At 40.1% G+C, this 143367-nt stretch overlaps 9 protein-coding genes across 13 annotated transcripts; 5 read left to right on the forward strand and 4 right to left on the reverse strand.

The window, feature by feature from the left end:
* Nucleotides 1-4279: 4279 nt before the first annotated feature.
* serpina10b (serpin peptidase inhibitor, clade A (alpha-1 antiproteinase, antitrypsin), member 10b) lies at nt 4280-6261 on the forward strand. Of its 3 annotated transcripts, XM_055173188.2 has the most exons (6): nt 4280-4344; nt 4460-4485; nt 4560-5159; nt 5300-5573; nt 5670-5817; nt 5896-6261. In XM_055173188.2, exons 3-6 carry the CDS (start codon nt 4589-4591, stop codon nt 6085-6087), a joined length of 1185 nt encoding a protein of 394 aa, XP_055029163.2. In that variant the 5' UTR covers nt 4280-4344; nt 4460-4485; nt 4560-4588; the 3' UTR covers nt 6088-6261. The 3 variants fall into 3 exon arrangements, with proteins under 3 accessions (XP_055029163.2, XP_055029164.2, XP_055029165.2); XM_055173189.2 differs by lacking the exon at nt 4460-4485; XM_055173190.2 differs by lacking the exon at nt 4280-4344 and having other exon boundaries at nt 4444-4485.
* Nucleotides 6262-6405: 144 nt separating this feature from the next.
* On the forward strand, nt 6406-13909 carry ddx24 (DEAD (Asp-Glu-Ala-Asp) box helicase 24). 2 transcript variants are annotated; one of them, XM_055173186.2, is made up of 9 exons: nt 6406-8329; nt 8769-9513; nt 9660-10034; nt 11148-11301; nt 11381-11893; nt 11984-12059; nt 12134-12322; nt 12536-12665; nt 12848-13909. In XM_055173186.2, exons 1-9 carry the CDS (start codon nt 8303-8305, stop codon nt 13084-13086), a joined length of 2448 nt encoding a protein of 815 aa, XP_055029161.1. In that variant the 5' UTR covers nt 6406-8302; the 3' UTR covers nt 13087-13909. The 2 variants fall into 2 exon arrangements, with proteins under 2 accessions (XP_055029161.1, XP_073725916.1); XM_073869815.1 differs by lacking the exon at nt 6406-8329.
* A 267-nt stretch (nt 13910-14176) lies between these two features.
* ccdc197 (coiled-coil domain containing 197) lies at nt 14177-17348 on the reverse strand. Its single transcript, XM_055173191.2, has 9 exons — nt 16957-17348; nt 16814-16859; nt 16535-16711; nt 16082-16239; nt 15681-15763; nt 15400-15569; nt 14816-14926; nt 14524-14640; nt 14177-14414 (listed from the first exon to the last, which is right to left on the reverse strand). The coding sequence occupies exons 1-9, from the start codon at nt 17061-17063 to the stop codon at nt 14322-14324; spliced, it is 1062 nt and encodes a 353-aa protein (XP_055029166.2). The 5' UTR covers nt 17064-17348; the 3' UTR covers nt 14177-14321.
* A 180-nt stretch (nt 17349-17528) lies between these two features.
* asb2b (ankyrin repeat and SOCS box containing 2b) lies at nt 17529-23636 on the forward strand. Its single transcript, XM_055173187.2, has 8 exons — nt 17529-18156; nt 18615-18730; nt 18914-19069; nt 19188-19433; nt 19980-20151; nt 20989-21538; nt 21702-21858; nt 23241-23636. Exons 1-8 carry the CDS (start codon nt 18029-18031, stop codon nt 23417-23419), a joined length of 1704 nt encoding a protein of 567 aa, XP_055029162.2. The 5' UTR covers nt 17529-18028; the 3' UTR covers nt 23420-23636.
* LOC129418242 (protein FAM181A-like) lies at nt 23620-29952 on the reverse strand. Its single transcript, XM_055173192.2, has one exon. The coding sequence runs from the start codon at nt 25278-25280 to the stop codon at nt 24468-24470; it is 813 nt and encodes a 270-aa protein (XP_055029167.1). The 5' UTR covers nt 25281-29952; the 3' UTR covers nt 23620-24467.
* A 152-nt stretch (nt 29953-30104) lies between these two features.
* unc79 (unc-79 homolog, NALCN channel complex subunit) lies at nt 30105-70624 on the reverse strand. 2 transcript variants are annotated; one of them, XM_055173185.2, is made up of 51 exons: nt 70315-70624; nt 68348-68468; nt 65117-65430; nt 64668-64838; nt 64374-64469; nt 63455-63510; nt 63246-63375; nt 62966-63030; nt 56889-56977; nt 56507-56547; nt 54433-54461; nt 53242-53471; nt 52649-52820; nt 52035-52265; nt 51765-51955; nt 51291-51414; nt 49870-50010; nt 48304-48507; nt 47793-48020; nt 47522-47651; nt 47157-47236; nt 46931-47079; nt 46565-46722; nt 45932-46113; nt 45652-45853; nt 42575-42754; nt 42311-42379; nt 41805-42094; nt 41541-41723; nt 40008-40173; nt 39761-39910; nt 38445-39671; nt 36975-37076; nt 36761-36877; nt 36568-36670; nt 36350-36490; nt 36235-36273; nt 36047-36159; nt 35876-35961; nt 34389-34562; nt 34230-34298; nt 34011-34121; nt 33372-33476; nt 33210-33287; nt 32979-33068; nt 32566-32741; nt 32286-32469; nt 32013-32210; nt 31711-31788; nt 31574-31615; nt 30105-31443 (listed from the first exon to the last, which is right to left on the reverse strand). In XM_055173185.2, exons 1-51 carry the CDS (start codon nt 70334-70336, stop codon nt 31255-31257), a joined length of 8016 nt encoding a protein of 2671 aa, XP_055029160.2. In that variant the 5' UTR covers nt 70337-70624; the 3' UTR covers nt 30105-31254. The 2 variants fall into 2 exon arrangements, with proteins under 2 accessions (XP_055029160.2, XP_055029159.2); XM_055173184.2 differs by having other exon boundaries at nt 36568-36673.
* Nucleotides 70625-71692: 1068 nt separating this feature from the next.
* Nucleotides 71693-78219, reverse strand: LOC129417737 (putative E3 ubiquitin-protein ligase UBR7). Its single transcript, XM_055172568.2, has 11 exons — nt 77981-78219; nt 76228-76361; nt 75986-76046; nt 75806-75901; nt 75654-75707; nt 75458-75563; nt 74448-74560; nt 72803-72955; nt 72156-72315; nt 71997-72058; nt 71693-71909 (listed from the first exon to the last, which is right to left on the reverse strand). Exons 1-11 carry the CDS (start codon nt 78062-78064, stop codon nt 71817-71819), a joined length of 1116 nt encoding a protein of 371 aa, XP_055028543.2. The 5' UTR covers nt 78065-78219; the 3' UTR covers nt 71693-71816.
* A 242-nt stretch (nt 78220-78461) lies between these two features.
* ttc8 (tetratricopeptide repeat domain 8) lies at nt 78462-101174 on the forward strand. Its single transcript, XM_055172567.2, has 14 exons — nt 78462-78730; nt 79198-79318; nt 80233-80296; nt 82474-82633; nt 82832-82921; nt 83125-83169; nt 83426-83511; nt 83603-83690; nt 83768-83878; nt 84522-84661; nt 84771-84945; nt 99754-99876; nt 100662-100745; nt 100839-101174. The coding sequence occupies exons 1-14, from the start codon at nt 78611-78613 to the stop codon at nt 100953-100955; spliced, it is 1524 nt and encodes a 507-aa protein (XP_055028542.1). The 5' UTR covers nt 78462-78610; the 3' UTR covers nt 100956-101174.
* Nucleotides 101175-130247: 29073 nt separating this feature from the next.
* On the forward strand, nt 130248-133203 carry LOC141365213 (endonuclease domain-containing 1 protein-like). Its single transcript, XM_073869176.1, has 4 exons — nt 130248-130563; nt 130844-131143; nt 131565-131607; nt 132548-133203. Exons 2-4 carry the CDS (start codon nt 130859-130861, stop codon nt 133090-133092), a joined length of 873 nt encoding a protein of 290 aa, XP_073725277.1. The 5' UTR covers nt 130248-130563; nt 130844-130858; the 3' UTR covers nt 133093-133203.
* Nucleotides 133204-143367: the final 10164 nt, after the last annotated feature.

Genomic DNA, 143367 nt, shown 5'->3' on the forward strand with positions numbered 1-143367 from the left:
GACGACCCGGCGATTCTTTCTTCAGTTGCATATCCCGATATAGTAAACTACCTGGTTTCCATGCCGAGCCCATATGTCAATGTCAGCTTTATTTATATAGCAAATTTTAAATAGCCAGTGTCTTACCAAAGTGCTTTACAGTAAAATAAGCACACAGTAAAACAATAAAAGCAATAATTGTTTTTACCATTTACTATTAAAAATATTATTATCATTACAATAGAAAATTTGTTATGAGCAATTAAGCACACTGACATTAAGGCATCGCAGCGCAAATTTTAGTTGTGTTTATTTTGAGCATACACTAAAAATATACTTTAAAAAAGTACATATTAAATACTCTTTAAATAAAGCACAACAAGTAGAAGCATACTTGTTTTATACTTTATGTACTTCAATCATATTTCTAATACAATACTACTCTTTTCTTGAGCTTTGCCAACCACAAGCGCCTCCTCTGATAATTTCTCGCATTCCTTTCCCTGGTTTTTAATAACTTTTGGAAGTCGATAATATTCCAAATGTTTTTCTCAAACTGTACCTCAAACACGGCAATAGTTTACCATTTTCCCTTACGACGTTCGGGATATACTTCAGTTCAGTGCCTGTGCTCTTTAAAGTGTCTTTAATTGCCCCTCAGTGGCCACATTCTTTTCATCTGTTTAATATGCACAATATTATCAATTCTGTACTGCATCCTTGTAACTTTTCAGAAATGTTCGCCGCTTTGATCACGTGCTATTTTATTCTGGCGCTGCAGACGCAACTGCGCAGTCGCAGACGTCATCAGCATTTGAGCGCGGGCTCGGGCTCCTTGCTGCTGTATTTTGCTACCTGAAGAATAAAACTTTGTCAGAAACGCTCGCAACATTTCCTAACCCCGGTGTACGGTAATGTACAGTTAACTTACACTGCGTATAAAATGTGTGGGTTAAAATGTTTATATTAGTAGATTTCTAGATTAATCTTGGAACAACGCCAGAGTTCACGGTGCCGCGGAATCACAAGCTCACATATGAGGTAAAATTTAGTGCAAAAATGCGTTCCTCTAAGTTTATATAAATATATTTTTAAAGTTTGTAAAATATGCAATTAAAATAAAAAGTTACACATAGTGTTTAACAGCATATTGCTTTTGCGCCATTGAACATTAAAATCAATCATGTGACTGACTGGTGCTTATGTCATTTTCAGTTGTGAAAATTCACAAGACATTGTCAAGCATTTATTTGGCTTATTTTTAATATATTTAAGATATTCCTAATGTAATATACTATTTTATATTGCCAACTGTGAAATAATGAAAACCAATTGAAGTACTTCATTTAAGTACTATATTTTATAGTATTTTTTATTATTAATTTATATTATTACTAATAATATTACTAATTAATTTCCCACAAAAATGTTTTACACCTATAACAGATACATACCTGTAAAAGGTCCTGTGAAGATCTTTATTCTTTAACCATACTGCAAGTGCTCCTATTCAAGCAACTATTCAGTTCATGACTATAATCACAATAGACATAAGGGGGACAAATTGTCACCCACCCCAATATTTTATGTTGTTAATGTTGAATGCTTTGGCCCCTCAATGTTTGATACAATTTCAATTCTTTATGTCTTGTTTAGAAATGATGTGGCAGACTGAACCATTCCTATATTTTAAAACATTTAATTATTGTTTTGTTTCTATTTTGCACATTGATACCTCCTTGTCTGCCTTAATTGCCCATCAGGCTAATCTTGTCAAGAAAGACATACATTTTTTTCTTGAAAATAAACGTTTTTCTGCTAAATACACAATTTTATTCAGTAAAGGTTTATTTTAGAATATCCAGCCATTATATGAAGCCGTTACAGGCACGCAATGAATCTTGGGATAGCCACGGCTTTGAAGGATTCAAAATCCTTAACAGCGCAGAGAAATAAGGATGCATTTTGAGGCTTCATTTTAAGCATCCTTCGAATTGGGACAGCCTTACGCTGCTGTGACGCAATCTGTTTTAGAATACCTCCTTAGAATACGACAGCAAAGTCCTTCATCATTACGCCAGAATGAAAGTATATTTCCTAGCCATATCTGCCTAGAAAATTGCAACTTTTAATTTTCCGTCTGTCTTAGTACACGATGCAGAAGAGTCAAGTTTTAAATAGGAAAAATATCAAAACTCTTTGATTATTTTTAAGCGCAATGCTAATGGTCTAATCAGATTCAGTGAATTATGCTAAGCTATGCTAAAAGTGCTAGTGCCAGACCCGGAAATCAGCTGAATGGTTTCCAAAACTCTAAAAATTAAATGTTTAACTCTAGGGAAGCTGGAAAATGAGTATATTTAAAAAAAAGTGGAGTGTCCCTTTAACTGATGCTAAAGTTAGTTTCACAAATCACATATTTTTTCGATATAATCTTAACACTGTAGTAAATTTACTTTAACTGGATGTTTTTCTTGAGTTTATATCATGTTAGGTACAAATATTAAAAGAAATAGTTTATTATAAATTGTGTTATATATCGAGTTGGTCAACACATGTGCTGTCTTTAACTAGACACAAGATGTGATATTTTAACACATTCGTTTTAAGAGTGTATTATAATAGCAAAAGTGCAGCTGATTTAATTTGGTTATCTGTGCCTTAAAGGAATAGTCTACCCTTTTGCCATATTAAACTATGTTATTACCTCAACTTAGACAAATTAATACATATCTATCTTTTTTCAATGCGTGCACTGTCAGCGCGTCGTGTACCAAACAGGGAAGCCACCAAACACTTCCGTGTTTTCCCTATTTAAAGACTGTTACATGAGGAGTTATACTAGTAAGTATGGTGCCACAAAATAAAACTTTTTTTTGGTACCATATAATGAATAGGGCTAGGCTAAATGCTAACACATTCACAACGCGCTGTACAATGCACGCATTGAAAAAAGATAGGTATGTATTAATTTGTCTAGGTTGGGGTAATAACATAGTTTAATATGGCAAAAGGGTAGACTATTCCTTTAAGGCAAGTACAATAAAAATAGCAACTTGTATGTCTTTGATCTGTATATGTGTATGTAGGTAGGAGTTACCATGTAACTCTTACGTTTGCGGGCTGTAAATGATAGGGGTGTTTGTTACCCCCTTCTGTATTTACCAGGTAACTCTTACGTTTGCGGACTGGTTACTTAAAGGTTACTCTGGGAGGAGAAAGTCATTATTTCAAAACCACCATAAAAAAGCCAGACTACGTTAGGTCTGATGAAACAAAAATGGAACTGTTCGGCCATAATAATAAACAATATATTTGTTGGAAAAAGATTGAAGCTTTGAAGCCTCAGAACACCAACCCAACTGTGAAGTATGGGGGTGTTAGTATAATGTTGTTGGGCTGCTTTGCTGCAAAAGGGACTGGTGCACTTCACAAAATAGATGGCATCATGAGAAAAGAAAATTATGTCGACATATTGAAACAACATCTGAAGACATCAGCCAGGAAGTTAAAGCTTGGGTGCAAATGGGTCTTCCAAATGGACAATGACCCCAAGCATACCTCCAAATCAGTTACAAAGTGGCTTAAGCACAACAGAGTGAAGGTATTGAAGTGGCCATCACAAAGCCCTGATCTCAATCCCATTGGAAATTTGTGGGCGGCACTGACAAGGCCAGTGCGAGCAAGAAGGCCTACAAACCTGACCCAGTTACATCAGTTCTGTCAAGAGAAGTGGGCCAAAATTGCTTGTCGAAAGATACCCAAAACCTCTGGCCCAAGTGAAACCAAATACTGAGGAAATGTATGTATACTTCTGACTTTGATGAAAGTGATAAGAAAAATACATTAAAATTCTCCCTCGCTGGATTCTGACATTTTTAACAAATGCAAGAAATATGTTCATATTTATTAACCTAACAGAAAAAGTTTACTCTAATTTAATTTATGACAGTAAATAAATAAAAGTTTTTGTGTGTTTTTTTCTGAAGTGTATGTATATTTGATATGAAAGTTAGTCAGCACATTTATTTGGTGGTTTTCACATGAAGGCAGGGGTCTCAGATTGTTAGAAATGTAAGTGGCAAATGCCAAGGAAAAGAGTGAAAGCTGAGCTCTATAAAATGTCTTTTAATGTCTGTTTATGCACACATTTTGATTTCTGTGAGCTGTGCCCCCTTAAAAAGAATTGGTGCATGACTCCCCTGCTGTCCAGTAATGTCTTTCAGCTGAGATATTTACTCTAGAAATGATTTGATTGTTAATAAATAATCTGTGATGCACATGAACTTTGTTTCTCCAAACACAGACAGAACACAACAACCAGAGAGAGAAGAGAGAGAAAAGTTTCTTCTCTGCGTTAAGTTGGTGAGTAAATAACGTAAACCCTAACTTTTAGTGTGTATACTGTATAGTTAAAGTTTTATCTATTGGTTTTGAGGTACATATATATTCAGATACAGACAGTATTTTCTTTCGGTAGGTCCAGTCAGTGGCAGTGCATATAAGGTACAGTAATAATTATGGCTAAAATGTTTACCAGAGACTGTCTGTATTGTTTTATTTTGTTGTTGTTTTGGCAGGTATTTTTCACACACACAGGGGATCAGTGATGGATCTCCGGGTCCTGTTCGCTCTCATTTGTTTGTCTGGTTTTTTCTGTGGCACAAAAACCGAAGAAACCAGATCTTCTGATGTCACGGACCTGGCCTTCAGAAACACTGACTTCGCCATCAACCTTTATCGCAAGATATCGCGTTATCACGACAATAACATTGTCATCTCACCGCTTAGCATCTCCACGTCTTTCGCAACGCTCTTACTGGCGGCCCGCGACGTGACACGCAGTCAGATCGTGCGTGGGCTGAATCTCGAGCCTCTGGATGAAGATGTTAGAGTTATTCCTGAATTATTCCGGGAGCTCCTGAGGAACATCAGCATCCTGCAACAGAGCACAGCGCTGTTTGTGCACCAGCAGTTTCAGCTCGAGGCGCTCTTCAGCGACCACATGAAGAAATACTTCGGCGGGGACGTCATCACCGTCGATTTCGGCAAGACTGACCGCAGCAGGGACATCATCAATGATTACGTCAGCACAAAAACCGGCAATAAGGTGCGTGAGATGGTGAAGAGTATCGCGCCGCTGACCCAGATGATGCTGATCAACACCATCTATTATAAGGGTAAGAACTTTCACAAATGATTGCTTTAAGATATTTGACATTTTATCTTATGAAATGTATAGAAGTGTAGCCTATACGCCTCATGCCAGAAATGTGCAATTGAAAGCAATAATTTGTAAGTAACACTTTTGTTCCTGAAGGTGACTGGCAGCGTCCTTTCAATCCGAACAGCACTGAAATGGGTCGCTTTTATATCGACAAGTACAATGTCGTCGAAGTTCCGATGATGTTTGCGGAGGATAAATTCTTTACGACCGAAGACGCTGAGGTAGGAGTGCGCGTTCTTCGGCTGCCGTATCGTGGTGATGCGGCGCTACTGATCGTCCTGCCCGACTCGTCTGCAGATTATACCGTAATAGACGATGAAATCAACGCTGAAAGAGTTTTCAGATGGATCAAAAACATGAAGCGAGTGTGAGTGCTAGATACACATTTAGATTTACCTTTGTGTTGGTTTAACTTGTTTTTTACTCTACACTACCTCTCTTTCTCTCTTATACACGTACTCAGAAAGATGGAGGTTCATCTGCCCAAGTTTCAGATGGAGCAAAGGTACGCAATGCATGAACTTCTACCTCATCTGGGCATCAATAGTGTTTTTATGGACTCTGCAAATCTCACAGGCTTGAGTAAAGATGTGGGCGTAAAAGTCTCACAGGTAACTGCAGACACTCAGACACTGTTTGTTAGGGTGTTTGTGCTTCTTACAGTGAGTCTGTATGTCTGATGTGTGCAGGTGATGCATACTGCCGTGATAGCGGTGGATGAAACCGGCACGACTGCAGCTTCTGCAACATCTGTGGGAATCACGGCTTATTCTTTACCAGCCACATTCAGAGTCAACCGACCGTTCTTCTTCTTCCTGTACCATGAATCCACTCGCAGCCTGTTGTTCACGGGAAGAGTGATTGACCCCACAAAAAACTGAGCGTCTCTGTCTCTAACCTATACACTAAACACGCTCAAAATAAACAGTGAGCATCGGCTGGCGTGAGGAGAAATCCCATTAAAAACAGAAATTTGTTCTGATCAGACAATAAAAGTAAAACACACACAATTTACCTTCTAAGAATCAAAGATAAAATAAAGTGAGGTTATTGTCCTTGTGCAGTTTTTTTATTTGACAGAAACTAACCCTAAAACAATCAACTACTGCAGCAAAGACATTGAAAAATGATCATTACAGCAAATGTGCAGCAGATGATCAATCTCTCTAACTTCACAAGAGTCTTGAGACAAATCTGCTCCAGTAAGTAATAATCTCAGAAGAATGATCTTGTATCCGCTCATCTGATTTTTGAATATTTTTTTCTAGAGTACTCTGCTATAGGTCAGGGTCTTTGTCTGAAGAATCATCTTCTTCATCTCAGTTGGTCTAACTAAACGAAACATTACAGACATCAGCTCATAAAGCAAAAAAGTCTCTTACTTGTTAAATACAGAATTATTATGGGGGATGCAGGACATTAATCGAGTAATACATTAATAGTTCATGAATGCATGTGATCATACAGACTGTGTGTGTACCGCTTCAGACTGATTTGTGTACATCTTATGGGGACACTTAAAGCATCTCTTATATTAATTTGGATGAGCTTACGATGAATATCTGCCCAGCTGGATCACAAACTCAAACATTTCTATATCAATTCAACAGAATGTGTGAATGATGAGTGATAAATGCACAACTTTTATTAGCTCCTTTTAAAACTTGATAAAAAAATCTAAAAGTCATTATTTTTATGTGTATTAAGTAGGCAGTCAGTCAACATTAGTCAACTGCTTTACAACTCATGAACCCTAAATCCCAAACCCCACTTATAATAAATGACATTATAAAGACACAAAAAAAAATCTTAAACACGGGAGTGAAACAACAGCTCAAAGTAAACTCGCCATCTGTCTCTAAACCGAGAATACAAATAGGCAGAATACCTGGCAATACGAACAAACCCGGAAAGTCCTAACTTAACCCTGTACAGACTCAGTGATCATAATTTCACTATAGAGATAGACACATTTCTTATGTTCTTATTCTTTTATTTCTATAACTTTTTATTTTACTTTTAATTTTGCACCATATACTTTGTTTTATTTTTACTTTTATTGCACTATTGGACACAACCCAGCTGCTTTGCCAATACAAATCTATAGTTATTGTCATAAAGCAAACTTCAATTGAAATTGACATACAAACAAACAAACCTGCTTACACGACAGATTGTGTTCACACTGCAGCGTAGAAACAGAACTGCACTTTTTAACGTCATGCCCAAATTCGAAAAACATTTTTCACAAAGACTTTAATCAGATTCATTAAAATGACAAACTTAAACCTGGCTGTGATATTAAGTCGTGTCATGAGAAAAGGAACAGAACCCTAAAATAACCAAAACAATGAATAAAATTGCAGAAAAATCACAGGATTTTGTATTTTATTATCTTATTAAAATTGTATACCTTTATGTTTCATGTGTATTTATTTGTAAATGATATTTTTTTTTATTATAGATTAATAATTCTATAGATATAATTATAATTCTATGTTTTTTACCATGCCAAAAAGCTAGTTAAATCGGCATCAGATAGATGAAGAAAGCACCCAGCACCTTTAATTCCACATCAATATTTGTTATTATTGTGTTACTGTATTTATGTATATGCTTTTGCAATCTTGTAAGTACACATAATAATACAAGTACCTGATAATAATGCAAGTACCTGAGAGGAGAGAGAGAGAGAGAGAGAGAGAGATCTCGACACTGTAAGTCTTCGCGCTGACAGTCTTTATAGAGTACTCATATATGTAAAATGTGGTCTCTACATTCTCAAACAATTGATTTTAGAGATATTTTATATAATTTGTGGGCGCTCGGGACCCGCTATCAATATTCTGGAACTTCCGGAAGAGATGGGAATCACATTACATAATAAAGCACCTTTTGGAATGCATTTGCAAAAACAGTTGCGGGTATTTGAATGTGAAGCTTAAATACATTATTTTAAACTTAATGGTGTTTTGAACAATTAAACGTTGTTTAAAAAAAAACATATATTATCGTTGTGCGCCCCCTGCAGGTGTCTGATTGGTGGTCGGCGCTCTATGACGTCACTGACATCATGGCTGCGCCCTTGTGTGTTGCATGTGCGTGAAGAGAAACACAGAGTCGGTAAGATTTATTGTTTACACTATTTTATTTAAAGTAAATAACATGTCATCTGAATTGTGATTATTTTGACGTCTTCGGATAAATCACTAGAATAATGTGTATGTTGTTAATATGATGTTTGACCATCGAGGTGATTATTTATCACTGCGCTGTGATACACGACGAAAACTACTCAAATGTCTTTGTTGGTAATACCGTGATATTATTTAAATATTGTGTACCATAGAGTAAATAATATAATATATAAATATGTTCAACTGTATTGTGTATATAAAAGTAATATGGTATTACCATATTAACGTAGTTATGTTTCTCTCTCTCTCTCTCTCTCTCTCACACACACACACACACACACACACACACACACACACACACACACACACACACACACACACACACACACACACACACACACACACACACACACACACACACACAGATGAAAATGAAGGTGAAAAAGGTGAAGAAGAGGTTTGTCTCATCTAAAAGAGGGATCCTGGTGAAGGGTGAATGGAAAGCGGTGAATGTGGATCCCAGTGTGTTCTCTAATGAGGGTTTGGAGGGTTTGGTGTGTTTTGAGGAACTGACTGATTATTCCCTCGTGGAACCTGAAAAGACGACTAATGCAGAAGAGATTGTCAAGAAAACTAAAAAAGACAGAAAAAGAAAACACAGTGAAAGCGCTGAGGCTGAAGAGCAGCTGGAGTCTGATGCTGAAGACAAACATGAAAGAAAGAAGAAGAAGAAGAGAAATATGAGACTTCACAAAGATGAAGCATCTCAGAATGTGGATGAAGAACATGAAGATGATGAGATCTCGCAGGAGGATTGCCCTAAAGATCAGACTCCAGAAACACCGTCTAAAGTGTCCAAGAAGAAAGATAAAAGAAAGCGCAAGAAGAAAAAGAAGAAACTGGTTTCAGAGGAGATAAAGTCTGAGGTGAAAAGGTCTGAAGAAGTTGTTGCTCAGTCTAAGACAAAGACTAAAAACTGGACTAACGCAGCTCTTGCAGACACCGAGGGGCAGGACGCAGATGTGTCTGCGTGGCAAGACCTGTTTGTACCTGCGCCTGTTTTAAAAGCTCTGAGGAAACTCGGGTTTTCCGCACCGACTCCGATTCAAGCGCTCGCAATTCCGCCGGCCATCCGAGACCGTTTAGATATTTTGGGAGCTGCAGAGACAGGTGAGAAAACCTTATTTGCAAAATGACAAGCGAGGCTTTTGTTGACTGTTGATTTCATCTCGTATGCTGGGAGATGTAATCTGTAAATGCAGACGGTTTACATTTTCTAAATGTAATTCAGTGTTTGTTTGTTTTTTCACCTTCAGGCAGCGGAAAGACTTTGTGTTTCGGGATTCCCATGATTCACACAATTCTAGAACGGAGGAAATTATCAAACCTCGAGCCGTCGGATGAATGTGGCAAAGTGAATGCAGAGACGTGTGAAGATAGCATAGACCTGCAGACAGACTGTGGTGATCAGCAAGGCCCTGATGATGATGATGATGAAGCTGCTGACATCACATCACATAATGCTGATGAAACTCCAGTGAGTGACAGTCGAGCTACAGATGATGAAGCTGTGACAGCAGACGTTACGACAGCACATCGTGAGCGCCCACTGCTCGGCTTGATTCTCACTCCTACCAGAGAGCTGGCGGTTCAGGTCAAACATCATATCGATGCTGTGGCCCAATTCACAGGTCAGTATGAACTCATACAGTATGCTGTTGAGGCTTTCTAGTAAGTGTGCTACTGGTTAATGAAAACACATCATTCATTGTGCTATATTAATACCTAGCTTTTACATTTTATTACTTGTATTCACAGTTTTTGTCCAACAGAATTAGACAAAAATGAAACAAAACTCAATCTTCTTCATTTAGTTATTATGAAACCTAATCAAATGAAACAGTTTTATTAGGGCTGTGCAAAAAAAATCACCTGTGATTCTCATGTGTGTGTTTCATCAGTAAAGCCGCTTCTGTGATTAGAAGTAAATCGTCTTTCAGATTACATGGAGTCGTAGTTCACAGAGAAGTTAGGCAAAATCACATAGATTATTGGAGTCGATTTTCCTCGATTATGAACACCCTTTTGTCTAATTTCTCAGTGAACTACGGCTCTGTATAGTAAATGCCTCTCCACCTGAAAGCAGCTGATGGAAATTTAATACTAATCAACGAACCGGCTTTACTGATGAAACACGCTTCGCAGAATCGCAGGCAATTTTTTTGCACAGCCCTAGTTTTTATTTAAGTAATGTAAAGAAAACTGTAGTATAAAGTAATGCAACACTTCATCATAGGTTACTAGCAGACCCGCCAAACAATTATATCTGATATAGAGCTTGAGCTCAATTAAAAAAATAAATCAGTGTCAACGTTTGCAAAACATTAAAGCAGAATCATGCAGAATTTGTGAGTCATTTTAAGTATTTACAAACTAGATCTTAACACACAAGATGTTCCAAGACACCTGACGGCTCGAATGATCTCAAACAAGAGTTGTGTGACGATATCTTTGCTTTTTTTGTTTCCTAATTTTTGTAAGTGGCTCTGAATAAAAGCGTCTGCTCAATGTTCTCAGAAACACTCTTAATGTTGTGTAATAATGTGTTGGCTGGACACAGTGCCGATGACGTCTCTGCTGCTGAACTTTACTGTTATTGCTAAGATGAACTATAAGACAATTCATTATATATCAGTGGTAATGAACATATATTGTTGTTTTGACTCATCTCTATTGAATGGGTGCAGTGTAGGTTTGATTGTAATTGTAAATGCTTTAGCTTTGATGGCATTTTCTCACAACAGGTATTCAAACGGCGATTGTCGTCGGCGGGATGGCGCCACAGAAACAGCAGCGGATGCTGATGCGCAGGCCAGAGATCGTCATAGCGACTCCGGGACGATTGTGGGAGATGATTAAAGAGAGACACCCCCACCTTCAGAACCTCCGACAGCTACGGTAACGCACAGAACGTCATCTCGGTTACGCTACGCCTCTCGCGTCCGTATGGAGACTGATCTGTTGTCGATGTTTTCAGGTGTCTGGTTATCGATGAAGCCGACCGCATGGTAGAGAAAGGTCACTTTTCTGAGCTTGAAAATCTGCTGGAATTGCTTAACACGGCCCAGTTCAACCCCCAAAGACAGACGTTCGTGTTCTCGGCCACGCTGACCATGGTGCACAGCCTGCCGCTCCGCCTGCAGCAGAAAAAGGGCAAGAAGATGGAGCGCAGCAAACTGCAGCTCCTGATGGAGAAAGTCGGCATCAAAGACAAACCCAAAGTCATCGACCTGACGCGCAAAGAAGCCACCGTAGAGACCCTGACCGAGACCAGAATCAACTGCACGAAGGAAGAGAAAGACTATTACCTTTATTATTTCCTGCTGCAGTACCCCGGACGCACCATGGTGTTTGCCAACAGCATCGACTGCATCAAGAGGCTGAACGCGCTGCTGCTGATTCTGGACTGCGGTCCTATCATGGCTCTGCACGCCAACATGCACCAGAAGCAGCGACTGAAGAATCTCGAGAGGTTTGCGGAGAAGCAGAGGTTAGCATGCGTTTCTTTTCTCTCACGCTCGTGGTGATGACACGTCCGCACGATCTCAAGCGTTGACTAACTTCTGCATTTCTGTTGCAGCTGCGTTCTACTCACCACAGATGTCGCTGCGCGAGGCCTCGATATTCCAAACGTTCAACACGTTATTCACTATCAAGTACGAAACAGAAATCCGTCATATCTGTCGGTTCTGGGTCGGATTCGATTTAACAGGCTCCGTCTCCTCTTTAGGTTCCTCGCACTTCCGAGACGTACGTCCACCGCAGCGGCCGAACCGCCCGCGCCACTAAAGAGGGTCTCAGTTTGCTTCTGATCGGCCCTGACGACATGATGAACTATAAGAAGATCTGCAGAACCCTGGAGAAAGATGAAGACCTCCCTTTGTTTCCTATCCAGACAACATGCATGGCAGCCATTAAAGTACGCTAACTTTCATTTCATTTCATTGCCGGTTAGGGTTTGGCACAGTTAAAAAGTAACACAAAAGTGTTTATTCATTTTATATTTGGCCACTATCTAGTAACTCTACGGTAATGCTAACAGGTTACTTTACAGCGCTGTACTCTCTGTATCTTGGCACACGTTTTGATTTGTACTTGTTTTCTGTGTGTGTCTGTGTGATTGGTTTGAAAGGAGCGAGTGAATTTGGCTTGGAAAATCGAGAAGATGGAATATTTCCACAGTCGGGAGAAGCAGCACAATTCTTGGGTCAGACAAGCAGCTGAAGCGATGGAGATCGACGTGGACGATGACTTGCTGTTGGGTAAGTGTGTCGTTGCTTAGAAAGGGTTAAAAGTAATAACACCTTCGATTATAAAACGGATAGATCCGATTCTTGATGCTGATTTGGTCAGGGACTGTGTTTGATAATCACTTTTTTCAAACAGGCGGGTAAAGCTGCGCTGTATTGTGATTGGACCGGCCTGTCATATGTTTGTGTTTCAGGAGGAAGTAAAGATGAAGATGAGCAGAGAGAGCAGCAGAAGTTAGTGAAGCTAATGAAGAGACAGATGAAGCACTTAGTCTCACAACCCGTGTTTAGAAGCAACATGAAGACAAAGTACCCAACACAGATGGGAAAACTTCAAGTGTCTCATATGCCCATTGCTACAGCGACTACAGCGTTAAACAGCGTCAACAATCACAGACAGAACCTCCAACCAAAGCGCAAACACAAGCGCTGACCAATGAATAAATCTACAATCCTACATTAAAAATTTCAATGTGATGATTTTGGACTGCAGGTAGCAAATGAAACATTTCTCTGGATGTAACACCCTTTAAAACCTTTATTTGAAGTCATGTCTTATGTTGCAGTCTTGACCAAAATATCTGCAATAATTGAGGAGCTCAGATGCAAAAGCCTCTAGATCAGTGGTTCTCAATGTCATTCCTGGAGACCCGCTGCTCTGCACATTTTGTATGTCTCCCTCCCTTATTTAACACACCTGATTTAAATCATCAGCTCATTAGAAGAGATCTCCATGAACTGAACTTAGTCTGTCCGATAAGAGAGACATACAAAATGTGCAGAGCAGAGAACCACTGATCTAGACGCCACCTCCATCAAAAATGAGGCACAGGCCGGGTCACAGGTTTTCTTTATCTCTTTCTAAGGCTATTGAAATATTTTCCAAATTATTCTGTTTTGGTTTTTAAACTCTTGAGTTTTTTTTTTAATCCACTTTTTACACAAATTAGGATTGGATCAGAATTTCTTATGGTCAGTACTGCAACATGTGCCATTGCAACAAGTATTAATGTGAATCTTAACAATTTGTTGTTAATATTAAAATGTATCTTTGCAAAACATTGAATCATTTAATTAAATGTATGCATTTGCCAGATTCAATGCAGCTTACAGTGCATTCAAGCTGTAGATTTTATAAGAATGTGTGTTTGCTGGGAATAAACCCATGACCTTTTCCACTGCTAATGTAATGCTCTACCAGATCAACTACAAGGAAACTTAAAAAAAGGTTTAATAAAATATTTGTTATCTGCAAAGTGCTTCATATTTTCATCTCAAATATAGTTTGTTTGTCTCTATAGACCATACAAAACCCAGATGTGTCTTGGTGTGCAAACGCTGACTCTGTCACAGAAAGGGTTTTCTCTTTGGATATTGGACTTTGAATTAAAAAGTTTTAAATCAACTGCATAATAGATATTCAGGCTATACAAATGTGCAGGGAAACCTCAGCTATGAAACTGTGACTCATTAAAATCTCATAATTTCTTAGAGGTTAAATAGAAATGCATGTACACTGTGGCTTCAACATTTAATCCAGTTGTTTATTAGAAATCTGTGGTTTTCCACTTGAGGCAATGACAGCCTCACTTTCTCTGAAAACATGCAGGTCACTGCTGAAGTCCGGTTCTGCTGCTGCTGGTCTTACTGGAGCTCTTCAGATGGATTTTACTGGAAGTTTTTTTTTTGCGCTGTCACTTGGTTTGTATCTGCGAGTCTCGTGGCTCTTTTCTCCAGGTCTGCTTTCTCCACGATAAATTCCTATTAAAGCGTGTAAAGAAAAACATCTGCTCGATTCTGTTTGTTCCCATGTATTTCATGATGTTTCACACGATAAACTTTACTTGACATCAGCTCTGCTGTACAATACCTTTATCATATCCATCATAGTGAAGATGTCCATGCCTTCTAGAGGTCCATAGTGATTTAGGTAACACTGCTCTCCAAGGTTTCTCACTGCCATTAAAATATTCCCCACCTCCTCCACCTGTTACCCGGCACAACAAGAGCCAGATTACATCCAATGTTTCATAAGAAAGTCGTACAAGTTAAAAACAACATGAAGGTGAGTACATCACGACTTCGACAGAGTTGTTCTGCTCTGACAGAAAGCAGCTGTTGTGAAAAAAGAGTATTCATGTAGTAAGAGATCTAATACAGACCTGATCTCTGGATTCACCCAAACTCATCTGAAGCCTGAACTGTTGCTGTTTCTTCTTCTCTTTTATTTGATCCAACTGTGTCTGCAGTTCTGTTAATTTCTGGTTAGTCATCTACATCAAGAATAAAAAACTATCCAGATTACAGTGTTCATCACAATCTGTAATATTTCTGCAGTAATGTGCATTAACAGCGTTATAGAGCTTACAAAAAGTTTCTGCTTTGAATCTTTCGTGCTGTTTGCAGACTGACAGCTCATTTGCTGCGTAAAAGAGCTGTGACGCAAAGACATCGAAAACTGCATTTGATGTTCACTTTAAGAATCACCAGAAATGACTGAATGTTTTTTTTGAGCTGTTAACAGACTTGATTTAATTGTTGAAATGTTGGAAAGTTAGAGATATAATTGATAAATTACTGCACTAACCACATGCATATGCTCAAGTAATGTTATGTTATGTTATGTGTATGGTTAAGCCAAGAAGAACATGAACCATATAGACCAACCCATATTATTAAATCTAAGGACATTTAATTTGCTGTATGATTTGTTGTGTAAATGTGTTTGTGTATATATTTCACCCACTAGTTTGTATGTGCCGTGATCCTGTTTGAGCGTGTCCAGCTTGTGCTGGCTTGTTTTTAGCTCATCTGTCAGACTGTTTAACTGCTGCAGAAGATCCTGGCGTGAGGTGGACAGCGTCTCGTAGCGCCTGATTATTGGCGTCACCAAATCAGCACCATAGCCGAGATAATCTGCAGGACAAGGATGTGATATATAATCCACCAAACAGAGCAACAACAATGAAAGTATAAAAAATGTTCAGTGTTACAAACAAATTCATATTCTTCTGTAAATAAACTTACTGTCTGGAAGTAACTGAAGAACCTTCAATAGAAACTCTTCAAAAATCTTATATTTTTTCACTCGCTCTTTTAAATAAAGTCGCCTGTTGAATAAATAATCCAGATTTGTATAGTTATCATGAGCAAACGGTTTCTAAGCAGTCATTATTATTCTTATCTTTAATGTTTTGAGCTCCTCACAGAGAGTTTTAAATCATTCAGCCAGAACAAACAAGAAATGTAGTAACACATGACTCTTAAAGTGTTTCACTGGCTTGTAATCATTTTTAGTGCTAAACATCACCTGTGTAGAGATATATTGTGCTGTGTTGATGTTATAGTCTTACTTTAGCAGCTCTCTGTGGCACTAAAAATGCTTCCCCCTATAGATTACCAGCTTTTAGTTGTCTTAATAAAGTTACCTTGCTTGTAATTCTTCGAGCTGTCTAGAAAGCCCAGCTTTCTCCTTTTCTTTAGATTCATTCTGTCGTTTCTCTAGCAGAAATCTTTTCAAGGCACGGCGACGTTTCACCTCATTTTCTTCAACAAATTTCTCAAATTTTGCTGCCCTTTGTTTTGCCTGAGCAAGAAACAACAGTGAATTTTAAATATTTGTTTTTTTTCTAAAGTAACTATCTGTTCAGAAACACAATGTCAAACTAAACTAATTTGAATAGAAACATCAAACAGCTGTTTGCTAATGTGTTAGTTCTTGTTTAGAGACATTTCTGTCTGCTACTTCAAACATAAACCCTATAACTCATAAAGAAGAAGAAGAAAACAAGCATCCATGTAACAGATAGCAAATAGTTCTCTTTTTTTGGTTGATTTTATTCTTCAGATGAACACATGTAATGGTCAGATATGTTTTGTACCTCCAGCTGTTTCTGCTGTAAATCTTCTCTTCTCTGCTGCAGAATCTGCATGCAACCTTTAAACTCCTGACGTTTGTGAAGAAGTTTCCTGTGAACTTCATCCACCTCCACCTGTTTCTTCAGTACAAGTGTTGTCTGGAGTGTGTTGACGCCCGTCTCCAGTATTTCACTAGAACACTTCAGCATTAATATATAATCATTTTTACATTGATTCATATCCACGTAATGTTTTTATTTAAGGTAAGCTCTCTCAACATCAGAGATATATTAACACATTACCTCTGTTATCACGGGGATGTGTTTAATGTGCTCATTCTTTATTTCTCTGTAAAAAAACACACACAGCACAGAAGCGTAATTACTGCCATTACAGTAACTTAGTTTACATTTACATGATACTGTCATTCGCTATGTAACGTTACCTGAGTTCCTCTAACTGCGTTACAAAGATGTTTTTTCTTCGGTTTTCTAAGTTCAGCTTTGGTTGAGGCTCTTCTATTCTCAGCACAGGAAAACTCAAGAGATCCATCTGCGATTTATCGGCTTATAACCGAGAGAAAACACCGAAACAGCCTTGGGGTTTTCCTTCAACTCTTTTATTTGTTGCTAGCTACACACGCGTCGTGACGTTTTGCTGTTGTCATAGCAACGACGCACGTTGGCATCCACAGTGCGGCGCTACAGCAATTACATTGCGTTAAGTCTTAATATTGTTAACTCTTAGGGTTAATTCATTTATTAAACAAACACACTGTGCTTTATCTTTGTGTGTGTGTGTGTGTGTGTTATGAACACATGAATTACGTATCCAAACTTTAATTTGTGTGAAATGTTGTTTATCAAATCTTCATCTTACATTTCCAAAATACTGAAAGCCTTGCGTTGATGTATATGTGATGTGACAGTTTAAACACTGATGAGAATAAACAGTGCAGTCTGCAGGGATCTTTGTGTGTGTGTGTGTGTGTGTGTGTGTGTGTGTGAATGAAGAGCGCTATGTCCATAAAAGGGTTCCGTGCGTTCAGCAGCTCAGCACTCAAGACTCTCAGACTACATTTCAAAAGAGACACTTAAGTTGTTACTGAATTAATCTTTGCATTAATAATGTGGTGTGGTGATGTAACTAATATATAAATGACAAACATGAAGTAGCCTCCAGCCGATGTCTCTCAGTATTTAGAAAAACAAAAAGCACGTGTATTGAGGAATGATCAGCTGTCAATCACACGGATCCGGACAGATCACTTTTTCATCTTTATCAGGAACTTTTGACAAAAGATCGCGGCAGTTTATTTTAGTCCACCATCATATCCGCCCAATGACGAGGGTTTTTCGATATTATCGTTAAAAGGTCCGAGCTGGTTTAGTGGGTTGTCAAATAAGGTAAAGTCCACAGCCCGAAGCTAAAATTAACCCACGGACGGACAGCTGAGCGCTCGTGCCAGTGTTCACTGAGTGTCTTTGTCTCTCCACGCGCTGGGTGACAATAACACAATGACGCGATTCAGTTATGCTCAATATTTCTCTTTATTTCGATCAAGGGACAGCGAACGAAACGCATCGCTGTCGAAAACATCAACAACTGAAGAATCAACAGCAGCAAACCGCGACGACGAAATAAAGTGAGTGAATTTGTCGTTCATTCCCTCTCTTTGTTCATCAGCACGTCGCGTCATCAAATAAAGCGATTCTTCATTCACACGCGCGCGCGTCACATTGATGACATGTATGATTTTAAGGGTCTGTATGAAATTTGTATTCGGCTTTATTTTTAAATAATGAACTCTAAGGGAAGCGAGTGATGATTTGTTGTGTTCAATTTTTTGTTTGTCCGTATGGGAGATGGGCAAGTTGTCACGATTTTAACTACAAAAAAGCAAGACACGACTTAAATATTTGAGTATATTTGAATTTAGAGAATTAAATCTGAAACTTGATTTCTAAATTAAGAAATACAACCAGCATTTTTGTAATTGAACCTTTAAAACCTTACTGAGAGACTTCTCCTAAATCCCAACGTGACCTCTCAGACTTTATGATGTGAAGGATGAGTTTGGGGAGGATTTTCTTTGTTCTTCGGAGTGATTTGTGCAGACAGAAGAGTTGATGTGAATGAATGTGAATCAGAGGACTGGACAGATTTGCATGAAGCGGCTCACCGAGGACAGACGGACTGTGTTCAGTCTCTGCTGAAGGGTAAGACACGATGTCATGTCATTCAGTATCTGTTAGATGATCACCAGCTGGACCTTTGAAGTGCAAATCTTTCTGAGGAATTCAAAGTTGCCAAACAGGTTGATTTACTCCGCTGTTTTAAACCATAAAGCGCATTACTCTGTTAGTCCTGCAACATTGTAAGAGGTTATTATTTATGTACAGCCCGACACACGTGTGTAGATAAGCGCACACTACACGAACAGACGGCTCTCCTGCTGGCCGTTCATGGTGGACACCTGGACTGTGTGAGGTCTCTTCTAGAATCAGGTGCAGATCCTGATATCTGCAATAAATACAAAGAGACACCTCTTTATAAAGGTACTTTCTCCATTTCACATAAACAGCACAAAACGCACCTGTAACAAATGTGTTAGAAACATGCATGTAATGAACATCCGTCGTATTTAAAGGCTTCTCGTGTCATCATGATTTTCAGCTTGTGAACAGGAGCGTGTCAGCGCTGTGAAGCTCCTCCTGGAGTTTGGAGCGGCTGTAAACCAGCGTTGTCATCGAGGCTGGACAGCCCTTCATGTGGCAGCGAGACGAGACAGCACCGAGCTATGTGAGACTCTCCTGAAGGCCGGAGCTTCTGTAGATGCCCGAAACGCTGATGACATTACACCCTTAATAGAGGCGGCCCGACACGGACGGACAGAAACTCTCACCTGTCTGATCAGAAATGGTACAGATCAATCATTGCTATAGTGCTTCTCACAGTGTTGGGTTCATGCAAAGCAACTTCACTGACCGTTATACCCAAACAGTGTTGAGATCATCACTTTACCACGTTAATATCACATTAGGTCTTTGAATATTTAATAAACAATTTGAAAATAATGCATCTGTTAAAATGCTTTAGTTATGTGGTGGTTATCTGGATGAGTAAAGTGTAAGGTTGAATGTAAATTGATATTTGTAAAGACCATAAATCACCACAGCCGTCCTCGCCCATCATTTACGCTCCGTGCCTCCACCCGATCTGTGTAGCAACCCAAAACATTCACCTGACTTAACACCTAACCGTCAGCTTAGTCTGAGAAGAAAGAAAGCCCTCTATCTTCTATGTTGTTCATCTAATTTTTACATCTATTCCCACATTTAAACAAAACCTTGTAGACCGAGCGTATCACTCATTGACAAAATGTTACATTCGCTTTAGATAAAAGCACGGCCTAATCGAATGAATCTAAAGGCAAACCCTAACTGTAGTTGTTTTTGTGTTTCGCAGGGGCTCGTGTGAACCTTCAGTCGTGTGATGGAGACACTGCTTTAAGTGAAGCCTGCAGACACGCTCATAGAGATATAGTGAAGCTTTTACTCAAACATCATGCAGATGCCAACACGACATCTAATGAAGGACTTCTGCCTCTACACGTGGCCGCCCAGCATGGACACAGCGAGTAAGACCATGACACACAAACACACAGTCTTCAGATCATTCAGGAGTCTTGAAATGCCATGTTTTTTAGAAACAGGTTATAATCATTTTTATGATTTTAAGACAATAACAGGATAATGCTAAACTAATGTTAATCTACTTTCTTTAAGAAGAGAGACTAAAGTGCCGAATCCACACAAAAAAGTTCAAAGTAAAACTTAAAAAACAAAATGAACCAAGCAGAATAAAAGAAAATAAATCTGTAGAGCACTTAATTTTTAAAAAACTGCTCAAAACAGCTGTGTACACAGAGAGGTGATGCATAAACAAGAATTGACAAAAGCAAGGGCTGTATATACACAGAAAACACTGACGCTATTGAAGAGTGAACAGGTGTGTGTGTGTGTGTGTTGGGGGGGGGGCATGTTAAAAATGTGGGCAGAATGCGATCGTTCCCTCATTAACCTTTTTTCTCATGTTTGGGATTTACATTTATGTACTAGAGATATTTGTATCTGCTGGAAAAATGTGATATAAAGACGAAAGCGGTTGTTGCTTTCTAACATACATTTTAAAAACAAGTGAGACAAAAGAAGTTTCAAATACAAAGCATGAAGTTAATACAGAATGATTTATTTACACTTGAATCTCTTTTACATCGGTCTCATGTCGTGTGACAGCTGCACCAAAGCATAACATCTGCGTGTGTGCCGCGTCCGACAGCTGGTCCAAAACTATAACTCTAGAAGTGTAAACCGTACAGTTTCTTTACCATTCGCTCAGTTTATTAGTGTGCGCTTGATGTTGAAATCATTCATGAAAACAAACATTCAGAAGGTGGTTATTATTTTCTTTCTAGAATTGTGTCCTTATTGCTGCCCATCACTAGTCGGGCAAAGATACGACAAAGTGGCATCTCACCCCTCCATCTGGCAGCGGAGCACGACCGACAGAACATCATAAGCTTGCTGATCGAGTCCGGTTGTGACGTCAATGCCAAACTCTCGGATGAGCGCTCGGCCACGTTTCCCGATCGACGCGCCACCGCTCTTTACTGCGCCATCGCTGCCAGAAACACGCAGGCCGCTGCCACGCTACTGAATGCCGGGGCCGATCCCGACGCGGACCCTCTCAGGCCGCTGCTGTTGGCGGTACGTCAGGGCTGTTTGAGGACCGTCGCTTCGCTAGTAGAACACGGAGCCGACGTTAACGCTCGGTCACCAGACGTGGACACTGATTTTCCAGGAGTGCTGCTGTATACTCATAACTTAAATGTTCTGCACTATCTGTTGGACAATGGCTGTGATGCTCAGGCCTGTTTTAAATGTGACAAACATCACTTAGAGGAAACACACGCATCACAGAACGTAAGCCAAAGAAATGTGATCTCCTCAAAACCAACTCTAAAGGTATTGCTTTCTTATTCAATATCGCTTATGATTATTATTTAATCTGATTGTAAATGTTGGGCGGCTTGGATGAGTACGGTTAAGTGTTTCAACTAGTTTTTGATTAGCACAGGCCTCACAGATCTTATCTTGACAATTTTAATTCTCCTTTTTTTTATTTCAGTTTTGCGAATGGATCTCTTCCTCATACTGGAGTCATGCAGTCAGTCCTGTCATTCATTTACTTTTGGAATATGTAGGAAATGTTCAGGTCTGTAGCAGAATCACGGACCTTTTGCAGAGGAATCCTGTGGAGTGGATGGCCATTAAAGAGAAAACACGTGAGTGCTCTGTGTATGAAATATTACATTAAGAAAACAGATGTAAAGTGCTTATTTAGGACTATTGATTTAGATTTCACACGATCTATTTGACATTTAAAGGTCACATATTTCAAAGCTTTCTAGAGTTTTATTTTAGGTTATGATGTCCTTAAGAATATATATTTGCAGTTTAAGTACCAAAAACAATCACTATATATTTCTACAGCTCCTCTTTCAGGAGCTCTGTGAAGAACAGTTCATTTTGACTTGTAATAAGTAATATTCATGAGCCTCTTTTCTGATTGGCCTGTTGTTGTATGAGTGAAATAACGTTACTCATGGAAGTACACTAAATGTTAGGTTAGTAAACCGAAACAGAGAGACACAGAGACTATGAGATTTTAACCTTACCATGTTTAACTCAATAAACAAACAGACACCAACGGGACCAGTGTCTGTAACTTAAGAAAACAAACAACGTCTGATTTCCAACAGATATTTTATCAAAACTTGTGGTTACCAAAGACTTTAACGTTACAAAACAACACCTAACATCCAGTTAGCAACATTTCAGTTTTCTCTGGCTCTATAATGTAACTTAAAAGTTAAGACTGCTGATAAATCGCATGCGATTGTCTCGCGTACCTCGTCAGTAAAGCCGGTTCATTTATTAGTAGTAAATCACCATCAGCTGCTTTCATTGCGATTTATCATGCAGTCCTACGTACAGGTTGTGGATTTGAGGTCGGACTGCAACATCTTTGAGTAGATTCCTGGAGAAACCAGCATTGAACTGCCAGACTGAAGCAGTTACTTGTGAAATGTTTAAAACAGACGGCTAAAGTTGAACTAATTGTTGTGGAATTTCTGAATAAATGAACATAAGCCATTGTTCTTGTATATTAAGGTTTTTCAGAAGCCTGTGTAATGATTTAGTCTCCTAACATCCGTCGATTAAACAGCATTTTCTCACATGATTAGGAGTTTGTTTGGCAAAAAGAGGTTTGTAAGTGGACGGTGTTTGGGGTGGAGACTGAAGGCGGTGACTGTGTATTCGTGACATAGCAACTTAACGGAAGTACAAATGAACCGTTTTAACTAACAGCTACTTCAAGCATGCGGTGTGCATTTGACTCTTAAATGAATGTTTTGAAACGTATATGGTACTTACATAGCCCCTAGACCTCAGTTATCATGAAAAAAGCCACAAAATTTCAGATTTGACAATACGTGATTTTTAAATTCCTATTACCTGTCCTTGATCATCAAATGGGGTTGCTGTTTTACTTTTTTATTAGGTAACTGCAGTAAGAATGATATCTTTTAGACTGATTTAAGGTTCAAGGATAATAAATAGTGATGTGGAGCATGATGACCGTGACTTGTTATTTGTCTTTCAGTGTCTCCCCGACCGCTGACGCACCTTTGTCGACTAAAGATCCGAGAGCAGATGGGAATTCAAAGGCTGTCGTCTGTAAACACACTGCCACTTCCCAACAAAATGCAACAATATCTGTGCTCCCGGACCATCGGCAGAACTTGCTCGACCCAACAGAGAGGTTCAAATCACACACTGTGACCAGATTTATGTTTTTATGGACACGCACAAAATTCTGCATTAGACCGAAAGAAAATAAGACTCGAAGAACGAAACCATAATGTAATGGTAAAAACATTTCAGTGCTGGATGTTGACAGACTTTTTGCCTATTGTGTATCGTTAGTACGACTGCTGTGTCTTTTGTTTTGTTGCTTATTTATTTTGTAACTTTTTTTAAAAATAAATTATTAAACCATTTTATGCTAATGTGACTTTGATTCTCTACATTAGAGATGTGGACACGCATGTGCTGCAGTTTTCATTGACCATTTCGAGTGTTGTCATGCATAAAGATGCTTTTATGAGCAGACATTCATTTCAATTCATTGTAATGAGCTAAATTTAGCACACCTGGGTTATGATCAGGCTTATTAGTTTAATAGAAAAAGATCTATAGAAGTAATAAATAAATCTCTAATCAACAACGTGACATTCACTTTCTACATGGTTACAATAAAGACATTATCCCGCGGTTTCACAGACAAGACATAATGCTAGTCCTAGACTAAAACATGAAAATAACTTACACTGAGAAATCTTAAAACATGCCAGTGCCATTGATTTGTCTCAAGATACACACCAGTAACAAATTTTTCTAAGGCGTGTTTATAAAAGATACTTAAACACCTTCATTTAACTGAGACCTAGTCCTGGCTTTAGCTAAGCCTTGTCTGTGAAACCAGGCTTATATGTATTTAAATGCAGCACACTTTGATACCATACAGCAATCAGAAAACGAGTTTTGTGTTCAAGGAAGGCAATGTGTGCTAACCCTAACTTGTTTAGTTTAACTTGAATCCTTACAAAACCTGCAAAAAATCATACAAACTAAAGCCATACAAAATCTCAAAATCATAGCATACAAACACGCGCTTATTCTTGCTACTTTTGTATTTTAAGTGCTTTGAGAGGAAATTTTAAACACTGCCCCTCGTGTGTAAAATGTGATCACCTAGCCTAGCATGTGACAGCGGTGCGTTATTGTGAATAAATGATAGTAAGTTAGTAGTCTCTTATCTGACAGGAAGCTAAATAAAGCCAAACACACTGAAAATGGAAGAGGAAACAGCTGGCTTAGTGGGAATCGGCTTGACGACCACGTGTGTGGTGTTGCTGTGAAGTCCATCGAGAAAGTTGTGAGATATTTCGATATTTGTCTCTGAAGTTTTGTTCCTGATGAACGGCGCGTCAGCGTGAGGCGCGAGAAAGCGTGCGTGATGCCCTCGGTACTCAAGCGCACAGCACGCGCACACCACAGTCCTCAGCGGCTCCACATCACTGGACAACAACAGGTCTGGTTTTAAGTCTTGATAAATCATTTTTATTCTCTCGCCGTTCTGTACCGGAGATCTGCTGTGTACAGTCCCATTGGTATTATTTTTAAGGAAATGCTCCCATTGTTCTCGGCTGCCCGAGGAGCAATGCGGTTCCTTCCAGAAAGACGCCGGCAGCTGCCTGTTGCGCATGGGCACGTGACCCGATCGCGGTTCATCCTCAGAGGTCGTATTCAAATCCAGGTTCAGATGTTTTTCCTCAAAACTCGAATCTCTTCTGTCAGTCAAGCTTCGCACATCCCTGGATCGAGTTTCCTCGTGTCCGCACGCAGCAGATTTCTCCTGGGATATTTTCAACGGCTCGCTCGTTCTGTGTGAATGACAGCGTGGTATTTTGGCGTATTTCTGTGAGAATCGCTTGAGTTGTTTCTGCAGGTATTTCCGGTGGTCCACGGAGCGTCTGCAGGGTGCCGATCTGTCGAGCGCTGCCTTGATGTCGCTTGATGCCAAATTGACGAAGTTCAGAAGCGTTTTGACCTCGCTGTCAGAGTTTGCCATCTCATCCATTCAAATGACACAAATCTAACTTCTGTGTTAAAAGCGTGTTGTTATCGACACTCCTGTAAGGGACTTCCATCCATATTTACCATAATGTCCACAAATGGCGCATTATCCTTGTTTTGCATCTCGTAAAGCACACTCTGTCTATATTTTCAAATAAATGACGTCCAGCTCGTGTGGCTCCTAGAGCAGCTGAAGCTGAATGAATTCAGACTCGCTGTAGACAGTTATGGTGCTCTCCTTGAACCAATCAGCGACCTTATTTTGCTCACAATGCACCCCAGTGAGCCGTCGAGATCCCCGGTGTTGCATTCTTTGCCATCCCAAATTGTTGTCATGGAAATTCTCTAGGGAAAATCGCAAACAGATGCAATATTTCTTCGTCTCACACCCCCACGCTCACAGAATTCTATTTAGGCAAAATTTTTAGGCAAATGTGGTTTAGGAACGAGAGTTCTGCCATGCCTCGTCGGTGCAGGAAGACATGCGGCTTAAATAAAGACTCGCTTTGGGTCACTTTTGAAAACTGATCTTAAGTTCTCTACCTTAGAGTGATGTCATGTCAGAAGAAGCGGGATTTTGGGGGAGGAGGGGCACTAAGGAGATGGGTGCATAACCATGGAAAGGGGGCTTGAGCGCTCAAGAATCTTGTCTTTCTGTTTGCCCCCTCAATCGAGCGACACAAAAGCTGAATTACTCATTCAAACCACTCGGGACAAAGGCGGAGGAGCTGGATAGCACTCTTGCATTTGTAGTCAAACATTTGGAGACTTAAATCGAGTCGTCATGAAAGAGAAAGAGTTAGACAAAGCCCATAGAATTGCCATCAGCAAACATTTTCCTGTGTCATATTAGTGGGGTCTCCATGGCTCCTTCTGGCTTGGGGACAATAGCACAAGTTTGCACACTCGAATACTGTCACCCTGCCAACGGCAACAAGGGCCAGAAACAGGACAATCCCCGCAAAAAGCATGAGCACCACGGGGAAGGTTGCAATAGAAAAGGAAAAAGGGGACTTGTGAAATGCTAATTGAGCTCCGCTCCTCATTGAGAGCAAGGCTACCTATCGTCCTGCTCAGCCTCCTCCCCCTGTCAGAGGAGTTTTAGATGGAAAGATCAGTTGTCTGGACTCTAAAGCGAAACAAACGGTCAAGCAACTCGCGCTCGCAGATGTGGAAAACAGATCTGGACGAGACAACCCTGTCACATATTAACATTTCCGTATGACTGGCACAAAAGTACATAGATACATCATATCATACAAATGAATTATGGTCTGTATCATCTCTACAAGATAAGTGTAAATATTCAATGCAGTTCATGTGTTTAGGGGCAAATGCGACTGTCCCTCATCATCTAATCCAAGTCCACAGTCCCCTTGTGCCCACGCTTCTCTACTGTCTGTGTCAATAGGCCAGTAAGACAATAGCACAGGCCTCAGATCTGTTCTTTTGAAGTGCCTGTGAAAGAAGGCGATGAAGAGGATGGCCTAATAAACCCCTGGAGATGTCACTAAGACACTGTGAGTAAGATAGATGACTGAACTTTTGGGCAGATGGGTTAAGTCACATAAAATTATTTTAGAAGAGAAAGCTTAGACACACACACACGCACGCACGCACAAACACTCAGTTTGAACCCATCATTTTAGAAGTAGACATGTCAGCACACTTGAATACTGTATCGGTTTCATTTAAAATGAAAGCCTAAAAAAGCCTGTAAGTGATGCTAAGAGGTCAATATCAAAAAAGCAAAGATCATGGGGCCTCATTTATAAAGCGTGTGTATGCATAGATTTGATCATAAAGCGTGCATATGCAAAAATCCACTGCAAAGTCCATATTTATTAAAACTGTCTTTGACGTGGAAAACGCCATGTCTGGGTCTGAGCAGATGTACGCACTTTTCCTTATCCGATTGCTCCATGCTTTTCGAAAAGGATTTAAACATTGACAGGCGCTCTTTTATATGTCAATGATATTTATTGGGCATCATTTAAATGCAGAGATCTGAAACTGCTCAGCTGCACACAAGTTCAAGATCATTTGCGGTTTACAGATTTCATATCTATACGCGCGTTCTGTGTGCACGTTCGTTTAATGAATCAAACTTCACACTCTTTAGAAATAATTGTGAGATCAAATTTAGGATGTTTTCTATAGAGCATTTGATAAATGAGGCCCCAGCTGATGAAGGCAAAGTTGAACTGCAAATAAGACCTTAATATGTCACTTTCTGTTAAAGAAACATGATAGTCACTCAAATCCTACAGGTTCCCTGCTGAAAAAACCAGCAAGACCAGCATATGTTGTGTTTTGGTGCTGGTTTGCTAGTGAAAACCAGCTAAACCAGCACCAGCATTAGCACCAGCTAAACCAGCACCAATCCAGCATCCCATGCTGATCATACCAGCAAGACCAGAATATGTTTTGTTTTGGTGCTGGTATGCTGGTGACAACCAGCTAAACCAGCATAATTCCAATGCTGGTCCATGCTGGTTTGATGCTGTTTTTTTTTAGCAGGGTTTGCATTATATCCGCCTGCCACTAGAGAGCAGCAGCAACGCACTGCTAAGTTCATCTCTTAATTTGCGTTGGCTTTCAGTCTATGGCTGTCAGAAATAGCTTCCTGTGCCCACAGACATCTATGCCTGTGCCCTCATTCACTCTATAGAGGGTATGCACGTGACATCATCTTCGGCGAAAGTGACTGCGGTTACACCAACTGAGTGGCAAAAAGTCTGAGCGACAGCATTAACATAACGTGGAAAACATGTCTAAAATGGAAAAAGTAGTTGTGTGATCGACTACAGATTCAACTAAAATTTGGAGCTGTCTTTTTCCAGACTGCAAAAAAGGAGAAGTAAATATATGTCAGGTATGAAAAATGTTTGGATAAAAAAATCCTATAAAAATACACCAATGAATACTCTTATTCTGTGTAATTGCAAAGTTCTGTCAGTGAGCCTTCATTAAAAAACATCCATTGATCCAGATAAGCGTTGTGTTCTACAAAGGTGGGATGGATTAATAGTGTTAGGCAAGACAAACATATATTTCAGGAAAAGCAATGTCTGAACACATGCCAATGTCCACAGACTACTGGTTGTTCGGCAAGTTGTTAGGGTCACTGTTAAGGCCAACAAAATTCAATCTAAGCTGATAATGGTCAGCTTTACTGGCATTTTCGCAGCAGCCGCTATGAAAACCAACCATTTTGTTGAATATTTTGCCACTCATCAGGACGAGCTCCGAACTAGTAGTTGACTCGCAGAACTGAATGAAGATGATGGAGTGATCTAGTGTTTAGAGCTGGGCAAAAAATTTTATTTTTTGATGACTCGTATTTTTACGTGGTCGATTCAAAATCGATTCTTAAAGAGCAGAATCAATTTTTTCTTTCATATTTATTTCCGCTAACATTGAACGTAAGATTAACGTTAATCTAATTACTAGTATTCTTCACTAGATGTCACCCTCTTTTTTGCCTTGCGTGATGTTACTAAAGAACGAGAGGCGAGCCTGTCATTCATTCATTTAGTGCTTAAAATGGCGGTTTCAGGTGCTTCATTGATGTTGATGCCACCTTTACATAAAGTCAAGAGGTATGGAAGCATTTAAGATTTCACAAGCAAGACGACGACGATAGTGTTGTGGCTTTTCATTTCTGTTTATTAATTACCCACTTGTAAACTGCTGTTTACTGTTCTTTTTTATTAATATAGTATTTGTAAATCTGTATTCATTCAGTTGAATCGAGAACCGAGTATAAAAACCGTTTTGAGAACCGGAACCGAAAATTGAACCGAGAACCGATTCGATAGCTTGTGAATCGAAATCGAATCGATCTGGAACATCTGAATCGATACCCAGTCCTACTAGTGTTTGGCCTCACGCTCGTTTCTCTGGTGTGCATGAAATTTGGTATTGGTATGCTCTCTGCTCTTATCATGTAGGACTTTATTATGTTAATGAATTGAGTGATGCTTTATGTCAGATTATCAAAGGCAGGGACTATTTAACCATAAGGGAAAAAGTGATAGATTATATTTACACTAAGTGACAATAGCTGCATTTTCTGAGCGATATACTATTTAAATCGTTATACAATCTAGTCACACCATGTTGCAATAAGCGTAAATACTAATTAGATGCTATCTATACTTTATATTGACAGATACTATATTTGCACCTCAGTATTTTTGTACATTAACCAGATGCATTAAAACCACAAGAGTATCAGAAGTGACGCTGAAGTCTTCTCTGTGTTCTTTCACTTGTGTCAGATACTTTGTAAACCCCATTCCGGTCATCTGAAATACTTTCTGTATTGATCTGCCCTATGCCATAATAATCCTTTCAAACAGTTCACCATCCACTGTAAATGCTATTATTCATTTTTATTGGTTTTACCTCACATATATAAAATATATATTACAAAAATAAAACACAAAACTGTGAAACATCCTGTTCAAGCTTGCAAAAGTGGTTCTGGTCAGTTATTATTGTCTGACCCATTCTCTCAATGATCGTGAATAACTAACCCTAACTGTAACGGTTCATACCTGAGAAGCTGAAGCTAAGGGACGGGACATTTCTGAGATATGCTGTAAGTGAGCAGTCACAGCAGACCAGCTTGACCCACAACTCTGAAGAGCTACAACCGAGCGTTTGAAAAAGACTTGGACAAGAGGAGCTGCATTATAACTTCCATCCACAGCCCTGCTGAGAAACAAATGATGTCATTTGTGTCATTAGACATAAAAAGCATTTATCCAAGTACTGTAATACTTTTGGTTTGTTATTCTACTGCAGATCTGTGGACAAAAGCTTCTCAGCCTTTACATTGTTTATTAAAATAGTGCGCACACACAGCAGAATGGACAGATGCAGCTCCAAACATTTCAAGACTAAGAGATGCTTATTTCTCCCTTAAACATCTTTAAGCATTTAAACAACAACAACAACAAACAGACAGAACCAACTTGAAAAATCCCCATAAATATTTAGCCTTTGTATATATTGATTATGCAAAAGAAAAATGTTTCCTGCTGGAAATCAACAGGAAGCTAACATTATTTTACAGTATATAATTATATGTTTGATACAATATGCACAACAAATTTACTTCTAGACACACGCACGTACACACATGCACACTCACATGCGCGCGCGCACACACACACACACACACACATCAACGCACGCACATACACACACTCACCTGCACTCGCACACACAGAGTTAAAAACCTTTACTCACTACAGTGTGGTAAAAGGAGATAAAGTCATTTGTCTTTGTAGGGCAGTACACTACTGTACTCCATTATGTAAGCTGTGTCCCAATTCAAGGGCTGCGATCATCTAACCCTAACGACCTTAAAAGGCGAGCACTCAGTCTTTCAAGGTGGAAGCCTCAGAAGTCCGTGAAGAGAACTGAAATGAGACGGTCTAACCTTTGGAGGACCCATCATTTCCGTCACCTGCTGTTAGCAGGACACAGGGAAGACGTGTCTGACTTATTAAAATAAATATAGAATCAGAAAAATATTAATTTATTTTAGAAAATATGACACGTTGATGTAGATTCAACTATTTAACAGTATACCTGATTAACAAACACAACATAAAAATATACACAACATAAAAAGAATAAACATAACTTATAATACTAAAACAGTGACAAGAAAATTTTTTTCTGATATAGAATTTTCTTTATTAAAGATTTTCATTGTTTATTTTAGAATATCCAGCCATTATATGCAGCCGTTACAGGCGCGCAATGAATCTTGGGATAGCCTTAATTGACGCTGCTGTGACGCAATCGGTCGCAGCCCTTGAATTGGGACACAGCTAAAGTCTGTCAACTTTCTAGGTAGTGAGGTTATTTGAAAAGAAGAGAGATGTGTTTGCTCAAACAGGGAGTCTGTATAAGTTTCTCCAGCAGCTGAGATAAAAACACACAGTTTGCTGCTGTACCGTTCACATTGGGTAGAACTGAGAAGCCGCTTCAGATGACTGGATTTCTACTTGGGCCATTTTAAACTGAGTGCACTGAAGCCATTTTCGCAGCGTGAGAGAGAACGACGAACAGCCGGGACTCTGCAGACACTGATGGTTTACTCGGTTCTGAATTGCTTGTAGACGCAGTTGAAGACCCGCAGACAGATGCTATTGTCAGACAGACAGACATCATTGAGTGAGATTTTGATATTCATAGTTCTGTTTTAGTATCAATGAAAAATAAATCTGACAACATGAATTGGGGTTGGACAGGGTAATGAATATGATGAATACTTACATTTAGATTGGACTGAATCATTGGCAGCCACATGGGAATTAACTAAAGAGAAGAATTCATTTAAATAGGATAAACACGCGGACCGATCTTGTCAGTTTCAAGCACTGGTTAACTGTCTAATAAGAAATAACACTTACTTTTACAAAAATGGTTGAGTTACACTCCTGTAAAGCTTCCATTAAGCTGATGACATGCAAACACACCATCTCAACCATCTGAAAACAGAAGAACACAGAACGCAGTGAACATGAAGTCAGCGAGACTCATTTTACAGAATTTTTCAGAAACGTTGTGCCGCTAACACAATGCTCTGCCAAATGAGCTACAGGAACACAATGAAGATGAGTATGAGCTTTGAAGAGATATATATATATAATATCATCCCATCTATTCAACAAGAGAGAATCACATTCAGTCCAGATGTCAATAAAGCTCTAACCACTTTGTTGTGGGCCATCAGTTGGAGGATGCTGGGAGTTACACGACTCCAGAACTCCAGACCCGTAAGGATGGCGCCGGACGAGAACTCGTTCTGGTTCTGATTGGTCGGGGCGGCTGAGGCCTGCTCACAGTAGATGGTCCACAGCTGAGCGAACATGAAGGCGTGAAACAGGGAGCACATGTGGAGAACCGATGTCTACAGACAAACACAGAAAAAACAACATCAGCGTTACGTTCACCTTTATTACACTGAACTGCGCCATTTTATTACCTTGGATTGCTCGGGGAATCCTATGAGGATGACGATGAGATGATCGGCAATATGAGATCCAGCATCCAGTGGAATGGGCATGCAAGGCGTTGAGCCCTGATGCAAAGCACTGTGGGTAAGAGAGCCCAAAAGAAGCCATGACAGCTGTCGAACGTGCGACACACATTCAATGAACTCTTTAGGTCTGAGAAAGCAAAAGCAACAACAAACATTTCTGTCCCATACTCAAAAGATGATCTTTAGAAAGTTCATCCAATACTGGTGAAGATAGCGGTTTTACCCCTGTTGCATAGCAGAAGGAGGATGGTAAAGCCACGGCAAGTAGCGAATAACTGCTTTGTTGTCTCTGTGGTTGCCTTTGCTGATCTCCATGGCTGCCAGCTGAGCCAGACCGACCTTCAGATTCCCACCAAATGTGTCTTCATGCAGTGGCTGACAGCACGCCTTCATGTGACTCTACGTTACATACAACACATTAAAACCCTTTTAGTCGGTATCACTAAAATACATCTTACAACAATTGCAATAATACCATTTATTGCTAATTTCATCATTTTCCAGTTTTTTTATTCTTTTCCTCCATATTCTGTATTTCCATCACATCTCTACAGTAAATCTCATATCTAACAATCCAAAATTGTGAAAATTGAAGTGAACATAGATTAAAGTTAACTGTAACTCATTATTAAATACCTTTAATTTGGTGAGCGTGTGCATGTCTGCTATGAAGTCTAAGATCTCACTGAGATATTGTCTTAAACACTCCATCGCAGCAGTTGTACACTGAAAGAACAGAAAATCTGTGGCGTCAGTAGCAGATAACATTACACGCACACGCCCGCACACGCACACGCACACACACACACACACACACACACACACACACACACACACACACACACACAACACACACACGAGTCTCACCCCAGGTAAAGCAGCTATCATGTGCTTCTGAAGTATAGTGGATTCAGCCAACCGCGTACCGATATCTGAACAGACAAACTGAAGAGAAAAGCAAGCAGAGGTTAAAGCATTAGTGAAGTTTGTTTAAACTGATGATGGTTGATGTTCAAGGTGAAGCAGCACCTGGACCAGCAGCAGCAGGTTTGTGTCAGGAACAGACGACTTGAATTTTAGAGCTTGAAGTAACTCCAGAACTACAACACGTGACATGTAGTATTTGTCTCTTTCCTGCATAAACATATTAACATAGAGAAAATGTGATTTGTTCATATTGATTCAGATCAACGATGGAATATTGTTGAATTTTCCTTAAGTGTGCTCCTCTTTTCCTACTTTACAGAGATACAGAACAACATCTTCTTCAAGAGTTTAACCCTGCTGACCTTTTCTCTGTTTAAAATCAGTGTCTCAGTATGAACTCCAGAGCTAATCTCAAAAAAATAAAATAAAAAATAAACTATATGTAAACTATATATAAACTAATTCACTAACTGAACACAGCTGCATTCATTATTTAAAATTTTCTGCAAAGACAACTGCATCTGTATTCTCGCTCTTCAGAAACACCTTCAATAAAGTTTGTATGTTTCAACTGTGTGAAACGATTATACATTAAGTGTCTGAGAAAAACAGCCTTTACAAATACTAGCACCAAATACAATAATGTTTGGAAAAACTGGACTTTTCTCACATTGTGACTGTGTCTTGTTTAGGGCAACATCAGATGTATCACTGTGCTGAAAAAGACTGAATGTTTTTTACCTTGCTGAAGGTTTTGTAGCATAAACCGCAGATCTCTACGACATAAGAGAGATTAAAAACCCCATACTGGATGACAAAACTCATGAGTTTAGAGAAGGGATCCAACAGACTCTGTGTCAAAGAGGAAAAATAAAGTCAACATTCCCATCAACATCTCATGTGTCATGCACAATACTGTCACCAATGATGGGTTTGAAGGCGAAATGAAAGAAATCTTACTCTTGATGCATTTGTGATGGGAATCTTTAGCAAGCAAATAATGATTCTCAGACTTGAGTCCAACAGGCACTTTTTGAAAGAAATAGAGAAACACGTTAACACACAAGAATAGGAATGAATGTCTCTATTGTTGAGGTGAACATAAAGCTGGCAGTGCACCTTGAGTGGCAGAACAGAAGGTAGTTTAGTTAAAAACGTCTGAAACTGATTGGAGATGGTCGTCCAGAGGTTACTGGGGGAATCCATGGGAAGAGTCTCCATGAAGGTGGCGATGTTGTCAAGACAGTGCAGTATTGTGCCTCCTGCTGGTAAAGTCTTCTTAGCATTCAACCCCTATAACAACAGAAACTTCAGTTCATGTATTCAATTTTATTTTATTTATATAGAGCTTTTACGAATTGTGCAGCTTCACGTGAAATAGAAACAAAGAAAACAACAAAGCATGGTAGTCTTTTGGCACTTTTCCATTGCATAGTACCCCACGGTTTAGTTTAGTTTGGGTCGGGTCAGCTCACCTCACTTTGGCGTGGTTTGCTTTTCCATTGAGTTTAGTATCACTTCGCAGTGGGAGGAATTATAGGCGTGTCGTTATATTTGCGCTGCATACGGCTGTGACATCATACAAGAGAGAGCGTCCTTGTACATTCCCAAACATTTATTTATTTATCAGTCCGCCACAAAATTAAAATTGGCCGCCACAAATAGAAGTTTACTTTGCACATCGCGTTTATAACTAACTCTGTCTCACATAACAGTTTCTGTTCAAACACCCGTGGCGTCAGTCGACGGCTCCGCTGAGCCTCAATGAAGTTGCATTAAAGCATCAATAATACTGACGTGCACGTCACGAATGTGCCGCCACAAAATTAAAATTGGCCACCACAAATAGAAGTTTACTTTGCACATCGCGTTTATAACTACCTCTGTCTCACATAACAGTTTCTGTTCAAACACCCGTGGCGTCTCTCGACGGCGCTCCGCTGAGCCTCAATGAAGTTGCATTAAAGCATAAATAATACTGACGTGCACGTCGCGAATGTGCCCCCACAAACTGCAAGTCTGGAAAAAACTTTTATGTGTTCCTGATTCACAACCTGTGGATGTTTTTAATCGCTAAAAGGGTGTTTGGAAACTTAAAACAGAGCACAGATGACAACATGTTTGCTCGAGACAGCGCAAGCTAGCAGCAAGCTAAAGCTAATATTTTACATAATAGGATGACGGCGCCGATGACGATTCTCTCAGACCAATCAGTGAACTACAGTGTTTACGCGTCACGTTTGGTATCAGCTCGGGTCGCTTGGAACCCCAACCGAGGTGGTACGAAAAAAAGTATCGGGTACTACGAAGTGATCCCAATGGAAAAGCTCCCAAAAGTGGGCTGACCCGACCCGGGCTGGACCGGACCGTGGGGTGCTATGCGATGGAAAAGCGCCATTTGAGAGTATGGCCAATCCGGGCCTGTCTTGTTCGCCTGTGTACACGACTCCGGGCTTTAGACTACTACACTTAACCTAACATGTCTTTATTTGAGCAGTTTTCTATTTTGTATACAGCGTTATTGCTTCAAAGTACTTTGTTCTTGATTGATCTTCAACTTTATTTAAATATTATGATGTGTATTCAGGCAGAACAAACAGACGTACCTCCAGGAGTTGATTCAGCGCTGCTATAGAGCTCAGCTCATTGAAATCTATAAGTGATGTGGCCAGCGTGCGTAGAAAACTTCCATCTGAACAGCAACAACACAGCGAGAAATCATAAAAAGATTGTTTCTGTACTTTATGTCAGCATGATTCTTTTGAGTTTCTACAAACCTTTAATGTTGCTCTGGAAAAGTTGTGGCAGGATGCCGTTGGGAGCGAGCTGGTGCAAAACACAGCGCAGGAATTGCTTGGCCACACCAGCGACATTACCAGGTATCAGCATGCTACACACATGTGAGACACGTCACGTACATATGCTAACAGAAGCCTTGTGAACGTGTTCTTAAGATGTGACTTACTTTTCAGCCTGGCCCGTGAAGTTGGAGCTTGAGGCCAACCTATAAAACACAAACTAAACTGAAGAAACTCTGTAGTGAATGGTGTCAGATGGACGGCAAACACACAACAACGTACCTGCCCACAGATTGCATGATCTCCAACAGCAGCGGAGCGGCCAGGTCAGGACTCAGATGGATGAACATGGACAGAACCACCACAGCCAGAGCTAAAGTCTCCTCGTCGTACTCCTCTAAAACCGCCCCGCAATCCCGACACCTAGTGAGGTTCAGACACGGTGAAATTACACTCCGCTGTACTTTATACTGTATATACGATCGACAGTCCTCATCTACCTGTCGGCCATGGCGCTGGGCTGCTCATCGCCGAAGTCTTCGGGCGCAGGAACGAACATGCTGGCGGTACTCGGAGCCGAGAGCAGACTGGTCTTTGTAAGACCTGCTAGTGGAAAACGTAAAGTATCTTAAGCACAAAGTGGAATCACAGCGGTAATGTTGAAATGTCAGATGTCAGGTCTGGGTCTCTAACCCGTGTCCCAGGTGCTGATGTTGTGTGGCGCGCTGGACTGATGCTCCAACTGTCTCTTCATTAACTGACACATAGTGACTGCGCCCAGTGAGCCTCGCTTCACCTGACGATACTGAGCTGCCAACAAAAGCAACACATTTCAATAATGAGCCAAAATGCATGTGGTTATGAGCAAGAGGTACTGTTGGATAAATTTAAGGAATTTCTTGTTTACTGGACACTGAAGAGCGGTGGCTGGTTTCAGGGACGGTGGCCTCCAAGGCCGGAGCAGAGGCCGATTCTCGGGGCTTCTCCAGGTTCGACAGAGATATCTGATCTGTCAAATCACACAGGTGTACAACAATGTGACAAAATGAGTGTGAAAATATGTCAAATGTGCATTTCATATTATTCTTACATTCAAATCTTTTTTTTTTTTAAATATGTACCTTTTATACTCAACTTCTCGTCTTGCACTAGCCCTATGATGTGTGTCCGCAACCTTAAGTATAACACAATCATGTCTAAACGTCACACATGAGCAATGAGTATTTTTTAAACTATACTCTTTTCTCATACTTGTAAAGACTGGAGCAGTGTGTTTCGCATGTGGCGTGATTTCGATGTGAAGAAGATGTTAAAAAGTACATATAGTTTTTAGAAAAAATGATGATGGTTTCCTAAATAAAACCCATAATGCCCGGTTGGGATCATTTAGAGCTCTTTGAAGCTGCGGTGAAACTGCAATTTGGACCCGTTGGGTTCCACTATATGGAGTAAAATCCTGGAATGTTTAATGGAAAACTTAATTTCCTTTTGACTGAAGAAATAAAGACATAAACATATTGACATTTGGGGGGTGATTTTCAGGAAAATTTCTAATGAATGTGGAGAAATCCTTTAACAAAGTACCTGCTTATCAGTAAACATAAAAAAACATAAAAAATAAATACTTTTTCTTGTCCCAGCAGAGCGCTTTTTTATTAGTAATGTTCATTGTTTTGGCCCAGCTGTAAATTGTATTGTTTGTTATTCAATAAACGAGAACATTTTGTAAAAATCCAGGAGAACAACAAGATTTGCTAGACAAGATTTGAAGCTTTCTCTTATTTTTCATGTTTTTTTTTCCAGGACTGGAAAATTAGTTATTAGTTGTTTTCCAGGACACATGGGAACCCTGTTTTGGTTATACTTTAACAGCTACTCTTTACAGTCTCACGGATGGTTATTTTTACACTTAATGTCAACAATGTGCATGTTACATTTTTACAAGCATACTTTTAGAGCTATGCATTTAACAGTGCAGTTGAAGTCCATACAGTTAACAGTAGTATGTGTATGTATAAAACACACTAGTAGCCAATCAGCAGTAAGGGGCGTGTCTACTAATCGTCATCGTTGCCTGGGAGGTGTATGTGTGGGGTGGGTCTATCAACAGACGGTCCAGATTCTATTGGGGTAGGGCTGTGTTTGTTTAGGTGATTTCAAATGTCAACATTGGCTTTTTGAGATCATGCACCCCAACTTGAATGTTCAGAGGGTTAGGGTTAGGGTCATTTTCAAATTCATATACATGTATTGTGAAAGATTCATTATTACCTGAATAAAAATCATAAAAAGAAAGAAAATGTGCACACACAAAAACAAAGACAGTAGTGCTTGTGAAAATAATGACAAGGAGACAGAGAAGCAAATAGAATCTCACCTGATGACTGAACTGATTCGGTGGCTGGCTCTCGCATTTTGTCTGGAGTGTTGAAAGAGATGTCCAGATATTCCCTCTGGATTGCACTGACAGCGATCTTCCTTTCTTTGCGCTGTCGTGGCACAATCTGGATCTTAAATTCCGCCTCATCGCTCTCATCGTCAGGTTTGGTGTCACTGTCTCTCTCATCAGTCTCCTCATCATCTCCAGCACGAAAACCTCCTCCGGCTTCTTCCACCGTTAACGGATTCAATGATGTGAGCGCGTCCAGACTGACGTGCAGGAAGACGGGTCTCGTCCCAGAGTTGTCCTCGGACTGCACGCAAGAATCATCCAAGGATGCGTTCGGTACACGTGACGTCTTTTTGAAAAGATCTCTCTTTTGTTTTAGAGTCATGGTGCTCTCTTGATGAGGTGTGGAGTCGAGGAGATCCAGAGACGCTTTCGACGTGACCGCGGGGGGTCTGACTTGGGTCCCGCAGCCGACGTTCTCCCCGGCTGGAGCGCAGCTCCGGTCGTGCTCGGAGCAATCCTTTACGCTGACCTGAACGAGCGGAGACAGGTGTACTGTGGTGGTGTTGGATTCATCAGGTTTGCTAAGCACACAGCTGGGGAGTTTGAGGGCCTCAAACAAGTCCTCGTTGCTCTCGACTATGCGCAGAGGAGGCAGAGGCTCGAACACCAGAGAGTCGCTATCGGACAGCGAGAGAATGGAATGCTTTTCTGGGATGGACGTGCAGTCTGAAGACAGGTCTATGAGGTCTGGATCCTCTTTGTCAGGATGAGGTCGGCCCGGCACCGTCAGCGGCGAGTCCGGCAGACCGGTGGGTTTATCGTCAAACGTCTCCATACAGCTCAGACGCACCTCTGGTATAACCGGTCTGACGTTGTCATGCGGCGCAGCGGAGTCTCTTCGATCCACAACCGAGTGGCCGTTCGAAGAGTTTTTCCCATGCCGCTGAGCTCTGTGCTGCTGTCTGGTTATAGAGGAGGAAGACGACGGATGTACGGCTGCAGGACCCTGCATGTCACAGCGGTCGATGCAGGACTTGCGGCGATGCTCGTCCAGGTTGAAGAGGATAGAGTCTGTGTTGCCGATGTCCAGAGATTTCTGCTTGTGCATGGCTTGCAGTCTCTTTTTCTTGCTGCTGCTGTCGTCTCTGGCAGGATACAACAGAGCGTCCTGCAGCGTACCTCCCTCCTTGTATTCGGCTAACTCGATCTCACCTGCGGAGAGGACAGCAGAAGAAGAGCGTGCGAGATGTTGAAAGCAGGACGGTCGGGAATATTAAAGAGGGCTAAAGATATTTACTCACTCCTCTGAGCGTTAAGCTCCACAGGCTGATACTTGACGGACTTGCTGCCCCCGATCCGTTTGAGGCGAGCGAAGAAGGTCTGTGATTCCTTATTGGCGGCTCCCGTTGGAGTATCATGGATGTCAGATTCGTCAAACACGCTGTCTTCCTCTACACAGCAAACGACACGGGGCATAAGGGTGTAAAAATAGGATCTCAGGAGCTCTCTCCCATGACACGTGACATGTTTGGGACATTCTGCTCGTACCTTTCTCTTTCTCACTATAGCGGCTGATGTTGGAGTTGTCACTGTACAGCGGGCCAGCGGACACATGCGACCTGCAGCTGTGGTACTGAGCGTTCAAGGTGTTGATGGTGATGTGGATGAGATGAAGGACCACATCCTTACTCACGTCCATATCTCTATATGGATACTGAAGCACGGCATTAGTCAGTAGCGAATCTTTGGTTAGATACACTAAATGTGTCGGCACATGGAGCCGTATCAACCTTTGCACGTGCCGGTGACATCGTGTTCACCAGCTTGTTGCTCTTAAAATAATACAGCTCATCAAATAGATATAACAAGCAGGTAACAAGAGGATTCTTACCATTCAAAGCACAAAACACCATAATGTTGACACTGAGTTTTTTTTTTATTTTGAGTAGCAACAAACACCAGCGCCAACAAAGCGGTATAAAGTAAAAACAAATAAAGAGTGAAGTGGTTGGGGGCTTTAGTGTGGCATGCTGACCCCTGTTTCTGTTCAGGTTTGTATACAACTCCCTTTTGAACACACAACAAATATTTTTTTGTAAATTATAACAATCAACATGAATAATTATAATATCATGGGCAATAATCAACTATTATGATTTACAAGTAGTGGTGAAGAGGAGACAGACTTTTTTCGAAACAGCTAATCACAACACACTGGGACAGCTAACAAATCTGAGCATATAGGGGTGGTTTCCCGGACAGGGATTAGTATAAGCCAGTACTAGGCATTAGTTTAATTAGGAAATATAACTAGTTTTAACAAACATGCCTCACTAAAAACATTACTTTTTGAGGCAAAACAAAGGGCACTGATGTATTTTAAGATATGTCAGTGCAAGTTGTTCTCAGTTTGGACAGCTCTTACATTTATTTTAGTCTAGGACTAGTCCATCCCTGTGCAGGGAACCACCCCGTAAAGTATTTCTGAGGGAGGGGCTTCATAGGTCCAGGTCTGTTTTTATGAGGGTTCAGAATTAAGGTAAAATATTTGAAGAATAATACTCTTTTTAACGAAGCATAAACACAGTGTACCCCATAAACACAATCAAACCTTAGAAAACTCCCATCCCCCCAATATATATGTAATAAAAACCAACATTATCTATTATAACAAATGGCTCCAGAGGGCACCAGCGGACTCGCAAGTGTTATTTTTACTAATTAATTTCAATTTGTAATATTTGTCCAATTCTTTACAATAGAAATTATACAGCCACTTTAATACTTAATGAAGAACATGCAGACATGAAATCATATAAACGACGCGTCTCAGACTTTATACTGTATGAGTTCCCAAACGAACATTATTGGAAACCCAAACAAAAGAGCACACGCAGTCAAAGACAGAATATAATGGAGGTGCTGTAAAAGGTTTTGCCTCAAACTCAACTTTATGCTAATATCAGGTGACAGCATTTCATCTTGTGATGTTTTAATCTCACAGGTCTTTATATTTTAAAGCTATCAAATGTCCCTTTTCTTGCCTTTATTACACATAGTGTAACTTTTAGTGATGAATACCTTATAGAGGATGACGAGCAAAGCCTTGAGCCACATCTGTCTGATGTGAGGTTTGAGGGCCCACAGCGAGCAACGTGGAGGCTCCTGGAAGTTCGGCCTGAGCTGCGGACACGTGCAATATTTTAGGACCTGCACCACCAGCGGCAACAACTGCTTACCCAGACCGATGTTGTAGTCCATAACCTGAAGAAGAGGAATACAAACCAAACAAACCTTGAGATTCACACAAACGCTGGCGAGACGATCGTTGCGAACCAAACTCACCTGAGCGATTCCTGCAATGAAGGCGTTGAAGCAGGTGGAGGAACGCATTTTCTGAGGGGTGATCATGAAACATCCCATCTGTTGGTCGTATCCCAGCAGGACATAGAGATGGCGCTTGACTGTGTTAAAGGCTTTGGCGCTGCCGATGTCCGTCTCTGCGCTGCTTTTGTCTTTGGCCATGAACTTCATAAGCACCATGATTAGCTGGTGCACAGTCTGGTGGTCTATACCCGCATCTTCAGGCAGGAGATCTTTAATGATGGAGTCGTCTTCTGGAGAAGTGCTCTCACCTGCATGTGAGTAAAACACGTGATGTTTTCAGATTCTCATACAGAGATCACGAATTTATGTACCCTTTTATAAGCAGCATTAGCAGTGAACATAGTTCAGTATGAGAATTGTTCAATCATCTCATATATCCACACAGTGCGTGATTTTTAAATACAATAGAGAATTTTCACAAATGTGTGCTCCTTTTCTAAATGGGAATATCTCATTTCTTTTACCTGCGAGGACTTTTTCTAGCATATTTCCCAGTGTGGGTGCCGACTGCTCTTGTCTTGTGAATCTCAGAGCTAAATCCAAACAAGAACAAAGACTTAATGAATGCACAGACAAAACAATAATTCCACTGTGATTCACTAAATGACTGAGATGAGCTGTATATCGTTGATGGGACTGTCTATATGTAAAGGCTCGGGCATTAGAATCTACTCACACAGGTCACTGGTCTATAAACTGTGTGACATAAAGACAACACCAACACTTACGAAGTTTATTGCAGAGCGTTTCAGGGAGAGACAACGTCCGCTTGGACTCTGCCGAACCCTTGACACTGTCGCGTAAAGACCGGACGCTCTTCTGACGATTCCGGGCGAAACGAGCGCGTCTGATCTTCCACAGGGCGGCATCACTCAGGTTGGCAACATTTGTCCTCACTGCAGTGATGGCTTATGAAGGAAATCCAGATATTATGAATAGAGTATTCTTAACTTTATACACACTATAGTATAAAAAGGTTTCATTGTGGCTAAATCAGCACAGGGATCTTTCAAGACTAATGAGTAAGAGCACTGTTACAGACACTTATTGTCATCAAATATTTCCTTTGAAAGAAATGATTCCCAACTTCCTAGAAGTAGATGGAAATATATATCCAAATAAGCAAAGTGTAGCATACTTGTAACTGGCATCACGCAAAATGCTGCGTGTGACTTCCACACGAAGACTAGAGACAGTCATCTTAACACTATTTATTTATCAATTGGGTACATTTGTACATTTTGGGTACCTATGTAGGGTTTACCACTAGAGGTCACAAAACAATGACAAAGATGTAGCTTGATGAAGCTGTGAAGTATGAAACGATGGAAGCTGTAATCTTCACCTGAAATGTCAATGGTGATCAATCCAATGGGACCCATAAATCACGTTCATGGATAACGTAATGAAATAAAGATCTGTCAGGATCACTACCATCACAGATTATGAACAATAGCCATATTTAGGGTTGGTGGTACGAAACCGTTTCAAAACTCCACACAGCCTTGCCTAAATGCATATAACGGCATGATATTTGAATGACCCTAACACTGTAGATGGAGTGAACAGTACTGCTTTCGATTTGCTCTTGCAATAATTGCATAACACACATATGATTTCTTACACTACTCTGGTTTGAATCATAGCTGGAAACATTGGAGATTACTTATAGTGATACTGCAGCCATGATTTACTAACCCTCAAGTAATCCGAGATACACATGTCCATCATCTTTCAGACAAACACATGTGGAGTTATTTTAAAAAAAGTCCTTGCACTTCCAAGCTTATAAAAGGTAGAAAACAGGGATTAGGGAACAATTTTTTGACTTTAAACCTCAACAAATTACATTCATCCTTCACATGTGATTGTGTAATAACTAGCTTCTGGTAACGCCATCATTTAAAATATGGATCTTTTTCTTACACAATCACACCATTACCCACAGAAGACCTTTATTAACCCCTTGGAGCCGTGTGGATTACCTCTGTGAAGGATGAATTCAATTTATTTGGACATTATACAATAGAGGACAGATTTCAGGAGAAGTTTTGACAATATGAATTTAAATTGAAACATATAACACTGTGCTATTAGTTCTTGAATATTTTTAAGGACACTTATATTAGGCAAATCTTTACAAGACATATTAAAAATCTCAGGTGCGTCCAGAATGTGTCTGGGAAGCAGCGGCGGCTGGTGCTAAAAAAATTTTGGGGGGCGCATACAAACTCGAATTAAACTTTTAGGGGTGGTTTTCCGGACAGATATTATCTTAAGCCAGGACTAGACCTTAGTTTAATTAAGAAATATAACCAGTTTTAACAAACTTGCCTTTTCTAAAAACATCATATGCGTTAATTTTGAGGCAAAACAAAGGGCACTTATGTATTTTAAGATGTCAGTGCAAGATGATTTCAGTTTGGACAGTGCTTACATTTATTTTAGTCTAGGACTAGTCTAATCCATGTCCAGGAAACCACCCCTTACTGTAGTAATGCAGCCGTTTTTCAGGTGATGAATATCATTACTGCTTAGCTAAAATGCTGAAAATGTAACTGTTGAAGTCAACAAAATAATGAAATAATTTTACTATGAATGTGTAAATCCGACTATAATGTGGGTTTATTATTAGTAATGAACTAATCATGGTAATCATTCACACACACACACACACACACACACACACACACACACACACACACACACACACACACACACACACACACACACACACACACACACACACACACACACGAGTTTGCATAAGACTATTTCATTTGAAAATCCCATCATGGTCAATTATTCGTCAATGCATGTTTTAATGATAATAATTGTTTTCATTCACCTGTTCATTTCTAATCATGAACTTACAAGACGAGCATTCAAGTTCAAATGTGTTTGTTTATTTATTTGTAAAGAGAACAGATGAACAGCGTGCATCACTACATGTTTAACATCACATGAAACATGCAAACTTTATGCTGAATTTACCTCAGATAGACGACGTAGTTTTACTTTTATTCTGGAGATCGTGTGCTCTTACGCATCGCGATCTGACACACACACACACACACACACACACACACACACACACACACACACACACACACACACACACACACACAAACTCAGTTTTGATTTTTTTATATGAATTATAAAAAGACTAACAGTGAAATAGTATAACTAAACGATTTTATTTTGTATTAATTTGCATTATATATTTAACTTTTTTGTAACATGTTAAAGTAGCTTTCTTCTCTGCAGCGCCCCCTAGTGACCAGCCGCCACTGCTGGGAAGTCAAAATAACCCACAGATCATTTATCATAGCTTGTCAAAAATGGCACTATTTGGGTGAAAGCAAAAGCAAAGTGTTTTCGTATGTGCAAAACTTTAAACCCAAATGAGCTACAGATCCTCGCTCCTTCAATAAAATATTGTGCTTTTAAATAATGAACTGTTGAGAGTCAATTTAAAGGAAGGTACTTAAACTTGTGTGTATTTCTAAAAAAATGTGTCTTACTTTGTTTCACTGGGGGAAGTTGTTATTCTATTTTTAAATGCATTATGAACTGTGTAGTTTATTTCAAGTTTGCAGTCTATTTTTACTGGAGCATCTGCAAATGAATCACTCTTTTGAGTCGACTCTTCTCATACAACTGAGGCCTAAAAGGTTGAAGTGATTTGTTCAGTGTATTAACTTATAGAGTACAGAGGTACAACAAACCTTATGATGTTTATTACTGTACTACTCATTTGTTTAAGAGTCCTGCCTCATACAGCACACAAACACACATCACTCACTTGTAGGAAAAGGGAACTCTTTATTGCAGTCCAGGTGGAGCTGAGCCTCGAGCGACAGCGTCTCGAAGCGGTTGACGAAGAATTCCCAACTCAGAGCGGGAATCTCCTGTTTCAGGGAATGTAGCAGCAGCAGTTTGCTCAGAATTATGGGCCGGTCTCTGACCACCGTGTCAAACTGGAAATCCAGGCACAGACACAGCACCTTGTAGGAGACAAACGAAAAACACGTCTACCCTCTGCGTTCGTGGTGACATCATCAGTGTTGCGACGCATTCCTCACCTGCAGCGAGGGTCGTTTGATGGTGTCCAGCAGTAGTCGGGCTCTGGTGGCCACTGCGGGATTCACATCCTCAATGCTGGCCAAAAAGCAGCAGAATGCATGGGCCAGAGAATATTTAAGCAAGTGACTCTTTGTAACTGAACCGATATCCAGAAACCGGCACAGTACTGCCACCCTCTCCACTGCAAGAAACACCAGATTTTAACCCTTTTCTGACACTTCTAATAAAGCGATATCCCAAGTACCCATTAGTGAAAATTATACTAGTGGAAAAGAAACTCTTGATTTTCACCAGGAAAAATGACTACAGATGAAGGTTGAAATCTCTTTATCAACACATCATTGGTCACCGCAGCTCTTTTAATCTTCGTTATCACTGGCAGATTTTGTAAATGTGCGTTAAGTAAACATTCGCACAACAACGCTTCAGTGGATATAATAAATGTGTTGTGTTGCATGTGTTATAAACACAAGGGCCATCTGCCTACAGATTCTCTCTATCAATCACTATGAGTGGCTCAAACTAATCCCATAATTCCACATTTATCCAGTAGCCTCTGACTCGTGACGGTAGCACACAAAGGGGAGGAAATGTTGAGAGAAAGGTTGTAAGAATTGTGTGTGTGATCAGACCTGCTTCAAAGCGAATCTTCCAGTCTTTGCTGTTGAAGCTGCTGTCCACCAACCTCCAGAAAATATCAGCACCATTAGAGAGAGAAAGAGCATGAAGAAGCTGAGGTACAGCCAGAGACGCCAGCTGACAAATCTCAGACTTCAGCATGGACCACAAGCTGAACCCAGACAAACAAACAAACAAACAAACAAACAGATGAACAGGTGCTTGTATGACACAGGTACATTTAATTTTAGGTTCCAAGTAACAACTTTAATATCATTTTCATTTTAAATATGTAGAAATGTCTTTTTTGGGGGAAATGAGAAGATCAGAATCCTGGAGAATTGAAAATAGTGAACATTCAGTGCGTCATAAAGGTTCACCTGGGAATGAGCATTTTCTCCTGTAAGTAGGCCAGGAATTGTGGGTGATCTTTTCTGGCATGATACAGACATTCTCCATGTAAACACAGGATTTTCAGACAGCTCAGCATGTTGAAGAGAATGTCTGGCTCCTCAAACTTATTCATCTCCTGTAGGAAACCGCATATAAACATGAGCACAGCAGCACAACGCTGAACACAAGAATCTGTGCGTGCGTGCGTCTCACCTGCAGAATGGTGTAGAGAAGCTTCAGGTGTGCAGGCAGCTGCTGGTAGGAGAACTTCTTGTCCACACTGTTTTTTAACGCTATGGAAAAGAATGTTCATAATCAATTTTTTAAATATCACAGATGTGATTGATTCATTTAAACTATTAAATCCTTTTGATCAAAAACAGTTTGTCAGGCAATTTTTTTCACAATGACATGGTTTTATTTATAAATTAATAATTTTTTTTGCAATCATTCTATGACGATTAGTGCAACGACTGCTTGTGACCTCATTAAGAACTTATTTATATCAAAGGTTATAAGACACTTGTTTGTCTGCTGGCTTATAGAGACCCAACTGTTGTGGAAAAGGAGTCACATACGGTGGATTTCAGGTGAAGGATTGGAGCTGTCAGAGTTTTCTGCGTCTCCTTCGTCCGCTCCGTTCTCTGATTTGAGAGTGAATTCTGCCTGAGGAAAAACTAAACTGTCCTCCAAACACTCTGACGGCTCCTGTAAAAAAACAAAGTGCAGACTAAACACAGCCGTGTGTGTGTGATTTAGCTATAGTTTAGGAACAAATTTATTTCCAGCTTAATCTGGAAAGACTCTCAATCAGTAAGACGCAAGTAATCGCATGTGTTTGTGTCTTACCACCAGCCTTATCTCTTCGCGGGGTGTCAATCTCTCCAGCAGATCACAGGCCAGCTGGTAGCACAGGATACTGGACTGGCACAGGTTGCACTCCATTGGCTTCTCGTCTTTCTGACAGGTGTGTGAACCCCCCCAAGGTGCTTGCAACACACTGTTTATAATGGCCACAATATCCCGTCCTAGACTGCTCTCCAAACCCAGCAACACGACATCATCGTGGAGCTCCATCTACGCATGGGGACGCACTTTATATACCGTCACTTTTTACTGTTATACTCTGTTCAGATGTCAACATTTACACAAATGGTGGTGTCATCTCTCATAGTAATATAATATCCTTTACATCAGCTATAATTCCTTGCCAATTAAGGTATTAATACATGAAAGCAGAAATTAAGATTTGTGAGGTCTACAGTTGTTTAGATTGTCTCCAGTCAATCTTTACCCTAAACCTAAACATCTGTCGTCTGATTCAGTAACATATTTAATGGCTATGTTGGAAATCTTTTACCTGTTTAAGGATGAGGTCAAACATCAGAATGAAGCAGCCCAGGTTTATATCGTCATCATCACAATCGAGATCCAGAGCGCAGTTGCCTGCGGCGTGCCCGAGGTTCTTGAAGGGGCTGCAGTGTAGAGGACTGCGGAACGGACTGGGAAATGGACTCAGGTTATTGTGCTGCCCCCTTCTGCCGGGGTCTGACACTACACTCACCTACAGTGGAGACAAAACATGTCACTGTTTCAAGATGAACTTTTACATCAGCTTTCTTTCATTTATTGAAGTATTTTTACACTCTTAAAAATAAAGGTGCTTCACAATGCCATACAACCTTTTTGGCCGTAGGGTTCAATAAAAAACTTAACTGTGGGTTTACACCAGATGCGAGTTCAACGATTTGCGCGAGTAGATTACATACAAAGTCAATGCAACGATGTGTTCAGACGCGTCCTCGCGTGGGGTGATGCGAATGACTCGATATGGACGGCGCGTTTGCCGTGAAAACACGCGCATTTCGCCTCAAACGCGTCTTCACCCAAGTTGAAAATAATCAACTCGAGCAAAAAAATTCACATGACGCGAAGTTTAATCCCGCGAGTAATAGAGCGAGCAACACGATGCAATTGCACGCTTTGCATTTGGTGTAAACCCGCAGTAAGAAAGAAATGGCTCTTTCAAGAACCTTTGACTAAATTGTTCTTTGAGAAACAAAAATTTTTTTTTTCTATGGCAGGAGTATTCACTTAAACTTCATAGAGGTCAAGTTAATTTTCTGTACAATTAGAGCTCAGGTCAATCCTCTTATTATATACATAACCTGTCATCGACACGATAGAGATGAACGTCCAGACTTATAGGATACAATACTGGTAGGCATAATCATTTTACTCTGCTGTCTTTTCATTTTCTGCAGTATTGTAATGAAAGTATCAACTTATTTTAACTTACTCATGGTTTCTGCACTACTGTCCTAATCTTTTTCAGCATCTTTTACGTAGCGCGTCTTTAACAGGAGAGAAACAACGTGCCCCACTCTTCACTCTCAGAATTCGTAAACGAAGCGCATTTGGCGCTATATAAAAATATTAGAGCATATAAAAACGAAAGATCAACACCATAAATTAGTCAGTGTGCGGGTGTCCATTGTGTTGGGATGCAACTCATTTCAAACTCTAGAAAAGGAATTTTTTTTAATGATTGATTGTGTCTCGCGGCCCAGATCCGGACCACTGTCCGCCAACTGAATACCTCTGTTCTTTGGTAATGCTGTATGCTCCATTTAATAATACAGCACAGCACAATTTTAGAATAATATTAATTTTATATTTATAATTTTATAATATACTTTAAAAACCCCTGTTTTAGATGGATTTAATCAGAAAAAAGGGACAACTATGAAATACAATACATGAAATGACACGACCTCGTATTAACTTTCTTATCTGTCTAACAAAGATGCATCTGTAGGACTAGATTTAGCTGTCAGCTTGTTGCTATGAGTTTACTTTGTAATGATGTCCATTTAAACGTTTCTGCAACGTACGTCCATGTGGAGATGCTGAGCTTGTGTCTTACCCTCCTGGGTCCTGCATTTCCAGACAAGTCTGCAGCCCTCATCTTCCTCTGATTGGCCAGTTCCTTAAGTGAGTTTACACCATCAGAAAACATGCCAATAAGTAGCTGTAGAGGAACCACAATATCCAGCTGCGACAGGACCTGCACACAGAGCAACATTATTCATAGAGTAAAATCTGAAGCTCGGCTACACACCAAACATAAACGGAGCGATGCTAAGATATGTTTTCCTAATGTGTAATTCACATTTAATGTATTTGTTATCATTATGTGTGTTCTCTGGGAATCAAACCCACAACTTTTTGCGGCACTAATGTAATACTTTACCAGTTGAGCTATAGGAACACAGATTTCCCCAATAAATGAGAAAGAGCTTAGTACACATTATTAACAGATATTAGGAGGTACAATCATCATTATCAGGTGGTACATAACTTTTTCTCAGTGTTGGTAGCACCACTGTAGCTAAAGAACCCTGGACCCCCTGAAAAAATATAGATGTTGGCCCACCAATATCATATACTGTATAAGATATGAGTATGTAAGCCAGTGTGCAACCCGATAAAGATTTCTTACAAAATAACAAAATAGGTAACTTGAATAAATGCAAATATAGATTTTCACTTAACTCATTCCCCGCCATTGACGAGATATCTCGTCAATCAAGAGAAAACGCTTCCCCGCCATTGACGAGTATTTCCGTCTTTCCGCAATACCGCTATTATACACTAGGTGGCGCCCTTCCGCAACTTTTTAAACCCGGAAGTATTGCCCTATGGCAAGCTGCTGCATGTCTGTGTCTGTTTTAAAGATCGCTCTGAATGGGATCTCTATGAAAAGTCGGTCACAAAATTGGAATTATCTCAGCTTTTTGCTCAAAATGTGGTGTTTTTGCAGAAACCTACCCATATTCAAAAGCTGATTACAAAAAGAACTACTCAAGGTAGGATGAAACGTTTTTTTTTGTTTGAAAGCGGAGGGTCTGTTCTTTCATGTGGTATATTGTATGTTTATATATGTGAAGAAGAACATTTTCTGGAAGGCATTAAACATTTGTGAAAATCATGAAAAACGCTGGCGCTGGCTGGCAACTTTTTTAAAAAACGCTGGCGGTGAAAGAGTTAAAATCAGCCAAATGCAAAACTTGTATAAATATATTTGCATAAATGTTATATCAAGTCATAACTAATAAGAAATTGTTACATAATATGAATTTGGCAGGTGCTTTAAGCCAAGTGTGTGTCTGTTTATTTAACAGAGACTATAACAGCACAATAAGACTGCTATAATTTCAAGGAGCCGATGGTCTTCTAGCCAAAAGCTAATTTGCAGCCCCTGTCCCTGGTTAGGCTCTTAGAATACAATTAAAAATGACATAAAAATACGACAAAACAAACAACAAAATGTGTGTACGCTCTCACATGAAGCCACAGCAGAGCTTGCTCCTGTACGGATGCTGGATATCCAGTGAATCTACAGCTGATAAATCCAAACATCTCCTCCATGGAAAATGGCAGCGGACACAATTCAATGTCAAACATCTTACTGCAAAAACAATCAACAGAGAAAAACACAACAGATGCAACCTGACCACAAATACATGATTAATAAACAAGACAAAAGAATAAAGCTCAGCCTGCCTCCTCAGAGTCTTTCACTTCAGAAACATTAACCTTAACCAAACACTTACTCAACCCTTAACCCACTTTAAGATCACAAACCAATCTCTTTATCACTGAGTAGTAAGAATGGACACTTTTCACTGATAAACCCATTCATAAAAAAGCTCTTTATTGGAGATACCCAGAGGTGCGATGAACCAAACTGCAGGTTATCAGAAACCTTTAAAATAAGGACAACGACGTGACCGACTGGATCTGTGTCACTTAGTTCACCTGAGAACCTCACGAAACTCCTTCAGCTGATGGTCGGGAACTTCCGTGCGGATGGCCTCCAACCACTCGGGCATGAAACATTCCCACAGCGGCTGACTGATGACGTTATAGGGAATCAAGCAGAGGATGCGATTCAGTCCTTCCTTGAGTTGTGTCACTGTGCTGCAGGATTTATCCCAGTAACCGCCCACCTACAAACACGTCCAAACACAAGCGTGTCACTCGCAGTGTAGCACGTGAACCGTGAGTGGTTAACTATAGTTTACTTACCCGGGCGAACTCAACTGGTTTGGGCAGTAGACACATGACCATGACGTCAAAGCGCACGTCACAAACCGTCTTCAACCACTTCGTGACAAACTGAGGTTTGAGCTTTTCCACCAGGCTGCCCACCTCGTCGTCCATCATGTAGGCCGTGGAGTGAAACCACTGGAAGACCATACTGACCAATCGTGCCAGGCTCTCAGTTGGTGTATTTTCACTAGGTGTGCACAGACTCACCTGGTGAAGCATTGCAGTTTACTTGTTAGTTTATTAAATAAGAGAGTAATAGAAACATTGCTTTCATGAGACTGGAGCAAGGATAAAATAATCATCATTTTAAATTTCTGTTCACAATTTCAAATGTCAAATTTGCCCACAACATCACAAAGATAATGATTTCATCTTGTGAATAGAGCTCAGTTGCTCAGAGAGCCCTTAAGTAAATGAAGTCCCTGCTATATTTGTTTCATCACTAAGATTTGTGTTTAAATTAAGCTGCAAAAAATAAAATGTGCAGTTGAAGCATACTGTACAATCTCTGGCCGTGACAAAGAGTACTGCTTAAAATCCTTGGTACTTTAAAGGTTATGTAACATGTCTGAAGGTAACGAGCTGCTCACCAGAAACCAGATGCCAAACTGGCTGAGTAATCTCTGGTCATGTTGGTCATCTTCTTTGTTGTCAAACTCCAGGTTGTCTAAGGAATGATGGGATGTAGACAGACCCATCTGACGCCGTCGGTTCAGTTCAAACTCTCTCTGTTCCGCATGAATCTCTGCCTCTTTTAACAGACTGGGGCGACAGATGACAATGACTTGCATTGAGTTTTGCTTACTTTATATCCTTATTCACATTCATTGCAAAAAGGGGCCAAGAGACATAAGGTGTGTTTGGCTTCGTGCGGCGGTGTAGGAATCGGCAGGCAGATGACATCAGAGTACCACAAGAGCGATTCAAAAGCAGACTTTGTGTATGATGACTCATTTTCAAGGTGCTCTGATGCCATCCGGCTGTCGGTTCTTGCGGCGCCACATGAAGTCAAACACACTTGTACACTTTCTAAAGATCATTTGAACATGCTCACAGATGAGTGTTTCTTTGAATTGACTCACGTTCTAAAATAAATACACTGACAAATCTTTTACAGTTTTTCTTTTACTTGATAAGGATTAATTGTCTATCATGTGGGTGTTATAAGGTTTGAATGCAGCACCTGATCACAGCCTCCACAGTGCACACCAGCTCCTCTGCGCCGCACTCGCGTGTGTTGATGGGCGGGGGGGACGTCTGGTACAGATGAGTCTCTGCTGATGCCCCCACCTCGCTGCTGTGGTGGTTGACGTGGCAACGCTTGCAATAGCGCACAGGCCGGTTACCATGGCGACCACAGCAGCCAGCTGAAAAGCAGGTGACAACGGCCCGTCGGACATGAGAGCTGCAATTCTGACACCAAAGACACAGAGAGAGAGAGAGACGTGAATCTCCTTACTAAACTTTCTAATAATAAGGATAATCTGATTAATTAAATGAATGAATCTGATCAAAGAAATGAATTATTTACTCTGCCACTCCATATTAGATCTGCCCCTATACCTTATACACTTTTAAAACTTACATCCTTTGTGCAGCCTCTGCGAGTAAAGAGGTTTTAGTTTTTGTTTTTATTTTACTTTGTGCTCTTTTTATAATGTTTTTTTTATTTTTTACTATTTATTGATGTATTATGTATGGTTGTACAGCCCTTTGGTACAACATCTTGTTGTTAAAATAGTGCTTTAGAAATAAAATACTGCTACTAGTACTAATTGAAAATGCTAGACTCACAATATTAAGTTCAGTACAGAAGTACAAAAAAATTTAATTGTGTTTGTTGGAGAATGTTGGTAAATCTTTGGCTATAATATTCATGTTCTGGACAACGCAATCTCAGAAAGAAGTTAACATCATATCAATGTCATACTGACTTCAGTTCCACAACTGACTAATGTTTGCCATATTGCTTTTACATCTTTATTTGGCCTAATATACAAAAGTTATGCTGTTTTATAAATCGATATTTAAAAAAAAAACAATTACAATACCAAAAAAGCAAATATGCAAATAAAAGCAGTTTATATGAACTGCAAAACAAAACAAAAATCTGATAGCATGAATGTGTAATAGCAATGAGTTTTGTCTAGTGTTTTTAAGGTGCACCTTCATGAAGTTAAGCTTCCAATGACAAAACACATACAGACTGAACGTGCCACAGGGAAATGAATTAATGTCATGACGTACTACTGGAATCATTTTACAGCTCAGATGCATTTAGACATTCACAAGTATCACACATTTTATCTTCGATACCCTAAAGACATGGACGAACATGAGCAAACACACACACACACGACAACACAATGCTTACCTTCTTCTGACATATAGCAGAAATTTCAGCTGTGAAAATCAAATCAAGTGTAGGGTTTTGTTATAGTATAAGACAAGAAACACAGTAAAAAAATTCAAAAGACATTTGGCAGAGGAGCTCTGGGTGCAAATGATGCAAGATTGAATGACGCTCTGCTCATGAATTAATTTCTTTATCTCTGTCCATTATCTCTTGAATGCAGTGATGCCAAATTTCTTATGAAAGCACCATTATATAATTATACATATCTATACTTATTGTGTACATGCAATATGATTGACTAAGATCTAATTAGCTTTTATTATTACTGTCAAAATACTGAGTTTATTTAGTTGCTTATTCAAATGAAGTTTAAGGAGAAAAATGTTCCCTTATTATAATTATAAATTTTCTCATCAATCAAGAAAAAGCTTATAGACGGTTTCAGCAGTAACAACATAAACAAACGGCTTTCGTGAAACATATAACTTCCGGTTAACTCCGCTAAGAATCAATAACAACAGAGTCCTTTTAGAGCAGTGGTTCTCAAACTTTTTCAGCGTGCGGCCCCCCTATGTGTACGGTGCATTCCTTCGCGCCCCCCCCAAAGAAAATTTAGAATAAAAACAGTTCTAAAATTTAACATTTTAATTAAAGAAAACATGTTAATTTATACAATATATAACTTTATACAACACTATATAACTAACCCTAACCCTAACTTTATGCTAGTAAGTAAAATAAAGAACTACACTGAGCTAACATTACTGTGTAAAATGTGTACTATATAATCTAAACAATCTTAACAAAAGATCGGTTGCCAAACCTCCCATCACATAGCGGTAATCACTGATCGCCGTCTTCCCTAATCTTCAGGAAACCAAAACATTTGTTATTTTCAATGAGGTATTTGTTCAAGAGTTCAGTTTAGCAACTAGTCAGATCATTAAACAAACAGAGACTGGAAGTTAAGTTCTGCTCAGACGCGTAATCACATCACCGCACGTGCGTCTGATGAAACCGTCTATAATCAGGCTAATGACTGAATTATACTACATAACTTTTAAATCTGAATAGATTTTTAAACACTAGGCATTTTACACTTGATGACTTTGTAAATGTTTACAAAGAAAAGCTGGGCATGATACAATGACTACATGATACAAACAGACTTTTGACTTGTTCCTAACACAACAAACTCACACAGAATCACACGTCTCATTCACGCAGGAGTTATGGTTGATTGGTTAGCACATAGTCAATCTTATCTTATAGGTGGGATCAATCATGTCATGATTTTTGTGAAAAGTTTCAGCAATATGCATCTTTATTGTGTCATATTCGTTGTGAAAGAGTATTAAAGGAGACTTTTTAAGATGTCAAATAAATCTTGGTGTCCCCAAGCTCAAAATATACATATATTTCACCTTACAAAATAATAACAAAGTCGTCTAAACTACGACATAACACAAATGTAACTGTGGGAATGATGTTGATGGCTAAAATGAAAACGTTGGTATATTTTATCATCTGAAGTACAGTCACCCTTTGCTTAGAAACTGCAAAACCGTACTCGTGTCATTTGATCAAGAAGCTTTTTGAAGTTTCACTTTAGGATGATTTTTTAAGAAAATTGAAGGAGTTCACATTTAATCAGTTTTTTTAGTGCCAGCTTTTTCTTCAATATTCTGTCCATGTCATCCATTTAACAAAATTGTAGTTTCTAATAACCGAAATAAATCTGTTGACAATGCTATATTTAAGTCTACAAAAGTAATTTCAAGGATTTAACCATACACCTGTAGATGAAATAATTAAAATGTTAACTATGATCTTAAAAATCAAGTATTTCTACACTTTTGACTGGTAGTGTACATCTAACCCTAATTCTGGAAGGGGTTATGTGAAAACTAGAGTTGGTAAACACTGCACTAAAAGCATGCACACAGTTTTGTTTGGCTGTGTGTAATAGATTAATACGGTTTGAATGTTAAGAAAAGTTTGGAACTGAAATACAATTTTTTTTATTTCAGTCTTGTTCAATGACTTCGGTGTGTGTCTATGAACTCTTTGTGAACACATTTGATCCACTGACCTTGGGGCAAAAGGACATCAACGAGCCACTCAGCATGATCACTATGACAGAACACACAGAAAAACAAATTTACTTCATTAACCTAATGCTAGATATGGTACATTTTGTGAATGTCAGCTAAGCAGTGGGATTTTATTTTACAATTCAATTTATTGTTATCATAATTAATTCTAAATATATAGAATTAAGAGAGAGAGAGAGAGAGAGAGAGAGAGAGAGATTATCATTTTAAAAAACAATTGTATTAGCTGTTTTTTGATACTGGAAGATTTATAAATGCTATTTCATAAGACTTGGGCTTCTCCTTACAGCTACCAGCTGCCATCTTCAGTATCTACTGGCTTACAATGGGATCATATTCATAATATGCAGTGTGAACTACCCAGCAATCCTCTGACTGCACTCCTCACAGATGTATAAAGGAGGTGGTTTGTCACCCAGAGCAACCGAAAGCGTTGGATCAATACACATCTGAATGAAGAAAAGAGAAATAATCACATTCATACTGTCTAACTATTAGAAAATAACTGTCTGATAAAAACATAAGACAAGAACAGAAAGATTCTGTATCTCACCATAAATATATTCACATGTTAAAAATAAAATAATCTTTGATTTCTTTTGACTGCCTCACTATACTCGAGACAAAAACAAACAAACATACATTTTTAATATCAGACCAATATCATAAATTGCACTTGTTACCGTTTTAAACTTTTATTTAGATTTCAGCATGAAATGTATTGACGACGTGCATGCATGTTAAGGATGTCTGAAGCTGTATGTCATGTGGTATCATTTCCTTATTAGCTTCTAGATAATTGAGTTACAGGATGTTTCATCTTATGCTGCTTTTGTAATTGAGCAAACACTGGCAATTGGGGGAATTTTTGCTTTGCCCTCTGTAATTATGGCCCAAGCACTGAATATACAAACGGCAATATTCCTCTTTAGAGGCAATGTTGTAGTGCTATATAACTTTCTCAGTATGTTAAAAAAGACTTGAAAAAAAATATATAATGGTTTTACACTAAACCAAACTTTCAGAGTTTATTATAACAAACTTGAAACCCTTTCTGAAAAAGAAAATCAAAATAATCACCCATTTGAGCATAATTTCTTTTTACCCAAATCCTTTACCATAAAAACAGAAAGTTGTTGTTAAGTTATAGTCATATCACCACCTGCTACAAACGAGAACTGACATGTTTTACATTGTGTGCTGCTGAATTATGATGCTTTGCCATGAAACAGGTTACAAGTACATGTTAGGTACATTTCAATACAGATATATATACAGTGGCAAGAAAAAGTATGTGAACCCCTAGGAATGAACTGGTTTTCTGTTTTACATTGATTTGCCATAAAATGTTATCTGATCCTCATTCTAGGTAACGACAATAAACAAACACGATGTGCATAAGCTCATAAGACATGATTAATTCCAGTTTCTTGTGTCTTTTTTGGAAACACCCATTAAACATTCACAGTGCTGGAGGAAAATGTAAGTGAGCCCATGGACTAATTACTTTATTAAAAGCTTTTATGTCAGAAGCTGGCAAACTGGAGTCCAATTAATAAAATGAGTTTAAATGTGTGGTTTAGTTCAACTTTGATTGATATTAAGACACTCACACATTTTAAGATTGCTGTACTTAAGAAGCATCAGCTCTTCTGAACCATGCTCTTAATGAAGATATCTGATCAAGAGATGTTGCACTCCATAAGGCTGAAAAGGGATACAAAACAATCTCAAAATGTTTAGACCTTTATCTGTCAAATTGTCTATAAATGGAGACAGTTAAATACTGTAGCTACCCTTCCTAGAAGTGGGCGCACAGTCAAGATGACTCCTAAGACACCATGCAGAATACTCAATGAAGTAAAGAAGAACCCACGAGTAACAGCTAAAGGCTTGAAGACATCATTGGAACGGGCACACAGCTCTGTTTCTGAGTCTACCATACGCATGTCTTTGGACAGGCACGGTGTCTATGACAGTACCCCACGGAGCAAGCCGCTGCTCTCCCGAAAAACATTGCTGTGAGCCTGAAGTTTGCAAAAGAGCACCTTGGCAAACCCCAGTGCTATTTGGAAAATATTTTATGGATTGATGAAAAAGTTTAATTTTTTGGGAAAAATTGTATGATGCAAAATGGGCACAGCTTACCAAGATCAAAACATCATCCCAACAGTGAAGAATGGTGGAGGGAACATCATGATTTGGGCTTGCTTTGCTGCCTCATGGCCTGGACCACTTGCCATCATTGAGGGTAAAATGAATTATTAAGTTAAAAAAATCCTACGGGATAATGTCAGGGTGGCTGTCCACCTGTTGAAGCTCAGTAAAAGTTAGTTGATGCAACAGGACAATGACCTTAAGCATTGTAGTAAATGAGCCATTTGGAGTGGCCTAGTCAAAGCCCAGACCTTAACCTGTGGAATGACCTCAAGAGAGCGGTTCACACCAAACATCCTACAAATGTGTCTGAGTTAAAGCGGTTTTGTAAAGGGGAATGAGCAAAAATTGCTTCTGAACGATGCGCAGGTCTGATTCAGAACTACTGAAAGCGCTTGCTTGAAGTATTTCCTGCCAAATGAGGCTCAACAAGCTGTTATATCCAAGGGTTCACTTACATTTTCCTCCAGCACCAGTGTTGGGTTTAACGCGTTACTGTAATAATATAACTTTTTTCAGTAACTAGTAGTGTAAGGCATTACCCGTCTGAAAATGTAATATTATTACAGTTTTCCCGAGCTAGTTACTTGCGTTACATTCGCCAGTAGCACCTTCATCACACAAGGCACACAACACAGAGAACAAAAGGGAAGGGGAGGAGGTCGTGAATGGGACAGTGATTGGTCTAAGTTTGGCACGAGGTATCATTTACCATCACCGATTGGTACCGTGTCCGGTAGCGGGTAAGGAAGCCAGCAGTAATATTTATGTTGTATTAAAAGGTGGTGTATTTACGGTGGGTTTTCTTGCCGTGGAGACCTTGATGAATGTAAGGTTATGCCACGGTCTCCCGGCGCTCATTTCATTGTTTGTTTGTATGTAAACAGGGGTTGCGTGCAGGTTGTTTATCCCATCAATTTTGTATATCAATTTTACCCTAATTGACGAAGGCTGTGCCTTTAGCTTGAGTGATATTAATGATATTTATTGAATTGATTGTGTATTTATTACTTTGCGGTGTTAAATTGATATACTTATATGTTTGGGTGTTGGATGAATTTGCTGTGCATTGCTGTGTATAGTGGGTGGGTAAATAATGTGCACTAACATCATGGTATCCCCCTGCTAAGAATACAGAACTCTTGGAAGTCTTTATCAGGAAATAATTTATTGTGAACCGTCATTCCTTCATCAGCTGTCTATTTAAAGGTGTCCATCTAAAATTAATTGCAACCTGTTGTCATCCCTGTATTTTGAATGAGTAAATTGTTGTCAAATTTAATCTAATAAAATTGTAACTTTTTATTGATTTGGGGGTTTTGTGTTTGGATATTTTCTTGGCCGTGGCTTGCCCAAATAAACATTCTTGTCCAGAAAAAAAATGTAATATAACTAGTTACTTTCTCCAGGGAGTAATAAAGTAAAGTAAGGCATTACTATTTTTAAGAGTAATATGTAATACGTAATATATTACTTTTTTGAGTAACTAGCCCCAACACTGTCCAGCACTGTGAATGTTTAATGGGGGTTCTCAAAAAAGACACAAGAAAATAGAATTATTTGTGTGTTGTCACCTTATGCGCATTGTGTTTGTCTATTGTTGTGACCTAGATGAGGATCAGATCACATTTTATGGCAAATCACAGTAGAAAAGCAGTTTATTCCTAGGGGTTCACATACTTTTTCTTGCCACTGTATATATATATATATATATATATATATATATATATATATATATATATATATATATATATATATATATATATATATATATATATATATATATATATATATATATATACGGCGCGCGTATGCGAACATCTCTAGTATACCTTCTCTAATAAACTGCATCCGTCTGCATCTACCGCAAGACAACAAACAACCTACAAGTAGTCCATGATGGAGAGGTAGTCTACAGGGATGCCTTTTTGATGAATTATCAAAGCGTTACAAGTACAAAATTATTTTTTACTGCTATTTTACATGGGGGATGCCATGCAAATCAGGTAAACAAGCTTCAGCTAGTTCAAAACGCCGATTACTCAATCTAACAAGTATGACCACATAAGCCCAATTTCGGCATCTTTACACTGGCTACCAGTTACATATCGCTTACAATTTAAAATACTACTAATCACCAACAAATCCTTAAATGGCCTAGCACCTTCGTATCTTAGAGAATCAGAATACAATCCACCACGTACACTGCGGTTGCAAAATTCTGGTCTCTTAACTATCCATAGAACATCAAAAGTGTCTAAAGGTGGTAGATCCTTTTCCTACTAAGGCCCTAATCTCTGAAATGATTAAAGGATTATTAGGAACACCATACTAATACTGTGTTTGACCCCCTTTCGCCTTCAGAACTGCCTTAATTCTACATGGCATTGATTCAACAAGATTCTTTAGAAATGTTGACCCATATTGATAGGATAGCATCTTGCAGTTGATGGAGATTTATGGGATGCACGAAGCTCCCATTCCACCACATCCCAAAGATGTGCTATTGGGTTGAGATCTGGTGACTGTGGGGGCCATTTTAGTACAGTGAACTCATTGTCATGTTCAAGAAACCAATTTAAGAATGATTCAAGCTTTGTGACATGGTGCATTATCCTGCTGGAATTAGCCATCAGAGGATGAGTACATGGTGGTCATAAAGGGATGGACATGGTCAGAAACAATGCTCAGGTAGGCCGTGGCATTTACACGATGCCCAATTGGCACTAAGGGGCATAAAGTGTGCCGAGAAAACATCCCCAACACCATTACAACACCACCTCGTGCAGATTGTACTGTAGCCTCTTTTCCCTATTTGTAGTGGAGATGAGGGTACCCGGTCTTCTGCTGTTGTAGCCCATCCGCCTCAAGGTTGTGCATGTTGTGGCTTCACAAATGCTTTGCAGCATACCTCGGTTGTAACGAGTGGTTATTTCAGTCAAAGTTGCTCTTCTATCAGCTTGCCTCAGTCGGCTCATTCTCCTCTGACCCTTTAGCATCAACAAGGCATTTTCATCCACAGGACTGCCGCATACTGGATGTTTTTCCCTTTTCACAACATTCTTTGTAAACCCTAGAAATGGTTGTGAGTGAAATTCCCAGTAACTGAGCAGATTGTGAAATACTCAGACCGGCCCGTCTGGTACCAACAACCATGCCACGCTCAAGTTTGCTTAAATCTCCTTTCTTTCCCATTCTGACATTTAGTTTGGAGATTGTCTTGACTAGGACCACACCCATAAATACATTGAAGCAACTGCCATGTGATTGGTTGATTAGATAATTGCATTAATGAGAAATTGAACAGGTGTTCCTAATAATCCTTTAGGTGAGTGTATATCTCCCAAGGGTTTTTCCCTCCTGGCTAAAAAAGTTGGGAGGTTTTTCTCCTAGGGGTTTTTCAACCCTGGGGAGTCAGCCGACATTGACTTAACTTAGCACACTCTTCTATACTTTATAATATTAATACGCTTGGCTGTAAAGTTTATTCATAGTCGCTGTATTTTGCTACTTATGTTGTCTGTCGTTATTTTCCCCTGCTTCTATTAATGTAAAGCTGCTTTGAAACAATTACCAATTGTGAAAAGCGCTATATAAAAAAAAAATTGAATTGAATTAAACTAAAATTGGATATTGTTTGCCTTGATAAAGTGTGTAAATAAAACATACAGTGGTTAAATAAATAAAAAATTCTACTTGTCATTTTTTTAAAGCTTAATAAAATGTATCAATAATTATCGATATTGAACGATATAACGATATCGATGATATACATTTGAGCTCCATCGCCCAGCCCTATTAGTGGGTTTTCGTTTTAAAACACATTTCTTTTGTTACGGTTATGCTTTGCCGTTTTCGACCCTTGAAACCGGAGACTTTTGTAAACGCTGCCAACCCTGTTTTAGTTAAACTCCTAAAATTACGAGTTAACTTTAGTTAAAAAACAAAAAAATTATGTGTGTTAGGCTGGTATATAGCGATGTTAGAAATATTATGCGCCTAATGGTGGTTATTTTAATACATTTGACAGATCAGGTGTGTGTTTACAGAAAAAGAATCAACACCAATGGAACATTTCTCAGCCAATCAGAATAAAGCATTCAACAGACCCGTGGTATAACATGACATAATTGTGTTTCTTTATCTTGTTTAAAAAAGGCAAAAGTAAACTTGCCATTACAATTTTAAAGCTTTCTACTAATGGAGCATTTCAGATGTAAGAACATTTTTTTAAGCATAAATGTAAAAGTACATGAAACAAGCTGAAAAAGATGCAGTACCTTCACTGCAGGCTTGTTAATAGAATTCTGGCACTCAATGTGTTGACAGTGAATAGGGTTCCAGGCTAGACAAATATAGAGAGAGAGAGAGAGAGAGAGAGAGAGAGAGAGAGAGAGAGAGAGAGAGAGAGAGAGAGAGAGAGAGAGAGAGAGAGAGAGAGAGAGAGAGAGAGAGAGAGAGAAAGAGAGAGAGAGAGAGAGAAATGGGTGCATTTCAATAGCAAAGTGTTAAAATATTCAAAGTTCAAGCACGGCCCAATGGAGAGGATCAGTCACTTACCTGTGTACTGCAGTCCTCTGTACTCACTGATGGCACCTGGAGGCTTGAGGTTGGGCCAGTAATGGAAGAGCATTTGAACAGCCGGAGGTTTGACTTGGGATGGACCATAAGATATGACATACAGTAGATCCTTTAAAAAACACAGTAATGTCTTGAGTTATTACGAATGGCTAAAAAAATCTTAAAAGTTAAAAAAATCAACGCTGTACCTTCCATACTTCCTGTTTGTACTTCATAAGACACTCCAAAAGCTGACAGTGGTATACTGAAACAATGGAAAAGACATTTATACACTATCATTTACTCAATTTATTCATCCAAAGCAATTTGCTGTATAAGCCACAAGCTAGAGTATAATTCCGAAGAAAGAAAGGCAAGTATCTAAGATGTCAGAAGTGAATTTATTGAAGTATTCAACCTTTTCACTAACATTGAGGTGGTCTCAGCAAATCTGCCAAATAACAAATTCTAGTTGACACATTCCCTAACTGTGTTGTGATTCAAAGGCTGCTTAAAATGCAGCCACAAAATGCGCCTTCCTTTCCTTGAGCCGCGAAGGATAGAACGAATGTATCCTTCACAGCCTAGCCTATCCCGAGATTTATTGCGTGTCTCTAATGGTTGAATATTTTAAAATAAATATGTAAAACCTCTGTTAAATTTGCAGAACAACGGTCCTTGTCACTGTTTTACTATAATAAGTTGTTTTTTATTAACATTATTATTATGTAATAACACAGCAGGTGACGCAGCTATGGATCCTCCTCAGACTAGACCATCTCATTTCAGTTCACTTCTCAGACTGCGGAGTCCTTGCTTTCAAAAGGACGTGACCTTTGAGGGATCCAGCCTTCGAATTGGGACACAGCCCTAATTAACGGCATGCACTGTAGTTAGGGCTGCACGATAAATCGCATGTGATTGTCACGCGCATCTCGTCAGTATAATGCCGGTTCCTTGATTAGTAGTAAATCGGCATCAGTTGTTTTCAGATGGAGCCGCATTTACTACACAGAGCCGTAGTTCGCTGACAATCGGGGGAATTTCGCATTAATTATCACAGATGTATCGCCTGTGATATCATACAGAGATTCCTGCAAACATGAGATGACAAAGCCTGATATATACCTGGATTTGAAGTGTACTGCATGGCAATCATCAACATGGATGAGGCAGACAGATTGACATATGCTGGAACTCCACCCTCTCTTCGAGTTGAACCCACTGAACAGACAAAACTCGTTTACGTACTTAAACTTACAGAGACGTGTTGCATGTATTAGTACTTTTTCTCAATTATTTTCCCACCCACATACAGTGGAACAGGACGGTCACATGAAGAGGTTTTGTCATATGTGTTTAAAATAACACGGGGTGCTGATGATAGAATGTCGCTCAAATCCAAAACAGTACTTTACTCACATATGGCCATGGGGAGGAAAGATGTGCTCAGGTACTCGATGATGTCTTTGTGCAGGAACGGAGGGAAGGTGGCTAAAGTGGAGATCATGGTGTAGGGTAAAGTACTGAGAATATCATCACTGAGGAAAGGCAGAAGACAGGTTGTAGTGTAAAATATGGCCTGTCCCAGATCTGAGAAAAAGTCACAAGGAAAAAAATGATCAAAAGTGTCATCGTTCAGAGAATTTCTCTTGTACATGTGGTCATCCACACAAAGCTGTGGATCCTGCTTCAATTTCAGAGTGAATCAAGCCGAGCCGTGATTGAAATTAAAACGATCAAATACATTTTATTCAGTCGTTTGAACAACATCTACCGTGTTTTTTTTTTTTAAAGCTGATGTCAATACCGACATCAAAGGTACTAGCAGGCACATCATAAATTTAAACCGTAGGCCGGTGTGGACTCACCGTGTTGACCGTGCTGCAGCAGGGGCACCAGGTCAAGCAAGGTGACGAGAGTGGCATAGAGACCCTGATACTCCAATGAGGGGTAATCTGAGAGCTGAACCTCCCGACTCTGCTGGGTGGCACCACCCCGGTCGGCCGGGGCGTCCCGCAGAACGCTGTAAAGGAGGGATCGAGTAACTGTAGGGTTGATGGAACTGACTTGTGGTCTTAGAGATGGGGTGAGTGGGAATGGCACAGGAAAAAGACACATGGTCATGGGCACGGCCAAATTGGAAGCTTCCTGGCTCTCCTTCCTGCCTGTACGGGACAGGATGCTGCTCCGAGGGAGGGGTGGGGGGGAAACAGGGGAAAAAAAGAGACAACAAAGACACAAAGAAACAGCACATTACATTGAAATGGCTCTACAGAGACAGTGTAAGTAGAAAAGAACCAAACCCAGATATTGCACACATAGGATGCAGTGTCTTGTCTTAATCATCTTGACAAGGATTTCAACATATTTACATTTGAACAGTTTTTTCTTTTAGGTTTCTCCTAATTTGAATCGAACCACACAATGAGAGACGCTTGCAAAACGCACAACGATCACTGCATCTCATGCGTATCTGGTGACAAGGAGCAAAAATATAAAAAATGGCATGTTTTCAGTGGCAGCCCGTACTTCTCCAGCAGAAATGATTTGATAAGCACACGCCGCGCCCTCCACGCTCCCAATCGGCAGAGGGCCAGCGGTGCCGGCCAATCGGTTAGCAGGCCAAAGAGCCTCGTGGGAAATATATAGAGCAATGGAGGGGCTGTCAGAGATGAGAACGATCTCAAAATTAGCTTTGAGGACGATACAGAGATGACACTTCAGAAACATGCTTTAGCCAGTAATAAACATGTATGTGAGGTAAGACTAAAAGTTCCCTGATCACAACACATGTTTATTGCACCAGAAAAAAGAATGTCTGTATGTAAATACATTATGATACTGTCTCAGTATCATTTCAGGGGAAATGAGTTTCAACAGGCATATGGAGATTTCAGTTCTAAAAAAAAATGTAACTAGTCTACGGCTGGGGAAACTTTAATGGAAAAGGAATACGTTGGTTTCGAAAGCAATGTTTGTGAAGGGATGAGTGTGTTTTTTTTTGTGCTGTCCCCTGTCAACTTCTTTTCTTGCTAGAAAACTGCAGTAATTTGGGCTGTGATGAAGGTCTTGAAGGAGGAGCAATTGTAATTTGATGTAGGTTACATAAAACAGGATGGCATAGGATTTCTCTTGAAAAAAATTTAAAATGCAGAATCCAAAGCGTTCCTAGTTTTTTTTGTCAGTGAATGAAATGTGGCTAAATGCTATAAACATGTTGTTCTCAAATAGCAAATATTTGGAAACATAAAAAAACCCTCATTGATACTGCCTACAAAAACAGACATACTTTACATCCCTCTCTGCATCTTACTTCACTGCCATCAAATATCCAACAACATTTTCTATTAATGACAAACATTCATTTAATACACAGACATAAAATAAAGAAATACAGAACAAAAATCACACAAAAACACACACAAGAACATACTGTAATCTGATGCTAATGATAGACTTTCTAAAATATTAAGTGTATGGCTAAAACATCTGCATGTGTAACAGATCTACATCACGTTGTTGTGGGCCTTTATGGTAAAAAAGGTTCAACTCATTTTAAAATGTTAAAATATGGTAAGACTAGATCCTCTGTTATGGACTGCAGCTCTGTATAACGTGTCAGAGGAGAACGAGCCCTGCCGGCTAAGCTTGGTTGTCTCCCCAAATAAGTTTTTTCACTCTTTGACCGCTGTCGCCCTGTTGGCTTGCTTACTAGTATAGAGTATAGTATATGAACAATTGTAAAAAGCGCTATAAATAAAATTGAATTGAAAAAATATAATACTCTGAAATACGGGTGTATGTTGCAATAATTCATATCTTAAAGGCAGGGTAGGCAGGAACCATCCAAAAAACTTCTCTACAAATTTGTTCAAACTGTCTCCATATACCAACACACAAGTAAAACGCAAGTACTCTGAAAAAGAGAGTCCAAAAATCGAGGGTCTGTAGACTTCTCACTATTGTTTTAAACACAGCTTATTTTTCCATTAACTCCACCCCCTCCCTTCTGGGTTTCTTCTAAAGCCACGCCCCTAAAACACATGAACACGCTGGGAGCAGCATTTACCTCAGACGAGCGCGGTGCGTATAGTAACATCATGTCACAATCACATGTTATAATACACCTAACTTTATCATTATGAATATAAACAAATAGGACGGCTTTTAGTACTCACTATTAAGCCAGTGTTTTGCATGTAAGAGTTTCCGTGATGAAAGCATTGTTGACTCTGATGAGGACTACACTCCGGAGACAATACCGCTACCGCATCATTGACTCGAGGAAAAGCCACGCGATATTTACTCTCGTTTGATTGCTTCGTTTATTCCTTTGTTTGCCTTGTTTGCCTTCGCTGACTGGATATGCAGGTACTGTGAGTTCTGAATACACTTTCTCTTTTGCTCTTCCTAGAGTGCCTCGTGCACGTTCAAATCAATCGGGTGTGCGCATGTGTGGGCAGATCCCATAGCAACAGGGGTGGTGCCATAATCGCGAGAGAGAGTGATAGTCGCGCAAGCCAATCATTTGTTTCGTCCCGAATGGAAATAATTAACTGTGTTTAAAACAGTGAGAGGTCTACAGACACTCGAGTTTTATACTCTCTTTTTCAGAGTACTTACATTTTAATTATGCATTTGTATATAAAGACAGTTTAAACAAATTTGTAAAAAAGTTTTTTAGATGATTCCTGCCTATCCTGCCTTTAAAGGTTTCGACTTATACAGTCTAATTATGATTATTATTACAATGCATCGTTTGAAAATTAAAACAATGCTGACATGTAGACAAAAAAACAAAGGACGACCAAAACAAAACTCCGGTCAGAACAGTTTGCTTTGGCCCTGTAAACTATCCTGCGTTTTAGAGAGACTGGTAAAATCTGTTTTCTGATTTATATTCCCTCGAAAGCTGAACTTTTGAGGCAAAAAAACGATTTAAATCCTCTTTGAATTCTAAACTGTTATTCCGATATGTTATTAGACAGAATTAAATAAGCAATGATTATTGTAACATGTCTATCATTTATGGTTAAATAGACAGAAGAAAGTTTAGGACTGTTGTGTGTGTTTCACCTTTTCCAGTGAAGTGCACTTACCTGAGCAGAGTTTGAGAAAAGTATTTCAGAGTATTTGCAATGTCTGTTCCGGACGGCACTGGGTAAATATTGTGAAGCACACGGTTGTGATACTCTTGCAAGTATCGAATCTTAGAGCCAACTAAACAAATAAAAAGCAAAGTGACACACAATTAACACCTAATAGTAAGCTGTGAACACAGCTGCTGTTGCTTTACTAAACAAGCATGATAACAAACAAAAAAACATTTTTGAATGATCATCCACATTATTAAAGACTTAAATGCCTTAAATGTACATCCGCCAAAACTGCATCCAACAGAGACACAATGAAATAGTTTTTATATCAGCTGTTTGAAAACAAAATGAGATAATCTTTCAAACTTTCGATTCAGACGTGTAATGGCAGATAAAAGAGTTGAGGGATGTTGATCGGTGTCTTTATTTTTTTTTAAGTGTAGCACAGAAGCCCTGAGCTTTGTGTTTGGATGTCTCCAGTTCTTTATGTCTACGTCTCGTGTTCGTCATGGATGCTTCTCTTTCTTCTAGATGTGAATGTTTAAAGTATCTACTCAGTAGTTCAACTAAAAGTGGGTTAGCAAGTTTGTGATGTGTTGTTGTTATTTCAACACAAACTAGATGATATTAGTAAAGATTTGGTATGGAATACGTTTTCAGACTTTTAACCTAAGTGCCTATTAAAAATGGTTGTAAAAGCTCCAGAGAAAAGAGCAGAAGATTGACTAAAGCGTATGGCAGTCCTATGAATCTTTAAATTCAGATATAAAAAGCAACAACACAAGGGTTAGTTTGTAGTGATGTCAATCTATAATAGTTTACAATAGTTGCATGCAAGGAAGAATAACGAGCAGTGATGATCAAGGGTTTATAATAAACAACAGCTGCATATGTGACTAACTGACACATGGTGTGGTTACATTTTATATGAAATTGATCTTGATGGAGTGTAATTAATTGTGACACCGTTAGCACCGAGTTATATTAATGAGCATGTGTGTACTACATGTTTAATATTTGTTTTAGACTTAGATGCATATAATTATGCATCATTTACTGTTACAGTACAGTAGATGTAACATTATATAACAAAGACAATGTCAGATAAAGCGTTAATTGGGGTGAAATGTTTATGTTTACCATGATTATAGAGGATGATGGCACTTCAAACTTCCCAGCAACATTGATGTTTAAAATGTTGAACAGTATCACGTAAATAATCAACCACTGGTTTAATTAGTCATTAAAAATCTTTATGTCAACCAGTTTGTTTTTGTCCCACCATTATTTAAATACGAACGAGTCTAGTCAAAGTGAAGATTCGAAGAAATGTGTAAAAGACTCAAACATGAACAGCCTTAAAAATAATCAATAATCTCTGTTGTGAACACAAGAAATCAAAACAAATTGATGTCATTTTTTTACATAAACAGATATTTCACATGTTAGTACCTGAACGAGCAGTAAGATGATTAGCATCATTTTATTTTTCTGCGGTGCAAATGCTGCCCCCTAACCTAACCCATCCCAACAACCACCACCACCATCATCTTCATCATCACCATCATCATGACAGATAAAACAGATTAACTGTTTTACCAAACTAACCGCACAGGCATCATGAATGACTAAAAAAGCAAGAGAAATGCATTAGATCGCCGTTTGAAAACAACCCGAGCTTATATGACGAAGTGACGACACGACCTTGAAAACAGACCTCAGATCTGCTGTCAATAATCACATTAAAAATCTCACTGTCAGCTGTTATTGTGCACCTTAACCCTTCACACACAAGCATACAGTAATCTGTACAGTATTAATGTTATATAATATATCTGTACAGCATTGCGCACATTCACAGATTGTCGGACTGTTGCCTTAACAACGGCGCTCGCGTCGCCTGTATAAAATCATCGACCATATAAATCTCGACCCATAAAATATCACCAGAATAACGTAGAAATACTTACATTGCTCTGCTTTCGTAGACATGTTGAAATGTTTCTAGGATTCATAGAGTAAATGTTTAACAAAGCTAGCGCGTGTATCCGTGTATCGTGTCGAGCAGCTGCTGCTTCCTCTCACACCTGAATGAAGAGAAGCTGCTATACACGAACTGAAGCATCATCTCTTCACACATAGTTTTTTAAATATCATTTGTCAAGATTTACATTCTGCTATTCTTATTTTTCCTATTCGTCTTTTCTGTCAGGACCGTAAATACACAGACGCGTTGCTTTCAATTATTTTCCCTTTGACTGTCAGGCTCCTCTCTTACGGAAATTTGTTTTTTGGCGTATTGATTATCATTGGCTTATACCACGGGTCTGTTGAGTGCTTTATTCTGATTGGCTGAGAAATGTTCCATGAGTGTTGATTATTTTTCAATAAACGCACACCTGACCTGTCAAACGTCTTAAAAATAACCACCAGATCAATGTATGTGGTAACTGTGCTATAAGAAGAAGAATGGACTCTGTGCCACATTACCACCTAGGGTGTGCATTATTTTCGAATAATTCAATGGCATGTCATCAATTATTCCTTACAAAACCACGGTTTTACTACAGTATTCACTTTGTAGTTATTTCAGTTATTTTGTAGTAAACTATGATGTAAGAGATAAAATAACCCTTATTTCAAGATTGTTTACCCTTCAGTTTTTTTGTTGTTTATTGTACACTTTGATGGTAGCGCTGAAATCAAAATCTTTGCAAATTCATTCCTAACCTGTTCTGAATTTTATAACCTAATCTAAAACAATCTGTACATACTTAGACAGTTAATTCTCATTAATATTCTCTCTTACAAAAAATTATAGTATGAAAGTAAATGAGGTCCTTTAACGGTTTGGTTACAAACATTTCTCAAAATATCTTCCTTTGTGTTCATCAGAATTTATACAGGTTTGTAACAGCATGAGAGCGAGTAAATGATGACAAATTTTCATTTTTGGGTGAACTAATCCTTTAATCAATTTTCTTATATTTGGCCTTGAAAAGTTAACCATACATAAAACATTTATAAAGGTGCACTTACTGTCTGTGTGTATATTCATTCGTATCAGATCTAAACATTAAAAATGATTAAAAATGAAACTATTTATTTTGGACCTAAAAGCATTTCAAGTGACGTACATGAGTTAGACGTTCTCGGTTTAGTCTAGACGAAGATTAAGTTAACTGTGTATATACTGCATGACTACATAAGCTTGGATTCTGTAATGATACTATCTGCACTTACATAAAGAGGGCCAGGATTTATGTAGGATAAGTAGGGATAGAAGAAAGGGAACTGAAATGTTGCGTAGTTAGGTTATCAATCAAAAAAATACAATTAGACAAGAAGTTCTCGATGCACAAGACAATAATGTTTTATTTGTGCATGTGCACGCACGCAATCTTTAAAAATGAACATCAAGTCCCACAATAGCCTGCAGTCTATAAAGTTTAACTTTTACACACAAAATATATCAGCTGCTGTAATGCCCTTCAGAGCTCAAGCGTCTCCTCTTCTTCATCTGAAGTTCCTCCAAAAGTTCTTGAAAAACCTCAGGGGTCACATCCTAAAACCAGAGGATGCTGATTAACAATTTTTAGTAAACGCATGGAAAGCTTTGTGATTCCAGAACACATGTTGTTAACATCTTTACCTTCTTCTTGTCAGCTGACTGTTGAAGTAACTCACACAGCTCTTGTTTTAGGTCATTATAACCTAACCAGAAGGAAAACACATTTCACTGGGTGAACAATCATCACATGGCACAAAGACAACCTCATGTCATGCAGATGACCCACACAAACACACTTACGGTAAACCATCTCAAGTTGCTGTACATGGTCTAGTGAGGAGATGCAGGACAGTAACATATTATCACATGTCAGGACTTCAGTTTTTGCCTTTTCCTCGTATGCAAGCAGCGTATCCGACTCATCCAACAAGAACGGAACGCCAGTCTCTACATATATCCGCTAAAAAAATAAAATAACTGGCATTATTACATAGAGGGAAACTGGGGCTTGTTGTCACAAGGGTTATATCTCAGTAACAATCAATCAAAGGGTTCAACTACACAAATGTGTGCCTGCCTTCTCTCTCTCGCTCTCTTTTTTAGTGCCTTTATATGCTTTTTTTAAATGTGTGCATATAAAGTAAATACAGTTAAAAATTATAACAACTTTGGTTTCTCCAAACTCCAGTAACAATTGTGATAAAAATATATGAGATAAAATTATCAAAAATATATTGTGTTAAGGGGTTTACACGTGAAACCCATAATGTAAGCTCATTAAATAACAAAAGTGTACATTAATTTCCATCACTTGATATCACTTAATATTTTTGTTATACTTAACAACCAAATGTAAACAGCTGTTTCCAAATCTTTAGTTTTTAAATGTTAATGCAAACATAAATTCCACAACCCCACCCAACAGTAAAGTGATGTATGAAACTAACCTTACAGCTGGTGCATGTGCACAGTTCAGCTCTCCAGTAATAAGGCCAAAACACAGCAGCTTCCCTTGTTTTCTTCATTTCTTTGGCGTTGAGTTCTTTTAAAATGCATCTGTCCGTGTTCTGAAGCACATGAATTGTCTGATGGCCAGGAGTCTACAGCACACAGGTGAAAGTCATGAAAACAATGTTCATATATGTAAAATTCTAGCTCAAAATATATAATTTATTATGGCATGTTAAAATTGACACTTTGTATAGTTGTGAGGAAAAATGTGCCGTTTTTGTTTGTGTCCTTTTAAATGCAAATGAGCTGATCTCTGAACTAAATGTCAGTGCTGTGGTTGGATAGTGCAGATTAAGGGGCGGTATTATTATAAGAAGATCCCCTTCTGACGTCAAAAGGAGAGCCAAATTTCAATAAGCTATTTTTCACAAGCTTGCAGAGAATGGTTTACCAAAACTAAGTTACTGGGTTGATCTTTTTCACATTTTCTAGGTTTATAGAAGAACTGGAGACCCAATTATAGCACTTAAACATGGAAAAAAATCTGATCTTCATCATATGTCCCCTTAAAACGGCAGATATAACAGTAAATTGCTTAGGTCGGGAAATCCACTCATGCTTCATCATTTTTGTGTGCAACTTGCTCATGTAATAAATTGAGTTACAAAACTGCAGCATCAGATCTGTCGGCTCCACAGTCATGATGGGAATTTGTCCTTCAATCATATTTCAAAGGTGCGCTATACATCTTGTGCTTGCAGAGGTAATCGAAGTCAGCGAACTCATTGTCATGCCCAAGAAATCAGTTTGAAGTGATGTGAGCAATGTGACGACACTTTAAGTGCAATTTATACTTACACAATTTATATTAATTATACACAGAGAAGCAAACCCTACACAGTAGCCTTAGGCGCAGTTCTCAAAAAATGTAACAGGGCATTAATGCTATGCGGACCACAAGTGGTGTGATCAGTGATTGCCTGGTCCAAACAAGATGGATAAAGTTAAAGCGTCATGAAACACTAACCAACACTTTTTTTTAGATGTTAACAAAGTTAGTTGTGTTGCACATCATAGAAGACAATGTAAGTATCTGTTAATTTTAACATTAGGAAAAAAAGAGTTAATTTTTAGCTTTTTTGTGATATTTTTGTCTTTCAGGTTTAAACTCCATATCGTGTAAACGTCGCAGGGTGTGAAGTGGCAAATTACTATAGTACCTCATAACCGTCAGTGTCTCATTAATATTTATAAGATAGCGTGCTCTTATCCAATGCGGAGACGTTTCGCTTTTGTGTGTGCGCGCGTGCATGTGCTCCGTGTGGCCAGTTCAGCCGATGGAGGTGTGTCTGGGGCTAATCGCACACGGATACGGGTTTGTATATTAAAGTAAATGTGACTGTGCCATTACGCACACTCTGTAAATATGTTGGATGATTTTCCCCGCGATGCTGTCAGGACTAGACTCACCATCAACTGAATTTACTTGGGAAAGCTACGGGAGGCAGGTGGAATTTGATCTGTTCTGAGGTACCATCATGTCCTGAGGACTTTTCATTATCTTCAAACACACTATTATTTCAACTATAACTTAATATACTAGATACAATCAGGTTGATGACACTACCTTTTACCTCTTACCATTATTTCATCTATCTGACTCCCTTGACTTGGGGATAAACACGATTTTCCCTTTTCATCTCCCACAAAAGCAGCACTCACTTGCTTTGAGCTCAGTTTGTTAAGAGGTGAAACTATTAAAAAAAAAAGAAGTTAACAATTAATACTACATAAATGAAAAAAATAACAGCATACTTTGACAGCAAATCACTTTAAAGCGTCCATAAAACACGCTGTTTCTGCTCATCTCATGGTAATCTTAAGGAACTTATGGAGTAGTATTACATCCTTCATATATTCAAAAAGTTTTCGTTTTATCAGATTTATAAAAGACAGATTAGTTTTAACGATTCTTTCCGATAACGTACGAAAAAATTCGGAAGGAGGAGTTAGAACTGTGGAAGGAAACACTGATTGGATAACTTATGATTCACTACATGTTCGTGTCGTTTAATTACCCGCCTATTTCCAACATAACACATGACTTACCGCATGCAGCTCATGACCCGGTTGGGACTTTTCAATGAAATCCAGCGTTAAACAATCACACACGCAAAACTCTGCTGCTATCCCGGATAAACAAACTGTTTCCATAATGCTGGCTTTCTTCTCCTTACATCTAAAAACACGCTTTTTCTTTCGTGCCATTGTTGAGTCTTGATATAAAACAAAGCTGTCGCGACCCTCGGCTCTCGCTCTCCTGCTGATTGACGTGTGGCCGTGGTTTTCCAGGGGAAGTGCCCATAAAAACAAGGAACACGTATAGCTAACCCCTGAAACGTCAGCTGGACCCGTATTCGAAAAAAACTTTTCGAAACGTTCTTTTTTGTTTGAAGTGCATTCGGCAATGAAAAACTCTGTAACACATCCAATACTTTTTTGACACTTTGCATTTGTTTGGCATGAGGAAACAACTCTTAGGCTGTGTTAATAAGTCAGAATGCACGAAGTACCATTGAACCTCCCCTTTAACATATTTAGCAAGCTTAAACACAAGAAAACATACTTAAGTGAGTATCTCATTTTCCAACCTTCAAACTGGGAAGCGTATGTCCAGAGGAATGGCGCTTGATTCATACAGCGAACGCAGATCATCTCCATCAGAGCGTCACAGTCCACAGCTGGATTGTCCAGGTGCTACAACACCATCAAACATCTGTTCTTATTACCAAACTCAAGTAAATGAAACAGTTTAATTTGAAGTTGTTTGGGTGGATGAGTATTTACTTTAGCGTGGTACCAGTCCTCACACACAATACACTGAATCATTTCTTCATTAACCTTGAAAGAGTGAAGACACAAGCACACTGACTTTACCAGCAGATTCTTAACAACAAATCATTTCTCCTCATATAACAACATGTAAAAGTTTGAGGCACCTGGTCATCTTCATCTGGATATGGTCTGTCACATGAGCAGTATCGTCCAAAGTAGTTGTGATTGTACACGTTCCTCACATTCAGTGCGTCTTTCCCCTATATGAACGTCATAGGGTAATGCATTACACGTTTTGATTGCTAATGGATTTAAATGTAAGCTTACTTCTTACGTGAACTTACAGGACAGAGTTTGCACGTGAACTCATTAAACTTCTGGTTGCCACAGTCGCAACGGAAATTCCTGTGATCAGATTGAAACGGTTGCAGTTATGAACAACATTGCATTACAATTAATTAAAGAAGGGGAGGGTTAAAGAAAATCTCACAATTTTACGTACAGATGTGGGAATAATTTTATGTCTGTTTATCTGCAGCATTGCTAAACAACACAGTATTTTGAAAAGCGAATGAATTATTCAAACCTTTTGGTGTAAAGTTCTAAGATTTCATGTCCATCATGACAGTTATTGGCACAGGCCAGACACACACCTGCGGGCTCCATGCCAGCCTGGGTACACGTCTTACACGCAAACACTGCCTGTCTCTTCATGTAACCCTTCACAACACAAACAACACAAGCTATAAATAACTCCAGATAAAAGAATTCATTTAACATCTTGGTACATCTTACAGTCGTACATGTTAGGGTTAGGACACAGACACAGGCACACAGACAGACACAGGCACACAGACACAGGCACGCACACAGACACAGGCACACACACAGGCACACACACGCACACAGGCACAGGCACACAGGCACACACACACAGACACACGCACACACACAGGCACACAGACACACGCACACAGACACACACACACACACAGACACACACACACACACACACACACACACACACAGACACACACACACACACACACACACACACACACACAGACACACACACACACACACACACACACACACAGACACACACACACAGACACACACACACACACACACAGTGGCCCTGTCCCAAATGGCACACTCTGGACTTGTGGTCCTCCTCAGAGTCCACACTTTGATGACATCACTTAGTCCTGACTTTAGGGACCCTTGATGAGAGTCCGCGTGGGTGCACCGGAGTTGTATTTTGGACAGACTCGAGCATCACACCGGAAATAGGTAGAGAAGTTGCCCGTCAGTGTGAACTCTTCCCTTCCGTTGTCTGATTGGTCTGATTGCCCTTTCGCAAGGACTTCTGGGTTGGTAAAGTGCGCGAAGCCTGCTGCAGTGCAGGCTTCGCTGAAGACCGCATCAAGGGGGCAAAGGAGGTGCTGATGAGCACACTTCAAAGCATAAAAATGACAGATGGGACACCCTACGAACTCATAGACTAAGCGAGAACGCGCAATTTAAGGCCACGAGACCGAAAGTCCACATGAAGTGCGCCATTTGGGACAGGGCACTGCTTCATGAGGCTTCGAAACATTTACGAATCTTTTGTTTCGAATCAGTGGTTCGGAGCTTGTTTCAAACTGGCCCAAGTCACGTGATTTTAGCAAACGAGGCTTCATTACGTCATAACTGTTTCGAAACGTTTCGAAAATCCGATGGTTCACCACTAAGGGGGAGTTGATCACATGACCAGTGTCTATATGTTTAGGTGAACTCGGGTCAGTTTTATTATGAAAGTTCATAAAACATTTATCCTTCTGACTGATAACACTGCCATGTTGTCTACTTTTTGTTTATAGACAGATTTAATGACAAAAATGTGCATAATTAAAAGGGTATAGTTAGTTTTATTCATTTTTTTGCCCTAAATAAAACTAAAAACACATAATACACTTTTAACTATGTCTTAATTAAGTGTAATATTTTTTTTAACATATTTTAATAAAAATCTTGCTATTATTTTGTAAAAAAAGTGTAAAATGTTTGGACACATCTGGTTTTACGCTATTTTGACCAGCAGGGGTCGCCAGCGTGTGTGGGTCTGCTTCGAAAAACTGAATCAATTTTCGAAGCAATTGGTTCAATTGATTCGAAGCTTCAAAAAGCTTCGTTTCCCCCATCACTACACAGACACATGCTTCGTCCGAAATCGCGTACTACCATACTATATAGTATGTAAAATGCCCTACTTTGCCTACTATATAGTATGGAAGTAGGCGGTTTCGGACGCAGCGACAGACACAAACACACGCACAGAGACAGATAAAAATTACCTCTGAATAAGAGCAGTTGTCAGGGTCACTGCCAGCTAACACAGCAAACGCTTCTTGCAGCTCTTCAGTTGCAGTCTGATTCATGTCGGATCAAACGGAAATCACAAACCCGAGTTTAGCCAACAAACTATTTACACGAGCAGCTGCACGAGGAGTTCTAGTCTAAAGTACCGCACTATAGCGCTGCAAAACGTCACTTCCGGTTTGGGTAAACAAAACATCATGGCGGGAAGTATGCACCCTTGGGCAGACCGTTCTGCGTGTATTTCTAAAGTACTGCGAGAACGACCCGCGTGCAGACCTATACAATCACTCTCGCGGTACTTTGAAGTCATGCGCTGATCTGTCTGCGCAGCCCTGTCGATTTTAAAACATTTAATCAACCACGAAAATATACTTTGGCGAGTAAATGTGCTTTAGCAGTTTAAACGCGAAGCTTTAACAACAAGAAAGACTTCGTAGCAGTATCGGCAGTATCGCACGTTTCTGATTAATAACAAGACTGTTGCCCCCAATGCCCCGCCCTGTGTTGGCAAGGTAACCTAATGCGTGCTGACGTCAACAAAGGCAGCTGCTGCTGACTGAGATCGTTCGGTAACGTGAACCGTCCGCGATTGTAAATTGTCCGCAATGGCAACGGAGGTCGGATTGGATCCGCTGTTTCTGGCGTGGAGCTGCCGCAGAAGACGAAAGTTCGATAGATGCGCAGAGATCTCCACAAAGATCTTGACCGAAAGCCCGTATGACCAGGTTAGTGAGAAGTTAGCTGGTTAGATGAGACGCTTCACTGGATTGCAGTTTATAATCGCATTACACATCACTTCGTGTAGGGAGTTACATATTAAACTAACTGTACATATATTACATGTCAACACTTGTAATACACAAAGATAGCATGAAGTAAGTTACTGTGACTTTCCTCATTACTTTGTTTTACCAAGGAACCTGGAATCTGTCATATTTCTGAGGTAATATCATTCTTTAAGATGTTATAGCTAGTTTTATTCTTCAAACATTTCCCCATTATTTTTCCTATATCGCCTTTGTTATATTGCCAGTATTCCAGATGTTATATGGGCTTTTCGTCGCAGTCAGTATAGTCACAGAGCTTTTCCTCATTCTCTCATGTATGTGATGTGACGTGATTGATAAATAGATGATTGAACTTTGATTCCTTTGAAAGCGTACAGTTTACATGTTTGTTTGTTTGTTTGAAGGCGGCGTGGAGCTTAAAGACTCGAGCTCTGACAGAGATGGTGTACATCGATGAGGTTGAGGTGGATCAAGAAGGCATAGCGGACATAATGTTGGATGAGAACTCCATTGCCCAGGTTGCACGTGAGTAGAAATATCACAGTACAGTCAAATAAATTAAACCATAATCAGATTCACAATAGTGTCCTTTCACGTTTATGTTATTTATGTGCGATAACTTTAGGGTCATTTCACAAACATTGCTATGAATTAAGTATGTAAGTAAATGAAGTACTTTGTCCTATAAAAATGTTGTATTTACCACAGTCTGTTGATGCTTTATTCTGATTGGTTGAGAAATGTTCCATGGGTGTTGGTTATTTTTCTGTTATACACACGCCTGACCTGTTAAATGTTAAAAAAACACCAAAGCAATGTCTGTGGTAACTGTGGTATAAGCGGAATAATTGACCAGCGGTGTAATCACCTTGGGTGTGCATTATTTTGAATAATTCACTGGTCCGTGAACAGCTTGTACAGGGTGAAACGAAACAAAGTTTCTCCAAGACCAAGGTGTTGGACAAGACACACACTTAAGTGTACATAATCAAATGATCACAGACTATAAAAGCTTAAAATGTATAGCAAGAAGTCCCTTGGTTTGGGCCCTGACAGGATCGAGCCCAAAATCATATCCAGAACTTATCGATGGCTGGTGCATCCGTTTTGTCTAGGTGGGTTTGGGTCAGATGAAGGGTTGTGACAATGCAGTCAACTTTTGGGGCTATAGACAAACTGGAGGGGATCCAGAGACGAACACTGAGGGCATCTGTGTTATGGGGTGATGACACCGCTCACACAGATGTTTAACTAACATCTCCTTGCTGCTCTCTGCACATCCTATGATCACTTTTTGCCACTAATGTTGTCGGGTCTAGCAGCTTTCTGTAGGATTTCCTCTTATCTGTCATGGTGCAACACACGTTTAATCTAAAATAAGAGGCTTTTCCATTACAGCTGTTAATCAGATGCTTTTTTTGCTGCTCTTGTTTTGTCAGGTCCAGGAACATCATTGAGACTTCCAGGAACAGGCCATGGTGGTGCACCCACTCCAGCTGTCAGGTGCTGACTTCAGAAATCCACCTCATTACTCTCTCATGTTTAACATGGAGCTGGACAATAATTCAATATAAATATATTTCACTGCATATTTTTGTTAATTAACGGTAATATGGTATATATGATGCCGATGTTTCGTTATACATTACAGCGTCCCGTGGACTGTGGCCTATCACATGTCACGTCTAAAACGTGTGTTAAACGTGGGTCAATGCGCTTCTTTCCAAAGCGGACACACGTGCCGTCTTTCATAGCTAAGCCAATATAAGCCTTGATTTCCTGGACTCCGAGGAAAATGGAATGCTTGGTCAGATTTAAATCGCTATTTGTATCTTGCGTCAAATCATATCATTGTCACGGTGCGATCATTTAATCTGTTTTGCCCAGAGAAGAGCTGTCAGTCACTCAGAAGTACGAGAAGGAGGTTCAGGGTTAGTTCGCATCAAGTCACAGCTTCCAATGATGACGCCATATAGGGATGGAGAACTGGAGATAAAACGCAACACCAATTGAAATACGAAAGAGAAAAATGGGCTTACGCCATCAGGTGTCCATGTTAGAAAAGGGGAAAGATGAGAAACGTGCAAAAGATAAAAATATGTATGAAGCTATGACACAATAAAATGTATATAATGTAGTATGCTAGTATCTAATATATCATTATGTAGCTTTCTATGCAATAACAAATAGAGCTTTAATATTCATTTTTCTGTCCAACTATCTTATGTAACATTAAATAGCCTACTACCATTCAAAACTTTTAGGGTCACTTTCACTTAGGCTATTTTACTATAACATATTACTATAATAGCAAAATGATAATAACTATGTATCTGTGAAAGTCAGTACTGTGACTGAAGAAATCCTTTAGATTGAGAGCCCTGCATTACAGCATTTATGACTGACTGATGTTCATGTGCATCTTATTAATATTAAAGCTGAGCCTTAAAGCCTGTGTTTATGTGAGAGTGAGTTTACATTTCATTTTGAAATAATAAAGGCTAAGTACCAATTAAAGATGAACATCAATTTATTTATACCATTTTTATTTTTTTAAATATTATATTGTGTTATTGGAGGAGGCTTCACGGACTTGGCAAATTCATTTGTTCAGAAGTTTGTAGGTACAGACGTTTGTTGTGGGCATTCTTTGCAATTTATCCTAATGCTTTTTTAACATTCTTACTGTTATTGGATTTATACCGTATCGACCGAAATTTAGAAGTATAATGGGGGTATTTTTTTCAGTATGGACCTGCAAAATGTCAATAGTAGAATTTCAGCCTAAACGCCCATTAGCATATAGCATTTACGTTGCAGGCAAACTCAGCAGTGACACCTTTGTTTTTAGCATTGTAACAACATTTTCATTAATTTAATGTTAATTCAAGGAGGAAACAATCGTGTTTGAGGCTCATAATATGTCATTACCATGTACAGAACTCTTATCATTCATCTATGCCTTTTAATACAGTTTTACATTCTACAGCACCTTTATTATCGAATATCCTATTTAGATTGTAAAATGTGAATGCAAAGGGTCAAAAGAAAGTAGTGTAACTTAAGCTGGGTAGTACACGCCACAGATATTCATGCTGAATTTGGGCCGATTTTCCCCTTACGACAATCCTAGGTAGAGTCCCGATCATCTTTGTGGTTGGACCGATTATCTTAACAGATTTTCCTGTGGTGCGCGTGCGGTGCGTTAAGAGTGCCTGAATCTGCTCAGAACCATCAAGATCTTTGCGTGATTTCCTGTTTCCTCAGCTGAGACTCGCGTTGTTTGTGAATCTGAATCTGTCATAACCACATAGCGGCAGTCTACACACTATAGGAACAAACATTTTAAATCCTATATTTTTCTCATCATGTCTGTGGTCTCTCACATTTTAAAAATCTGAAAAGATTTTTAAAATCTTTTGGTGTGGCAACAAGTTTAGAGTCTAGAGTTTATGCATTTCGAAAAAAACCTCTTTTAGTCACACATGTTTGCTGATATAAACATTTTCTGTGAGCCATTAAAAATATGCATTTGCCTTTTTGTTTAATGGCATAATATTCATTCAGTATTTGTCTAAACATTTGCAATATTCTTAGGACCAAATTATGCAGCCCTATTTTTTTAAATAAATTGATCAAGAGGATTAAGTTTTAAATAAGTTTCTTAAAATGTTTCCTAGACCTATGACCCAGTTAGGACGACCTCTAACAGGGTTTGTGAGACCAAGCACGCTCTCTGGTAGACCAGAAACTATGGAGCAGGCCATCAGAACCCCCCGCACAGCGCAGACGGCTCGTCCGGTCACAAGTGCTTCTGGAAGATTTGTCAGAATGGGAACTGTACGGTGCATGTTATTTTCTGTTATTGAATTCATGGTACTCAATACACGTACTGTAGATTTCCACTGAAATTTCTGAAGTCAGGTGGACTTTTTATAGCTTTCATTTGGAATAGTAGGATGTGCGGTAGTTTCAGTAATTTGTTGTCTTTTTAGAAGAGGAAATATTGTCTTTATGATTTTTTTCTCATTATCTCAGGCCTCTATGCTAACAAATCCTGAAGGACCTTTTATTAATCTTTCTCGATTAAATTTGGAAAAGTATGGAAAGAGACCAAATGTGTCAAAGGTATTTGGAAGCTCATGAGGAAACGGTAACCTTTAACGTTAACGTGATAATAAAGTTCTTAAAAAAACTTTCTTTTACAGAAACATCTAGCCTTTGTCTGATTCATTAAAATCAATATGTACAACTATATAGAATATATAACATGCACGTTCTCCGAAGGTTTGATTTAATGATTGATACTGTCTCTCCCTTTTACACATGAGACACTATTTGAATACATCTTTCATCATGAAAATGATGTAAAAACTGTAAGTAGTTCCTTATTATTCCTCCATTTTACATTCTTTCTCTATTTCTATAAGTTTTATTTTATTCTGTTTTATTTTATTTCTAGCATTGTTAAGTCTCTCTCATTTTAACTTACTATTATGTGATGTAAGCCTAATGTAGATTTCAGAGCAAGTTGAATGCTCTTTATAGCTGTCTATATGACGAATAAATCTAAAATCTGTCTGTCTGTATGCTGCTGATCTGACCTGATATTTTCCTTTGTGGCTGTTCCAGGCATTAGATCTTGCCGCTCTTGCTACTGAGCACGCTCAGTTCAGAGACTGGTGGTGGAAGGTACAGCTGGGAAAATGTTATTACAGGTAAGAATCCATGACACTTACTGTATGACACTAAGAATCTTGATTCAACATCTGAGTTTTAACATTTTTCAATATGAATTTGTATTTGTAGGCTCGGTTTGCACCGTGAGGCTGAGAAGCAGTTTAGATCTGCACTCAGTCACCAGGAATTTGTTGATACTCGCCTCTACCTTGCAAAGGTATCTTGTTGTAGTTATTGTTTACAGCCTACAGTGTTATGTTCCAGTGAGAACCTTGTTTTTTTATTGCTTCACAGGTATATCAGCGTATGGATCAACCGATCACCGCTCTACATGTTTTAAAGCAAGGCCTTGACCACTTCCCGGGTGAGGTCACCCTGCTTACAGGAATTGCCCGCATCCATGAGGTATTTTTGTGTTGTTGCCATGGCTGCTTATTTAGGTGTCTTTCACACTGACGTTTTAGTTTGAAACGGGGCACGATTCTTATGAAAATGCGTATGCTGTAATGCTGCGCAGCAATGAAGCATCTCATTCCTTGCTCTAGATTACTCACAGGGTTTAACTTCGTGTCATGTGAATTTTTCGCTTGAGTTGAATATTTTCATCTTGAAGCGAAAAGCACATGTTAAAACACGTGTTTGTGTAGCTGTCTGTGATTTAATTGTTGACAACTGGGTTATTGGATATAGTCACAATTTCTTTTAATTTTTACATTACTGTAATATGTCAAAATTGCTATAACCTTTAAGATACAAAAAAAAACTTCTGCCCTGCCAAAGATGCAGAGTAATATTATAGTTTTGCAGCTTTTAGTTTTAACTTGGTTTTAATAAGTTGCAAGGCAACTATGCTTTAACTAGCAACATTATCAAGTTATATACTGAAAAAAATGATTGATCAGTTTGGAAAATTTATCATGATTATATATTTTAGCCAATCCCTTATCAAACATTGTTGTCCTTTATCAGAACGCCATTTTAGAAGAAAAATATGCAGCATACAGTTGTTGTAGTAGGTTATTGCATGAATGAAGGTCATCTCTTGCAGGAAATGAATAACATAAGCTCGGCCACAGAGTACTACAAAGAAGTTTTGAAGCAGGACAACACACACGTCGAGGCTATTGCCTGTATTGGCAGCAATCATTTCTACACTGACCAGCCAGAGATTGCTCTGCGCTTCTACAGGTGTCATTTCCTTTCACTTGTGTATTTAACATTACATGCTTCAAGACTCTATGTTTGATTTCTCGCTCCCTTTCTCTCTCTCTCTCTCTGCTGTTCTGATTTTGGCTAGACGGTTGCTGCAGATGGGAGTCTATAATTGCCAGCTGTATAATAATCTGGGTCTGTGCTGTTTCTATGCACAGCAGTATGATATGAGTCTGTCTTCTTTTGAGAGAGCTTTATCTCTGGTGTCCAGTGATGAGGAACAGGCGGATATCTGGTATAATCTGGGACATGTTGCAGTGGTGAGGATTTAGTCTTCTGAAAACTCATCTTTGCACTTTTATTGATGATTTTTAGTATGCTTACTACAAGTTTATACATTTTAAAGCGGACGTTTTTCCTGTGTTTTTGAAGCTTTGATTGTGTTGACAGTGCGCAATATAACGTGTGTTCATGTTTTGTGTGTACATTTTTTTTTTTTACATTTTTTACACAATTTACTCATCTCTATATCACTGTACTAAACACGGGCTGATGTCTTCCTTGTTCTATGAAGTTCCTCTTCCAGAAATACATAACGAGTTCTGATTGGGTAGCTTGTTAATCTCAGAAAATATTTGGCTCTCCAAGTACCACCATAATGACCAATGTTAAAATCTAGAAGTGTAGTAGGCCTAACTATTCAGAGCGTTGCACAGTTTAAAAACAGTTTTATTCCTAATAAGAATAATTATTATTTTTATTTCTTATACAAATATGTATTATTGTCAGCCAACCATTACAAAGTTTGAACATTAACACTTCACTGTGCTTACAAGTAAATAAAAACTTAAATAAGATGAATGATTTAAATAAAACGTGCCCAAAAGTTTATTAAAAACTGTACTGTAATTTAAATGATAAAAATCTGTACTTAAATATATTTTCAGATTAATCACACCCTACTTGTTAATTTGCAAAATTAAGAATATGCTTATAGTTTTGTTAAACATCATTTACTATATGCCACAAAGTAAACCATCAGACTGAACAAATTCAGTCACTTTGTGCATTTAAATGTAAATACATCAATGTGGTTTATTTTGAAAGTAAACTAGTCACTAGATTTATGAGGAATTTTATGCTCTTGTAAACATTGTTGTGCTCTGTTAGGAAACTCTTGCATATATGAATGGTAATAATATGACACAGAAAAACTATTGAATAATTAGTGGGAGCATTTGATACAGATTTATTATTAATAACTAAACTCCACAGCAAGCTTTTCTCCCTGAATTTAAAGTGGATACTGTAACATTCATAGTTGTTTTGGCAAAGCATGTCGTCACATTCAGAGCCCCGCGCTTCACACACGCAGGCAAACCAGATCCACGCGTGCTTGTGTGTTCGTCTTGACGCGCAGCGCATACTTTTGATGATGAAGTTCTGCGAGAGCAGAGAAACCTAACGTTACTCCGTATTCTTTTGAAAGAGTCTCGCGAACCATCGTTACAAGGTCTTTACAACACTAAAAACAAACCTTATGCCCGGGGATCAAGCCCGGCCGCAGTGCTGGTGGTCTGACTGACTGATTTTAACGCGTTAATGATTAAAGAATTAATCTCATGCGTTAATGCTGACAGCCAACATGAAGCTTTAAACGAAGGTTTAAAGGTTTGAGCTCCTTTCGAGGACAGCAAACCAAGTTCGTTTACCATTTAATGTTAAGACTTATGCTGCGTTCTCCTGTAGTGTACTCCTGTGGGTGAAGTTTAGTCAAAAACTCTTATAATGATGACATATCTGGTTAGTAAAAGGCTGTAGTCCAAACCGGCCGTTCTCTGTAGTCCTTGAAAGCCAATTCTGTTAAAGAAAATATATTGTTCCACATTAAACTTTGAGCTTTATAATTTTGAAGGCATTATTTATGTTCTAACAACAACATTACACACTAATGTCATCCCGTCAAATGCCATCATGTGACCTTACCACGTAAAGCTCTTGTGACTAGGTTTCATATGCATGTTTTGCAGGGGTGTAAAAAGTATTCAAAAATAATTCTTAAGTGAAAGTACAGATTAATCCATTCCGTATTGAACCTGGATACATTCTAGCCACCATTTGACTGTAAAATAAAGGAGGTAGACGAGAACGCTCTGGCGGTGACTGGATCATTAACTGGAACATTTACTTATAAAAAACGGCCTGATGGAAGTGATGATAAAAATAAAGTATGCAACGTCTGCAGCAAAGAATTTGCATATCATAGAGTTCGTCCACTCTAAAGTACCACATCATACAAAGCACATGGATTAAAGTTCTCTGTCGTTACACGGATTTCCGTCAATTGCAAAATTATTAAATTAACTTTTCATAAATACGACGTGTATTCAGCTTTTTAAGTGGGATGTGATCAAAGCCTGGAGTGGAGCAAAATCACGTTCCTCTTTCCACTGTAAGCTTTCTGTAATCACTACGCACCGGATCCACTCCGGGTTTTCTGGCTGTAGCGCGTAAGATGAGGTAAAACTTTATTTCAGCTAGCATGGACATACTTATAATGCAGGAAGGCTCCGAAGTTTTGGAGATCGATAAAGGTGTAAAAGACCAATGGAGATTGACTTGGCTTAGCGGAATGATGAAGATTGGGATCAGAAAACCAAATATAGCACAGTATAGGTGTCCTGTATTTTGTGGGTAAACGATTTCTCTCGTACGTGATTACTCGCGTTCCGTTTTTGACTGCTACGTTGATCTAACCAGTGGCTGATAAATGGGTTTGTTAAACTAGTGAGTACACTTCATGTGGCGCCACAAGAACCAAGAAGCAGATGACATCCAAATCCCGTGAGAGCAGTTCGAGAAATCATAACAGAAGACTGCTTCCTAAATGCTCTTGTGGTACTTTGATGTCATCCACCTGTCGGGTTCTTTATTTAAGGTTTATGTTCAATTGCACAAAAAAGCCCTGCAATTGATATTGCACTGTTAAACTTTTGGTAAATAATCTTCCTGAAGCACTTTATTTCCTTAGCATATTACTTTAGGTCATTTTTGTTGATCGTTATGGCCATTATTTGAACAGTGAAAATACTGTAATAATAAAAGAGTTTTTGAGCTTCATTGTCACTAATGCTGATTATTCACTGATTTATTTAAAAAGAAATATTTAATACTTTCACAGCAAAAATTATGTAGGCGATTAATTTAGATTAATTAATCACAGAGTATGTAATTAATTAGATTAAAAATTTTAATTTTTAAGTACATAAAGTGTACTCACTAGTTTAACAAACCCGTTTTATCAGCCACTGGTTAGATCAACGTAGCAGTCAAAAACGGAACGCGAGTAATCACGTACGAGAGAAATCGTTTACCCTGTAGCGAATTTGCGGGAGGAGGGAAATAACGTTATTTGAAACACTATGAACCTCCGACCGAAACACTACGGGGATTCCCAAGGGAATCTTAGATTTTAGCTCAAAAGGGAATATTATGTATAATTAATTGTAATTAATTATACAAGTTTATCAGGTTTTACCTGGCGTAGCAGAATTAATAATAACAATTAATTAATATGTTCGTCCACCGAAGACATATATCCATAATCGTATATTAACGTCTAAGAAATGTTAATTTCATGGCCTTTAAAATTAACCTTCTCACTGATATACAGTGCTACTCGCAGCGTGTAGCTGGATCAAAAGGCAGAAATAGTGACTTTAATTTCATGAGCATTGAACACAGAAACAATTCAATTGTGAAAATGCAAACCGGTTTATTAACTATAAAATGAAGTACACATAACGACTAACTAAACATACACACATACAACAACATAAAACATAGATGAGAAAGAAAAGATTAAAAAAAGCTAGAGAGAGAGAGTAAAAGATTGGCAAAGCACTATTGCTTAACATCTGCACAAACCATCGGATAATCTCTAAGGATCGCCTTAATTTTCATAAGGGGTAAAGCTTGAACATCAGCGAGTAAAACGAGTTTATACTTGCGTTTGGCTCTTTGTGACGCGGTGCAAAGTTTCTTATGCTCGCGGTGCGAGCAAGGAGAGAGAGAATCCAGGTGTGTTCGTTTAAGATGGAAGTCCGTTAAGTTGTTTCGTAGGGCGGATTGGTCCGCGGGGTTTTCCGAACTCTAGCGCAAAGCCAGGAAAGACTGTCCTGAAGAGACAGGGCTCAGAGAAAAGATGATGAATCCGAGGGACTCTGGGTGAGTCTCAGCGAGTTTCCAAACTGCGCTGACGGGTTACCTAAGTAACCGGGCGACTGGGCGCTCATGAGTGAACTAAGCCACTGACCGAGATACTGAGCGAATTGAGCTATTGAGCGATGATCAATGAGCAACGAGCCATGATGGCTTGGGCGATAGGCCGTTTTGACTTTTCACACGCCCAGCCCATTTTGGGTGTACGGCCAATGTGTGAAGTGTTCGATTGCGCGGGGAAACAAGCCTTTGTTCTTTCAGACAACACATTTGCGTAATTGCATAATGATACAAGTTTGTTCCCATAACTCTTCAAATCGATATTAAATGACATTGATGCGGCTTATGGTAATATGATACATAGAAATGATTGTGAAATAAAGAGTAGATTAATTTGATACTATACAAGACATGGGTTAAAGATCACGTTGAATAATAATTACATACCTAAGATATCAACCAAGCTACAGAGAATAAAATCTAACTAAAGTGTTAACACACAGTTACATCACACATACATGATCATGCAGTAAAGGGATATAACATATATATACATTTAAACAGCTCATTGTGATCTTTGAATGTGGTTTCATCACAGACGTATAGTCTGTGACCCCAGCTGTGTCTCTGGCGATCGTCGAACGAACGGCTCTCAGGTTTCTCTGGTGGGTTTCCTTTGAAGCTCCTTTGAAGACTGCATTTGTTTTAATTGTCGCCCACTTTACAGCCTTGATAGGTGGTAGATATCTGGGTGATTGTGTTATCAGGACACAGGGTTATCGAAAGTCACAATTTTAGGGCTGTTTACGATCCAGACGCCAAATGGCCTCAATCTGACTCCGAGCCATTTGCTACATATCCCCCCTTCATGGCCACCAGGGTCTTGAGAGACTTTGGTGGGCGATGGTTCAATAGGCGATGGTTGGACAGGTCATTTGGGTCTGGATGGCAGGTGTATCTTAATTTTCTGCAGCGCTTCGGCGTGCAGACAGAGGGGTGATTTCAATGAGGTTGGGCTCTTGCTTGGCTTGCGTGTCTTGCTTCCCATGGTTCCGCTTGAAGGCTTGAGGGACGGCAGCTGTGCACTTGTTTACTGTTTCCTGCATCCCGCTGACTCTTCGGTACAGGATGAAAGTGAGGCCAAGAGTAAGGGCGTATCCTACTCCTGTGGAGAGGCACAGTACCGTGTCAGCGGCGGTCCAGGCTCTGAAAACAGGGAGGCTGTGCAGAGCTGGCATGCGAGCAAGTGCCTGGAGGGCAGTGTCGATGGGCGTGACATCAATTAGTTGGGTCCCCCCTTCTGCAATCATCATCTCCAGTTCAGGGTCTAAAGTGAAGTTGTGGTCCCTGAAGAAAGTTGAAAATTCCAGTTCGGTGTGGTACTCCTCACTGGGAAGGTGATAGAGTGCGAGTTCATCGATGTGAAGAATCGCACCTTTTGGAACTTGGATCCACATCGTCTGGTTTGGTACACTGATGCGGGTGGCTGTGTCGTGTTGGTCGTAGGTCAAAGTGGCCGTGCTTGCTGGGGTGTTGACCAGCCATCGGTCACCTACGATCTCAGCTTGGGTGTTAGTGACCTCGGCTCGTGGTTTAGCTGAGGCAGGACAACGAGAGTCAATCTTCATGGGCCGCAGCCCACAGATGCCGTCAGTGTTGTCCAGAAGGAAAGGTTTGCTGGGGCAGAGATAATGAATGTCTTTAGTGAGGCTGCACATGCGCAGGTTTGGTGCAAGGTACAGCTGTTCATTGCTGTCATGGTAAGCCACAACGTCGGGGGTGCGTATTCTGATGTGGGTGTTTCCCTGCCAGAAGCCAACATGGACAATGTCTTTAAGTCTGTAGATGTTGTGTGACTCGATGATTGGCAGGTTTATCAGAAAAGCAAGTTCGCCTTGTTCAGGGGCTATGCTTAGTGAGATTGCGCTACCTAGGGAGTAGGCCAGATGTGCCTGCAGGGTGTCTGTTGGGCCTGCAGTGACAGAGGATAAAATGGTCTGTACCAGGCTGAGGGGTACCAGGCAGGGTGGAATGGCTGCTGCGGCAGCTCCGAGTAGGGCTCCCAGGAACCGCTTGGGACGCTTGGTTTGTCCGCCAAGACCTGCCTGTGTGACAGTCATCTTCTGAAGTTGGTACAGCATGTGTTTGATATCAGCCTCTGCATGAATCATAGCATCCTGCGCCCATCGTTCTCCTGCCCAACTGGTTTCTGGTGCTGATGCTGTGTAGTGTGCTCTGTAGACATCACGGGGGTTGAGTCGGACGTAGACCTTTTGGGTATGTGTTCTGCAGTTTGTGATTAGGAGTCCAGGTTGCTCTTTTAGGACGATGCCTGAGGCTGGACCCGGTGACACGATTTCAGGTTGCGACCATCCCCCATGTAGGCTGATGTACAGAACAGTGATCCACAGCAGCATCCTGGTGACAGAGAGGGAGAGAGAGAAAGAACAATAGGCGAGCGCTGCAGGTCCTTGTTTGGTCAGGACAGTTCTCTTTCTTTTCATTGGCGGCTGTTCCCTAGGTGGCAGAGTTCTAGTGATGAGGCAGTGTGGAGAAGTTTGGTTCGTCCCCCCTTTACTATCATGCCATAATGTTGAGTGTCTCTTGACTTGGTTCTGGTTGACCCATCTGGAAATTGGTTCCTTCTGACTCCTGCCCACCCTGATCTGGTATGCAATGGGGGAGAGTTTGTCCACAATCTCATGAGGTCCTGTCCAGTGTGGCAGAAATTTCTTTGACAGCTGACGGTGAGCTGTCTGAATTGGCGGGGCGAAACTGTAGTACCAGATCTTGGTCGTTCGAAAAGCGAAGGTCGTTCCCGGATGAAGTTCATCCAGATACTGGTGAGTGGTGTCATTGGGTGCTGGAAAGAATTCTGCCAACTTTGTGAATTGGCAGATGACCGTGAGAAAGTGTTTGTTGCCCCTCGTTGGCCTGGGTAATGGTCCAACCCAGTCTATCTGGAGGTCTGACACTAAAAAGTTGACACCTCTTTTTTGAAGTGGTGCTCCATGGTTTGGCTTAGCCGGTTGGAACTGGCAGCAAACCAGACATTTCTTGATGTGTTCTGCTACATCGTGCTGCATTCCAGGCCAGTATGCCACATGTTTCGGTGTTTCATCAGTGGCTTTTGTGCGGTGGTGTGCGGCACATGCTGTGTCATGCGCATACATTAGTATGACCCCCCTATGGTCCTGAGGAACCACAAGCGCAGGTGTAGTGCGGTCATCAGGGACATACCCGAGGATGTTGTGTTGTATGCGCAGCAGGTGCCTGACATCGTTGAGACGTTTGCGGGTTGGAGCAGCAGACAGGTCAGAGTTTGTGATAGGGTAGGTGGAGGGGTCTGAGAGGTGGTTTAACGTAGCTTGGGTAGCGATGTTAAAGGCTTGTAGTTTCTGATGATCTGCATCATCCTGCATGGCATCTGCATCTTTTAAATTTTGTTGAACTTGTGTGTCAAGTCCTGGGTATGGCTCTGAGTCTTTGGCTGGATGCAGAGTGCAGAGCAGTGAACTTTTGAAGTTTAGGTCTGAGACGAAGTTCCCGCGGCTGGCTGGGGGGTGGTCCATGACCTGTGTGACCTGGCAGTTTACCTCAGATGCCCTGGCTGATTGAAAGGGTAAAGGTTCTCGCACTTGAGCCCAAATTTTTAACTGTTTAAAGTCCATTAAGGGTTCAAAGCGGTCTAGCAGGTCTTTGCCAATGAGGAGAGGGTATGAGTCCATTGGTGAGATGTACACAGGGTGTATGATGCTCATAGGACCGATCGTCAGGTGGATGGGAATCACCTGTTGCAGTTGAACTTCAGTCTGGCTGTAAGACTGCACATTCAGCATACACCTTTGGGGTTTAAGGGTCAAATTTTGGGCCTTAGCTCTGTTCTGGAGTCTGGTGAAAAGCTGGGATGACATCAGCGTTAGGTCAGCTCCGGTGTCGACGAGGGCTTCTAGTTCAACCTCATTTTCCAAGGTGATGGATAGATATAGCTTTTTAGCTTCTCCTCTTTCGATCAGGTTTCCCAGGAGGCTTGGTACTGGGGCTGTTGTATTAATGGGAAGGCAGTTAAGGCTGGTTTCCTGTGACTCTGTAGGGAAAGAGACACTTAACACAGCACTCTCTGGTACTTGCAGGCTTTGATTGGTTGGTGTTTGAGATATTGTTTGTATGCCAAAGTCTTTGAATAAGGAGTCGGGTTTGTCTTTGTGGTCCTCCTTGTGGGGCCTCTTTTGGATTAACTCCTTCAATATTCTCAGAATCTCTGCTGTCTCAGACGTGTCTGTGTCACACTGTTTCGGGGGTAGTTCAGACTTAGATTTGCTCTGTGTGTATCGAGACTGATCTCTCTGTTGACTGTTACCAGTATTTGATCTGCCAGGTGCAGGACGGTTACCTCTAGGTCGTCGGCCAGGTTCCCACGAGCCGCCACCCTTCTGGTTGTCTGATGAGTTTGGCCGGCTCCATGACCTCTTGGCGCGTCCCATTTGGTGCTTGGGACGAGCCCCTACATGGCCGTACCATTCCTGGCTGGCTGTAAAGTCTCTTGACCCTCTTGGCCCTCTGTTGAAAGGTCTTTCACTGTGGCGTTGTCGTGCGCCCTCCAGTGGTAGTTCAGGGTACAGTTCAGAGACAGGGAGAATGACAGGGTTTTTAACAGTCTTTTCAGAGGCCGCTCTTTGTTTACTATAAGCTTTATGGGCCAAGTCCCGCAGCTGCCTGGTTGTCATCGTGCGAGGGCAGGCCATAACCCCTAAGTGTTGGCTTACTGTGAAGTGAACATTTCGCAGGAAGAGGATCCTGAAGTTAAAGTCCTCCTCCATACCTCGCTCATTCCGAGAGCCAAAGTAAGCTCGCCTGAGTCTGTTGTAATAGGCCTGTGGAGTTTCGTTCCGGCTCTGTTTGAGGTCCATCGCCGTAACAAGTCCTTGTTCTGACTCTGGATCCGAAAACTCTTCTATTAAGGCCTTTTGCAGCTGCTCGTTATCCATCTTGACGTTTTCTGGCTGCCGGTCAAGGAAACTCCTCACCTCACGACTGGAAGTAACCCGTAGCAGATACAGTTTGTCTCTTGTGGTTACATTTGGCAGTGTTTGCAAATAAAAGTCAATGTCCTGCAGGTAAGAGTGGATATCATAGCCACCTGCAGGCTCTGGGGTAAATGTTGGGATATTTCTAGCCAGCTTGTCGAGGTCTTTGGGTGCCACGCCGGGCATGTCTGCAGGTGACCTCGGGAAATTCGTCTGTCCCCACCCCCCTATGGTAGTGAGAGGTTCTGGGATGCTGGCTGATGTCTTTAACAGTGGGCTCCCGCCCCCCTTTTCAACAGAAAAGCTTTGGTGGGGGGGTGCAGGCTCACTGGTTGAATGAAAGGGAAAGGTTGCTTTTTCCCTTACTTGTTCAGCTTGCAGTTTATATGCATAAATGAGTTCTTTTTGGGCGGAGTCAAGGTCGTCCCTCGCCTGGTCTCGTTGCTGAGCCAGAGCTCGACCTTCATCTCGAGCCGCTCGCAGGTGATTCTCACAGGCCTTCAGCTTGGCATCACGTTCCTTCAGTTCTGCCTTTGCTCTCACCAGAAGATGTTCAGCCTGCTGGAGCTTTCCAGACAGCTCTTCTCTGGCTGTCTTTTCCTGTTGCTCCTTGTGCTCTGTGTCTGTGCGGAGTTTTGACAAGGCCTCTTGGAGTTGCCCAATCTCGTCCTTTAGTCTCCAGTGTTTCTCCTCCATTGACGGGTGTTGATCCTCTAATCCCTGTGTCAGCTGATCTAGACGATTCTGCGCGTCCTCCTGATTCCTCCGTGCCTCGGCTGCTTGGAGCTGTAGAGCTGCTGCATCCTGTTCCAGTTGGGCGATGTTCCTTTCGCCCAGTTTAAGCTGGATGATGAGGTTGTGAGCGATGGCACCTGTGATCTTGGCTATGTCCTTGTGACTGTAGCTCCTCGTTGGGTCGTGGGCTATGAACTTGTCCAGGGTGCCGTCGAGTTGCTCTCTTTCCAAGTGTTGCAGTTCATTGGCGAGGTTGGGCAGAAGTTCAGATGTCACAGCGCTGAGCCAGGCCTCTAGCTGGTCCCAGTGGTTGACAGGGCTTGGTAATCTGGACATGTTGACACACTGGTAGAAGAGAAAACACAAAGAGCCAATGCGAGTCCGCACAGTTCAGCGAGCTACGGCAATAAAATATATATATGTGGGCTATAAGCTTATTATCAGGGCCTTTCTCCGGCGGCACAGATAATCAGTGTGGGAAATAAGGGAAAAATTTTAGTAATTTGTCGCTTTGTTAAAACCTATAGGTCGCCTTGGACATTTGGTTATTCGAGCGTATTACTAATGAATTCTCCTAATGGTTTGTGCAGTTTTGCTCTTTCAACCCAAAATAAAGTGAATCAAAATAATTAAAATTAATTAATTATAATGATAAAAATAAAATAAAACATAAAGCAAGGTTGCTGGAAATGAAATGAAACAGGAAAGTGCAAAAGGAGAGGAAAGAAAACAAATAAATAATAAAAAAAATTAAAGAAATAAATAAAAATAATAAAATAAACTGAAAATGGGAATTGAGACCGCCAACAGACGAAGTCTTAAGGCTGGGAAAATTAAGAGTATAGGAGGTGGAAAAGGGGTTTCCTGTTTCAGCTTAGCAGGTTCTCTACCCTAAATTTGATGACAGGGCCTTACAGGGAGAGGGCACTATGGAGTCATGTGAGTTAGGGGAGTGGCTTAGCTAGATTGGCTGGGCTAGACCCAACCTGATAGGGATCTGGTGCCTCTAGTGGCTACAGAGTGGAGAAAAGTGCATCTCTTTTACACCAACACTCGTTGACTATTTAAGGAAACCCAGGGTGGAACACAGAGACAAGGCGCTTCCCTGAGCACGCAGCCAAGAGTGCCGGGCCTTCTGCCCTCCCCACCTCGACCGCTCAACAGTCACACCCTTCACACCGCCGGGCCGCACTCAAAGGTGTCACCCACCAACTGGCACTGCCGCTAGGGCTTTTGTGTGTCAGCTGGCAAGGTTAGCGATTGGAGTGCCCGGTGGCAGAGGTTGCACTGTGTCTTGCTGCCTAAGGTGCTAAAGGAGGGAGCTACCGCAGCACCCCGACTGTACACACTCGAGTCAGTTCAGCGGGACCGGTCTCTTGTAGAACTCACCGCTGGCGAATCCTTTGATTCATCTATCAAGTGTTAGCCTTAAAGAGATTCACAGGGGCTTATCCTATTGCACCAGTTAAAACATAAATGAATTCACTGAGAATGGGACTTATGGGGCTGAATTCTATTCACAGTAAAGAATTGATTCAATTAAAATTTAAAATAAATCAAACTGCATTGAATTTAAATTTAAACTTAATTAAAATACAATCTCTACAATAGAAAAGAGAACAGGAGAGTAAGGAGTGAGAGAGACCAGCAAAAAAAAATGAAATAAAATAAAAATAAAATAAATCAAAATAAAATAAAAATTAAATAAAGAAATAATAAATTAATAAGCCACAGCAATATTAATTATTATTTATAATTTAAGACCATAACATTCAATATGTAGGAAATAAAACTACAAAGTAGTAGAATAACCTAGTTATTGAAGTAAGGTCAAAAATCCAAGTTTGATTCCTGTCATACACTCCCAAAAGAGTTTATGAGAGGACCAAACGAGCTTTTCCCACTAGATGGCGATATTTCGCCCAACAAACAAAGAAAGCGGAAGTCAGACGTAGAGTAACGGAGAAGAAGAAGTGTTAGACACTCACGACTGACATCTAGTGTTAGAACTAGGTAGTACGCTTTAAACTGACAAAGATTCGCTTCTATACAGTAATTACATCGGCGGCCGCTGCGTTGCTAAGACGACGGATGTAATTCGCTCGTGTTCAGCCGGTGCCTCTTTTGGCTTACGTTACCGGGACACGAAATAAACAAGAATCCAACGTGCTTTATCATACGTTGTGACTATAAATACTTGATCAAGTTTTTATCTCCTTTAAAATTGAAAAGTCTTACCCTCGGGGCTTACAATTTTAAAAATCCACGTACGTGAATAAAATGGAAAAATACAATAGACAGCTTCTCTAATTGTAAATCATATCCTGGAGATTTAACAAAAAGGCCTTATCAGATGGGAGTACTCACTCGACCACCGCTTCGCTCTAAATAAAGGAATTCTACTCTTTATTAGGCGGAATCAGACGGTAATGCAGCGTATCAAAGGGTTTTTAATACGGTTACCTTAAAGACTGCAGTTAAATATACATAACAGGGCGCGAGTCTGTTACGTCCTGAAAATGATACAGGAAAATACATTTTCATTCATACAAATAAAGAACGAAATCAGTTATAGCTGATAGTTCTTTTTCATTCACACAATGCAAAAACACATTTGATTTGTAACTGGTTTGCTCAGAAAATAATGTTTAAATCTGCCCGCATTCTCCACCATTATATGTAGCGAATTTGCGGGAGGAGGGAAATAACGTTATTTGAAACACTATGAACCTCCGACCGAAACACTACGGGGATTCCCAAGGGAATCTTAGATTTTAGCTCAAAAGGGAATATTATGTATAATTAATTGTAATTAATTATACAAGTTTATCAGGTTTTACCTGGCGTAGCAGAATTAATAATAACAATTAATTAATATGTTCGTCCACCGAAGACATATATCCATAATCGTATATTAACGTCTAAGAAATTTCATGGCCTTTAAAATTAACCTTCTCACTGATATACAGTGCTACTCGCAGCGTGTAGCTGGATCAAAAGGCAGAAATAGTGACTTTAATTTCATGAGCATTGAACACAGAAACAATTCAATTGTGAAAATGCAAACCGGTTTATTAACTATAAAATGAAGTACACATAACGACTAACTAAACATACACACATACAATAACATAAAACATAGATGAGAAAGAAAAGATTAAAAAAAGCTAGAGAGAGAGAGTAAAAGATTGGCAAAGCACTATTGCTTAACATCTGCACAAACCATCGGATAATCTCTAAGGATCGCCTTAATTTTCATAAGGGGTAAAGCTTGAACATCAGCGAGTAAAACAAGTTTATACTTGCGTTTGGCTCTTTGTGACGCGGTGCGAAGTTTCTTATGCTCGCGGTGCGAGCAAGGAGAGAGAGAGAGAATCCAGGTGTGTTCGTTTAAGATGGAAGTCCGTTAAGTTGTTTTGTACGGCGGATTGGTCCGCGGGGTTTTCCGAACTCTAGCGCAAAGCCAGGAAAGACTGTCCTGAAGAGACAGGGCTCAGAGAAAAGATGATGAATCCGAGGGACTCTGGGTGAGTCTCAGCGAGTTTCCAAACTGCGCTGACGGGTTACCTGAGTAACCGGGCGACTGGGCGCTCATGAGTGAACTAAGCCACTGACCGAGATACTGAGCGAATTGAGCTATTGAGCGATGATCAATGAGCAACGAGCCATGATGGCTTGGGCGATAGGCCGTTTTGACTTTTCACACGCCCAGCCCATTTTGGGTGTACGGCCAATGTGTGAAGTGTTCGATTGCGCGGGGAAACAAGCCTTTGTTCTTTCAGACAACACATTTGCGTAATTGCATAATGATACAAGTTTGTTTCCATAACTCTTCAAATCGATATTAAATGACATTGATGCGGCTTAAGGTAATATGATACATAGAAATGATTGGGAAATAAAGAGTAGATTAATTTGATACTAGACAAGACATGGGTTTAAGATCACGTTGAATAATAATTTCATACCTAAGATATGAACCATGCTACAGTGAATAAAATCTAACTAAAGTGTTAACACACAGTTACATCACACATACATGATCATGCAGTAAAGGGATATAACATATATATACATTTAAACAGCTCATTGTGATCTTTGAATGTGGTTTCATCACAGACGTATAGTCTGTGACCCCAGCTGTGTCTCTGGCGATCGTCGAACGAACGGCTCTCAGGTTTCTCTGGTGGGTTTCCTTTGAAGCCCCTTTGAAGACTGCATTTGTTTTAATTGTCGCCCACTTTACAGCCTTGATAGGTGGTAGATATCTGGGTGATTGTGTTATCAGGACACAGGGTTATCTAAAGTCACAATTTTAGGGCTGTTTACGATCCAGACGCCAAATGGCCTCAATCTGACTCCGAGCCATTTGCTACAACCCACAAAATACAGGACACCTATACTGTGCTATATTTGGTTTTCTGATCCCAATCTTCATCAATCCGCTAAGCCAAGTCAATCTCCATTGGTCTTTTACACCTTTATCGATCTCCAAAACTTCGGAGCCTTCCTGCATTATAAGTATGTCCATGCTAGCTGAAATAAAGTTTTACCTCATCTTACGCGCTACAGCCAGAAAACCCGGAGTGGATCCGGTGCGTAGTGATTACAGAAAGCTTACAGTGGAAAGAGGAACGTGATTTTGCTCCACTCCAGGCTTTGATCACATCCCACTTAAAAAGCTGAATACACGTCGTATTTATGAAAAGTTAATTTAATAATTTTGCAATTGACGGAAATCCGTGTAACGACAGAGAACTTTAATCCATGTGCTTTGTATGATGTGGTACTTTAGAGTGGACGAACTCTATGATATGCAAATTCTTTGCTGCAGACGTTGCATACTTTATTTTTATCATCACTTCCATCAGGCCGTTTTTTATAAGTAAATGTTACAGTCAATGATCCAGTCACCGCCAGAGCGTTCTAGTCTACCTCCTTTATTTTACAGTCAAATGGTGGCTAGAATGTATCCAGGTTCAATACGGAATGGATTAATCTGCGTTATTTTTTTTAACGCGTTATTTTTTCTCAGATTAATTAATCGAATTAATGCGTTATTTTCACAGCCCTACAAAATACACAAAAAAGCTTACTTGACAATTGAGATGGAAATGATTTAATATTTTTATTTTTGTTCCACAGGGCATTGGTGATTTGACGCTGGCTTTCCAATGCTTTAAACTGTCCTTGGCATTCAACAATAATCATGGTGAAGCCTACAATAACTTGGCCGTATTGGAGTTACTGAAGGGTCGTATTGAGCAGGTGAGTGTCAGTTAGGCTATTAATGTACATCTTACATGAGTTTTAAGGGCTTTCTGTCACTAATGTGTAATTAAAATCTAAGATGTCCTATAATTTTTTTGGCAAAATGTTTTACAATGTTTTACTCTTTACCCTGCTAATTTTCTTAGGAAATTTAAACATAATTGTAATTAAATGATAGACACCCACTAACATAATTTTGGTTATTTGTGCAAAAGAACAAATTTAAAATCCCAGTAATCACTGCTTCCCTTTGATGGCAGGTGACCTATTTAGAGATAAATTGATTTGTAGGGTTAGGATTAATTTTATTTGTTTTTAAATGTGTTATTTAAATATGCCAATAAGGTTTTTTGGGGGGGATTTTACGGTCCAGCTGCTTGTCAGTTACCTCTTTCCACACCAACATTTTTTAAAACAAGTTGCCAGCCCCAGCATTTTTTATGATTTCACAAAAGTTTAATGCCTTCCAGAACATATATAAACATACAATGTATCAAATGAAAGAACAGACCCTCTGCTTTCAAACAAAAAAAAAACAAAGTTTGAACTGTTGACGTGTTTGCTTTTGGGTTGTTGGGAAAGAGGCCTTCTGGTTGATAATAGAGTTAACTCGTCAATGGTGGGGAAAGAGTTAATATCCTCAAATGATAGAATATCTGACCTACCTTTATTTCTTTTTGCTTTTGATTTTCCATCAATTTGATTTAAATGCATACTGCAATGCATGTATATAAACATAAATGTATTAACATGTAAATGTAAATACTTTTGTCTTGTTACAGGGTAAAGCTTTCCTCCAGACGGCAGCTTCATTGTCCCCTCACATGTATGAGCCGCACTTTAATTATGCTTCCCTATCTGATAAGGTACAACCTAGTTTTATGATGATTCAATTTTTTAGCTGAAAAACATAATTTAACACCGTGTTTTTTTTAATGATGTTTCTTTGTGGCCTGAAGGTTGGTGATCTTCAAAGTAGCTATATGGCAGCTCAGAAATCCGAGGATGCTTTTCCTGAGCATGTGGACACTCAGCAGATCCTGAAAAACCTCAGACAGCATTTTGCCACACTATAAAATCATGTTATTGTCTGTCATTTGACTGGTGGATCTGGTAAAGGGGAATTATAATGGTCATAACTATATCATGGTATCAGATGTTTCTCAGAACTGCTTGCACATATATATTTAAGGATGTTATTTGAATAATTCCTTTTCGTGCTCTAATAAGGTCTACCGTTTCACGCATAATTGCATGTATTTATTGTAATAAAACAGCTGCAATTTTGAAAAATGTGAAGTAACTTTCAATTCATTGGTGTGTTTTTAGCAGGTTTCCTGAAAACTGCATCTTTCATTAGTTGGATAGTCTCTACCCATATAAGAATTATAAGGCCATGTTTACATAAAAGGATTTTAAAATGAAAACTATCCTCGTCTATACTGGCATTTAAAAACAATGCATGAAACGAACATTCACACACACTGGGCATGCGCATAAAAGTGTAAAATAACTTATTACTTTAATAATAGCTTATCTTTAGCCATGAATGCAGCCTAGGGGGTGTGCAAAATTGGCAAAAAATAATAAATCTGGATCATTTGCCGGCAACGACAACAGACAATATTTTTGATCCTTTAAAATGTGTTTGTGAAAGTCTTATATTGTTCTAGCTCCCCCTACAACATTAACATTAATCATATATTAATATTTTTACTAAACAGAAAGGTCTTTATGATTTAAGTAGTGAACTTGAAGCAAAATAAAATTCAGCAAATGCAAACTTCCATCAAGGACCTCTTAATGCTTCATCATACCAGGGCTGCGTTTCCCGATAACGTTGTCTCTTAGCGCACTACGAAGACTCTTAAGTTAAACCTTAACTACAGGTATACCTTTTCTAGGCGTGTTTCCCGAACTGTACCTTAGCGGGTTTCTTAAGGTATGCTTTCTTACGTACGACGTTACCAGGTGCTGTCCATGGCGCTGGTGCTGAATAGGTTGATATCGATTGCTCGACAATCAATTGTTCACTTTATGTAAAAGGTACTTCGCTGCGTTATGAGAGAGCGGTGTTATTTATTAAAGAAACATTTCAGAAATAGTTCAAGTTACGTTTATTAGGAATATCTGGTAAAAATATTTCAAATTGCAAACAACTAAATATAAACCTTGTATATTTTATTTTATATCAAACCCGTGCAAAACTCGCAACTTCATGTCCAAAAGTATCATGCATAAACTGCTCCAATGCATCCATTATTCCTTCAGTTTAAAGGATAATTTATATTAGGGGTTCCCAATAAATGCATTGCACAGGGAAATAAGGTGGGTCGTGCAAGTCACCTGGCTTGGCTGTGTGCATTACACTTAAAATATATAAAAACAAATTGTTGTTCATTAGTTCACGCGTTTATGTGTTTGGACACTGCGCAAGCAGCGTGTTTACAATGCGGATAACGCTTAATGCAACCCTTAATGGACGCATTTCTGGAGCCGCGCCTGTATGTTTACCTTAAATATAACAGAAAATATATATTATATGATATATAAATATATAGTATGATTGTTTTAGGTTTAAGCTTTGATTAGTTTTAATGTGGAAAATTTGTTGACCTTATACAAGCAATTATCAAGTGGAGCATTTTCTTTTTAATGTTTATAAAGAATATGGCATGCAGTTGCCTCAAAGTTATAAAACATTAAAAAAACTTCGATGCAAAGTCGAATTAACATCAATAATAATATTTAGGAAAATCAACAATTATGCTCCCGTGGCATGCAATTTTTTAACTTGATTTGTTTTATTTGCAGCTAAAATAGCCGGTAAACTAAAGATTTAACGGATATGAAATGCACAAATAAAATAGTAAGTTTCGCTGTATAGCTGCCTGCCATAGTTTCACCAACTCCTCCACCCAAAATCTTTTTTTAATAGTTTCTTTAGCCTGTAATAATAGTTCACAGCTGATGTTCCTTTGGAAAAAAATATAAAAAATCTAACAACCATCAGTGTAATAATGTCTAATTATGTGAATGTTTTATTCTTTAAATAAATAAAAAATGCCTAATTTAACACGGAGTGTACTTCAACTTTTTTTTAAACAGATATTTAGTTATATAGACTGCAATCTACACAAGCTTTTATCACAGTCATGGCCCCTAGCGGAGTCAATTGGGATAAGGTATAGCTAAGAGTGCTCCAGACCAACCTTCCGAACGAACGACTTACAGAAGTGATACGTAAATAAGAACGTTTCGGGAAACACGTATTAACGATAAGGTACAGCTTAAGGTACAATTTAAGAACGACGTAGAGCTAAGAAGGTTTCGGGGAACGCAGCCCAGGACATTTTGGCAAGGCAAGGCAAGGCAAGGCAAGTTTATTTGTATAGCACATTTCATACACAGAGGTCATTCAAAGTGCTTTACATAGAAATGAGAAAACCAAAAATCAAATATACATGAATTTTAAATATCAATTAAAAGAAAATAAATGTGATTTTAATAAAAACTGTTTAAATGTATGAAAAAGAATAAAACAGGAATACAAGTTTAAAACTTTTAAAAATAAAAATAAGAATAAAAACAAGAGAAATAAAAATAATTAAAATAGTGCATATAAAGTGCGGACGCAGCATAGTGCTCATTCAGTAAATGCATAGCTAAACAGATGTGTTTTGAGTCTGGATTTGAATGTGACTACTGTTGGAGCACATCTGATCTCTTCTGGAAGCTGGTTCCAGCTGCGACTGGCATAAAAGCTAAAAGCTGACTCTCCTTGCTTTGAGTGAACCCTTGGTATTTCTAGCTGATGTGATCCTAATGATCTGAGTGACCTGTTGGGTTTATATTCAATGAGCATATCAACAATGTATTGAGGTCCTAGTCCATTGAGTGATTTATATACCATTAATAATACTTTAAAATTAATCCTAAATGTAACTGGTAGCCAGTGTAGAGACCTGAGGACTGGTGTGATATGTTCATATTTTCTGGTTCTGCTCAGAATCCTGGCAGCAGCGTTCTGAATGAGCTGGAGCTGTCTAATGGTCTTTTTGGGAAGGCCATTACAATAATCCACCCTGCTGGTGATAAAAGCATGCACAAGTTTCTCCAAGTCTTGTCTGGAAACAAAGCATCTAATTCTTGCGATATTTTTGAGATGATAGTATGCTGATTTAGTTATTGCTTTGACATGACTACTGAAACTAAGGTCAGACTCCAGAATCACACCAAGATTCCTGACTTGATTTTTAGTTGTTTGACCCCTAGCGTCAAGGTATGCATTCACCTTGAGAACTTCATCTTTGTTTCCAAACGCAATGACTTCAGTTTTCTCTTTGTTTAACTGAAGAAAGTTTTGGCACATCCAACTGTTAACTTCATCAATGCATTTGCACAGGGAGTCAATGGGGCTATAGTCGTTAGGGGATAGAGCTAAGTAGATCTGAGTGTCATCTGCATAACTGTGATAGGCAATTTGGTTATCTCTCATTATTTGGCTTAGTGGGAGCATATACAGGTTGAACAGGAGTGGCGCTAGAATTGAGCCTTGCGGGACTCCGCATGTCATGGATGTCCACTCAGATTTATTGCCACCTATACTTACATAATAACCTCTCCCTTCTAAGTATGACCTGAACCATTTTAGGACCATCCCAGAAAGCCCGACCCAGTTTTCCAGCCTGTCAAGAAGTATGTTGTGATCGACAGTGTCAAAAGCAGCACTGAGGTCGAGTAGCACCAGCACTGATAGTTTGCCTGTGTCTGTATTGAGGCGAATATCATTTATTATCTTTATGAGCGCTGTCTCTGTACTGTGGTGTGGTCTGAAACCAGATTGAAAAATGTCAAAGTAACCATTAGAAATTAAGAATTTGTTCAGCTGATTGAAAACAACTTTTTCAATGATCTTGCCTATGAAAGGAAGATTTGAGATTGGTCTGTAGTTGCTCAATACAGTGTTATCTAGGTTGCTCTTTTTCAGGAGGGGCTTAACAACTGCAGTTTTAAGGGACTTTGGAAAAGTCCCAGAGATAAGTGATGAATTTACCACTTCTAGGAGATCTGGTTCTAAACAGTTAAAGACACTTTTGAAAAAAGATGTTGGGATTGTGTCAAGGGCGCAGGTTGATGTTTTAAGATGCTGTACTGTTTCTTCCAGAATTTGACCATCAACTGCTTCGAAATCAGACATCGTAACTACTTTCTGATGTTGTGATCTGACTTGTCTGACCCCTGCGCAGCTCAAGGATGTACTGATCACCTTTCTGATATTATTGATTTTCTCAGAGAAGAAGTTAGCAAACTCACTACATTTGCTGTCTGAGAGCATTTCACTTGGAATGTGACTTGGGGGGGTTGTTAGTCTCTCTATAGTAGCAAAAAGAGTGCGTGTGTTATTTATGTTGTTGTTTATAATATTTGAAAAGAAAGTCTGTCTAGCTTTGCCTAGTTCCACACTGAAAGCACGAAGGCTGTCTTTATAGATATGATAATGGACTACAAGTTTTGTCTTCCGCCACATGCGCTCAGCTTTTCTGCATTGTCTCTTCATATTCTGCACCTCTGTTGAGTTTCTCCAAGGTGATTTTTGCCTGCCATTCTTCTTCCTGACTTTCACAGGAGCAATATCATCGATTGCACTCTTAACTTTAGAATTAAAGGAATCAAGGAGAAAATCAACAGAGTCTGCAGATATGCTTGGTGTTAAAGATATAGCCTTCATAAATAGCATAGCAAATAGGTGTTCTCATTTAAGCATCTCTTTTTGACAGACACAGATTTAGTTTCAATAGTAGGAGAGATTAATATATCAAAGAAAATACAGAAATGATCAGACAGTGCTACATCCTTAATAACAATTGATGAGATGTTTAAACCCTTACTGATAATTAAATCTAGAGTGTGTCCACGATTGTGTGTGGGTCCATGTACATGTTGAGTCAGATCAAAAGTATTTAAAACAGCTGTGACATCTTTTGCCATAATACTGTCTGGCTTATCTATGTGAATGTTAAAATCTCCAGCAAGAGCAAAACAGTCAAACTCTGAGGAAATCATTGATAACAGTTCTGTAAAGTCCTCAACAAATGCTGGAGAGTATTTTGGGGGCCTGTAAATAATGATCAGTAGAATGCGTGGGGTACCTTTCAACACAATACCTAGATATTCAAAAGACGGGTAATTCCCAAATGACACTTGCTTACATTGATAGACATCTTTAAAAAGAGAAGCTACACCTCCCCCTCTCCTAGCATTTCTGCAGACATTCATATAAGTAAAGTTAGGAGGGGCTGTTTCATTAAGGACTGTTGCACTGTAGCTTTCTTCTAGCCATGTTTCATTTAGAAACATAAAATCCAGGTTGTTTGTGGTTATTAAGTCGCTGACTAGAAGTGATTTATTTTTAAGTGAACAGATGTTTAAAAGTGCTAACTTAACAGTACTAATTTTTTCCCTAACAGAGATCTTAGTTTGATAAATCACAGGCAGCAGATTAGATTGATTTGCCACACGGTTTGATACAGCCTTAGGCTTTCTATCATGTACTAGAACAGAAATAGAGAAAGATATAGGTACACTGAGTTCCTGCTTTTCATACAATTGAAAGTATTAGTATTTTCATAGCAGAAACTCGACACACATCACTGAGAGCCGTTATCAGTTGTTTTTGGTTCACCTACAGCAGATGGAGGAGGGTGTGTGTCTTGGCGTTGTGTCTGAGACCGAAGAGCTCTCACAGGACGAGGAGGGGAAGCTGGGCCCACTGGTTTTGGTGGTTGTGGGGCTTGTCGTTTTCTGGTCGAAAGCTGGGGGCTCGCAGCAATAGAGTGGGATAGTTTAGTTCCAGCATAAACCAGTTCCTCCATTTTTCCGGAGAAGGTCAAAAGCGGGGATGCTGGAGAGAGGAATGACATATCTAGTGAGGAGGAGTCCTGTTTCTCTGATGTGACCGGAGGCTGTGATATGTAGTCCTGGTTTCCCTGGCTGTTTTCCAGAAAGTCGTCCTTGGGTGCTGAATCTTGGAGCAGTTCTAATCTGACACAGTCTGACTGTGGTGAGCTCTGTGGGCATGACTCAGCTGAGATTGTGTCCATGAGCAGTGGTTGTTGTGGCTGCGTGGTGTTATCTCTATCCTTGTGGGATATGTCGACGTCATGTCCATTTAGGTGCTGAAGAGAAGACCTGTGGTCATTCATACTCTGTCCAGGTGTGTGTGTGCCATTCAGGTTGAGTGGATTGGCACACACTGCTGAAGGATTATGAAGGGAGAAATAGATATTGTCCTTTAGCACTCTTGCACCCAGTCTGTTTGGGTGGATGCCATCCTGTTTAAATAGTTGTCTCTGACTCCAGAAAAGATTGAAGTTGTTGATAAAGTTCAGTCCCTTTATGTTGCAGGTTTTTTGCAACCATGTATTAAGTCCAAGCAACCGTGAAAACCTATTTGTTCCTCTTGCTGGAAGTGGTCCACTGATGAACGGCTGAACTTTCACTGTTCTGAGTGTTTCAAAAAGTTTGTTGAAATCCCTCTTAAGGAGTTCAGATTGCTCTTTGTGAATATCATTCTTCCCCACATGAATGACAACTCGATTTACAGTCTTATGTTTCATCAGAATGTTTTGAAGTTCCCTGTTTACATCAGAAACAGTTGCATGTGGAAGGCAGCACGTAGTTGAGTCCCTGTTGTTAATGTTTCTGATAAGTGAGTCGCCCAATATCAGAGTTCTGGGCTCGGATGCGCTCTGCGCTGAGTGCCGCTGTCTGCTCGATCTTGAGCGGCGGTTAGCATCAGCTGCTGGCTGATTAGATCGGTGTTCAATCACATTTATCACATTTGGGGATTCCTCACTCATATTAATTAATTTTTCAAATCTGTTCTCAAGATGTATAGGTGGTGGTAGAAAGTCAGTGTTTGCAATCCTTGTCATAGCTGTATCTGGGGTAGAGGAAGCTACTGCAGCAAAATGTGATGCTCGTGACAGTCTGATTTCTCGAGTGATTTTGGGTCTTGCTCCCTGTTTGTACCATTGATTGGTGTGTTGATCATTAGATTCATGGGACTCACCGGCTGTATGCTGAGGGCGTCCATGATGACGAAGCTCTGTTGTGTGTTCCGTCTGGTTTTGTAGTCCTGTAAGTAACTTTGTTTCAAGAACAGCAATCCTTTGTAAAAGTCTGTGGCAGTTTGTGCAGCAAGTAGTTTTTTGATGAGGCATTTTTTTTTCTTATCCTTTTGAATGAAGGCAGCTGTGTTTTTCCTTCTGTAATGTAAGCTGATGGCGGTGGGAGGCTAGACAGATGAAAAATGCCACTTTTTTTGTAATCCTCCAGTCCCGAAAGTTTAACGTTGATGCCAAGCTTTGTTGTTTGAGCACTATGCTGATTTGCTGAAGTTAAAATTATAAGATAAAATATAAAAAGCGATAGAGCAAAGCGCGGAGCAGTAAGCAAAAGCGTCCGAACAGTAGTGAAGCAGGAAGGAACCACAGAGTGTGCCAGTAAAGGACAATTTCATGCACCCAACATTGTGGGAAGAGTTTGTGGATGTCCCCTTCCTGTTCCAACATGACTGTACACCAGTGCATAAAGCAAAGGTCCATAGAGAAATGGATGAGCGAGTTTGGTGTGGAGGAACTTGACTAGCCTACGCAGAGTCCGGAGTTTAACCCAAAAGAACATCTTTGGGATGAATTAGAGCGGAGACTACAAACGAGGCCTTCTCGTCCAACATCAGTGTCTGACCTCTACATTTCTCACACAATACACAACTCATTCAAATATAAGAATTTAACTAGTTATTATTAACAATAACCATTACATATTGCTGAGTTCATAGAATACCACTGTTGACTATATTCATAAAATGTCAGCAAATTTGTTAAAATGTAAGGAAACAGTAATTTTATAAATTTACCAGCGAGTGCCATTCAAATAAATAGGTTTCAATGCTGCGTTGGTCACTCCATGACACGATGTTACTTATGCATTTACAGTTGTGTTCAAAATTATTCAACCCCAACTGAAATTGATTGTTTTGGCCGGTTTGGAATTGATTTTGATCATTCAGTCATCCTGCTTACAATTACATCAAAGAGGCATGTGTAGGTCAGACAAATATAACATAACATTTATAATGAAATAACCACAAATGTCTTTTCTGTGCTCACATCATTATCAGTTTTATTCAACCCCCAAGTGACATTCAATCTTAGTACTTAGTACAACATCCTTTTACAGTTAAAACAGCTTTTAAACGTGAAGCATAGCTTGACACAAGTGTCTTGCAGCGATCTACGGGTATCTTCGCCCATTCATCATGGGCAAAGGCTCCAGTTCAGTCACATTCTTAGGCTTGCGCACTGCAACTGCTTTCTTTAAGTCCCACCAGAGGTTCTCAATCGGATTTAAGTCTGGTGACTGCGATGGCCACTTCAAAATGTTCCAGCCTTTTTTCTGCAACCATGCTCTAGTGGATTTGGAGGTATGCTTGGGATCATTGTCCTGTTGAAAGGTCCAACGTCTCCCAAGCCTCAGGTTTGTGACGGACTGCAACACATTGTCATCCAATATCTCCTGGTACTGAAGAGAATTCATGGTACCTTGCACACGCTGAAGTTTCCCTGTACCTGCAGAAGCAAAACAGCCCCAAAGCATGATTGACCCCCCCACCATGCTTCACAGTAGGCAAGGTGTTCTTTTCTTCATAGGCCTTGTTTTTCCTCCTCCAAACATAGCGTTGATCCCTGGGCCCAAACAGTTCTAATTTTCCACAGAACACTATCCCAAAACTTCTGTGGTTTGTCCACATGACTTTTGGCATACTGCAGTCGACTCTTCTTATTCTTTGGAGACAGCAAGGGGGTGCGCCTGGGAGTTCTGGCATGGAGGCCTTCAGTACGCAGGGTGCGCCGTATTGTCTGAGCAGAAACTTCAGTACCCACATCTGACAAATCTTTTCTCAGTTCCTCAGCAGTCACACGGGGACTTTTTTCCACTCTACGCTTCAGATAGCGCACAGCAGTCGCAGTTAGCATCTTTTTTCTGCCATGACCAGGAAGCGTTTCAACAGTGCCCTTTGCCTTGAATTTGCGAATGATGCTTCCTATGGTGTCTCTTGGTATGTTTAACATCTTTGCAATCTTCTTATAGCCATTGCCCTTCCTGTGAAGATTAATCACCTCTTCTCTTGTCTTCCTGGACCATTCTTTTGACTTCACCATGTTTGTAACCACACCAGTAAATGTTTAGAAGGAGTTGAGTATCACAATCATTTTAAAGCTGCCTAATTGGTGCTTATTAGGCTTTATTGCTGTTCCCTGACATCCATAGGTGTTTTCAATACCTGATTGAAAACACTTCAATGAACCTCTGTTCTCCAGAGTGGTAGTTCTTTAAGGGGTTGAATAATTGTGTCAATGAAGAATTCACAAAAGAAACATTTACTACTATATTACAAAACCAATTGATGTCATTTTAGTTGCATATGGTTCTTTAAGAAGTCATTGTAGGATTTCATTCTGAATACAATTACAAATGTACACTAAATTCCCTAAAACCCTTAACAGCATTGGGGGGTTGAATAATTTTGAACACAACTGTAGTTCTTCCAACAGACATCTATGTGTGTGTCATAACTCACTTATTATATGGCTCTGGATTCTGGTATATGCTAAACTAATTCAACATATATAACCCTAGCATGCAATTTGGCATTACAATTTGTAAATATATATATGTTACTTATTATAAATGTAGGGGAGAGTGGGGCACAACCTAACGCTTTTGGCTCAATCATTAAACAAATTTTGAATTTGATTGATTATATTTTTACACAAGCAACACAAACATCTCTGCAACAAATGACCATTTGAAAGTTTGTTTCTATCACTTACCATTCTTAGACAATTACACCAAACATGAAAGAAGTGCAAACGTTACAACTTGCCCAACTTATAGATAGGGTTAATTGTAACAGGCAGGGATTAGTTGTAACACTTGCTAAAAATTAATTTGCAGGCAAATATTTTAATACTGTTTTGTCTATATACTTGAAGTGGAAATTGTTTATAATAGCCTATATAAGCTGTTTTCACTTCATTAGTGCTGACTGCTGGGTGAAAATATTTTCAAGCATAACAAAAAAGTTGCTAAGCGCTACAGACATATTTCAAAATGATGCTATGTTTTAGTCAATAAGACACTGATTAAGATGACATTAGATGGTCTTACACACTCAACTCAGAAACCGAAAAAAATAACATATGATGAAAAATTTATTTACATGACACCAAAACACTCTTTCATCAACAACTCTATGGAAAAATATTATACCTTTCCATAAATTTGGAGACTGTCTTTTGGCAGTGTGTAAACAATACTGGAAAAACATATAGTTCAACCCTGTGCAAAACTATACCACTATATACCACTATATACCACTATATACCACTATATTTAATTTATGTATATTAAACTGTACCCATCAAAATGGTCATTACTATAAACATTTAACAGACGTAAAATAATTGAGTTCATGACAAGTTCACTTCTTTAAACTGTGTGTTATGAGAGGGTGAGGTATATAAGGAGATACATCAAAAACCCTAACCAAACCTCAAAAGCTTGTACTTCAAGAACAAATATAAGGGAGTAGGAAAAATCACTTGAATGAAACTTTAAGATCCCCGGCCCATACCACAACCAGGGCCGCATTAATGCATGGGCTTAATTGGTTGGGAGGAGGCCTCCAGTGATGCCGGAAGAAAATAACATCCGCATTTGATAGTTTGATAGTTGATAGTCCCTTTAAAATTACGGATCACCGCTTTGCTTTAAATGCTTTTGCTTTAAATGTTAAAGTGATCCTGCCTGGGAAGCCCCGGCTAGAGTTCAGCGATGTTATTTCATTTTTAGATTTAGCGCATCAAAGTAGTTATGACCCCCCCCCCAAAAGACGACAAGTGAGACCGACCATAATATTAAATCACAAAAGAGACAATCATGTTGGGCTTAATTATGTGCAGATGTTTATCGTGTCATCTTTAGACAATTTTGACGATTATAACAAATATTTTTTATTAAATGCAACTGCTCAAACCCACTGCTAATGACTCTTTAAAATAACATAACGTTAGCTAAACATTTTGTTTGTTTTAATAACTTGGCCAAAAACAGAAGTGCCATCTTATGAACATGTGTTGATTCAATTCACAGAATATAACGGAGAAATATTTTTTATAGAATCATTAAGATACATAGGTATTAATACATTGTCGGTAGAAATGGCATATGTCTTTTAACGTTAGCTGGTTTGCCAACCGCCATAAAACTCAGATAGAAGAAGTGTCATCTTACTATGAGCTTGAAAGGATTTATAGCTCTTAAACTCCTGCAAAGTGTATGCACTCAATCCAAAAACAAGGTAATTGACCAGGGGCCCGTTTCAATAAGGAGATTCAACCAACTCTGAGTTAAAACTTGAACTCTGAGTTGACCTACTCTGAGATAGGAGTTTTCGGTTACAGAACAGCTGATCTGAGTTAGTTCAATCGACTCTGAGTAGGCTGACTCTGAGTTAAGAGCATGCACAACCACTATGAAAAGCCATCATCAATGGAGCTTCGATATTACGATTAACCATGGCAACAGCACGTAAAAGAGGTCTGAATCCTTTTTACTACTAAAAATACAAGCATATATTTAAAAAAAGTGGTTGTTGGAAATTAGTACTCTTGTGAATGTGTACATTTAATTTTTCATCACGGTTAAAATATCAGAAGTAAATAAACCGAGGATTGTACGTTATTATATTTATTTTTATGCATGCAATCCTATGGAAAGAAAGATGACAGCAGCTCAGCTAAAAATGAAATTAGGCATAATACTTGGGCATAAAAGGCTACGAACTTTACAAATGTTTGTCACAAATAAAACTGAAATATGTGAAGCCGGTATTCAAACTCATGTCATCCAGGCTTGGGGCGGTAACCAGATTACCGCCATACCACGGTCATGTGACCAATGCCGCGGGTCTAAGCTCCTCACTGTCATAACCGCAAAAAAAAAAACTTGAAACATTGGCTTGCACTTGTGTGTATATGTGGGGATGTTATACATGCAGCTTGTTAACAACCGCAACTTGTTAACTGAATATTAAATGATATGATTTTAATATTAAATTGTCATTGAGTAGAAATACAGGTGACGTTGTCTGTCACTCGTTTAAAGTAATACAAACATTTTATCTAATTTGAACGTGCAAACAGCTTCAACAGATCAACAACAGAATCAGGTTTCATACATTATCAAATTTTCACGCAACATAAAGAGCACGCGATCAGTCCGAGGACTAATATCCAAAGAGGTTAAATTGTCTCTTTTTCATCTAGCCTACAACAGTGGCCATTTCTAAAGCAGGACACATTTCAAAAAGTTTTGCTTTTGCGTCTTCTTTCTCTGTTTGTGGCAAAAGACAGATGTTTATGGTAAGGGTCGAGGAAAGAAGCGGTTCGTTCCGAGCACGCGAGACAGAGGCGGACTGCCCAGGCGCGCGCGAGACAGACGGACCTTGCACACACACGCGCGTCTCCATGCAGCTTCCCAGCTATACTCAAGCACAGACACATTTGCAGTACAAGTGATTTCTCATACAAATGGTTATTTTACCAGACCGTCAGGGTAGCAATAATTTGCGTCATTTACAGGCTATTCACAAATTAAGGATAGGAAAGTGGCGACGTGTGGACACGCACAATGCGTTAACATTTTTTTTAACTGATAATATTAATTGTTCAAGTTGTTGAGTGCTGAAATTAAAGAAATGTGGAAGGAAATAATATTCACTTTACATGTTCCTTAAGTAATTTGCACGTGTTTTGTATTGAAGATAAATAAATCATGCATGTTATTTAACTCGTTGTCTTGCCAATAAACCGCAAAACTGTGGGAATTTGTTGATTACCGACTGCGGTAAAAAAAATACAAACCGGCCCAACCCTAATGTCATCAACAGTACGTCTGTCCAAACCACTGTGCACAGCACTACCCACTGGACCAGTGATATTGATGAGTGCATACATAAGAAATGAGGCAACTGTTCAGATGTAAGAGCACGGCCACAAAGGCTGATATTAGTCATGTAATGCTGCATTTACACCAACCGCGGTAGAGGCGTGAAGCACGAGTGATTTCAATGTTAAGTTAATGTGAAGACGCGTGTCAGGAGGTCCCGCAGCGCGGTAGAGGCGTTTGGCGCGGAAGACAGGTTTCCGCCTCTTTCGCGCAAGCTTGCGCGAATTGAACGTTGTGCGCAGTACGCGCGAATAGTGCTTTTTTGTGCATTTTGCGCTTCACGCGAATTTGCGGCTGGCGCCCGAGTTGAAAAATTTGAACTTTGGCGGAATTTCGTGCCGCGTTAACCAATCAGGAGCCAGCTTGCCGCTGGGGTGACAGCCCCGCCCGGAGTCACTCATTCAACCAACGCACCTGAGCTATATGCCACAAGTTCTTATTTCTATAGAGGAGACAGGAATAAAAAGGACCCCTTTTTGGAAGAGTGTCAGTGAGGACATTGGGCAACCTGGTACCTTGTAATACACACTTCACTTTTGAATCACGTGACGTTTATCGACCTGCGTCGTTTATTTTTACCCTATAAGGTTACCAAATAAAAAATGGTTACTCTCTCGATAAATGCACAATCAAAAACAGGCAACTTGCAAACAGACAAACCCATAGCACATGCCCCTCCAACAAAAACCGGAGTTTTCCACTGACGCGCGTCAAATGCTTGCTTTTTCCACGCGTCTACTCCGCTCTATACGAGCGAATGCATCCAAATTGTTCAAGCGGCAAACCACGCACGGTAGACGTGATTTTGACACCTGAAACACGGTTGGTGTAAACTCAGCATAAGGATATTTATCTAAAATCTAAAATGACTGCAAAGAAAAATAATATCGCTCACATAAACGCCAGTGGATATGACAAAAATCCACTCTGGGTCTCAAAATCCTCTCCCAACATAAATGTAACTTCCTACAAACAAATGCAGCATTATCATATACAGCAGTGTTTCTCAACCCTGGTCCTCAAGGACCCCTTTCCAGAAAGTTTTAGATGTCTCCTTAATTAAAACACCTGAACCAATTCATCAGCCTCCTTCCAGAATGTCTCCCTATCAAGCTAATAATTTAAATCAGGTGTGTTAATTAAGGAGACATCTAAAACATTCTGGAAGGGGGTCCTTGAGGACCAGGGTTGAGAAACACTGATCTACAGGATCCTCTATAAAAGCACTTAAAATTTTAGTCTCTGCACCTGAGTAATATATCCAATTGGCTTTATTAGTCATTTCAATATACTGTTTAATTTTTTTGTTTAAATTTAAGTGTAATTTATAAAATGAATAAAGCACTGAGGTAAAATGATTTGCACTGGCAATTTACTAAAAACCTATTTTACAGTCTACGTAATAAAAAAATTGTGCAATGAATGAATATACTAAAGCAACTAACAAGATTAAACACAGCTTATCCTTTAAAAATGGGGGGGGGGGGCACAAGAAACTCTGAGTTTACAGGATAAAACCTGCTCCCCACCAGGTTAGGTTCAGAGAGTAAGTTACTCCGGAAACAGACTCTGAGTATAAGTTACCTCTCCTTCTGAAACAGGCTTTACCCCGCTGTCTCAGGTTTAACCTACCTCTCATTTTAAAACAGAAAACTCAGAGTTTCCCTCATTTCAGGGTTAACATACTCAGAGTTTTCACTTAACCACCTTTCTGAAATGGGCCCCAGATATGTGAGTGGAGGTAGTGCGTCTGGATCCGTAATCCAGTATTGGGCTGCTAAATCATATGGATCTGTGTTTATTTGTCCACAATGACATTAACGTTAGATGTCTTAATAAAGGATACCTGTTGAAACGATTTTGTTAACTAGAAAGATCCTGCCGTTTCTCCAAAATTCAAAGCAGTAAAAGCAGGCTCAAATATTATGCGAGTCATCGTTCTCACACAAGAATGCAATAAAAACGAGTAACAGTTAGATATGTTAAGATGGCTGTTGTAGTTTAAATAGGGCTACTGTAATAATTAGCTTTGACAAAAAACAGCATAAAACAATTATGTTCCATATTATAAACTTTTTGTTATGTGCACTGAAGTGAGTAAATGAGTTAAATTCTCAATGAGTGTGATATGGCTCTTATTTACCCATTTAAATGTATAATAAAGCTTACTTGGGCATCTTACAATGCACTTATGTTGTTATGCAATTAAAAACACAACAACATATGAACATGTCTGGATGTAGAAAAAGCCTACTTCGACATCTAACAATGCAGTAATGTTGTGGTTGTATGCAGTTTCAAAATACATGTTTGTAGAAAATTCAATTCAATTTTTTCAATTCAATTTGATTTATAGAGCGCTTGTCACAATACTCAATTGTTTCAAAGCAGCTTTACATTAATAGAAGCAGTAAAAGCACAGAAAAATGACAGATAGCACAACATAATACACAATAGCATAAGCTGTCAAATTTGCTGAGGCTATGACTCGACATTATGAACGAGCGTATTACTAATGTAACGTCTAGGAGAAGATGCTAAATTAAGCCCAAGCAGGCTACCTCCCCGGGGTAAAAAACCCCCTAGGAGAAAAAAAACAAAAACCTCGGGTTGTTTAGCCGAGGAAATAAAAAATAAAAAGTCCTAGGAGGGAAAAACCCTTGGGAGATATATATGTATATAAACACATATAAACGGATAAGGAGATTAAGCGGGGATTAAGCGGGGTTTAAGCGGGTTCTGCCGGTGGTCGTTGGTCAGGCATCAGCTGGGCATCACAGTGATGGACGACCAGTAGATCAGAGGTGAGTCGACTTTCACATCTACCGGAACTGGGTCTGTTTGTCCCATTGTCCTCAGGGTCGAGGACAGGACAGGGAGAGAAAAACAAAATCATATTAGCGTAGGGGCCGTTCACATGTAATGCAAGTGTCACACAGTGATGTGGTTTAATCAGCTTAGTTTCAGACAGACTAACTATTGCGGCATAATTATATTATCCACAGTTGAGGATTTTGCAAATTGGGGGCCCACTGCGACGGTATATATGGTAACTAAGGGTCACCTTCTGATTTTTAAGAGAAAGAGAAAATGAAACCTGTCGACCCGTTTGACTAAGGCCTGTAACCCCACTGTCGTCGTTAATGCAGGTTCAGTGGCAAACGGGTCTATATTGCATGCTATTTACAAGATCACGAGAAAACGCCAACATCGCAACCTGACCATACGTGCCAACCCGTTTGACTAAGGCTGGAGGCCCCACTGTCGTCGTTAATGCAGGTTCAGTGGCAAACGGGTCTGTATGGCATACTATTCACAAGACACAAAAAAGCGCCAAAATCGCAACCCGACCATACGTGCCAACCCGTTTGACTAAGGCTGGAAGCCCCACTGTCGTCGTTAATGCAGGTTCAGTGGCAAACGGGTCTGTATGGCATAGTATTCGCAATATAAAGAAAGCGCCAAAAGCCCAACCTTACCGTACGTGCCAACCCGTTTGACTAAGGCGGGATGCCCCACTGTCGTCGTTAATGCAGGTTCAGTGGCAAACGGGTTTGTATGGCATACTATTCACAAGAACACGAAAGTTCCAAAATCGCAATCCGACTATACGTTAAGATAAGGTTTTTATTTATTTATTTGGTTGGTCTGTTTTAAGACCGCGAGTGCTTTGTTCGGTACAAATAACTATTTCGAGTTAAGTACTTTTACTAGACAAATTTATGCGAATGCTTTGTTGAAGAGAAAAGTTTTAAGTCTAGATTTAAAATTATCGACTGTGTCTGATTCTCGGACATCGGTTGGTAAATCATTCCAGAGCTTAGGGGCTAAGTAGGAAAATGACCTTCCACTTTTAGACACTTTTGATAGTCTAGGGATAATCAAGAGACCAGAATTTTGTGACCGTAGTGTGCGTGATGGATTGTATTCTGATAGTAATTCTCTAAGATATGAGGGTGCTAGGCCATTTAAAGCTTTGTAGGTGAGTAGTGATATTTTAAATTGTATGCGATATTTAACTGGTAGCCAGTGTAAAGATGCCAGAATTGGGCTTATGTGGTCGTACTTTTTAGATCGAGTAAGTACCCTTGCGGAAGCGTTTTGAACTAGCTGAAGCTTGTTTACTTGATTTGCATGGCATCCCCCGAGTAGCGAGTTACAATAGTCTATTCTAGAGGTCATAAAAGCATGGATAAGCTTCTCTGCGTCAGATGTAGACAGTATATGGCGTATTTTCGAGATATTTCTAAGGTGGAAGAAAGCTGTACGGCAGACGTTGGCGATATGACTATCGAAGGATAAGTTGCTGTCGAACATCACACCTAAGTTCCTAACCGTGGAAGATGGCACCACAGTGCAGCCTTCTATGTGCAATGTGTAATCTGACATATTATGTTTGTAGCGATTCGGTTCAATAATAAGTATCTCTGTCTTATTGGAGTTCAGCTTAAGAAAGTTATGTGCCATCCAGTCACTAACATCGCTAAGGCAGTCTGTTAGCTTAGAAAACGTGTGTGTTTCGCTGGGATGTGAGGAGATGTAAAGCTGGGTATCATCCGCATAGCAGTGAAAACTTATGTTATGTTTCCTGATAATGTCTCCTAGAGGTAACATGTATAACGAGAACAGGATAGGACCTAAAACCGATCCCTGCGGTACACCGTATTTAACCAGGGAGTGATATGACTCTTCCTCGTTTACATAAACAAAGTGATAGCGATTGGTTAGATACGACCTAAACCATGCTAGCGCCTGACCACTGATACCAACATAGTTTTCTAGTCTATTGAGTAAGATTGTATGATCTATTGTGTCAAAGGCTGCACTAAGGTCTAATAATATAAGAATTGAGATTTCACCACGATCGGATGTTAATAGGAGGTCATTTGTAACTCTAAGCAACGCTGTCTCTGTGCTATGGTGGGGCCTGAATCCTGATTGGAACTTTTCATATGTACTATTATTTGTCAAAAATGTGCGTAACTGGCTTGCCACTACCTTTTCTAATATTTTCGAAAGAAAAGGGAGATTTGAGATTGGTCTAAAGTTATTAAGCTCTCCCTGATCAAGCTGTGGTTTTTTAATCAGCGGTTTAATAACTGCTAGTTTGAAAGATGTTGGAACGTATCCTATTTCTAGCGATGAGTTAAAGATATTTAGAACCGGGGTTGATACTACAGGAAATACCTCTTTAAGTAGTTTTGTGGGAACGGGGTCTAATATACAGGACGATGATTTGGATGACGTTACTAGTCTAGAGAGCTCATCTATTGTAGTAGGTTTAAATGAATCAAGATGTTCGTGTGGTAGTCTAGTGTTAAGTGAACTAACGGGTAGAGTGGTGGCTGCCTGTGTAGCTACGATGTTTTCCCTTATAGCCGTAATTTTGTTAGAAAAGAAGTTCATGAAGTTGTTACTATTGTGTTGGAGTTTACTATTGGTTTATGTTTGTTCTTTGTTTCTTTGTCAGTTCTTTGTCAGTTTTGCAACGGTGCTAAAGAGGAAACAAGGGTTATTATGATTCTCATTTATAAGCTTGCTAAGATAGGTATATCTGGCGGTTTTAATAGCCTGTCTGTAGTGTTTAACACTATCTTTCCATGCTGCACGCCATACTTCTAATTTTGTGCTTCTATAATTTCTTTCCATTTTCCTAGTTGCCTTTTTAAGAGCTGCGGTGTGATGATCATACCATGGAGCTGGCGGTTTTTCTTTGATTCTCTTTTTTCGAATGGGAGCAACGGCATCCAATGTGTTAGAACAGACATTGTTTAGGTTTTCTATTACAATATCTAGATCATCACAGTTATCTGCATGTTTAATTTGGGACAGGTCTGGAAGAGTGCTAATAAAGCTATCTTTAGTGGTGGAAATTATTGTTCTGGCTAATCTGTAGCATGTTGTGGATTGAGTGATCCTATCTAGAAGTACAGTGTATGACACAAGGTAATGGTCAGAAACTGCCCCCCCCCCCCCCCCACCCCCCCCCCCCCACCCCCCCCCCCACCCCCCACCCCCCCCCCCCCCCCCCCCCCCCCCCCCCCCCCCCCCCCCCCCCCCCCCCCCCCCCCCCCCACCCCCCCCCCCCCCCCCCCCCCCCCCCCCCCACCCCCCCCCCCCCCCACCCCCCCCCCCCCCCCCCCCCCCCCCCCCCCCCCCCCCCCCCCCCCCCCCCCCCCCCCCCCCCCCCCCCCCCCCCCCCCCCCCCCCCCCCCCCCCCCCCCCCCCCCCCCCCCCCCCCCCCCCCCCCCCCCCCCCCCCCCCCCCCCCCCCCCCCCCCCCCCCCCCCCCCCCCCCCCCCCCCCCCCCCCCCCCCCCCCCCCCCCCCCCCCCCCCCCCCCCCCCCCCCCCCCCCCCCCCCCCCCCCCCCCCCCCCCCCCCCCCCCCCCCCCCCCCCCCCCCCCCCCCCCCCCCCCCCCCCCCCCCCCCCCCCCCCCCCCCCCCCCCCCCCCCCCCCCCACCCATTCTTTGCCAAGCTGAGAGTTGGTTAGGAGAACTGTGTGAAGAGTTTTGCAAAAGTGACCTAAGTAGAAATGTGTCCTAGGATCTGTAAAAAACTGTAATATTAAAAGAAAAAAAATCATATATTCCAGTAACTCAATTCATGTTTATTTGACCTATTGCTGGCCAAAACATCAGCACTATGATTAGTAATTTTGGCTTGTACTTGATGTAGTGTATTACACTATTACCAAAAGTTTTGGGACACCTGCCTTTATGTGCACATGAATTCTTAATCCATAGGGTTTAATATGGAGTTGGCACAGCCTTTGCAGCTATAACAGCTTCAACTCTTCCTGGAAGACTTTCTACAAGTTTAGGAGTGTGTTTATGGGAATTTTGGACTATTCTAAAAGCACATTGTAAGATCAAACACTGATGTTGGGCCTCTCTAGTCTCTGCTGTAATTCATCCCAAAAATGTTCTGTTGGGTTTGTGCACTGGTACACAGTCATGTTGGAACATGAAATTGTCCAAAATGTCTTGGTATGATGAAACATTAAGAGTTCTTTTCACTGGACCTAAATGGCCAAGCCCAACCCGTGAAAAATAACCCCTCACCATAGTCTCCCGCACCAAACTTTACACTTGGCAGCACAATGCAATCAGACAAATATCGTTCTCCTGGCAACCGCCAAACCCAGACTCGTCTATCGGATTGCCAGACAGACAAGCGAGATTCGTTGCTCCAAAGATCACATCTCCACTGCTCTAGAGTCCAGTGGCAGCATGCTTTACACCACTACATCCGACGCTTTGCATTGACCATGGTGATGAAACACTTGGATGCACCTGCTTGGCCATGGAAACCCATTCCATAAGGCTCTCTACGCATTGTTCTTGAGCTAATCTGAAGGCCACACGAAGTTTGGAGGTCTGTACACTGAAAAAACGAACTTTTTGGTGTAGTAATATTTATTAGATTAACTCTCATAATTTCTACATAATAATATTAACATTTATTGAGAACTAGATTTTCCTAAGTGAAATGATGATAAATACACAATTGATTCATGTAAAAAATGAACTATGTGGGAATAGTAAGTCTTAGTAGATATTTTCTAGTATTATTTAACTGTTTTATAGTCACTGCACATAGTCCTAAAATAATTAAGTAAATTTTAATCAAAAACTTTAGTTACATTTATTTGCACATGTTGTAAGGAATAACCACAATTCTTTGCGCCTGAATATTTTTATTTTTTAAGCTTTATCAGAGAATAAGAACTGATAAGAACTTTAACTACTTAAATATTTGTTAGCAAAATGTCATAAAGGTTTTGTCACGGTAGGAAAATCCATTGTTTTCCTCCGTGTCATGTTTGTGTGTGTGTGTTGTTCACTTACCCTGCCATGTGCTCGTTAGAGCGATCCCTTTCACCTGTGTGTTGATTGTCTCGCTCCAGCTGCTCATCATTACATCATCTCCATAAAAACTCACCTGACTTTCTGTTCCCTGCCAGATTCTATTGTTTGCTCAGTCTCCGTGTTGCTTGGTTGTTCCCTGTGCTTTGGATTACGTGTTTCAGTTTGGATGTGTATTGTCGTCGTCGTCTTCGTGTGGATGTTCCGTGTCAGTCTGGATTTCACCACTGCTCACCACTCCACCAACGTCGCACTCAAAGCACCAACTTCCACCGTAGTCATCGTCACCATTGCCATCAACAACACCGGACTGGATTACTTCCGCATTGACATTGAATACTCTCTCTTTGTTTATATTTAATAAACATTGTTCTATTTTACACCTGCGCTTGCTTCCGTCTCTTACAAGTCATTACAGAAGAATCTGGCCAACATGGAAGCAGCAGGTGGTCAGCCGATCTCCGCGTTGGAGGAGTTTCTCCAGCGATCTCTGGCTCGTATGGATCATCAGGATCAAACCATCGAAGACATGCGGAAGGCCGTCCAGGCAATGGTGGCGAAGGTTTCCGAGCTCTCTCAGCGATCTCCGAACATCACGCCTCCCACTGCGCCACCCATGCCGCCCGCACCATCTTCACCTCCAGGGGGTAGTTTCATCCAGGAACCGAGACTGCCGATCCCGGAGAAATATGCCGGTGAGCCCAACTACTGTCGTACTTTTCTCTCTCATTGTTCTCTACATTTCGCCCAACAGCCCCGGACATTCTCGCTCGAGGAGACCAAAGTAGCGTTCACGCTCTCGCTGCTCTCGGGCAAGGCTGCCCTCTGGGGGACGGCGGTATGGGAGAACAAGGACAGCTGTTGTTCCTCGTTCGCCTCGCTTTCCGAAGAAATGAAGAGGGTTTTCGATCGCTCCGTCGCCGGGAGGGAGGCCGCCCGGCTCCTCACGGATCTCCAGCAGGGGGAGCGGTCGGTCTCGGACTATGCCATCGAGTTCCGTACCCTGGCGGTGGAGTGCAGGTGGAACGAGGAAGCGCAGTGGGACCATTTCCTGCATGGGTTGGCGGATCGGATCCATCGAGAGATCATCACGGCGGAATTACCGAAGTCGCTCAACGGTCTGGTGGACTTGGCGATCCGGGTTGACGCACGCCTGTCTACCGTTGCCAGAAGGAAGACTCAAGTTCTGTCCCTACGTCAAGCGGAGTCCACGGATCCTCTCATCGAAGTTTCCGCCGGTGGTCTCTCAGATCCGGAACCCATGCAGGTGGGTCGAGCTCGGTTACCCTGGAAGGAGAGGAATCGGCGGAGATCCTTGGGTCTTTGCCTGTACTGTGGTGAGTCGGGTCACCAATGCCAGAGGTGCCCGGTAAAAGACCAAGCCCGATAGTAAGACAGAGGCTACTATCGGGCAGGATCTCCGCACAGAAGACCTCTACTACATCCACTCTCCTTCCGGTGAGACTACGGTGGTCCACTATGTCACACTCAGGGCACGCACTTCTGGATTCGGGGGCGGAGGGCAACTTCATCGACAGCTCACTAGCACATAAGCTCAAGTTACCTTTCACTGCACTCACCCACCAGATTGCGCCCTTCGCCCTCAATGGACATCAGTTACCTACTATCAAGTACACCACAGCACCTATCACACTCATCACTTCCGGAAACCACACAGAGACTATTTCATTTTTTATTACTGACACTGCTCTCTCCCCCATAGTTCTTGGTCATCCGTGGCTTCATTCCCATAACCCAAGAATTGACTGGAAACTGGGCTCTGTTACCAGCTGGAGCGAGGAGTGTCATAAGTCCTGTCTTGTCTCTGCTTGTGTTTCTGTGTCTGAGTCTGTGTTTCAGGGGAAAGCAGTGGATTTGTCTACCGTGCCCGCGGAGTACCACGACCTGAAGGAGGTGTTCAGTAAGTCGCGGGCTGATTCTCTTCCTCTTCATCGTCCCTATGACTGTGCGATAGACTTATTGCCAGGTACGTTTCCGCCTAAGGGCAAGTTATACTCTCTGTCCGTTCCGGAGATGGAGGCCATGGAGAAATATATTTCTGATTCTCTGGCAACGGGGTTCATTCGCCCTTCCTCATCTCCAGCGGGGGCGGGGTTCTTTTTTGTGGGGAAGAAGGACGGATCCTTGCGACCTTGTATTGACTACCGAGGGTTGAACAACATCACGGTAAAGAATACTTATCCTTTGCCGTTGATGTCTTCAGCTTTCGAGAGGTTGCAGGGAGCGTCCGTTTTCACTAAATTGGACTTACGTAATGCATATCATTTGGTTCGCATCAGGAAGGGGGATGAATGGAAGACTGCGTTTAACACCCCTTGTGGCCATTTTGAGTACTGCGTGATGCCTTTCGGTCTCACGAACTCGCCGGCAGTCTTCCAAGCACTCGTTAATGACGTGTTGCGAGACATGGTAGACCAGTTCATATATGTTTACCTGGATGACATATTGATTTTTTCTTCGTCTCTCCAGGAACATTTGCAACACGTACGACGAGTGCTTCTGCGGTTGTTAGAGAATGGGCTTTTTGTCAAGGCGGAAAAATGCGTTTTTCATGCACAGTCTGTCTCTTTTTTAGGACACATCATTTCGACTGAGGGTGTTCGCATGGATCCTGAGAAAGTTAAGGCTGTGGTAGATTGGCCATCCCCAGAGTCTCGCAAGGCCCTGCAGAGATTTCTGGGGTTCGCCAATTTTTACCGGCGTTTCATTCGCAATTTCAGCCAACTAGCCGCACCTCTGACCGCTTTGACTTCCCCTGGTTTGACGTTCAGGTGGTCAGACGCAGCTGAGGCTGCGTTTGCCAAACTGAAAAGCTGCTTTGTTTCAGCTCCCATTCTCGTAACCCCTGATCGTTCACGTCAATTCATAGTGGAGGTCGACGCGTCAGAGGTGGGGGTAGGAGCAGTGTTGTCCCAGCGCGCATCCTCAGACGGAAAGGTTCATCCTTGCGCGTATTTTTCCCATCGTTTATCTCCTGCGGAAGTTAATTATGACATTGGCAATCGAGAGTTGTTGGCGGTCAAGCTAGCACTGGAAGAATGGCGTCACTGGCTTGAGGGGTCGGGTGTACCTTTCATTGTATGGACGGACCATAAGAATCTCGAATACATTAGAACTGCCAAAAGACTTAACTCCAGGCAGGCTCGGTGGGCATTGTTTTTCGGTCGTTTCGATTTTACACTTTCTTACCGGCCGGGTTCCAGAAACATCAAACCCGATGCTTTATCCCGTCTTTTTGAGCGTTCCGATCGTACTGCTACTCCCGAGCCCATTTTACCAGAGAAAATCATTATCTCTGCGCTCAGATGGGAGGTCGAATCGAAGGTTTTGACAGCCTTAGAAGGGGTAACGCCCCCGGCTCGCTGCCCACCGAACCGTTTATTTGTGCCGGAAGGGTTACGGTCAGACGTTCTCCAGTGGGGTCATGGTTCCAGTGTTGCTTGTCACCCAGGGGTTAGTAGAACTAGGTTTCTAGTCAAGCAACGATTTTGGTGGCCTGGTATGGCTCGTGACGTCCACGACTTCGTCTTGGCTTGTTCGGTTTGTGCCGTTGGTAAGACTTCCAATCGTCCTCCAGATGGGTTACTTTTACCGCTGTCTGTCCCTTCGAGACCCTGGTCCCACATTTCGCTAGATTTTATTACCGCCCTCCCACCCTCTAAGGGTAATACGGTGATTTTGACCGTAGTGGACCGGTTCTCGAAGGCGACCCATTTCATTCCCTTGCCCAAATTACCATCAGCCAAGGAAACAGCGGTAGCTGTCATTGACCACGTCTTCCGAATACATGGCCTCCCGACAGACGTGGTCTCTGACAGGGGTCCCCAGTTTGTGTCCAAATTTTGGCGAGAGTTCTGCAAATTGCTAGGGGCGACTGTTAGTCTTTCATCCGGGTTTCATCCCCAGAGCAACGGTCAAACCGAGCGAGCCAATCAGGACGTCGAAAGGGTGTTGCGATGTCTGGTTTCCAAGAATCCTTCGTCCTGGTGTCAGCAACTCTCAATTGTGGAGTACGCACACAATTCTCTGCCGGTGTCATCTACGGGCATGTCTCCATTTAAGTGTAGTTTAGGGTACCAACCACCTAATTTTGTCAGTACTGAATCCGAGGTGTCGGTTCCCTCCGCAAACGCACTAGTCCAGAGGTGCCACCGCACCTGGACCAGAGCTCGCAGAGCTCTGCTCCAGGCAAGGTCACGTACCAAGGCCAAGGCCGATCGCCACCGGTCGAAGCCTCCCCGATACGTCGTTGGTCAAAGAGTGTGGCTTTCAACCCAGAATATTCCGATGCGTTCCGTCTCGAATAAACTTGCTCCCAAATTTATTGGCCCGTTTTCTGTTACCAAGATCATTAATCCGGTAACAGTGCGTCTTAGCCTTCCTCCTGCGTACAGGAGGGTTCACCCCGTCTTTCATGTCTCCAAAATTAAACCGGTGATTTCTTCCCGTCTTAATCCGCATACCCCGGTTCCCCCTCCGCCTCGTATCGTTAATGGGGAGACCACTTATTCGGTTAACCGTATTCTGGACTCCAGACGGAGGGGACGCGGATTTCAGTACTTGGTGGATTGGGAAGGTTACGGTCCGGAGGAGAGAAGGTGGGTTCCTGCTCGGGACATACTGGATCACCGCCTTATTGATGAGTTCAATCAACAGGTAAAGCAGGCTGGGAACGCCGAGGGGCGTTCCTAGGGGAGGGGGTACTGTCACGGTAGGAAAATCCATTGTTTTCCTCCGTGTCATGTTTGTGTGTGTGTGTTGTTCACTTACCCTGCCATGTGCTCGTTAGAGCGATCCCTTTCACCTGTGTGTTGATTGTCTCGCTCCAGCTGCTCATCATTACATCATCTCCATAAAAACTCACCTGACTTTCTGTTCCCTGCCAGATTCTATTGTTTGCTCAGTCTCCGTGTTGCTTGGTTGTTCCCTGTGCTTTGGATTACGTGTTTCAGTTTGGATGTGTATTGTCGTCGTCGTCTTCGTGTGGATGTTCCGTGTCAGTCTGGATTTCACCACTGCTCACCACTCCACCAACGTCGCACTCAAAGCACCAACTTCCACCGTAGTCATCGTCACCATTGCCATCAACAACACCGGACTGGATTACTTCCGCATTGACATTGAATACTCTCTCTTTGTTTATATTTAATAAACATTGTTCTATTTTACACCTGCGCTTGCTTCCGTCTCTTACAAGTCATTACAGGTTTAAGCTCTTATATTATTGATGTTGTTTTGTTGTAAATAATAATTTTGTGAAGTCACCGTTCAGGTGATCAGTGTTTCTTAACATGAACCCTGTTCAGAACATTGTATTGTAATTCTCTCCACAGTGCTGATAATGCATGTCAGAAACACAGTTTGTGTGCGTTTCTGTTCCGAATCAAGTTTCTTCAATGACTGACTTGTTGTCAGTCCTGAATTTTGTGTTATAATGCCATTTACAACACTAAAAATAACTAGGTCCTTAGGAATATGTTAAAGAAAATAACAAACAGAAAATACGATTTATTTAATATTATTAGGACAGCAAAGCTTCAATAAAAAAAAAAACCTATTAGACTTTACCTAAACGATTAAAATAAATCTAACTTCTAAATAAAATAATTAAGTAACATTTAATTAATTATTTAACATATGTTTTATCATGCAATTTTAAGTAAATTTTATTTGATTTTAGTAGGTAAGTTTTACTTATAAAAAAGCAGTACATTTTACTTAAAAAAAGTTCGTGCAAATTGTTACGAGGATTTTTTTAAGTAAATTTTACAAGTTGTTTTTTTCAGTGTAGTTATTGACCCTGCAGAAAGTGCTTTTGCACACTTCTTGGCTAAGATGCTGTTGTTCCCAATTGCTTCCATTTTGTTATGATATTACTATAATGTTACTAACACATAAAAAAACTGGAAACTTTTTATGTTGGTTTAACGTTATTGGGAATGTTCTTAGAATTTGTATTGTCAAGAGCCCTTAGGTCTGCTGACCACCTACTTTTAGCTGTCCCACGAGTAAAGCAGAAAAGCAGGGGTGAAAGAGCATTCGCCGTTGCAGGACCAAAGCTCTGGAACAGCCTGCCCCTGTACATCCGACAGACTCAAACACTTGCTGGTTTTAAATCTAGTTTAAAAACTTATTACTATAGTCTGGCTTTTGACTCTATATGAGATTGGTTTTATGGTCTTATTTATTGATGTATTGTTGATTGTGTGTTCTATTGTTATTGATGTTGGACTGATTCGTGTACAGCACTTTAAGCCTTCGCGGTTTTAAAAAAAGTGCTTTATAAATAAAATTTGATTTGATTGATGATTTGAATTTTTTTAAATATAAAAATAATTGTTAAATTAAATCTAAAAGCAAATAATTTCTAATACATATTATTGCTTAAATTATATTTTTTGTTTTAATTAAATCAATATATTTTAGTTTAGATCAAAAATAGAATTTAAATTAATTGACTTTTTAATTAATTGAGGTTTTCATAGAAAATATTGTTAAGTTATTTATTTTTCATCCTTTCAAGTTATAAAATACAGATGTGTTTTTTATCCGATAAATGAAAACTTTCTTCAGTGAATAAAACCATTATTAAGTGTTCATTTTTGTAGAATTAGTTAAAATGAGTGTAAAAAAAACCCAGGTGAATATTATTGTAGGTGAAGTATTTCTTTGTTTTTTAAAACACATTTGAAAACTTTTTACAATTTTATCGAGAAAAATGCCTGTATAATCGTTGTTAATAGTTTTTGTTGTTGAAATAGTGTCCAAATGTTGAAACTATGTTGAAATAGTGTCTCAATCTAAACTGTGTCATTGTGTGTGCATGCATGCGTGTGTTGTGTTGTGTAATGTTCTAAGCTGTGTTCGGCCATTAAACATGCATTTCATAAAAAAACAATAAATATTCTATAACAACTACTTTAACAACAGTGATGCAGAGATGAGTATTATATATAATGTGTATATACTGTAAACTTTGTAGTGTTGTGTGCGTGTGTCTGAATGAAGTGTAGAGTTGAGTATATTTTTTGGATGTAATGTTTTTGGTGTTTAAGGTGTATGTGTTTGAGTGCGGTATAGAGATGAGTGTGTTGTTTGCTTGTTGACACAATGTGTGAATTGTGCAATGCTCTGTGACATTTAAAAATGCTTTTTTGCATGGTTTCATAACTCACTTTTATCTCCACATCTTTACATTTACATTTTAAAATATATATAAATATGAAATACAAATAAATATATAGTGTATGTGTACCTGGTAATAATCACATTGTGTTCACAAAAAGATAAGAATACCAGTAAATTTTTGACCTTTTGGAGCTCATTGGCATTTCTTAATGACATGCTTTCAGTCATATTTCCTGACTTATTTATTTAAGACCGTTTACTCATTTACCTAATGAAATGTTAATGACTTTCAGAGAATTACACAATATTAAACAAGACATAAATAAAAAATAAAACCTTAAAATGAATAACATTTCTATAATCATTTAACAATTTTGTAATATTTCGTTTATTTGCCATGACACACAAAAACATGTTTTCTCTGATGCTGTCTTCTGCAACAATAATTACACCGAAACAATTTACAAAAGATGCTCATTTTATTAATTCGCTGTAATCAACATCGTTATTCAAATTTTCCTACACATTTCTGTCTGTTACATTGCCAATATATAAAGAATTCATTAAAATGAAAAAAACCTTTAGCATGGGTAAAAATTTTGTATAATAATTGTTTGGGTTTAGGGAAAGGTTTGGGGTAGTGTAACATTATCGAAAAAATGGTTAAAGGAAAGTAAAACAGCAATCCTTATAATATGAAATATTTGTAGATGTTAGATGTTGCAAGTATGTCTACATTCTACGTTTCAGCATCTATTTAAACAAACAAAAAAGTAAGTTTTGTGTTTTTGAAATTTACGTGTTAATACTACGTATTAGCAGTGAGACTAGGCTGGAAAACCCATGCTAAAGTATTTTTTTATGTCTTCTGCATAAAATCAACATACTCTCTTAAAAATGCTGGGTTGTGTTCAACCCAGCTTTGGGTCAAAAAGTGACAAACCCAACCCGTTGGGTGCAATTAACCAAGAAAATGTTTTATTTGACCTAGCATCAGTTAAATTACAACATAATGGACTGGGTTCATCCATTTTTGACCCAAAACAGGGTTGAAAATAACCCAAAAATTTTGAGTGTGATGTAAAGAACAATAACCTTATTGGTTTGGTCAATGTTGAAATGTAAAATGAGTTGAAATCAAGTTCCCTAATAATTTTCCTAATCTTATAATTAGATTATGAGACTTTAGCCTGGATTTCAGTCACAAATTGTTAACCAAGGAACACACACACACACACGCACACACACACGCACGCACACACGCACGCACGCATGCACACACACACACTATATGTACACATGTTTGTTTTCTTAGGCATCATTTGTTTTTGATTAATTTAACGCATGCATTGAACTTTATACAGTTTCTACATTTAGGAAACCAGGAGGATAAACACAAGTCCTTAACAAACTTAAAACATAACAAACTGGCTTTAGTTCTGTATGTATTTTAGCAGTGTCAGTAAAATGAAATAGTAGGCGGAGCACATTTCATTTATTTCAAGGTTATAAATATGCAGGTGAAGGGAGGGATACAAGCACTGGATGAAGAAGGGCGAACCGAACACCTATAACCTGTTTTAAAGAGAGGTGAGAAAACAAATTTGCTACTGTAGAATATATAATTTTAATAGATGCATCTGTGTTTTCTATTGCTTGTCCTCAGCTTATTTCATTGGAATTTATCTGAATTTTCTTTTCTTTTGTTAACACAGATAGTTTATCTTTGCTGTAACTTTTATTATAATTTTTGAATTCAAATGTATATTATTTATGAAACATTTTGTTAATTTTATAATATGAGCAGCACAATATAAAAACTTTAGATTTAACCTATCCAGATATATCATTTTGGTTCCTTTACTTGCAGAGAATTCTTCATCTCATGTTCATCATGTTTCTTCTTCTGGTGATGCTGTCGCTTCTCTCTGGTGGTTCGACTAAAGTTGTGCAGAATTTCCAAACAGAATGTGGTGATTATTTTTATAAAAAAGTAACACCAACAGTACTTAATGGACCTCAGTACAGACAGATCTGCCAGACTCTAAATGACAAACCTTATTTTGCCACGCTTTATGATACCAACAACAAGATCCCTGTGTACTCAGCCTATGTGTTTGAAGGGTTGAAGGACTGCAAAAGAAAAAGCACATGGTACATTGAACCTCAGGTAAGTGAAATTTTACTCTGAGTAACAGTGTTAAATAAAACAAGTGTGCATAACGTGTACTTTTTGCTTTTTACTTTTCACTAAACAGGAACAAAAATCTATTTGGACATTTTATTTTTAATGAAAATGTTAAAAATACAAATTTTGTGAAATGTACTGAGTTTCCTTTGATTATACTTTTTTGTTTGTAACTTTAAACTATTTTAATATTAAATGATCAACATTTATTTACTTTAAATTGTAAAATAGAACATTTAACAGTATGATAGAAAAGTTGCTTTTCAGTTTCAGCTTTTTCAGTTATCAACACATAATGAACATACAAACAGACACACTGACACAGCATAATGTTAGTATACCTTTTTTTGTGAATTGAAGGGTTCTTCTCAGGTTTAACTTTTAATTCAATTTTATATTCCAGCTTGAGGATAATAATGAAGGAATAAACATGGAACCACAGGGCAGTAGTGATTTAAGCTACACTGAAAAAAACAACTAGTAAAATTTACTTAAAAAAATCCTCGTAACAATTTGCACTAACTTTTTTTAAGTAAAATTTACTGCTTTTTTATAAGTAAAACTTACCTACTAAAATCAAATAAAATTTACTTAAAATTGCATGATAAAACATATGTTAAATAATTAATTAAATGTTACTTAATTATTTTATTTAGAAGTTAGATTTATTTTAATCGTTTAGGTAAAGTCTATTAGGTTTTTTTTTTAATTGAAGCATTGCTGTCCTAATAATATTAAATAAATCGTATTTTCTGTTTGTTATTTTCTTTAACATATTAATATGGACATAGTTCTTTTAAGTGTTATAAATGGCATTATAACACACAATTCATGACTGACAACAAGTCAGTCATTGAATAAACTTGATTCGGAACAGAAACGCACACAAACTGTGTTTCTGACATGCATTATCAGCACTGTGGAAAGAATTACAATACAATGTTCTGAACAGGCTTCATGTAAAGAAACACCGATCACCTGAACGGTGACTTCACAAAATTATTATTTACAACAAAACAACATCAATAATATAAGAGCTTAAACCTTTTTGACATTTTGCTAACAAATATTTAAGTAGTTAAAGTTCTTATCAGTTCTTATTCTGTGATAAAGTTTAAAAAATAAAAATATTCAGGCGCAAAGAATTGTGGGTATTTCTTACAACATGTGCAAATAAATGTAAGTAAATTTTACTTAAATAATACAAGAAAATATCTAATAAGACTTACTATTCCCACACAGTTCAGTTTTTACATTAATTAATTGTGTATTTATCATCATTTTACCTAGGAAAATCTAGTTCTCAATAAATGTTAATATTATTATGTAGAAATTATGAGAGTTAATCTAATAAATATTACTACACCAAAAAGTTCGTTTTTTCAGTGTACCAGTACCAAGCTTCCAATGAAGACTATGAGAAGTCGGGCTATCATAAAGGACACTTGGCTCCAGTCTATCATGCTAATTCACAGGGATGTTCAGATGCCACATTCACTCTCACTAATGCTGCTCCTCAATACAGCTCATTTAACAGTGGTCAATGGAGGATAATAGAAAATGATATGGCAATAACTGTGCTTAGAAATTGTGTACAAAGCACTGCATACATTGTAACAGGGGTTGTACCAGGTAATAATTTCATTAACATAAACATTAGAGTAAGAGTGCCTAGTCATTTCTGGACCGCATACTGTTGCACGAATCTCATATCAAACCGACTAATCTCAGGTGGTGTCATTGGGATCAACTCTATTGACAACTTAACTCCTTGCCAAAAGCCTGTGAAAGGTTTAGAGGCTGAGTTGAAATACCTTTACAATGTTCAGTCTTTCAGTTTGTTTGATAATAATTGCAGAGATGCTGACTTTGTTCCAGTGACAAATCCAGTGACAAATCCAGTGACAAATCGCAAAAGACCTCGAAATTGAGGTCAGTTTCGAGCAGATAACAAAAAACATAAACGCTTAGTTGATGTAATTACTTTTGATAAGTGAAGGGTGTATTCGGTTTGTTCTGAAATCTAAAACTGGTAACACTTTATTTTAATGTTGTCACGAATTCGGGTTGGTCGATTGTTTTGCTTTGGGTTTTTGTGTTGTGTCTGTGTGTGTTCTTATTTTGACAGCTTTCATGTGCGCGCCGTTTCACTCGGGTGCTCCTCCCTTCACTCATCATTCTCACCTGCGCCCGCACCTGATGGTAATTAATTCCTCCTCTCGGTTTGTTATTTAATTCCCCTCTTCCTGCAGTTCTCTGCGAGTCCGTTGTCTTATGTTTATCGCCAATCTAGTCTTGCCCTGTTTATTTGTTTTCTAGTCTAGTATTTTTTTCCCTTGTGCATTCTGTCGTGTTTTTGCCCGTGCTGCCTGGTGTGCTTTTACTTTCTCTGCTTCAGGATTACGCTCTGTGTATCTCTGCTGTGTTGGACTGTGATTGACAGATCTTCAGTACTGGCGCTGTCCAGTGGTGCTTGCTGACCATACTCGCTGCTAGTTCAGAGACTCTACTGACTGTTTGCTTCCATCTGCTCTCCCTGCGGTTTACAGCGAGTTTTTTTCTCGTAGTGTTGGTATTGTGGATTATCTTACCATTGTAATCTACCACTACTTCTCCCTGTTTTTATACAGAGAAATCTACACGTTGGTTACGACCAGCGATCTCATCACCCTGTCTACGCGCAGCGGAGCTCGTCACAATTTGAAGCTAGCGAGTGTCAGAGATCAAGCATCACCGCGCTGTCTATTCGCCTGTCAGTTATAGCAGAGATTTCTTCACCCTGTCACCAAGCAGTGGATACGTACATGTTCAGCAGAGATTTCTTCACCCTGTCACCAAGCAGTGGATACGTACATGATAGCAGAGATTTCTTCACCCTGTCACCAAGCAGTGGATACGTATATGATCGAGCAGAGATTTTTTCACCCTGTCACCAAGCAGCGGATACATTCACATCTGAACTCTCCAACTAGACTCTTTACATCTATTTCACCCTGCTCTTCAAGCAGCGGATCTCCTCTCTCTCTCTCTCTGTTTTTGGTGACTTTATTAAAAGAACACATTGCAATTGGATCCTTGTCTGTTTGTTATTTCCTGACAGACGGACTCGCCCAGAAATGGATCCAGCGGATGTGGATACGGTACGGAATGCACTCACACAACAAGGAGCTTGGCTGGGACAGCAGGATTCCCAGCTTTCTGCCACCACTCGAGAGGTTGCAGGTCTCACTGCCAGGCTCACAGAATTAACCACCCAGATGGATCGACTGCGGCTGGAGTCTCGCCGTTCTAATGAATCAGAACCTCACATCACTAATCCTCCCACTTACGATGGTGACCCAGGTTCGTGTCGTTCCTTCCTCTCTCAATGCTCTCTTGTGTTTTCTCTGCAGCCACGAAGATTCACTGCCGAAAATACTCGTGTGGCTTTTGTCATCACTCTTCTTACCGGAAGAGCTAGAGAGTGGGCAACGGCAGTATGGGACACTCAGTCTCCGTGTTGTCACTCATTCGAGGACTTTAAGACGGAGATGATGAGACTTTTCGATCGGTCAGCACAGGGAGAGACGGCTGCAGCCCGGTTGGTTCGGCTGAAGCAAGGTGACCGGACAGTCACGGATTTCTCTGTGGAGTTTCAGACATTATCTACTGTGTGTGGTTGGAACGATGCGGCTCTACGGACACAATTTTTGGAAGGATTACGAGACGATATCCAGGATGAGATTACCGTTCACGAGATCCCTCGCACCTTGGATTCACTGGTTGAGCTGGCCCTTCGCATTGAGAGTCGTATGTTGTATCGCAGCCAGCGCCAGTCACTTCGTCATCGGGTTTTTTCTGATGAGATCGTTACTTCTGTTTCACATTCTAACTCTGTTAATCCTGCTGTCCCCAGCGAACCCATGCAACTTGGCAGAATGCGGCTCACACCAAAAGAGAGAGATAGGAGACTCAGCAATGGACTATGTCTGTATTGCGGGAGGTCTGGACATCTGGCGAGGAGCTGTCCGTTAAAAGCCAACGCCCACCGGTAGTTCCGGGAGTTCTGGTGGGCACTGCTGTGAACGAAATCTCCTCTTCTTCTTCCACGCATCTACCTGTCACGGTTTCGTTTGAGGGTACGGATTTTTTGTCGAGGCCTCTCGTGGATTCGGGAGCTGAAGGAAACTTTCTGGATGAGAGGACGGCTCGAGAGTGGGGACTTCCGTTTTGTGAACTCAGGGTACCTCTGGCAGTATGGACACTTAAGGGACAACAGACTGCACAGGTCACTCATTGCACTCCACCCGTAAGTCTTTTTGTTTCTGGTAATCACCGTGAAGAGATTGTGCTTTACCTTCTGCATGATTCATTATCTCCCATTATTTTGGGTCATGCATGGTTGGCACAGCACAATCCTCACATTGATTGGCAGCGTAATGTTATTTTGAGTTGGTCCTCTTCTTGTCACGTGTCCTGTCTTGGTGCAGCTGTTTCGGGCTCTTCTTCTGTTTTTCAGGTTCCAGCGGTCGATCTTACCGGAGTCCCGGCGGAGTGCGCTGATCTCTCTCAGGTGTTCAGTAAAGCCCGGGCCACTTCTCTGCCTCCTCACCGGTCATACGATTGTGCTATCGATCTCCTCCCAGGCACTTTTCCGCCTAAAGGTAGACTTTATTCTCTGTCTGCTCCTGAGAGAGAGGCTATGGATAGTTACATTAATGATGCTCTTCGCGCCGGTCTCATCCGCCCCTCTACCTCTCCAGCTGGAGCAGGGTTCTTTTTTGTTAAAAAGAAAGACGGCTCTCTGCGTCCGTGCATAGATTACAGAGGGTTAAATGACATTACTGTTAAGAATAGGTATCCTCTACCTTTAATGTCTACAGCCTTTGAATTGCTGCAGGGAGCTCGTGTTTTCACCAAATTGGATTTACGCAACGCTTACCATCTTGTGCGTATCAGAGAGGGAGATGAGTGGAAGACAGCATTTAATACCCCGTCCGGACATTTTGAATATTCCGTTCTGCCGTTCGGGCTTTGTAACGCCCCTTCTGTCTTCCAGGCTCTGGTCAACGACGTATTGAGAGACATGATTAATAAATTTGTCTTTGTGTATCTCGATGATATTCTCATCTTTTCTCCCTCTTTACAGATACACACTCAACACGTTCGCAGAGTTTTACGGCGTCTGCTTGAGAACCAGTTATTTGTTAAGGCGGAGAAGTGCGATTTTCATAAGGAGTCAGTTTCGTTTTTGGGTTTTGTTATCGCCGCCGGAGAGATACGTCCTGACCCAGTTAAGATTAAGGCGGTAGCCGAGTGGCCAATTCCCGACTCACGTAAAGCGTTGCAACGATTTCTGGGTTTCGCCAATTTTTATCGGCGGTTCATCAGAAATTTCGGTCAGATTGCTAAACCGCTTACTGCTCTCACCTCCACTAAGGAGAGTTTTTTCTGGAATCACGATGCTCAGGAGGCCTTTGATAAGTTAAAGGTCCGGTTTATCTCTGCTCCTGTGCTTTCTTTTCCAGATCCTAAGGCTCAGTTTATTGTTGAGGTGGATGCATCTGATGTCGGGGTAGGCGCCGTCCTTTCTCAGCGGTCCTCTAAGGATGGAAAGGTGCATCCTTGCGCCTTTTTCTCCCATAGGTTAAATCCCACTGAACGAAACTATGACATAGGTAACCGGGAGTTGTTAGCAGTCAGACTGGCTTTGGGTGAGTGGCGTCATTGGTTGGAAGGTACCTCGGAACCCTTTCTGGTCTGGACGGATCATAAGAATCTGGAATAAATCCGTTCAGCCAGGAGGTTGAACTCGCGACAGGCTCGTTGGGCTCTCTTCTTTGACCGGTTTAACTTTACCCTCTCGTACCGGCCCGGTAGTAAGAACGTTAAGCCCGATGCTCTCTCTCGTTTGTTCGAGGGTCCCGATGCTGTGAGAGCCGAAACCATCCTTCCTGAAGGAAGGGTGGTTTGTGCTCTCCGCTGTGGAGTCGAACAGCGGGTGATGTAGGCCGGACGAGGGGTAGAAGTGCCAGAAGGGTGCCAGGCGGGTCTGTTGTGGGTTCCGGCTGCACTCCGTTCCGAGGTCATCCGGTGGTGTCATGAGTCCAAGTTTGTCTGCCATCCAGGAATTCGGAGAACGTTGCTTACCGTCCGTCAACGTTTTTGGTGGCCCTCTATGAGTCAGGATGTCAGACAGTTTGTATTGGCCTGTCAGGTTTGCGCACGCTGTAAAACCTCTCATCAGTCACCTGTTGGTCTGCTTAATCCCCTTTCTGTTCCCTCCCGCCCTTGGTCACACATAGCCGTAGATTTTGTTACCGGCTTACCGTTATCTAAAGGCAACACCGTGGTTCTTACGGTGGTGGATCGCTTTTCCAAAGCGGTTCATTTTATTCCCCTGCCCAAGCTTCCCTCTGCCAAAGAGACGGCCCAGGTATTAATTGAACACGTTTTTCGGTTACACGGTTTGCCTACTGACGTGGTATCTGATAGGGGTCCTCAATTTGTTTCCCGTTTTTGGCAAGAGTTCTGTAGACAGATCGGTGCCACTGCCAGCCTGTCTTCAGGTTATCATCCGCAGACCAACGGCCAATGTGAACGTGCTAATCAGGATCTCGGTCGAGCCCTCCGCTGTCTGACATCGCGATATCCGAATTCTTGGTGCCAACAACTTCCCTGGGTAGAATACGCTCATAATTCCCTGCCCGTTTCATCTTCCAATATGTCCCCGTTTAAAGCCTCGATTGGTTATCAGCCCCCTCTTTTTCCCTCTCAGGAACCCGATGCGGCGGTTCCGTCTGCTCTAGCTTTTGTTCGACGTTGCAAGCGCACTTGGAACAGAGCTAGGTCAGCCTTGTTATTGGCAGCGAGACGAACCAAGGCCGCGGCCGATCGTCACCGGCGACCTGCCCCTCGTTATATTTGCGGGCAGAAAGTATGGCTTTCCTCCAAGGATCTGCCTCTCCGGGAGCCTTCTCGCAAACTTGCTTCTCGGTTCCTTGGGCCATACACTATCACTAAGGTCGTTAGTCCGGTGGCGGTTAGGCTCAGATTGCCTCCTGCTCTCGGTCGGATTCACCCGGTTTTTCATGTGTCTAAGATCAAACCTGTGATTTTTTCCCACATTAACCCTGTTCCCTCTGTCCCCGCTCCTCCTGCACCCCGACTAGTGGACGGGTCTCCTGCTTACACTGTCAGGAGATTACTAGATATGCGTCGTCGGGGCAGAGGTTTTCAATATTTAGTTGACTGGGAGGGGTATGGTCCGGACGAGAGGTGTTGGGTACCGGCCCGGGATATTCTGGACCCTGGCCTGATCGAAGACCTCCGTCGGCGACAAGGTAGGCCCCTTCCTGGACCGCCTTGAGGCGGTCGTTGGGAGGGGGGTACTGTCACGAATTCGGGTTGGTCGATTGTTTTGCTTTGGGTTTTTGTGTTGTGTCTGTGTGTGTTCTTATTTTGACAGCTTTCATGTGCGCGCCGTTTCACTCGGGTGCTCCTCCCTTCACTCATCATTCTCACCTGCGCCCGCACCTGATGGTAATTAATTCCTCCTCTCGGTTTGTTATTTAATTCCCCTCTTCCTGCAGTTCTCTGCGAGTCCGTTGTCTTATGTTTATCGCCAATCTAGTCTTGCCCTGTTTATTTGTTTTCTAGTCTAGTATTTTTTTTCCCTTGTGCATTCTGTCGTGTTTTTGCCCGTGCTGCCTGGTGTGCTTTTACTTTCTCTGCTTCAGGATTACGCTCTGTGTATCTCTGCTGTGTTGGACTGTGATTGACAGATCTTCAGTACTGGCGCTGTCCAGTGGTGCTTGCTGACCATACTCGCTGCTAGTTCAGAGACTCTACTGACTGTTTGCTTCCATCTGCTCTCCCTGCGGTTTACAGCGAGTTTTTTTCTCGTAGTGTTGGTATTGTGGATTATCTTACCATTGTAATCTACCACTACTTCTCCCTGTTTTTATACAGAGAAATCTACACGTTGGTTACGACCAGCGATCTCATCACCCTGTCTACGCGCAGCGGAGCTCGTCACAATTTGAAGCTAGCGAGTGTCAGAGATCAAGCATCACCGCGCTGTCTATTCGCCTGTCAGTTATAGCAGAGATTTCTTCACCCTGTCACCAAGCAGTGGATACGTACATGATCAGCAGAGATTTCTTCACCCTGTCACCAAGCAGTGGATACGTACATGATCAGCAGAGAATTCTTCACCCTGTCACCAAGCAGTGGATACGTATATGATCGAGCAGAGATTTTTCACCCTGTCACCAAGCAGCGGATACATTCACATCGGAACTCTCCAGCTAGACTCTTTACATCTATTTCACCCTGCTCTTCAAGCAGCGGATTCCCTCTCTCTCTCTCTGTTTTTGGTGACTTTATTAAAAGAACACATTGCAATTGGATCCTTGTCTGTTTGTTATTTCCTGACAAATGTCAATGTTAAGGTCCTTGTTTTATACGTTAAAGGAATTGTTCACCCAAAAATGAAACATTTTTGGGCAATTATTTTTTAATCATTTAATTTCTCTCTAAACTACGCCTTTAAGTTCTGAGTAATAATGATTATCAACATGTACCTTTGAGTGTAAGTACAAGAAGTTGTCACTGTTTTCATTGTTATACTGTTTAATATTGACTGAGTAATGTCATGTCGCTCCAAATCTCACAATTACATTATGATAATTCAGCCTGGATTTCACAGACAAAGTTACAACTTTAACTGAGAATTGAACCAAAGCAACCAAGAAAAAATTGTACTGCACATATATTCATATACATTATATATATTACATTGCCTGGTTTAAATTAATGACCAGTCAACATTAAAATGTATTCTATAGGTGTTCAATGGGGTTTAGGTTTTCTTTATTATTACTTTGTGGACAGGGGTGATTTAATTCTGCAATAGCCTCTAATTCTTATGTTTGTAGTTATGTTTAGACAGCAAATTGTTACATGTTTATATTGGTGCATATATGGATTTTTACACATCATGATTTATTAGATGCAAGCATTCACTTATATGCTGACGATACCATAATTTATTGCTTTGCACCCACCATTAATAGTTGTATCTTAAAGTTGCAGGAAGCATTTGCAATAGTTCAGCATAATCTTATATCTTTAAAATTAGTTCTGAATGATAAGAAAACAAAATATATGTTTTTTTCGAGGAAACATAAGTGTGTATCTTTTCTACCATCTCTTTACACTCTACAGGGTAAGTCTATAGAGCTAGTCTCCTCCTATAAATATCTAGGTTTTGTGTTGGAAGAGGATTTATCATTTAAGTTACATGTTAAACATTTGTTGTCTAAGCTAAGGTTACATTTGGGGTTTTACTTTCGAAATAGTGCTTGTTTTTCACAGTCAGCAAAGAGAAAGTTGGTTGAAGCTACTTTCTTACCTTTATTAGATTATGGAGATGTTTTTTATAGAAACACCACTAAGGCTCTTTTGCATTCATTGGACTCTGTTTATCACTCTGTCTTAAGATTTATAACTCGTAGCAATAATTATACTCATCATTGTGCCCTTTATGAAATGGTAGGTTGGCCTTCGCTTCATTTAAGAAGATACAAGCATTGGCTTATATTTGTGTATAAGGCCATACTTGGACAGCTTCCTTTTTACATGAATAGTCTACTAACTGTCAGTAGTCAAGGGCATAATCTGTGTTCAAGTAGATATATTCTTTTAAATGTTCCTTTAATGAAGACAGAGTTTGGGAAAACTGCTTTTACCTATAGTGCATCAACTGCTTGGAATGAGATTCAAAGATCATTGAAATTGTGTGTATTTATCTCAATGAGTGAGTTTAAACTGTACCTCAACCAAACATTCCAAACTGTCTGCACTTGTTCTTAATTTTGTTTTATTGTTGAGATTATTGTTCTATGTCTTTAAGTTGTTTTTTATGTTGTCTATTGTGTGCTGCTACCTTGGCCAGGGCTCACTTGTAAATGAGATATCTATCTCAATGTGATTTTCTACCCTGGTTAAATAAAGGTATAATAAAAAAATGTGTTTTTCATTGAGTCAAAGGATGCATTGAACTTTTATGTACTTTTAGAAATATAAAAACCATATAGTGTCAAAAGTGGTGTTCGAACTGGTGAGTTCGCTATGTATTTTAGCAGCATCTGTAAACTGAGATTTTACACTGTAAAAAAGCAGCATTTTTGTCAAATGAACATATTTTTATGTTAACTTTCAGCTTATAAATGTCAACTTGTCACAGGTCAAAACTTAAAATAGGCTGAATTGACTTACAAAACCAAGTTGTTTTTACTTAATGTTGCATGCATTTTTTTACATTGTAGTTGAAAAGCCATGTCTTATATCACAAAGAACAGAGAACGAAAAAAGTGACATGTATTTGTAACCCAATCTCACAGTTAAACGTATACTGTTTTACGAAATGGCAATTTTATATGAATTTGTGTGACGTAAATACAAAGGTGTATGATTATTAGATAACATTTGTATATAGTCTATCCATTTAGCAATAAAAATAAATGGCAAGAATGTGACTCCACCACCCAACGTCACTGGGGCGTATAGAGATCATGCTGAAAAATACATACAGTTTCATACAAATTCAAGCAAAATAGCAACCTGGTTAACAAATTACAAACTGTTATATTGTGTTGTGCTTTAAAGAATTGTATAGGAGGCAAGTGATTTGCTTATTTTTATGTACTATTTCATTGATTGGTTGTTTGCTAGCTACAAATTAAACATCACCCATAGGTTTCTATAGATCGTTTTTGAAGCCAATAGTAGGCGGTGCCTGCCGTCGCCATCTTGGCCCAGCGTCACCATCCATCATTATCCGACAATGGGTAAAGAGCATAAACTGTAAAAAAAGATGGATGTAGTGTCCGTGACGTCACCCATTAGTTTCTGAAGATTGTTTTTGAAGCTTAAAGTAGGCATTGCCTGCCATCACCATCTTGGCCACGTGTCATCGCGTTTCACTCACGGATATCCAAAAATGAGTAAAGAGGCGCGACGTGGGTGAAGGTGAGGTGGGTGGTTGCTGAAATCACGCCCGCCTAGCTCGATTCTAGTGATTGCAGTGGCTGTTCACCAGTGTTGGGCAAGTTACTGAAAATTAGTAATTAGTTACAGTTACTAGTTACTTCTTTTAAAAGTAATTGAATTACTCTACCAGTTAATGTATATCAAAAGTAATTAGTTACTAGGGAAAGTAACTTTTAAGTTACTTTTATGTCTGCTTTTTAAATGTAAATATGAACAGTACTGAACAGTCAAACAATAAAATGATATAGGTGGGCTACTTTACATACTGTAGAAGCCTATTTTACTTTAGATTCAGCCTTTGAATATTTTTGTTAGAAATTATCTTAATATGTAAGCTTAGTTTATTTATGTATATCATTTAGATCATTTAGACAAATATTCTGTATGTTTACATTGAAAATATATAATGTGTTAAAATTGTGTACTGTCTCTTTAAGAATTTGGAGCCAGTTGTGTCATATATTCTAAAATAAATTATTATTTTTTAATTCCATATTTATTTTAATAAGTCAGAAACGTCTCCGCTGTGTCCTGCTGACAGGCGTGGTGTGCGCGTGCAGCAGCTGACGCAAATTATGGGTCCTCCGAAGGTTAGACCGTCTCATTTCAGTTCTCTTCTCGGACTTCTGAGGCTGCCACCTTGAAAGACCGAGTGCTCACTTTTTAAGGTTGCTTAGCAGGTCGCAGCCCTTGAATTGGGACACAACTTGTGAAGCTTGCGGCGGATAGTGCGCTATTTGGTCATATATTGTTTGATATTTAATCAGAAAACGGAGTACGTGGATTGTTTTCTCGGACGGACACAGAGGGAGTGGATTGTTTTGTCGGATACGGAGCGAGTGAAACCGAAACTAAAACTAAATGCGCACTCTCATACTATGGAGTTTTAACACATTTTAACAGTTGTACACGGCAGTGTGAATATTTTACTGGAAACAACAATCGCGGATCGTTCTCTTCCATGAGAGCGATGTAAACATCTAAGATATATATTAACATTTCTCAAATTTATTGCTTTTGTGGACTACAACACTAAAAATGCAAGTTGATGTCATACTGGTATAGCTTGGGAAAGATAATTTACAAACCGGATGGATTATGACTTGCGCACAATTTTTAAACAAAGGTATTTTGTCCGTTTAGATTTTTCATGTTAATTTTATATGCACTGT

Source organism: Misgurnus anguillicaudatus, chromosome 7 (genome assembly GCF_027580225.2).
Source record: "Misgurnus anguillicaudatus chromosome 7, ASM2758022v2, whole genome shotgun sequence".
In the NCBI taxonomy this organism is placed as follows: Eukaryota; Metazoa; Chordata; class Actinopteri; order Cypriniformes; family Cobitidae; genus Misgurnus; species Misgurnus anguillicaudatus.

Bases quoted from the DNA above. Each gene is read 5' to 3' on its own strand.
- serpina10b (XM_055173188.2), top strand. From the start codon at position 4,589: ATGGATCTCCGGGTCCTGTTCGCTCTCATTTGTTTGTCTGGTTTTTTC. The intron at 5,160-5,299 runs GTAAGAACTTTC...TTGTTCCTGAAG, and splicing joins CAACACCATCTATTATAAGG to GTGACTGGCAGCGTCCTTTC. The intron at 5,574-5,669 runs GTGAGTGCTAGA...ACACGTACTCAG, and splicing joins ATCAAAAACATGAAGCGAGT to AAAGATGGAGGTTCATCTGC.
- ddx24 (XM_055173186.2), top strand. From the start codon at position 8,303: ATGTGCGTGAAGAGAAACACAGAGTCG. The intron at 8,330-8,768 runs GTAAGATTTATT...ACACACACACAG, and splicing joins TGAAGAGAAACACAGAGTCG to ATGAAAATGAAGGTGAAAAA. The intron at 11,894-11,983 runs GTTAGCATGCGT...TTTCTGTTGCAG, and splicing joins AGGTTTGCGGAGAAGCAGAG to CTGCGTTCTACTCACCACAG.
- ccdc197 (XM_055173191.2), bottom strand. From the start codon at position 17,063: ATGGATCTCTTGAGTTTTCCTGTGCTGAGAATAGAAGAGCCTCAACCA. The intron at 14,641-14,815 runs GTCTGTATTAGA...GCCGGGTAACAG, and splicing joins TGGGTGAATCCAGAGATCAG to GTGGAGGAGGTGGGGAATAT. The intron at 14,415-14,523 runs GTATTGTACAGC...ACGCTTTAATAG, and splicing joins CTATGATGGATATGATAAAG to GAATTTATCGTGGAGAAAGC.
- asb2b (XM_055173187.2), top strand. From the start codon at position 18,029: ATGACGCGATTCAGTTATGCTCAATATTTCTCTTTATTTCGATCAAGG. The intron at 19,070-19,187 runs GTACTTTCTCCA...CATGATTTTCAG, and splicing joins AGAGACACCTCTTTATAAAG to CTTGTGAACAGGAGCGTGTC. The intron at 20,152-20,988 runs GTAAGACCATGA...TTTTCTTTCTAG, and splicing joins GCCCAGCATGGACACAGCGA to AATTGTGTCCTTATTGCTGC.
- LOC129418242 (XM_055173192.2), bottom strand. From the start codon at position 25,280: ATGGATGAGATGGCAAACTCTGACAGCGAGGTCAAAACGCTTCTGAAC.
- unc79 (XM_055173184.2), bottom strand. From the start codon at position 70,336: ATGTCTACGAAAGCAGAGCAAT. The intron at 35,962-36,046 runs GTTTGTAGAAAC...GTTGCTGTTCAG, and splicing joins TTTCCAGAGCAACATTAAAG to ATGGAAGTTTTCTACGCACG. The intron at 33,288-33,371 runs GTGCTGCTTCAC...TTTTCTCTTCAG, and splicing joins ACCTGCTGCTGCTGGTCCAG to TTTGTCTGTTCAGATATCGG.
- LOC129417737 (XM_055172568.2), bottom strand. From the start codon at position 78,064: ATGAATCAGACTGCAACTGAAGAGCTGCAAGAAGCGTTTGCTGTGTTA. The intron at 72,956-74,447 runs GTAAGAGGTAAA...TGTGTGCTGTAG, and splicing joins GTCAGATAGATGAAATAATG to ACTCCTGGCCATCAGACAAT. The intron at 72,059-72,155 runs GTAAGTGTGTTT...CCTTCTGGTTAG, and splicing joins GCAACTTGAGATGGTTTACC to GTTATAATGACCTAAAACAA.
- ttc8 (XM_055172567.2), top strand. From the start codon at position 78,611: ATGGCAACGGAGGTCGGATTGGATCCGCTGTTTCTGGCGTGGAGCTGC. The intron at 83,512-83,602 runs GTAAGAATCCAT...TTGTATTTGTAG, and splicing joins CTGGGAAAATGTTATTACAG to GCTCGGTTTGCACCGTGAGG. The intron at 99,877-100,661 runs GTGAGTGTCAGT...GTCTTGTTACAG, and splicing joins TGAAGGGTCGTATTGAGCAG to GGTAAAGCTTTCCTCCAGAC.
- LOC141365213 (XM_073869176.1), top strand. From the start codon at position 130,859: ATGTTCATCATGTTTCTTCTTCTGGTGATGCTGTCGCTTCTCTCTGGT. The intron at 131,144-131,564 runs GTAAGTGAAATT...TTTATATTCCAG, and splicing joins CATGGTACATTGAACCTCAG to CTTGAGGATAATAATGAAGG. The intron at 131,608-132,547 runs GTAGTGATTTAA...TCGTTTTTTCAG, and splicing joins AAACATGGAACCACAGGGCA to TGTACCAGTACCAAGCTTCC.